General features: G+C 44.7%; 2 protein-coding genes and 1 long non-coding RNA gene across 6 annotated transcripts; 1 reads left to right on the forward strand and 2 right to left on the reverse strand.

Moving 5' to 3' along the window:
* Window positions 1–11,440: 11,440 nt before the first annotated feature.
* LATS2 (large tumor suppressor kinase 2) lies at window positions 11,441–87,732 on the reverse strand. Of its 4 annotated transcripts, none has more exons than XM_084842847.1 (9): window positions 87,472–87,732; window positions 65,577–65,787; window positions 61,508–62,164; window positions 26,427–26,559; window positions 24,244–25,787; window positions 21,731–22,313; window positions 19,921–20,103; window positions 18,492–18,598; window positions 11,441–15,118 (listed from the first exon to the last, which is right to left on the reverse strand). In XM_084842847.1, exons 3-9 carry the CDS (start codon window positions 61,847–61,849, stop codon window positions 14,624–14,626), a joined length of 3,387 nt encoding a protein of 1,128 aa, XP_084698973.1. In that variant the 5' UTR covers window positions 61,850–62,164; window positions 65,577–65,787; window positions 87,472–87,732; the 3' UTR covers window positions 11,441–14,623. The 4 variants fall into 4 exon arrangements, with proteins under 4 accessions (XP_084698973.1, XP_084698974.1, XP_084698975.1 ...); XM_084842848.1 differs by lacking the exon at window positions 87,472–87,732 and adding an exon at window positions 86,936–87,306; XM_084842849.1 differs by lacking the exon at window positions 65,577–65,787 and having other exon boundaries at window positions 87,472–87,718.
* A 43,650-nt stretch (window positions 87,733–131,382) lies between these two features.
* On the reverse strand, window positions 131,383–136,215 carry LOC146349513 (uncharacterized). Its single transcript, XR_014789001.1, has 3 exons — window positions 135,854–136,215; window positions 134,530–134,635; window positions 131,383–134,028 (listed from the first exon to the last, which is right to left on the reverse strand). It is a non-coding gene; the product is annotated as an uncharacterized LOC146349513 (long non-coding RNA).
* A 222-nt stretch (window positions 136,216–136,437) lies between these two features.
* SAP18 (Sin3A associated protein 18) lies at window positions 136,438–143,362 on the forward strand. The gene is made up of 4 exons (XM_084842855.1): window positions 136,438–136,729; window positions 140,041–140,150; window positions 141,070–141,192; window positions 142,813–143,362. The coding sequence occupies exons 1-4, from the start codon at window positions 136,658–136,660 to the stop codon at window positions 142,967–142,969; spliced, it is 462 nt and encodes a 153-aa protein (XP_084698981.1). The 5' UTR covers window positions 136,438–136,657; the 3' UTR covers window positions 142,970–143,362.
* Window positions 143,363–144,179: the final 817 nt, after the last annotated feature.

Here is a 144,179-nt window from a genome sequence, read left to right on the forward strand (position 1 = left end):
CCTGTGCCTGAATGGATGTTTTCAGGAAGGGAGTCTAAGGAATTGAGGTAAATAGTGGTGACAAAAGATTAAGTTCTTAACCTTACTGATAAATTGAAAGCAAATAAATCACTGGGCCCAGATGGTATCCATCCTACAATTCTCAAAGAACTCAAATATGAAATTGTTGATCTTCTAACCAAAATATACAACATGTCCCTAAGATCAGCCTCTATTCCAGAGGACTGGAAGATTTCCATTGTAGCATCAGTTTTCAAAAAGGGATCCAGGGGGGATCCAGGAAATTACAGACCCGTTAGCTTAACGTCTGTTCCGGATAAATTGGTTGAAGGCATTATTAAAAATAAAATGAGTAGGTATATAGAAGGACAAGCCCTGCTGAAAAAGAAACAACACAGCTTCCGCAAAGGTAAGTCCTGTCTCACTAACCTTTTAGAGTTCTTTGAGAGTATGAGTAAACATGTAGACAGGGGTGATCTGGTAGACATTGTTTACTTGGACTTCCAAAAGGCTTTTTGACAAAGTCCCTCACCAAAGACTCCTGAGCAAACTTAGCAGTCAAGGAATAAGAGGACAGGTCCTCTTAGTGATCATTAACTAGTTAAAGAACAGAAAGCAGAGAGCAGTAATAAATGGTAAATTCTCTCAATAGAGGGAAGTAAATAGTGGGGTCCCACAGGGAACTGTGTTAGGACCAATGCTTTTCAACCTGTTCATAAATGATCTGGAATTAGGAGTGAGCAGTGAAGTGGCCAAGTTTGCAGATGACACCAAATTATTTAGGGTGGTTAAAACAAAAAGGGATTGCAAAGAGCTCCAAAAGGATCTCTCCAAACTGGGAGAATGGGCATCTAAATGGCAAATGTGGTTCAATGTAAGCAAGTGTAAAATGATGCATGTTGGGGCAAAAAAATCCCAACTTCAGGTATAGCCTGATGGGATCTGAGCTTGTGGTGACTGACCAGGAAAGAGATCTTGGGGTTGTGGTGGACAGCTCAGTGAAGATGTCAACCCAGTGTGTGGCCATTGTAAAAAAGGCAAACTCCATGTTAGGCATAATGAGAAAAGGAATTGAGAAAAACTGCCAATGTCATACTGCCTCTATACAAATCTATTGTGCGACCACACTTAGAATACTGTGTACAGTTCTGATCACCACACCTAAAAAAAGATATTGTAGAGCTAGAAAAGGTGCAGAAAAGGGCAACTACAATTTTGAAGGGGCTGGAGCATCTCCCCTATGAGAGAAGGTTACAACAGCTAGGATAGTTTAGCCTGGGAAAAAGGAGAGTAAGGGAGCCATGATAGGGGTCTACAGAATTATGCATGTTGTGGAGAATGTGGATAGGGAGACATTTTTCTCCCTCTCTCGAATTACTAGAACCTGGGATCATCCTATGAAGCTGATTGGTAGGAGACTCAGGACAGATAAAAGGAAGTACTTCTTCACACAGTGCATAGTTAAACTATGGAATTTGCTACCACAGGAAGTAGTGATGGCCACCCACTTGGATGGCTTTAAAAGGCGGTTAGACAAATTCCTGGATGAAAAGGCTATCAATGGCTACTAGTCTTGATGAGTATGTGCTACCTCCAGTACCAGAGGCAGTGAGCCTATGTATACCAGTTGCTGGGGAACATGGGTGGGAGGGTGCTGTTGCACTCATGCCCTGCTTGTAGGTTCTTGGTCGACAGCTGTGTGAACAGAATGCTGGACTAGATGTACCCTTGGTCTGATCCAGGATGGCTCTTGTTATGTTTTTATGAGACTATAACCTGCTAGTCCAGAGAGAGACTGAAACTGGTTGATCTTTCTTCCATGTTACTACAATCTCTAATCTAGGGCCGATCTACACTGCACCCGCCGTCGCCATGAATTCGGTGTCCTGTCGGGTTAAATGCTCTTGCATTAAAACGTGATTATTCACATTCACCCATTTTCCCTGTTGCAGTACTTCATCAAATGCGCAAGCTCGGTTCACACTCGGGCGCTGTGCTGTTTTCCTGCTGTTTTCCTGTGCGCGCTTGTCTGATCTCAGATGCTAAGTGGAGTCGGCTCCAGTCACTAGTTGGATGGGCGACCGCCTGGGAATCAGACATCCTGCATTGAGCAGGGGGTTGTTGTATCCCTTCAAATGAGACTAAGTTTCACCCCTTCCTATCCTCCGCTCCGGATGTTTGTTTTTTTTTACATTAAGGCGTTATCCTCGCAGAATCAGGGCTTCTCCATGATGTTTTTTTTTCTAATTGAGGCATGATCTTCGAAGCTTCGAAGATCATGCCTCAATTAGAAAAAAAAAACATCGCGGAGAAGCTCCGATTCTGCGAGGACAACGCTTTAATAAAATTAAAAAAAAACATCCAGAGCAAGGGATAGGCGGGGGTAAAACTTAATCTCATTTGAAGGGATACAACAACCCCCTGCTCAGTGCAGGAAGCCTGATTCCCAGGCGGTCTCCCATCCAAGCACTGACTGGGACCGACCCTGCTTAGTTTCCGAGATCAGACAAGCACACGCACATCCAGCCTTTTGCTTGTTGCTGAGGAAACGGGGGCTGTCAAGGAAGCTATGCGATCAGTAGCCAGAAGAAGACATGGGGCCGTCAAGAGCTGTGATTGGACAGGAGGGAAATACAAACACCGCCGCATATGGACAGGCGGGGGCGGGGACTACGACTGGATACGGTAGCGAAGGCGGAAAATCAGAGCACATTAAGGGGAAATACCGGGATATTAGGGTATTGAAAGCGGGAGCACAGAAGTGGGAAATTCTGGTTCCAATTCGAGGCAGCTACTGTGTAGTGTGAAAGGCAGGTGGTGAAACCTCATTGGAAGCGAAAAAAGGCGGTTAGTGTAGATCCAGCCCTAGGTGCCACCCACTCACATCAAAACAAGTAATTCTATATGTAGTAGGTGTTTATTTTTTCCCTTATAGATTGACAAAAGGCCTAGTGTCAGTGAGAAATCAATCACCAGTTTTGTTATTTTTTCAGCTTCTTTGAAGACCAGCAGCCAGAACTGACTCGCCACTGGACTGGACATGTCCACCACATGTGGAAGTAAGTTCCTTTTTCTACACAATCCCTCCAACATGTTTGAGCAGTAGAGCAAGAGATATAACTGAACTTGAGAGGTGTTAGATACCACCTATTTATTAATTTAGGGCTGTTTTCCCTTGTTTTAGTTGAAATTGATTATAGAGGAAGCCTGTTCCAGATCATGTTCCAATTTGCTTGTCTAATTTTGATCCCTATATGTTTTCCCCTTACCTCTTTCAGAGTGTCTGTCCCATATTTTTCCTTTATTAGTAGCTTATACATCTTTGAGGTCAATTCTTTAATGTCGTCACTACTTCGAATAATGATGTTCTCAAAACCTGTCAAGCATATCACTTGTGCTTTTGTCATGGGATTAGAAGTAAAATGCAGGACCTGGTGAATCTGCAGCCAATAACTCTAACCCCCTATAGCTTGTCCATCAATTGCTGCCCCGTCAGAGGTCTTAGACCTGAGTAAATCCAATAATTAATAAAGTCCTTTACCCTCCCACCTTTGAAAATATTTTGTCTGTTCATAAAATATTGGGTGGCAAAGGAAAGAGATAGTTGGTGAGGGTGAAGAAGCCAATGTCTTATGCCACATCCTCCAAACCATCACAGAGGTACTAAAAAAAGGGTTATTAATTAGTGTTGTCCTTTTCCATATATCAGGCCTTTTCCACATATCAGGCCCTTTGCTGCAGCCATATTCTTGGCCTTTGACTCCATGTCTACCCACAATCTTTCCTTGCTGTATTTAATCCTTTGTATAAGTGGTCTTAACTGGTATGCATCGAAGTAAAGGTAGAGATTGGGAATTCCCATACCTCCCAATTTGGATCCTGTATAGAGAACTATGTGGCAGCCTTGATTTCTTTCCTGCATGTACAAAACTCATTAGTAATTTCTGACATTTATCTGTTTTAAGAACTATGCTTTAATTTACATCAATGTGAATATTACATACATGTAAACCAAACACATACATGAGAGATCTTTAGGTATTGAAATTTGAGCACTTAGGAAAACCTGATACCCACAAAACCTGAGAGTGTCAGAGACAGCAATGAGGTCCTTGAAAGCAATTATTTGTTTTATTAAAGAAGAATTTAGAATGAGGTAAAATCACACATCAGGGGAATTAGAGACATCCATCCAGGGAATTAGTGCATTAACACTGAGAAGGCTAAAGATAACAGGCATTTAAAGTCAGTAGTGAAGCTAGGTACACTGGGATGTATAGAAAATCTCTCTCTCTCTCTCTCTCTCTCTCTGTGTGTGTGTGTGTGTGTGTGTGTGTTCAAAAGAGAACAGTGTTCAAGCAATGTGTGTGTGTGTTCATGAATGTGTGCTCAAAAGAAGAGCATAGTTTTAACTCCTAGAGAGGTGTGTGTGTGTGTATGTGTGTGTAGCTGATCATGAGAAGGGGGAAGAGAAAGAAGTTTCAGCCTGGGATAATTTGAATGGGGGAGAAACAGACTGTTTTCGGGAATTGTGAAAGAGTTCTGGAGGTGGGAGTTAGAGCCATTAGTTGTTAGAAGATGGATTTTTAGGTGTCAGACATTAAAGGAAGAAAGAACACAATGGATTCTCTTCTCCCTCATGACATGAAAAGGGTGGCGATTGATGGATAGTATTTTTGCAGAAATATATTTGGCTGTCACAGGTCCAGGTGAGCAAGATAGCCAGGGGGATTTTGGTGATTGCCAAAATCACCAAAATCACCTTTCTGTCAAAGGTGACAGAAGCCTCATGTAGGTATGTTGACTTACACAATAGGAGTCTTTTTTAGGGTCCCTCAGCTTTAAAAATGTGTTGAATTCTTTGTTTTTCCTTCCATTTGGCTTAAACAAGGTTAGCAGTTAGCGTAAAATATTTCATGGCTGTGGTTGTCCTCCTGAGGCAAGATGTAAAATGTGCAAGTGTTAACACAGAGAAATTAAGGCAATGAGAGCTGGACAGCAAATGGTTTGCAAGGCATCTGCAGCTTCTTTTGGGACATGCAAGGCCTCAATATCCTATGGAACCTGCTTTCCTACTCCTCTCCAAAACCAAAAAAACCATGGTCCCCTTCCAGATACAGACCCCATCTTCTCAAAACAGCAGAATTTGGGAGTGCTTCATAACACTATATATCTATCTCCTAGATGAACTGGCAGGACCTGGAACAGAAATGAACTTTTATGGGAGAAGTGTTAGCTGCTATTCTACCTAACCAGGACAGTTTCAGTTTCCCCCACTGTTTCGGTGTGTTAGTTTTATGATTGTATCATGTAGAATTTATTTTGATTATATTACTTAATTTAGAGGCAATATGCACCCCCAGATATGTAATGGACTTGTTATTTATTGGTATATTATATAACTGCGTAATTTCTTTCCTGTCCTGTTTGGACATATTTACCACTAAAATCTTTGATTTTTTATGATTGATGGTCTGTCCTGCCACTTTCCCATAGTCACGAATGATACCTTAGGTAGATCCCATTTACCACTAGCCAAGGTAAGGACTATATCACTTGCAAATAGGTTTCTTTTCATAGATTGACCATTCACAATTAATCCCTGAATAGAATGACCCTATCTTACTTTATTTGCTAAGAGTTCTATTGCAAGAGCACATAGTAGGGGGGACCTTGGGCATCCCTGTTTTGTCCCCTCCTGAATAGGGAAAGGTATAGAGTCCATGTCATTGCTCCTAATTATTGCTTGATTAGACTGGTACAAAGCCTTTAAGGGCGCAATCCTATGCATGTTTGAACAGAAAAATGTCCTGCAACTTGGCTGGCTGCTGGCTGGGGCATGCTGGGAGTTGTCGGACATTTTCTGCCTAAAGATGCATAGGACTGCACCCCTAATGTTTAAAGAAAACAGGCAGCAGCATCGTGAGTTTTACAATTTACAAATATAAATTTCAGTTCTTAAATATTGAATAATCCACGGCCAAGAAATACATTGTATAATTACCTAATGCTACTTACTTGACCTGGACTGCAAGGAGGTCAAATCAGTCCATCCTAAAGGAAATCAACCCTGAGTGCTCATTGGAAGGACAGATAATGAAGCTGAAGCTCCAATATTTTGGCCACCTAATGCGAAGAGAAAACTCCCTGGAAAAGACCCTGATGCTGGGAAAGACTGAAGGCAAAAGGAGAAGGGGACGGCAGAGGATGAGATGGCTAGATAGCATCACGGATGCAATGAATATGAACTTGAGCACGCTCCGGGAGACAGCGCAGGACAGGAAGGCCTGGCGTGCTATGGTCCATGGGGTCACGAAGAGTCGGACACGACTGAACGACTGAACAACAACAACTTACTTGACGCCTATACTTTCCTTACCACTAGATGGCTCTTTCCAACCAGAACTTTACATTGTACATTATAATTAAGGATGTTGGAGAAATCCGTTTGGGAGATGGAGTTTGGCAGGTTTTCCTAGGCTTGACCATCAGCTCCGAACTATATTTTGGTTCCCATTGCAGTGCCTGACTTTATCTGCAGCAAAGCCGGGCCAGTTCATGGTTTTTTGGGGAATTTTGTGCATTTTTTCCCAGAAGGTTCTGTAATTTGCCAAATTTCTGAGCAATTTGAGCAAATTCGACCATAATTTATGAAAATCAGCTGAAATTTGTGCAAATTGCAGAACTCCCCCCTCCCGCACACAAAAGTCCCCAGAGTTTGGGGAACAGCCCACAGCCCAGTTCGCAGATGCAAAGCAAGTTGTATACACCACAGAACTCCGTCGAGCCAAAAAAGAACCAGATTTCCCAATTATGGATGTCTCTAATTTTAATACATTAATGATAATTACTTCACATGCATATTTTGTCTTCCTCTCCCCATAACATTGGACCTCAAGCATGCGACCCAATTTCACAGATCATTCCCAGTAGTGACAACTTAATTAGCCCCCTAAAACAACAAACTGTCATACTTTATTCTACAGGATTTGCACAAGATCCAAACTGTACAGCAGCACACCATCACTTCAGCCTACAGGGTGGAATCCAACATTGTGCAAGTGGAAGTCCACTCATACAACAGGACTTTCTCCTCCTCCACTCCCCTCTACAGTCCCCTGCATACCTCAAAAATCTGCTCTGGGAATTCCCTCACCCTCTGGAACAGATTTTGAAGTCATGCAGTAGTTTGCAGGGGGGAATCTCCCCCACACCCACAGCTCCACTGATAGAAGCAGTTCCATCAGGGGAATGACAACTGGATTCCACCCTCAGTGACCTCAGGGTTTTTGTGGGGTGACCTAATAATGGCCTAGGTGAGGCCTGCAAAATTTGTAACCCATACAGCTGAATGCAGCCAACTAACCATTCATGGTGGTCTGCTAGGAGCTCAATTAATGTTCTATTTTCTAAGATTACAGAAATAGGGGTGTTTCAAGCATCTCTTAGGCTTGACCAGTATTTACAGGGGGACCAGGGGCACACCCACTACCTTTTGTGATGGCCTCCCAGCTACTCTTTCAGAAGGCTACAGGAGGCATGATTTGTCATCCCCTACTTGTATTCAAGCGCTTCCTTGGCCCCCTTGCTTGGACTGCTCTGTAGTTGGCTGCCTATCTGCCCCTTGCACTTAGTTTGGTAAGATTCTCCCCCTTATCAGTAAAAGTCTCCTGCTACACCCCAAGGTCCCCAGCTGGCTTAGAGTCTATGTACGGTAGCATAGGGGACTTTTCATCCAAGTGAAACAGCCCAACTCCTTTAGAACTTACCTTATATCTGGGCAAATCTCAAGATCTGAAAGGACCCAGTCACCAATGCAAGTACATTCTACAACTCCAGCAAGGGCATCAGCCAGGGCATGACTAAGGGAGGGTTGGGGGAAGTCCAATTCAAATAGCTATCAAGAACCATACAGAGCAGGTCAGAATTCTGATGATTTAGTTTGGAGGCCCTGTAGCAGTGGTCAAATTACAGAGATGGGGGCAGGTCCCTTTGTTCAACTTTTTCGACCGCTTCCTTGGCTACTATTACTAGAAGCTACAGGGAGGGCATGACTGGCCAAAAGTGTGTGTGTGTAGTGGGTGGAGTGTGTCTTTCATTATGAGCCCCATTATTTCCCTTCCCTTTAATTCAAACAACTGGGCTTGGCAAGCTAGCTCAACCTTCCCCAACCTGGTGCTTGTCAGATGTGCTGGACTACAAGTACCAGCATTCCAGACCGTTGGTCATGCTGGTGGGGCTGATGGGAGTTGAGGCTCATGACATCTGGAAGGCACCAGTTTGGGGAAGGCTGAGCTAGCTGGTGAGTTTCAGTTGGCATGAGTCACAAGGTATGCAAGCCTCGATTAAGTGCTCCTCACAATGCGGGAGATACATGAAAGCATCCTACTTGGTGCAATTGCTAGAAGAATTGTTCAGGTATGACGGGGCTGGGGAGTGTGTGGCCCTTCAGACAGGAACATAGGAAGCTGCCGTATACTGACTCAGACCATTGATCCATCTAGCCCAGTATTGTCGTTACTGACTGGCAGCAGCTCTCCAGCGTTTCAGGCAGGATTCCTTCTTTGCCCTACCTGGAGAAGCCAGGGATCGAACCTGGGACCTTCCGCATGCAAAGCAGGTACCCTATCACACTTAGCTATGGCCCCTCCCTGTGCCATAATGCACAAGGGCTATTTTTTTGTTGAGACGGGGGCTACTAGACCCCGGGCTACCTTCTGCATGTGAAAGTATTGACAATTGTAGATGCAGTGGAGAACGCTGCACCAGATTAATTCTTGTCTGCTTGGCAGCTTTTAGACACGCTGGGAATCCCAGTATCGAAGATGTCAAACATTTCAGTGAGGAGATAAAATGTTTCCCCATCTTTTTGCTTCTTCATGCCAGAAGTGCAGAACCTCTTGCAGCCGAAGAAAGTGAGATGGGAATGTACCTATAGATACACAGAAACATAGGCAGCTCTCTTATACCGAGTCAGACCCTGGGTCCATCAAGCCCAGTATTGTCAACACTGACTGGCAGTGGCTCTCCAGTGTTTCAGGCAGGATTCTTTTCTAGCCCTACCTGGAGATGTGGAGGGCTGAATCTGGGACCTTCTGCATGCAAAGCAGGTGCTCTACCGCTGAACTACAGCCCCGGATGTTGTCAGACTCCAGTTCACATCAACCCCAGCCAGCCTGGCTGGTGGGGAGGGAGCTATAGTTCAACAACTCCTGGAGGCTCACACATTCCCCACTGCAGAGGCATGACATGCTGATTCTTGAAAGACGTGTGCGACTTTTAAGGACAAGATATTGACTTGCTGGAGCCAAGAGGAGCTCTTGTGGAATTCATCTTAACTTGATCATAAGATCAGACTGTATAACATTTCAGACAAAAATGAAGGGGGGGGGATGGAATAAGAGTGGGGTGCTGAACCTCTTTCAGCCGAAGGGCTGAATGCAATTCTGGAGAAGCTCTTGGGGGCTGCATTCCACTGGTGGGTGGAGCTGAAGGTGAAGGGATAGGGCAAAAGAGGGGGCCAAAAATACAGAGACACCAGCAAAGTTTAGCTTAAAGCTCTTACTGCCGGTACCTAAGCCTTTGGGAAGCATTTCAACATTTCAGAATGTGAGGAAAGCACAAAAGCCAGGAAACCGCCAGCTGGTGGAGGAGGCGGGGCCAAGGAAAGGGGCATGGTCATCTGGGGAACCCTGGAAGGCTGGCTTTGGCCCCCAGGCCTGAGGTTTCCCACCTCTGGAATAAGATAATAGAGGGCTGTCACTGATTATGTGCAATGACAGACTTTTGACACGGTTACAACGAATCCATTATCTGGCATCCACAAAATGTACTGCACAAGTTCAGTTCTTTGGCAATCGTCCAAATAAGTGGAGAGTGTTTATCTGGTATGTGAATTCTGCTCTGTTCTAAAAATAATGTCTTCTCAGCCTTTAATTAAAGAGTCTGGTTCATGCCAACCAGCACATGATGAATTGCCAGCAGCATTCAGTCTGTCCAAGAAAAAAAAAGTTTGGTGGCCTGGAAGGAAATCACCATGCTATTTCAAGCCCTAAATAATGGAATTTAGAAGTGGCTGTACCCAAACTACTTGACATTGTATCAATACAACTGCTGGAGCAGCGACTTTATGGCTTGGATCCAGACTTAGTCTTGCTGTAATCTCATTGAAATCAATGGGACTTAAGTTAGTAATGACTACCTAGATCCATTGATTTCAATGGGTCTAAAGTATGTCTAACTAAAGTATGTCTAACTATATACCCATTTACCTGAGAGTAAGTCCCACTGAACTCCTTAATTCTGAGGAGACATGCATAGGATTGTACTGATTTTATATATATTTAGATATAAACAATATATTTGTCTGTTCACTCCTCATTAGGAAAATTGTGTAAACAATGCAAACAACTAAAATATTTCCAGTGCAGTGAACAGAACCAGCTGCATGCTGCCACCATTCACTGCTTTCATGCATTTCTCTGCCAGCAAAAACATTCTCAGATTTTTAACATTTGCTATTCATGTCAGATGCATTTCTAAATTTATTATTGCCTGCAAGGAGAAATTCAGTACTTTGGGGATGGGGGGTGGGTGGAATATGTTTGGAACTGCATTTGATTATCTGCCAATATCATCGTATTTTTCTAAATTAATGTTACTTCATTAAAGGCAAGCTTTAAATTACCTTAAGGAAGTTCATGGAAGGAAAGTTTCCCATCTCTTCCACCATGTGCAGCGACTTGTGCCCTCCACCCACCGCGAGGCTCAGGGGCTCTCCTGAACAATGGGCGGAGGTGGCTCCACAGAGGTGAAGGGGGGGGGGTAATATTGGTTCTATAATTAGGCCACAGAAGACCAACACAGGGATAGTTAGGGAGCACTCCCATGGCCCCTAGACATTGTCTGAGGGGCCATAGGAGAGTGGGGATTCCCCCCTCCAAGGTAGGAGGCAGTGCTCCCAACTTGGAAGGGGAAGTCAGACATCCAACCCCCACCTCCTTGCAGCCAGCGCAGAAAGAACTGTGCCAAAGTTAGAAAAGTGCCCTGGTAGAGGGGGAAAAGGGAGCGTTCTGGTGGGCAGGGAGGGGAGGAGACCTGAGAGGCCAGGATATGAGCTATCCTAATTCCAGCCTCCTTCCCTCTCCTTTCAACGCACCGTCACTAGCAGGGGGAAAAAATCTAGCAAAAAACACAGCAGTTGGAGGACAGGGAGGTGAAGATCACCTCCACTGCTCCTCCTGCCCTGCCAGCATCAGCCTGGCAGGGCATTAGATACACAGAAGCCTCTGAGTTCTGCCTACCTCTGACCTAAAACATTTTTTAGTCAGGCATTTTTTTTTTGTGAGCTAACAATGTATATGGGCCTATTTGCAGGGCTACGTAATTCCAGCTTACCTTCAAACTTTTCATAGGTCGCAAGAACACAAAGAGACATCTTGGATTTTGATTCCTTTTTTTTAATAATAAATTGTGCCAGCAGAAGCTTTCGAAAGGCAAATGATAAATAAATAACAGTTAAACTGAGTTCCTGAGGAAGAACCTACCACATGAAAGAATGTCAGATAGATGTAAATATAAAAAACATGGCATTATTATATAAAAAGTAGTAATACTGACTCTTTCATAAACCGCCACAACACAAGCACTGCATACCTCAGAACACTCCTTTCATACAAATGTAAACAAATACACAATCATTTTGTTTAGTTTTAGCCTGATGGATTTACAGGTGTTGTTGCTTTATATATCTAGACGATGGGTAGGATATGATAGGCTAAAATGTTAACGAAGATTATGTGGAATAACATAGGAAAAAAATGAAGCTTCAGATTTAAAAACTTAAAGTAAAGAAAAACACTGTGGAATATTGCCCTCAAATGTTATTGCAATCAATCATTTAAAAATAGGACTGTTAAACTACTCTGAATTAAGCATTTGGAGAGGGGGAAATCTATTTAGGTATATATAGAATATAAATGAAGATAGTTATGGCTTAATTATCTTTAGTATTCCATTATCACTTTGAATAATCCTTACATTAACATAGTTAATAAAAATGCATATTTTAAACAAAATTAAAAAAATTAAAGTATGCTTGCATTTTGATAGAGATGAAGGATTAGGAATCATAATATAACAATAGACCAGTTATAATCAGGGCCAGCATTTGGGTACTTTGTTTAGGTAACCAAGGCTGCAACCCCAGATATATTCACTTCTGTGTATACATGGTTAGGAATAGGATAGGCCTATCTATTTAAATAGGACAGAAAAACTCACAATTCCCAGCAGCCTTGGAACAGTGTCAGTCATTGTTGCCTCAGTGTGATGTTGATAAATGATTGCCATCATCATGTAATCATGTTATCGCAATGTAGGTATCCCAGGAAAATACCTTTGCTATCGTTTCTCTTACACTGTTGTAACAACTGATGTTAGTGCCCATCTGCATATTTTTTAAAAAACTACATGCTTTTACCATGCATGCAGTTTCTGGGCCCCAAAGTAATCACAGAGAAGCAACTAGACATACCAAGATGTGTTGATGTATCTTTTTCATGGTCTCAGGGATTGCCTAAAACAGCTGTGGGCAGCAAAGTAGGTCTCTAAATGTTTTGGACTTCAACTCCCAGCATTCCTGACCATTGGCCATGCTGGCAGGGACTTCTGGGAGCTGAAGTCCAAAACATCTGGATATCTACATTCTGCTTGCTCCTAAACGAATACTCAAGGACAGCTACGTACAGTGGTTTGCCACCATAAGATATAGTCACAATGATGAAAAGATGCATCTGGGACAGACTGCACCTCAATAGCAAGGTACATATTTTGCACATATAATGTCCCATGTTCAGCTCCCAGCATCTCCAAGTAAAGGATCTCAGGTAACAGGGCTTGGAAGACCTCTGCCCAAGAGAGACTGCCAACCAGAGTAGACTGTACTGACTAGGTGGACCCAATAGTCTGGCTCTGCATAAAGGCAGCTTCATATATTCAACACATTCCAGAAATACAGATATATTGTCACTTAATTACCCTTAACATTTCTGCTCTGAAGAGTCCTATAAATTTTAAGGATAAGAAAATAAGGCTCCTGAATCTAATTTAAGGCACAGAGAATTGAAAATTCTTTTTTTCCATACAGACAACAAGTGATAATATTATTGAATACTATATGGCAAGTTTCAAACAACTGAACACTGCATATCATGTGCTCGGTAGGTGGGCCATACATTTGGGCCACAAATTGATTATAAAAGCAATATTTTGCTATTTATCCTTCTTTGGAAGGATAAATATTTTATGAAACAATCAGTTAAACCAACTTCTCCCTTCCCCTATACACACCACCAATCCCTAACCTGAATTAGAGCTTTGTCATTTGTTTTACGCAACACATAACGGTGGCACACAATCATAATAAAAAAACCATCCACACAATACGTTATCAGCACACAAGTTCTGAAGGTCTAAAATTGTAGATCCTCAGTAAAAATGGATACACAGGACCTGCCTGTGAATGGCAAGAAAAAGGTAATTTCAAACAGTAAAACAAAATAATCACAGCCCATGCAACATTCTCCACACACCAGTCACTGTAATCACACCCCGACTGCCACTTGCTCACACTTTGATACACTAAAATTCCAAAATTGTGTTAAAAAGGGAAATAAAGCAGCTTCAAAAATTATGTCAGGTTTTTGAAATGTGGAAACATAGAACTGGTTCATACAACACAACTCTCTACCGTGGCTTAATTTAGCCACGGGGCTGTCGTGTTTTGCCATGGCTTTTTGTGACATGCAAATCCAGGCAGAAGGGGTTCTTTGAGGGCTAGACAAGCCTGAAATAACCCATGACTTGTTTTAGGGATTATTTGAGGGTTGTCTAACCCACAAACAACCCCTGCCACCTGGGTTCACAGAACATGACAATCCATAGCAAATCAGGTGCCCACAGGCACCCAGCACAACACAAGAACCCCCTTGAGTAAATTTAGCCATGGTGGGCTGTCATGATATGTGAACAGGCCCATACTCATAAAGGCTATGGGGTGACTAAAAATGGCGCTGGTAAATTTAGGACATTAGACAGTTCTCTTATTAAACATTATTGCACAGAGACCTTTAATTATACGTTCTTCACTCTTACGCATTTTCCTAAAAATGTGACATAAGTGCGATGGATAAAAATTTTTAAAAGGAGAAAAGAAGAACAGCAGCATGATTTGTCAAAATTAATCCCTATAATTTAGTAGGAAAAACACAACCCTGCTATAAACAAAAATAAGTGCTCTTTGCTCACTTAAAATAAAAAAATAGCACAATGCTGTGGAAGCTTGTCAATGCTCAAAGTATGGAACGCTGATCCAGAAAGAAAAGTTGGTTAAGAAGGGCAACACATCGACCCTTGGAAATTATGGTGAAAATCTGGATTTCAAGTTCACTCATCAACATATTTACAGTTTTAAACGGACTAAAATCAGAACCAGCTTGCATTTAGAGCCTTGCTTGCAAGCCTTTGTCTCTCCAGACTTGTATTAACCTCAACTGGCATTTATGTCAACTAAAGACTATATATGGAAGACCCTAAATTTATGAGCAAAGTGTTAGGTTTTGTTTTACACATATACAGGTTGACAGGCTCCAGTCTGATCCAGCCCATCTTTGCTTTCTACATCAGAGTTCTCAGACTGGCTTACTTCTACCCCAGAAGGCTTTGGGTATCTGAATGGGTATCCGTTGTCATCAAAGAACCTTCGGAAAGTGAACTCATAGAAGGCATGTTCTGTATGTTTGCCGCTGGAAGAGGTCTGTGGGTCCCACGCCCTGGTGCTATCTTCACTAGCATCATCCGAAGGACCATCTTCCTCAACCGGATCGAAATTGGAAGTGTCCATTGGATGGCTGATCTTTGGGACGTAGGGAGCTGCCTGCCTGCGGATATCAGTGGAGAAGTCTATGGAGTCCAAGAAAGGGTGAACCTTGATATCATCTGCTCCATTTCTTCCAAGCCGCTCTTCAGCAGCGCAACACAGTTTTGTGATAAGGTCACTTGCTTCAGGGCTTAGTTTGATCTGGGAGGGAATGTGCAGTGTATTCTCCCAGTTTATCACCTGAAATATGCAGTTAGAAATATGCAGTTAGCATCCAAAAATATTCCTCCTGAAATGCAAAACTTCCAGATATAAAACAGGTTTGCTGCGAATAACAACCGGATTGCTGGTCCCAATGATAATTCCGCTTCTTGTACTTCCTACACATCATCTCTCTTGCAACAAATAGATTAGGCTGAGGAAGCAGTTAGCTCAGTCTTCCCCAACCTGGTGCCCTCCAGATGTGATAGACTACAAATCCCAACATCCCCCAGCTAGCCTAGAACCTGTGAAAACAATACCACAATCTTGCTCTCTCTCCACCAGGATAGGATCTGTGATCTATCCAGTGAAATATTCTGCTAAGGGTCCACAATTTTGGGGGTACTGCTACATACCCCAAAATTAATTAGCATAGGGGGCAAAAGGTATTCTAACCAATGTAAGAGTATGAGTTATTTCAAGGATTTCCCCTCCAGAACTCTTGAGTTACTGGACATTCTGTCTACATGTGGATAGAGAGCTTCGGCTATTGGGTGGTATAGAAATGAAATAAATAATAAACAAATAAATAAAAATAATTTGCATTATGTGCTAAACAGCATTAAGATGAATTAAGAATATTAAATTTATTTAATGTCGAAGAAAATGATATAAATGCTATCCATGGAGCATCTTAAAATTATTTTCTCTCAGAAAAGTAGATAATCTTACTCCTTCTGATATACCAGGCAGAATCCAATGATTGCACAAACTCACATAGCACTAGTGGAGCTCCGCTGAATCTTTCTGTTGCACAAGCGGATGCAGAAGCAGAATGAGCAACAGGTTGCACAATGGGGCACACAAGAGTTATCCACAATTGGCTGCACAAGCATAATCCACAACCGCTTGCACAACCGCACTTGCAAAAACCTAACTTTAGTTGGATTTTGCTCTTACACATAGTTAGAACCATTCATTACTCCATTTTGCCTTTTCTCCTTTGCTGAGGCTTCTTGTCGCATCAATAAGCTATACTTTAGATAGAATTGCTTTAAATGGACTTAACAAATCAAGAGGTTTCTCTAAAGGAAGGTTTCTGTAAAAGAATTAAATTCATATTGATAAATCACACCCTAACAACGGATCTATCACCTGTGGCAGCCTTCCCCAAGATACGCCTTTGGTCTGATCCAGCAGGGCTCCTCTTACCTTCTTATGTTATATTGTTATGTAGGGAATGGAACTATGAGTCAATTAGAAGAAATTTGCCAATAGATGAAAGGAGAGAGAGACCCTATCTGTATTATTTATTTATTTACATTTATATCCCACCTTTCTTCCACTGTGGAACTCAAGGTGGCTACACGTGGTTCTCAGGTGGTCTCCTTCCAAGCACTGGCCAGACCCAGACTTGCTTAGCTTCAGCAAGGTGGCTGCCTCATGTGCCTTCAGACTATACCCTGGAACCAGTATAACAATGGTCATGATGGCTGGGAATTATGGAGCCTCAAGTTCACCACATCTGGAGGGCACCTGGTTGGAGAAGGCTGACCTACTGTATCTGAAAGAACTTATACAGAGAGGGTCTCTCTCCTTCCATCTCTTGGCAAATTTCTTCTAATTGACTCATAGTTCCATTCCCTACATAATAACATAACATAAGAAGGTAAGAGGAGCCTTGCTGGATCAGACCAAAGGCCTATCTAATCCAGCATTCTGTTCCCATGGCAGCCAACCAGATGCCTGTGGGAAGCACCCACAAGCAGGAAATGAATGTAACAGCACCCTCCCATTCATGTTCCTCAGCAACTGGTGTTTAGAGGCAAACTGCCTCTGCTACTGATTAGCAATTGACTAGTAATTATCGATAGCCTCATCCTCCATCTAGTCCCCTTTTGAAGTCATCCAAATTGGCAGTCATTACTACATCCTGTGGTAGTAAATTCCATCGTATAATTATGCACTGTGTGACGAAGTACTTTCTTTTGTCTGTCCTGATTCTCCTACTGTTCAACTTCATTGGATGACCATGGGTTGTTCTAGGGTTATCCAAGGGTTGTTTAATGCTCAGTAACGCACAGCACTTGGATTTGCATGACATGACAAGCTATGGTGTGCCCCTGCTGCAGCTTGCGTAGTCATAATGGCAGCTGGGGCACATCTTGGAGCCCCATGGGTTAATTAACTCACGGTGGCTTATCATGATTTGCAAACTCAGTCAATATCTTACCGAAATGTAACTGCAAATTAAGGTTAGATTTATCATTTGAAGCGACTGAGGAAAGGGGGGAGGGCACAAAGAGATGGGTTTTGATTTAATATTTTCCCTGAACTGCACAATTAATATTAGTCTGTTTCCAAGCCCAATTCCAAGTGCTGGTGTTGAACTTTAAAGCCCTAAATGGCTTGGGAACATCTCCTCCCATATGTACTTGCTAGGTTATCTTCAAAGGTCCTCCTTCAGGTGCCTTCGACAAAGGAAGTTAGGTGTCTGACTAGAAGAGAGAGGGCCTTCTCAGTGGTCACTCCCTGTTGCTGAAATGTCCTCCCCAGAACACTCTCCTGTCACCTACACTATTGTCTTTTCCGCACTAGGCAAATACCTTTCTTTTCTCCCAGGCATTTTAAAGACTTAGGGTTGGTTCCAGAATCTGCCTTCCACAAGAGGAAGGACTCCACTCGCGGAAGGTCCCTTTGCCTGATTTTTTGAGATCCCCCCTTCCCCAGAAACCACAGCTCACCACATTCAGCAGCATCTCCTGAGTATTTTCAGGGGGCTGAAGGGTCTCCTGTGGGAAGGAGGGGGCAGGGAATTCCACTTCCACAAGCGGAGTTGAGCCAGTATAAACCTGGATCCAGCCCTTGGTTTTTAGATTGGGGGGGGGGGATGATGATGAATATATATATTCATCTATCGCTGTGCTGTTTGTCATTTTGAATTGTATCTTATTCTTTAAAATATTTGTATAGTATTTTGTTCTTTTTAAAAAAAAGGTGCCCCCAACCAGTGGTGTCCGACTCTAGGGTGCAGTGCTCATCCCCGTTTCTAAGCCGAAGAGCCAGCGCTGTCCGAAGACGCTTCCGTGGTCATGTGGCCGGCATGACTGAACACCGAGGTGCACAGAACGCTGTTACCTTTCCCGCCGAGGCGGTACCTATTTATCTACTTGCAATTTCTTGCTTTCGAACTGCTAGGTTGGCAGGAGCTGGGACTGAAGACGGGAGCTCACTCCGTCACACAGCTCTCAGGTCTCGAACTGCTCACCTACCGACCTTCCAGTCTGCAGTTCAGCGTCTTAACCACTAAGCCACCGCAGCCCTTTTAACTGTTTGTAATTCCACCCAGAGAATACTTGTTATTGGGCGTATTAAAATGTATACCGTAACAATCAATTGGGAGAGAATTTACCTTCAGCTGGGTCTCTGTGGGATTAGGAGCCAGAAAGGGAGGCTGTCCCACGAGCATCTCAAAGAGAATGACACCAACACTCCACCAGTCACAAAGCTGAGTGTATCCTGGAAGGTAAGCAGGAGAAATAAGTTATCTGGTTGGTGAGAGCAGTACAGAATTCCTGTTGTCTTTTGAAGACAAAAACCATTCAGATTTAAAAAAAAAAAAAAAAAAAGCCCTGACCATATATAAATTCATAGTGTTATCTCAGGAGAATGAATTGTAGCCCCCACAAACTTAAATGACTGAAAAATCTGCTTCATGTGCCTTCCTGATGGCTGACCTAGTTTCTGCCACTGAAAGCAAAGTGAATAGTCAAGTATCCTCAGAGTATTTTGTTCACTGCGTATTGAAGGAAATCCAAAATGAGAAGTCTGAACTTTCCATCATAACGCTTAGGTAGATTTAGGGCACAATCCTATGTAGGTTTAGACAGAGAAAAGGCCTACAATTCCCAGCATTCCCCAGCCAGCCATCCTGGCTGGGGAATGCTGGGAGTTGTAGGCCTTTTCTCTGTCTAAACCTGCATAGGATTGTGCCCCTAGGCTGCAGTTTTAAACACTCTTACCAGGGAGTAAACCCCATTAAACAAAGTGGGATTTACTTCTGAGTAAAAATGCATAGGAGTGTACTGTTTGTAGTACTTCTGCTGTGTTGGGGGTGTTACACATTTGTGTTACACCCAGTGCATGGTGCAGAAAAAGAACTTCTGCCTGTACTTCGCTTAGTGTTTTCACTTGTCACATATTTATGATTTAAAAAACTCCAAGGTTCAAACAGAGAGAGATGGGGTTGGCATCAAGGGTAGGCATGGTTGGGCACATGCCAAGGACACAAACCCCAGCAGCGGTCCACTGACAAGGAGCTGCTCCTCCTCTTCACTGCAACCTACTTATTCTATTTACTTGCTTCTTGCTCTGGCCCAGACAACAGAGGTGGTGAAAAGGAGAAGCAGTAGATGCTTGGTTAACAAGCAGAGAGCAAGTAGGCAGTGGCAAGTAGTAGCAATGATGAGAAAGAGGAGCAATAGCAGCTAATGACAATGATGGTGAGAATGTAAACTCACTGAGGGAGGGAGCCCATTGAGGGTGTCTCGCCCAAGGGCCCCCCAAAACCTGGAACTGGCATTGCAGACAGACACTGAATTCCTGCAACTCTGTCTCCCACTTGCTGTTGTTGCCCACCAGTAGAGTATTTGGGCACCTCACATCTCTAAGGGCAAAGAGTATATTGATTCAGTGGCTGGACAGCATGGTTACGTTTCTATAGGAGAAATAGATGCAAAACTTTCAAAGCTGTCAACCTCAAGCTTTCCTCATGACATTAATAGAAAATAGGAGTTAAACTATATGTTAGCCTTCATCTAACAGAGGTAGGAATCTTCTACCTTTACGGAGCAGAACTTCTGGTGCAATATAATTGGGGGTTCCAACTAATGAATGGGCTAAACATCTCTGATGTTGCTTTTTAGCTCTCTGCTCCAAGGTCTTCAGCCTGTCTCCGCATCTACAGTTAGACACGTCATCCCAAAGATCGCTGGGCTCCATGCTGTCCTGCCTGATGTGGCTCCCTTTCAATAAAGAGGAAAACAAAAAGGAAACAAACATGATTACCTGAAAGAACTTACATTACTCGTTCCCAGAAACAAAATAAGCACCACTCACTATGTTTTGCTTTGAACTGCAATATTCTGAGATGTGTATCATGCAGTTTGTCGTGACTCGTGTCTCCATTTTTCTCATGTGTAACATCTTGATAATTTAATATTGAAAGTATTTCTAAAAATCTTAGTAGCTGTAAGAGATCTCCAGTATTTTAGCTCCTTACTGGAAGACAAGAAATTCAGCTGTGGGGCATCAGGAACTAGCACAAACAGTGACTACATGTTGTATGGAGTTTTTGGTGATTGCGCATATTTATGGACACTCTGTTTATAAGTAGTCTGGCCTTGACTACTGTAGTGGACTCCTCTCTGGTCTGCTGCTGTCATACCTCAGCCCCCCTCATCTCTATCCAAAACTCTGCTACTAAAATCACTCCCCTCTCTCTTTGCTCTGATTATGAAATGCCCCTCCTTAAATTGCTACATCAGGGTTGGGCAACTTCCATGGGTCTGGGGACCATTTTTCCTTCCAGACCTCTGCAGTGCGCCAGTCAAATTTAGCTAATTTACAAGCTAAGTATAATCCTTTAGGGTCTTCGTAGTGGCTATGGATGCTATTTTTTTAAAAATCTTTTAAAAAAATGGGTGGGCACCAGGGGTTGGGCGGGCCATATGCAGCCCACAGGCTGCACACTGTCCGTCCCTAGCCTGCATTGACTTTAGGTCTACCCCATGCCCTTGCTTTTAAAGCTGTCCTTGACCTTGTCCCCGTTATCTCTCTGCTCTTGTACCCCAAAATATCCCTGCCCATGACAGTGGCTCCTCCAGCTCCATCACCCTTAGCTGACTGAAGATTTCCTGGATCCCTTAAGAGACTCTGCTTTTTCTCCCATGCTGCCCCATATGCTTAGAACTGCCTCTCACGATCCCAGCACGATGCCAACTCTCTTATGTCCTCCAAGCATCTCCTCAAAACCCACCTTTGCCATGTTTTTATTTTTAAATGTTTTAATTGTATGTTTGATTTTGCATTGGTAGCTGAAGGACAGGATATGAATACAATTCATAAATAAAGTCTTTGGCACAACCCCTTATCCTCTACTCAGTGCTGTAACTAACCCTAAGTATGTGTCACTAAAATGAACACACATCCTTCCCCTGTTTACATCTACTGTTATCCCCTTTTCCTCCTTCTGTCTCCCTTGCATTGGGAGAGGGCCATAACTCAGTGGTAGAGCACATGTTTTGCATCCAGAAGGCCCCGAGTCTGATCCCTGTCATCTCCAGGCAGGGCTGGGAAAACTCCTGCCTGAAACCTTGGAGAGCCACTGCCAGTCAGTATTGACAGTACTGGGCTACAGTAAATGGACCACTATAAGGCAGCTTCCTATGAATTTAGATTTGTAAATTCTTCAGGACTATTACCTTGTTGGCTGCAAAGTGATGAAGAAAATAGCAACAACTTCAAAATTTTAACCACTGTGAACCACCCAGAGAGCTTCGGCTATTGGGCAACATAGAAATGTAATTTTAAAAAAAGTATTATCATCATCATCAACATCATCTCCCACCCCAATGCCCATAAGCACCATACCTTTCTGATAATATTTTGAGTTGTGTGTCCATCTGAATCCAGTGCAGAGGCCAAAGTCAGTCAGTTTGATGTGTCCATCAAGATCAATCAGAATGTTATCAGGTTTGATGTCTCTATGGATAAACCCCATTTTGTGCACACTCTCTATGGCTAATGTGAGTTCAGCAATGTAAAACCGAGCTAGCTTTTCCGGAAAGACCTCCATCCGGATCAACAAGCTCATCATGTCTCCACCAGGGATGTAGTCCATCACGAAATAAAGGTTCTCTTTGTCTTGGAAGGAGTAATAGAGCTTAACTACCCATTCATTGTCTGCTTCTGCAAGGATATCCCTCTCTGCCTTGACATGAGCCACTTGGTTACGATTCAGCACGTCTTTTTTCCTCAGGGTTTTCATGGCGTACAGAGCATGAGTGTCCACTTTGCAGGCAAGGCAGACTTCCCCAAAAGCACCAATGCCCAGAGTCTTGATTTTTACAAACATAGATTTGTCCATTTTGGCTCTCTTAAGCCTATTGTAGTTGGACTCCTTTTGGTACAGAATCTTCCTCATTTGCTCTTGCTCTGTTTCACAAAGTCCAGCCTTGATAAGAATTGTGTGGAAGAGGGCAGGGAAGATGAGAGAGAGAAAGAGAGATAGAAGAGAACCATCAATAGAGTCAGGATCACCACATAATTGTCAGAAAGCTATACAAACGCATCAGCTAGGAAGAATTTTAAATGAGTGAGGTATTTTTGTTTGATCTCAGCCTCTAAGTCAGCGTTCCCCAACCTGGTGTCCTCCAAATATCTCAGACTACAACTCCCATCATCCCCAGCCAGAACAAAAATACTCTGAAAGGCACCAAGTCAGGGAAAGCGGCTCTAAATATTTAAACACAGCACATGCAGGTTGCATTTGGGTCTAGTACTTTAATTTGATATATAACCGGAGCCCTCTTCAGACATTTCCCTCATGCGTTGGACCAATGAGGTGGCAGCGGGGCCGCACTGAGTATCCAACTGGCATCTGCGTGTACAGTGTGAATATCTGCAGGAAGGGGGCCTTTGTGTGCACTTCTTGGTGTGAGCACGGGGCATCTCTACACCAGCCTAAAATCCTGCATTTAAAACGGGGCTTTTGGCTTCCATTTTAAATGCAGGATCAAGACGGACTCCCTTTACATGTTCTTCCTTTCCCCAGCCCCTTTCCTCCCTTATCTGAGTCTTCAATATGTTTCATTATACAGCCACTAGATGGCATTGTGGTCTAGCTCCTCTTATTGCAGGTTTTCCTTTTTCACAGAGGGAACTCAAGCCCGGTAATTTGACAGCTCATTATTTCTGATCTTTTAAAAAATGGAAGGTCATTTAGTGCAGGAGATGCCCTGGAGATTAATGGCATCCTCTAAAGGGCCCACAAAATTCTGTGAGTAACCAATCTCAATAGCAGGATAAAAGCTCAGTAACCCATAATGTCAGGGGAGGGGTGAGTCAGCACAGCCCTGCTCCCCCCCCCCCGCTCACAAGTTGCTCCAAAGGGTACTGAGGAGGTCTGAGGGCCACATTCATTTCATGCTTTTGCATTCACAGGCATAAAGTCTGGTATCAGGCTTAGTATCATGAGAATCTACACTCTCTTTTTCTCTTTAAAGGCATGTTAAATAGCCTACAGTTCAAGGAAGATAATGTTGAAAAATCTGCAGGTAATCCTTTTTGAGTTTTTTTGAATATATTTTATTTATTTATTTATTTTATCTTTATAAACACTACCAGAATTACCAACAACCTACTCAGTACTTCAATTCTCATCCATACAATATTTTAGCTAGGACACCATAATAACAGAAAGAGAAGAAAGAAAGGAAGGAAAAAAGAAAAATAAACTCCAACATCTCCCAACCTCCAATGGCATTCTATTTTAAAAAACTATATCTATTATACAATCTTACAATTTAGTAAAACAATCTTTTATATAAATGCAATAGTTCTACAATACATTCCCAAAAGCTTGAATATTAGTAGTAGTAGTAGTAATAATAATAATAATAATAATAATGATAAGAGAGAGTATAGTATTGTATAATAATAAAACTCTATAATAATAAATAAGAAAAAAATAATCTGCAGGTAATCCTTGATAAAATCTCAGAAGGCAAAGGGGGCCGAGCACATCATAACTTTCTGCTCCTCTCTCCATGATTGGAAAAATGTTTCAGGGGGTTGGGGTGGAGAGAGAGAAGACACACAACTGTATACCTAGCACCATATCAAAGTTCTAGAAGTGTAGAAAGGAATTTTTGTGAACCGCCCAGAGACCTTCGGCTATTGGGCGGTATAGAAATGAAATAAATAAATAAATAAATAATCTCTGCTGTTTTTGGTTTTGGATGAAATTATGATGCTACAGCCAGTAGTGTGAAACATTTGTAAATCTATACAATGTTAGATACAGAGGGTTGTCTTGTGCAACTGAAGTCACCTCAGTATATTAGCTTTTATGAAAACAGAAACACATACACATATATAATTACCTTGGCCATTTCTTGTTCCAACTGCAGCCGACGATTAATTTTCTGCTGGTAGGTCTTTATGACATTCTCCACATGCTGCTCCATGTAGAATTTAAAGGCAAATGGTGAGTAACTCTTAATTCGGGACTCTCTTTTTTCTTCGTCTTTGCCATTCTTCCGCACTGGCACCGGGGATGTCTGGATCTGTTTTTTATCCTTGCCCAGTTTTTCCGCCTTTGCCGTTTTAATTTTGTTGTTCCTTTCCGCATTTTCCTCAGCTTTGTTGCCTGCCGAGTTTGGGACTCCCCGAATCGTCTGCTCCATTCCGGTACGTAAGCAGCTGATATCAAACTGCTCAGAACTACTGGGTAGCAGCAAATGCTTAGGATAGGGTGGTGGCGGACACCTGAGCTCCTGATTGCTATAGTCAACATCTAATTGATAGTTTGCTCCTCCAACAGCAAGGTGGTGCTGTTCAATCATTCCTAAGCCATCCACAGCTGAAGACTGTGCCGGTAACCAGCCAGGATGAGCAGGGCCTACAGCAGTCTGAGGTTCAGGCCTCATCACTCTTGTGCTCTTCACTGGTTGGAGAATATGAGCAGATGTGACCGCTGTGATGGTATTTGGAGAAGTAATGGAAGCATCTGCTTTGCCCGGAGGAGTCTGTCTCATGGTTACTGGCATCTGCTGTTGATGGTTGTTAAAAGAATTGGTTCTGCTTGGGACACAGGCATCTGGCCTGAAGGGAACATGCTGCCGGGGAGATGCTTCCAATGCCGGGTTCTGTAATGAATCGCGACGGGATGAGGAGGAGGAGGAAGAGGAAGAGGTGGCTTGCCACTGCTGAACTTGAGGGTTATTCATATCGTACAGGTCCAAGTTCAGGCTGTTTCTAGACGGCGTTAACAGGCCCTGTGGCAGGCTGTCTGGAAATTCGTTCGTAAATGCTGGGCCTCTGGTGAGCACATGCACTGGATGAGAGGATGGGATAGGTTGCTTGTGATGAGTGTGCGGCATATACAGGTTTGCTGGGGCCTGCTGGAACCCGTGGCCCGGATTACTCTGAGCAACCGTTCCTTTATTTGGAAGGCTCGGATACCCTCCCTCCTGCTGCAGCTTGTTTTGAAAAGACTGGCTCCGCTGAATTCCATAGCCAAGAGCGTCACCCTGCACCATCACAGGCGGCCTGCTGTAGTGTGGGCTGCTTGAGCCATGGCTGCCTTGGAGCTGCAAAGCTTGACTGCTGTGTCCAGCCACTGAGTAGTTAATCACTGAGGAATCCATGTTAACAGGATACGTTTTCTGCTGATGACCACCTGTTGTGTTGTGGGAGCCTAAGCCAGTCGGCCTTTGTATTGGAGCGTTCATGGTTGCAGACGGTGAAGCAGAGAGTAAGTAGTCCATATACGGCCTAGAAACGTCACTGAGCATGTTAGCAGCTTCTGCCCCAAAGCCCGTCCCTTCATAAACTGGGTTGCTAATCGGGTGATAGGATGGAAACGATTCGCTGGATCCTTCACAACTTGGCCTACGGCTCACACTGTTTGGCATAAGACCCTTTCCTATGGGGAGATAACGGATGGGGTAATGCGAGGAAACCATTCATGTGAATAAATGCTGTTGTATTGTTCTTTCACACACATAACGCATACAACCCTGAGTTACCATACTAGGTGGTCAAATTGCTGTTCCTGGCAGGTTCAAGTGTTGGTTTTCCATTTCCACCAAATCAGAAATGGGGAAGTCGTAATAAGAGTGGCATACTGAATGCCTATTTGTATATACTTCCTTATATGTATATTAGGCAGGGTGCAATTTTATAAATCAAACACATAAAAAACAATCCAACCCCCCTTCCCCTGCGACTGAAATTAATGCAAAGTTCTGACATCTAGGGTGCAATCCTATGCCTGTTTAGACAGAAAAAGGTCCTACAACTCCCAGCATTTCCCAGGCAGCATTCTTTCTTTCTTGGTGTTCCTTGATTGCATTAGACTTTACGATGTCAAATGACCCAGGAATGGAATTACAAGTATAGATTGCCACAGAATCCACAGGTCCAAGATATCTCCCCCAGTTGAGAAATTACACTTAACAGGATCAAGGTAGTTGTTAATTTACTTTCACATTCACATAGGATCACATCCAGCTTAAAGAGTGCAGAAACATAGAAGAGAAACTGAAAGGACACCCATGCTTACCTGAAGAGGTCTGCTTAATTACGCGGACTATTTGTTCATTTCTAGGGTCCAAGTATCCCATCTTGCTAATGTATTCCAGAGCCGCTTCAATGCTTCTACTACCGGTCTGCTTGAGGGCTCTTACAGCCATCTCCTAAACAAAATTGAGATACACACAGATGAGGTCCTGGTGAATGATTTGGAAGCACCTGATAGCACAACAGTCGAAGCTAAAAGGTTGTATGAGTTTCAATCTATTAACAGAGTAAGGGCGCAATCCTATGCATGTTTAGAAGAAAAGAAGTCCTACAACTCCTAGCATTCTCCAGCCAGCATGGATGGCTAGGGAATGCTGGGAGTTGTAGGAGTTCCCCCCTCATCTAAACATGAACAGGATTCTGCCCTAAATCTGAATAAATTTGCATATGGAACTATGCCTTTGAAGAAAAAACACCTATTTTAAATTATGCAAGCACAGGTCACAGCACAGCAGGGCATCTTAGAAGAGGCTTTCCCCACCTGTATGAGAGGGAGATGACTCTTCTAAGATGGCACCATCTTTCTGTAAGTACTTCTGTGAGAAATAATGTTCAAAGACAACAGCAACTGCTGCCTGATTAATTGGAGGCATTTGTTTCATCAGTTAAAAGTTTGAAATGTATTAACCAATAAATTGGCAATATATTCTGCCCTAAAACTAACAGTTTGTACTATCAAATTCACAATATTAGGCAACAAGGCACAATCCTACGCACGTTTAGACGGAAAGAAGTCGGCTGGCATGCTGGCTGGGGCATGCTGGGAGTTGAAGCCTTTTTTCTGTCTAAACATGCATAGGATTGCACCCTTAAAAATATTAAAATAATGTTTCAGAACTCTGCTCTGGAAACAGACAATATACTTATGTTTTATAATCCATAACAGAACAGAGCTGTCTAGAACCAGTTGGTTGAGAATGTTCAACACAACTGTACGTCTTAGCAACCCAAGACACAAACACGAGAGCCAAGTTCTGGCAGGCAGCCAGAATGCCCCCAAATGGGTAGTGTTCTGTTTTGCTCACAGCTGCAGTTGAATGCTGCATTAGCTCTGCTGTATTATATATTGCCTTCTGTGAGTGACATGCTTCTGAGACATTCAAATTAATTTAAAATAGTTTATATGGGATTATCACTAACAAAACACTAACAAAAACATTAAAGAAACCTACGTGCACTCCACACAAATATATAAAAAGAATTCCTCATCCAATAAGTACAAGCAGGACCGGCCCAAGACATTTTGCTTCCTGAAGTAAAGAACAAGATGGCGGCCTCTCCTGTTCCAGATACAAAGGCTGACTGGACTGTTTCTTCAACACTGACAATGGAACAGCATCCTCCACTGTACCTGAAGGCAGCAGGTTAGCTTAGGGAACACAGGGCAGGCCACTTAGCACTCGGCTCTCCTCCAACACCTTGCTGCCCCCCCCTGCATCTGCTGCCTGAGGTGATTGCCTCACTCTGCCTAATGGTAGGGCCGGCCCTGGGTAAAAGGAAAACTTGCTAAGAAGTTAAGGTTGTTAATTTAGGGGAAGTCTTGTTGCAAAGATATTCCTTGCATTTGTTCTAACTATCATGGTAACAGGAAAGAAAGTGAACCAGGACAGCCATTCTGAACTGACTGAAAGAAAGAGAGACATCAGGAATAAACACCGCTAAGGAGGACGTTGCTTATTTATTTATTAAATGTATATGCCACCCAGCTGGCAAATGCCCTTGGGGCAATCTACAGTCATAAAAACCCAAAACAACAAAATAACTCAAACAATGAATCCAGCAATGAAATTTCAAACGTAATAAAAAATTAAAAAATTAAAGACTTTAAGGGCACAATCCTATGCATATTTAGACAGGAAAAAAAGTTCTGTAACTCCCAGCGTTCCCCGGATAGCATGGCAGGTTGTGCAGTGCTGGGAGTTGTAGGATTTTTTCTGTTGAAGCATGCATAGGATTGCACCCTAAAAATATTAAACTGCCAACAGTAAAGTTAATACAGATTAAATGGCTAATGGAAAAGGAAGTTTTTAACCTGGCATCTAAATGTATACAGTGAAGATGTTGTTGAAAAATGACTAGAGTAGGGATGAGGATTTGGCACTAGATATTGAGAGAAAAGAGTCCATGCTGAAACAAAAGGAACAGTAAGGCATGGCAATGATCTAGATGCAGGAAGAGAGGGAAGAATCTAAGATTCCAGACTGTGCCTGGGAGACAAGAGATCGCAAGCCTTCTTACAGAAACAGAGGTTGGATGGGAAGAGGACAACAATGGTATTGTTTTTATCAGCACTTGAGATGAAACAGAAAGACAAGGACATGTAAGTTTCATTCAGACACACTGTTATTTGCTTGATACTCATTTCACCATCAATAAACTCCTTGCTCATATAATCATACCAAGAGGCTGAGACTAATGGATTGTTTTGTTGCAGAGACTCCTTATTTACACACACTCACTGCTTCAATAAAATAAAAACAAAGACACGCTCACATTTGACAAAAAACACTTGAAAGGGAGAAAAAGCAAAATGTCACCCTTTATTGGTGGGCTTCCCTAGATCAATTTAGGCAACCCTAAAATGAGCGAATATAGAATTGATTTAAATGCACTCAGTTCCTGATGAGGTCTCTGTAAATACAAGGAGGCCTCCCCACCCACAACGTCCTTGGGTCCCTTTCTTCCAAACTTACCTGGCAACAGCAGCAGCAAAAAGGGCTTCTGTTCTGGCCTTGATTAGCCCCTTAAATGCTGCAGCAACAATGCCCTTGGCACCAGGATTCCTGGGCACTGTAGTTGTCCATAGGAAGTCCTGAGATAAAATTGCCAGGGAACCTGGTGCCAGGATGCTGTTGCTACGTAATGAAGGCTGCAGTAGCAGTCCTGCTAATCACTGCCAGGTATGTTTGAGCAGGAGAAGGAAGAGAGAGGCTTCAGCGGCAAGATAGGCTGGTGATGAGCATATTACAAGCTGAACTCAAGTTTTGGACAGGTTTGGGGTCAGCCTGTAGTTTGCCCGGATATTTCACATTTGTGCTCCGAACACCTTAAGTTACAAACTTTGGCTGTGTGAGTAGGATAGCAAATATGATGCATATCAGCTTTCTCCAACCCGGTGCCCTGGGATTGTGGAACTTGTAGTCCAACACATCTGGAGTGCACCAGGTTGGAGAGAGCTGATAAGTGTTATATATCAGGGGTGGGCAGAAAGTAGCTATCCAGAGGTTTTGGCCTTCAGCTCCCAGCATTCCTGACCACTGGCCATGGGTCTTCTGAGAGCTGAAGTCCAAAACATCTGGAGATCTACCTTCTGCTCATCCCGATGTACATGACCCTCTTGGAACACTTACGAAAGTGCTATGTAAGCACTAAGCATGATTACCATGAATGACATGGGCAAAGACAGAGTTCTAGACAAAGCAGCAAAAAGAAAATGCCACAAACTGGAGTCAGCTTCAACACACTAAGAAGAAAAGGCAATTGTTTAATAGTCAATAGAGATATTTCCATGCATTCCTCACCTGAATGCTCTGCACACACTGCTAAAGGCAAATAGCTGGAGACAACTTCCCCTGTTTTAGCATCTGTGCTGGTTCCCCCCCCCCCCACACACACACACACTTGCGTTGGCAGAGGCTAAGACTCGAGTTGTTTTATAAGGCTGTCCAGCAACATTTTTCACTGAAGAAAAAAACACATGAAGAAGCTGGTTGACAGAGTGCATTTATATTTCTAATCACAAATAAAGATTGCTTAAGAGGTTATGGAGAGATTCCTCTTCTTCCGCGGCAAAATCCCCTCTAACCTAGCACACCAGAAGAAGACAATAGGCTCTTCAAGAGCTGGACAAAAGAAAACTAATTGCTAACACAGACAGACACACACAGACAACTTGCTGTTCCATCCACAATGGAGGATGGAAGACAGATGCAGGAAACAGATAAAGATTTCCTCAAGGGAGGGGGGCAGAAGTAGTGGCATGCCAGAATGGCATCTCCAGAAGAAACAAGATATAGCCTTTTAAGGCAAGCTCATTGTCAGAGGGGTTATTCATGGTGCTAGATCTCTGGCCATCCTGAAGACCATGGAAGACAATATATTCACTTCCCAGGGCACATAATGCCTTCTATTTCTGGGCTACTTTATTCGAGTGCTACAATGACAGAGAAGCAACCTGCTTCTGTTGGCACATACACTTCATGAAATGTTTAAAATTATACATGTAAATACACTAAGGAAATATGGAGGCAAAAGATGTAAATATAACATAAACACACATCAGGAAAAAAACACCCTGCTGATTTAGCAGTGGGCTCTAGCTCCCTAAGAGGTTCTGCATGTCTTCTAAAGCTGGGATAGTCAGCGAGTGGCCCCAATGCTACGCCCACCCTCCGAAATGTCTATTTGGTCCCCATCATCTCTCCATATCGAGCATGAGACAGCAGTTGTTATCAGGCAGGCTTTTCTCCCACTAGGAAGCAGATCCTTCACCCTAGTGCACGAGTAAGCAACATGCAGCCCCCCCCATGTGTTGTCCTACCACTCCCATCATCCCTCACCATTGGCTATGCTGGCCAGGGCTGATGGGAACTGTAGGCCAAAACATCTGGAGGGCCACAAGTTGCCCACACCTGGCAGGATGGCAAACCCTCCCTAGCCAACATGTCTGCGATGAAGGCATGGGCAGGGAGAGTCCAGTCTCCCAGACTGAAGCCAGCCAGCGTTCTAAAACAGGGGTGCAAAAAGTGTGGCCCATGGGCAGGGAGGCTCCCCAAGCTCTGTCTGGTGACCCCCCAGAATCTGCCACCACCAAAAAAACAGGGAGGATGACACTCTAGGAACAGGCTCTGTGGTTTCTGCCACAGAATAGGAACTTTATTCCTACAGCATCCCAGGAAGCAGTGGTTGAAGGTTCCTGCCTTCTTCCTGGGAGGTGTTTCCACCAGTGATTTACTCCGAGCTGGCTACGTGTGGAGGTTGTTAGGGATACATGACATCATGGCCATCCAACAACCACCCCGGAGCTTATCAGAGAAAAACCAGATTTCCTGAGACTGCTTAAAGTCTGATTCTTTTCCTTAAGCCGGGTTCTCCTGGGTATAGCTGCTGTGTGCCCCAACCCCCACATTTACCTCGGGTATGCTAGCCCTGCCCAGGGGTGTGCCTTTCACTGTGACTCCAGTCAAGGGGTGTTTCCTGTGTTTTTCCTGTCCCTGCACAAACCAATTAGTGTCTCCTCAGAAGTAATTCCCATTGTGTTGAATGACACTTCCCCTCTGAATGCCCACATCAGAACTTACAGAAATCTGCCTCAACTGTGACATGGCACAGTTTAAAGCCCTAATCCCTAAGTGCGGTAAAGCGCGACCTCGAGTCTCTGAGTCTCCTTTGTTTGGTTTACTGCCTTAGAAAGTAACTACTTCGACCCTTCGTTATAGAGATCCTGCAGGTTAAAATGGGGGCTGTTTTCCTGTCTTTGTGTTCTCCCCTCCCTTTCCCAGCACAAGCATATGTGTGTCTACTTGGAAGTAACTCCCACTGTGCCCAATGAGGTTTGCTCCTGAAATGCAGGTGCATCTGGACTTTCAGGAGAAAGGAGAAAGGGGGAGGGGGGGGAAGCCTCTCTTATTAGTTGAGCAGCCCCTGCCAGTCAGATGATGTCCACCAGCAGTGTGTGTTTCTGTGAAGTTATTTCTACTGCTGTGGAGAACCTGCTCGTGGAGCCCTGCATGGACCAAAGTGCAGCAAAGCTGATTCCTTTTAAAAAATCCGGTACTTCTCCATTCGCATCTCCTTCCATTGTGGTGGAAACAAGGCCCTGTTATGCTCTAGGAATTGGCCTGTTCCTAGAGCATTTTTTCCTCTCTTTTTGGTGATCACCTTGGGGTTACTGGGGCAAGGGGGGGGGGCTTCAGTACTGCTGCTGTAAGACCAAGATGTGTTGCTGCTGGGGTGCACACATGCGTACATGTTGCGGCCCCCACCAACCCAGCAGACACCTTCTGTGGCCCACCAGACCAAAAAGGTTGTACATCCCTGTTCTAAAAGATGCTCGGGCTTCAGTGTGTCACCAGTGGCACATAAAGCGTCACCACTGTGAGTGCACATCTGCATCTCCCTTTGCTGCCCAAACAATTCTAAACTGAATTAATGTTAGCCGTTGCCACAAGGCACAGAAGAAGGGAAGATTTCCTTAGGTATGTTGCGGCCAAGTCAATAATATAAAAATCCAGACTTTTGTTCAAATAATTTTGCATGCTCAAAAGAACGTCTCAAGCGACCTTCAGTCAGACAACTACAGGACAGAGTTTTGATAATCTTGTTAAACTTGGAGATAAGTTATCTCCAAGTTTTTCAGCACTATGGTTGCTGCCCTCAGTATTGATATCCACTTAGAAAGAAAAAAGAAAAGAAAAGAATTGCCATATTGTATGGGGAAGCAATTCTGATACGTTCCATCTTTAGTTCTTTTTAGAGTTTCTAATCCTTATAAAAGGTCTGCATAGTTAAAGCAATGGTATTCCCCGTAGTAACCTATGGCTGCGAGAGCTGGACCATAAGGAAGGCTGAGTGAAGGAAGATAGATGCTTTTGAACTGTGGTGCTGGAGGAAAATTCTGAGAGTGCCTTGGACTGCAAGAAGATCAAACCAGTCCATCCTCCAGGAAATAAAGCCAGACTGCTCACTTGACAGAATGATATTAAAGGCAAAACTGAAGTACTTTGGCCACATAATGAGAAGACAGGATATCTTGGAGAAGATTCTGATGCTAGGGAAAGTGGAAGGCAAAAGGAAGAGGGGCTGACCAACGGCAAGATGGGTGGATAATATTCTGGAGGTGATGGAGTCGACCTTGGGGGAGCTGGGGGTGGCGACAGCCGACAGGAAGCTCTGGCGTGGGCTGATCCATGAAGTCAGGAAGAGTCGGAAGCGACTGAACCAATAAACAACAACAATCCTTATAAACTAGACTGAAGATAGATTTTGAAGATACATATTGAAAACCTGTTGGCAGTACTGAGGATATTTCCAGCAGTTAGGAGGGCAGGGCATTAATGTTTCCAAATTACCTCTGCCCCGCCCCTGGCCAAATCCCTGCTGTATTTAGTGGCTGAATGTGATTTACTGTGTTAGCCTGAAAGACCCAGGCAAACAAGAAGCTGCAAAGATGCCACTCTGCCTGGCCTGTTATCTAAATATTTTATTTATTCATTCATTCAATTTATATCCTGCCTTTCTCCATGGTGCTCTGGGCAGTATGTACACAGAGTTCCCAGGTGCTCTCCTACCCACAGACAGACCAGTAACCTTCTGAGCAAGTTGGTGTCAGGTTTTTCTTTGATCATCTCAAAAACATGTTTAATTATTCCATACCTGGAAGCAAACATTACATCACTTTACAACTGTCAATATATAATATGATCTTTGATGCCTGTTTTGCTCTCCCGTCTGGACTGTGACCATGGCAGCTGAGGGAATGTGTGTCAGCATCAGTTCGCCTCCTGGCTAACCTACCCTTTGCACACAAAAAACATGATTCCCCTGCCCTAAAAATAACCTCCACCCACCATGGAGGGCCTTGGTTTGTTCTCTGAATGTCATGGCTCTAGCGTAAACACAAGGCCAATTCAGGCACAGCAATGAAACTGAGTCAGCACAAACCACGCTACCGCTCTGAGCTGGTCCAACATTAGTGCTTATTCTATAATAGAGATATGACTTAAAGGAATGCGATTGCCTCAAGTTAGAAGTACTTTTAAAATTCTAACAATTTCCAGAGGAGTAGCCATGTTAGTCTGTTGCAGCAAAAACAACAAAATGTCTTGCGACACCTTAAAAACTAACACATTTATTCTGGCATATGCTTTTGTGGACACTGTTCAAGCATCTGATGAAGCGAACAGGGTGCATGAAAGCTTATGCCAGAATACATGTGTTAGTCTTTAATGTGTCACAAAACTATTATTTTATATTCTAAGTGTGTCCACCAATACACAGAGGATATTTGCCACAACAGAGGAGTAAGCTTGTAAAATACAGTTTTGCAAGTCACCGAGAAGTACTTCATGTTTTACATCTTACACACTCGTGTCAAAACATACTTTAAAAAGTCTTGGTTTTCACTGGAGCACTTCAAGAAGACCAATGATTCACACAACCATTTGAGATGCTACAACTGGGATGTGGAACCCGCAACATCATGGGTGCACATGGCCCTTGGCCTAACTTTATATGGCCCTCAGCATCATCCAGCTCTGGATGGTGCAGGCCCACTCTTGGTCTCTGGACCGCCCCTCTAGGAATTGTTTCCTTTTCATTTGTATGCATGTATGAGCAAGAGTGAAGGAAGAGAAAGGATGGGGTGGCACAGACAAGGAGCTATGCAACATTGCACCCAGTCACCACTGGATGTGCCCCCAATAGACTTTTTCCCATGGGTCAATACAAGGGGTCTTCTCTCCTCAATTTTCATTTAATTAAGTGATCTTCTGAAAGCGTTCCTAAAGAGTAAGATTGCCATATCCTATAAGGTCTAGATATCCTGAAAATACACTAGTTTTCTAATGTTTCTTTAAGTGGTAATTTATAAATTTATTAGAGTGTGTGGGGAGATAGTTTCACAACACTATTCCACTACACAAAAACTGAGGAGGGAAGTCACAGCTGTGTGATCTGGTCTGAGATGTAGATATACAGCAACTGAGTTTCTTTCTTTCTTTTTGCTTCGAAGTAAAACATGCATGATGAAATTCAAGCAAGATGAGCACAAGGTTTGGGTTTGTTTTTGGCTAGCTTTTGAAATAAATGGCCATTTCTGATACCTAGCTTTTTTGAAGGGTCAGATTTAACGATGCATTGTTAAAGCACAGAGTTTTTAGATCTTACCAATGTTGTACTAATTCTCATCTAGACTCTCTCTATGCTCTGCTCAGCTGTCAAAGTGTAATCGTACTAGATCACAAATAGCAGCCATTCATACACATACACACTTTTGATAGCAACTTCTTGACCTCAACTTTCAGGGTAAGTAATCTGTCTGGATGGCACTTTGAATGAACTACTGTGATGCAGTTATTCCCCTTCATTAGCATCAGTGATGCATTTTGCTAATTATAACGCACATGTTAGCCAAACATTCATTTGGCTGACATTACATTTATAAAAAGTATCACCCAATATGCCAACCATTTCAGTACTGCAGCCACTAATTTAGAAGTGACTCGTTTCTATTCATTATCTCCCTGTTGCTACAAAGAGATATCTGGAGTATGCATAAAATCTACTGTTTACAAATCTTCCTAGGATTCAAGGAGAATAATTCTGTCAAACTGGGTGTAAAGAAATCCCTCAGCTGTGGGTACAGATCAAAAGTTACAAGTTACTAGACTAGCTTCCCACAGAAAAACAAACATGTTTAAGACGGGAAGATCTCCCCTGTGGCATCAGTTACAAAAGTTATATAAATATAGTATTGCCCAATAACTCCTGCACTTCTGACATACTTAACATTAATAATGCAGTTACATTTTACTTGCAAAAGGGACAGTGTCCTACTCAGATCTAGATTTGTATTCAACCGCTGTTTCACAAAGTTCAGAGTGATTCATGTGGGGTTCCGAGTATGGATGCTGGAGAAATTCAAGATGGACTAAAATGAGTTCGAATTTCTAGAATTCTGACCTGCAGAATCCGATGCAGAGCGACCCTCTCAGGCAGCGCGGAGTCCATGGACTTCTGGATGATTTTTTTACTTTCTCCAAATGTATGCATATAAATTCGCAGGAAAATACGCAAGTTTCTGCTGAGGAAACGTTGAATGGAATGGGTGACAATATGCTAAATATTATGTACTAAGGTAAATTATGTAAATACTTACGTAAATACTTACATAAATACTTACATAATGATTTGCGTATTTTTCCGCACAACGAAAACAAAATATTTGTATCTGTCTGTGGGTGGACAATGGAACAAAAGGCACCTGACAATTTGCGAAACACAGACGGAGCGGATTTTACACAGTCCGTACATCCCTAGTTCCGAGACAGTCCTCCATCCACCCATTGGCCAAGCCTATACTAACTGCTTCAGAAATGGAACAGAAATCCATCAGGTGCCTTCAGATGATTCCATGTTACAAGGCAGTCAAGCCTTCCTGTTCACCACTCCACTGCAGGCAATAATCCCTTTGGGCAACCAATAAAGTCTTACGCAAGAAATTAGAGGAATTGTTCAATTGTTCTACATGTTAAGACTCATGTATTATGCAAGTATATCTGAAAGGACAAATGTAAACTTATGGTTAGCCAATAGCACTGTTTCTGGTTTAATACCTCATCGTGAAAAGAATATCATTTGAATGTAATTTGTTTTCTGGACTTCCAAACATGCAAAGAGGAATATACAATTAGGGCAAATATAAAGGCAGCCATATTGTGGTGATGCATGCGTAGTTTGTGTACATGATTTCCTTGGAGAGCAAACCCTCAGGCACAGGGAATCTCAAGACTGTCTTGACTACATGCCAACATTTTCACTGGGTTTAGCTCTAGAAGGTTCCAAAAGGGGCTCTGCAAAGTCATAGAACCCACTTGGAACTGCACAGAGACCACAAAGAAGAAAGATGAGTTATGTCCCTATCAGATCAGTAGGAGGTAGACAATATAGCAAAATTGACTAGAGACTGCGTCTAGGAATCCCATATCCCTTCTTGTAATCTCTTAGTAGAAAGGTGGCAAGATGGCAGGCCTCAAGGCACCAAACCTTCAGGTAGAGCCAAAGAGGTTTCACTCGTACTGCCCTAACTCCCACAGACCTGTGCTTATTGATCTTGGGTGCTCTCCAGATGTGTAGGGATTACAAGTCCCATCAGCTCCAGGGCTATAGCCTTGGACTCTTCCCAGAGAAACCATATCGGGCAATGTAGGTGGAGCTTATTAATGACAGTAGGTGAGGCTACTGAAAAGATATTGCCCAACTACTGTCAGTAATAAGGCTCTGCCCATGTGGAAATGAATGGAGTCACCTTGGAAAAGTGTCTGAGAGGCTTCAGACAGTCTGGCATTAGATAAGAAACCATTAACCACATGTTTAGGAAGAGCAGACAATAAAAGGTATGAGGTAAGGCCCTTCCCATGCTGTTAGTAAATGCCACTTGTGCACGTGTGTGTGTGTGTGTGTGTGTGTATCAATTTTTTATTGTGAATTTTAACCAAACCAAACAAATAAACAAAAAACATAAAACACAAATAAAATAAAAATAGAAATATAACAACATATTCTAAAATCCTCAGTTTCAGATATTAGTGGTGTAGGGGCTAGAGTGCTGGACTTGGAGTCAGGAGATCCAGGTTCTAGTCCCCACTCGACCATGGAAGCTCACTGGGTGACTTTGGGCCAGTCACAGACTCTCAGCCCAACCCACTTCACAGGGTGGTTGTTGTGAAGATAAAATGGAGGAGGACTATGTACACCGCCTTGGGTTCCTCAAGGAGGAAAAAAGGCGGGATATAAATGTAATAAATAAAGAAATAAATAAAATATTATATTATTCTAAGGAGAGAAAAAGAGAAAAAATTGTTATACATAAACTTCAGTAAAAGCAGATCAGATATCCAAATATAGGTCCATTTCCACGTTATGCCTATATACCACTCTTTAAAATGTTGCTAGCGTTGTTAAGTCTTCAATCCATTGCATTATAGGCAGTGAGCTTTTATCCTTCCAGTATCGTAGTATCAGTTTTTAGCAACAACAAGGGCGTGAAAGATCCATTTATGCTGACCATGTGTCACATTCCAAAAAACAGGTAAGTAATTTAAGAGAACATTTAATCAGTAAATATTATAGAGATTTCCAATACAAAATTTATCTGTATAACAACTTCCTCCCAAAGGGAGGCAACTATTGGGCATTTCCAAAGATATGAATAAGAGAAGTGTTGACTACATTACACCTCCAACAATTAGCTGAATTTGACAAGCCTTTCTTAAAGAGACGTCATGGCGTCCAACAGACTCGAAACAAAAGTTTTTGATGAATAAAGTGTAACCGAAGATCCATAGATATATCTGATACAGATGCCAAAACGGTGGTCCATTGATTAAACCAAATAGGACATTCCAATTCCCTATTCCATTCCTGCTGTAAACTGCATATAGCATATTTGTTCACTGATAATAAGTATTTATAAACATGAATTTTAGGTCGATATATCTGGTCAGCTTCAATAAGTATTTCCAGTAATGAAGGAGACTCCGAAGCAGTAGGACCGAATCTAGATACTAACAAATGTTTCAATGGCAAATACTGATGTTCTGCTGCAGCAGGCAAACCAAATTTATCTCGCAAAGTTGAAAATAGCAAAAACTCATCATCAACATCCACTAATTGATCCAGGGTAAAGATCCTTTTATCTGTCCAGGTCCGCCATAAAAACATTTTCTTTCCAATTCTTAAACCTGGATTTCCCCATAAAGTCAATTTGTCATGGGAAAATGGGTGAAACTGTAATTAGTGTGACATTATACACCACACATCTGACTGCCAAGATTGAGGGAGGAGCTCTGTCTGCCTTAATATGCTAAGAACCTAATGCCATCCATTTAAAGAGAGGCTCCAGACAAGAAGAGTCCAACAATGACCAAGGTAGAAAATCAAATCTGAGTGGAAAAGACCAAAATTTAGTACAGGTCAGAAAATAAGCCCAATGGTATGTAGCTGGATCCGGAAAACCGAACCTGCCTTCGTTAACTGGAAGTTGCATCCTTTTCAAAGATATTCTTGGTGGAAAGGAACCCCAAAAGAATGTACGAAACAAAGCATTACGTTTTTGGAAATATTTGCCAAGTATCCTATGTATAATATAAATAATTCTTTTTCATCTTGAGTGTATTAACCTTACCGCATAAACTCAACTTTAAAGATGCCCATCTATCTTTATCTTGTGAAATATCTTTAATCAACTTATTTAAATTTAACCTAATCATGTGAGATATATCTCTAGGAATAATTATACCCAAGTAAGTAATAGACTCTGGGCACTGTCGAAATTGCCAACTGGCCAATACACTAGAGTATACCCTATCTTCAATCAGCATTATTTCCAACTTTGACCAATTAATTGGATAGCCACACAATTCACCAACAGTATTAATCAGTTTTATCGAAGCTGAAACTGACGACTGGAGTTTCAAGATAAACAACAAAAGATCATCAGAATAAAGGCTAATTTTAAATTCCAAACCAAAATGGATAAATCCATGAATACCACTATTTTGTCTAACAGCACAGATCAGGGGTTCCAAATGTAAGTTGAATATCAATGGGGAAAGTGGACAACCTTGTCCGGTGCCCCGCCCAAGTAAAAAAAAAAAAAGCTGAAAATAAACTGTTAGTCATTACTCTCGCTCCTGGAGCTGAGTATAAGATTTTAACCCATTTCAAAAATTCTATAGGAAAACCAAAATTAGTCACTGTAATAAAAACTAATTTCCAATGAATTTTGTCAAAGACCTTTTCTGCGTCCAAGGAAATGATGGCCGCCTGGTCAGTTCTTTCAGCATTTAAAGCAACTACATCAACGACTAATCTAAGATTATCAGCCCCCTATCTATTTTTAATAAATCCCACCTGGGCTTTCTTCACATGGAGCTTTTATCCTACAATTGAGATTGCTCCTTCATGGAAGTTTGCAGGCTCTTTACATGACACCATGATCATCCAAGGTGTCTCCTGTACTAAATGCCCTTTGTTCTGTTTTTAAATAGATTGCAGATAATGAGCTATCAAATTACCCTGTTGTGTTCTGCATCAGTTTCCTCCGTGAAAAGAGGAAAAGCGGCAAGAAGAGGAGCAAGAACAATGAAAGATAATGGAAGACTCTGATGCAGGGAGAAGGAAGGTGGAGAGGGAAAAGCAAGCACGTGAAAAAGGGAGTCGTCGTGATCCTGCATTTAAAACGGAAGCAGGATTTTAGGCTGATGTAGAGATTGCCCCCAGTCCGGTCTAACCAATGTGGCCATAACGTGTTGCAATCTATTGGCCAAGACTGCTGTTAATATTTTGACATCTACATTAATTAATGATATAGGTTGATAACACAATAAGTATGATCCATGCAATATAAGTGTCATTTAACGATGAAGAAAGGGAGCCTGTCTCAAAAATATGGTTATAGAGGCTATACAACTTTGGGGCTAAAAAAATGGAAAATGTTTTATACCATTCAATTGGGAATCCATCCAGACTGGGTGATTTCCCAGTATTCATTTTCATTATTGCATTCATAGTTTCCTCTAAATGCAGAGGAGATAAAGGAGCTGTTGTTGTGAAGAATCTAAACATGGAAGACTGATCTGAGAAAAAAAAGCTTCCATATCTTGTTACCAGTATTATAAAGATCAGAATAAAACTTTAAAAATTGTGAGTTTATGTCTGTAGGGGAGTGCATGTGTGTGTATGTATATAAAAAGTGAAAAGGGGGGCGGGATTTAAAAGTCTGTTAATCTGTAGATCTGTTTATATTGCTCAGAGAGGTGTTCTACTTTTAACATTCAAAAATTTGCATTGTCAAGGTTAGATGAGGTTTAGTACTTCTGTTCTTTCAGTAGTGTTGTTTCTATCTTTAATATTTCTTCCAGGATATATACTGGAGGAAATACTTTAACATGGCTATAAACCCTTCAGGATAGCCAGCTTGAATGGATTATAACTGAACCACACTCTTCTTTAAACCTGTGTGTCCTTCTGGGATGCTTGTCCAGCTCATGTGGCAACATGCATTAGCTTTAAAGACAGAGCTATGAGACATTCACATGACACAACAGCCACCATGGTTTAATTTAATTGTGGGGTCTGTTGTGTCATGCCTGGTGTCTGTGGGCACTCTCTGTGGGCTTGTTGTGTCATGTGAATCTGGGTGGCATGATTTGTTGTAAGTGGGCAGCAACCTAACAACAGCCCATTTGATGTTGCTGCCCACTCCAACAAGCCATGCTGCCTGGGTTCGCACTACATGGCAACCTGCACAAGCGAGGGTAATCAGGCAAATTCCGCTGGCATGTGCAGCAGGAGAAATAAGCCACCGTGGCCTATTTCCCCTGCGTGATCATGCAAACCAGGTCAGTGAAGGGTAATTCCCTCAAATCCAGAGTCCCAAATTATTATAATCTTGAACTACTTAAAGCCAGGGAATCTGTTTCTTTCACTGTTCAAGGACTCTTCAGTAGCAGAATTTACCAAGACATATATTTACACATATTAATATTATACTTATACATTTATAAAGCTCTTTAGAGTGCTATGGATTTTTTTATTATTGTGATTTTATTTTCCAAGGCCTTTTAATTTTTTTTTGTATTTAACCTGTTTTGTTGTATGTGCTGTGAGAAGTTTGTTACAGGGCAGCATATAAATATCATAAATAAAGTACATACATCATCCCAGTAATCCTTATAAAAATCCTATAACGTCGGTCAGTATTCTGATTCCCAGACTGCAAAGGCTTTGGCTGGGGTGGCATTCGAACTGGGGGGCTTATGCCCATAAGCCATATCCTTTGGCTAGTGTCAAGGACTGGCATGGTTGGGCATGTGCCAAGGGCCCACACCCCAGCAGGAGGCCCACTGGACTTGTTTCTCCTCTTCACCATTTAAACTTGCTTGTTCACCCTCCTTTCACTCTGGCCCAGACAATGGTTTAGTGTGAAGGAGGAAGAGTAGACGCCACGGCCTGTTTGCTCATTGGCTCTCTGCCTGGCAAGCAAGCAGGTGGTAGCAGTAATGGGGAAGAGGATGAGCCACAGCAGTGGCTGTGGCTTACTAGCACTGTGACAGTGCTAGTAAGATGGTAGACTCACTGAGGGAGGAGGCCCATTGAGGGTGTCTTGCTCAAGGGCCCTCCAAAACCTGGAGCCAGTACGGGCCACAACACTACACCATCTATTAAATGTACTTTCAGTTGGACCAGGAGAACCAGAAGGCCAAGCTGTCTCTTTAAAAGTCTTGCCTGAATCAATACTGAAAGCAAAATTTTCCAAGGACATGAAAAGCTTGCAGTCCAAGATCTAGGCAATGCAGAGAACAGTTAATGGGGAAATGAAGGCAGCAGATGGTGGATGCGACAGCAAGGCGTGGGAGGTGCTGTCAGGGGTATCCAGGCAGGAGCAGGCAATGAGTAAAAGAAAGAGATGGGGGGGGGGAGATAATGAGAAGAGAGCACAGGGGACCAAGGAGATTAGCAGGATCCAAACTGGAACAAGGAGTCAAAGAAACAGGCTGCAGAAATGAAGCGGCATCCGTGGAAGCAAGCGGCAACATCTTCAGGAATTTGTTGCACATATTGGGAGCTGTAGTGCAGTCTGTCTGTCTGTCTGTCTATCTATCTAAGCTCAATTTATATGGGGAAGGGCCAATAGATTAGTTCCTCATTGCTACCAGATCTTAGTCTAGCATTCTTCAAACTATGCAATAGAGAAGAACCCAAAACAGATCTGGAACAGCCAATTCCTCCTGTGCCCAAGCAAATCTGAGAGTGCCTTGGACTGCAAGAAGATCAAACCAGTCCATACTCCAGGAAATAAAGCCAGACTGCTGACTTGAGGGAAGGATATTAAAGGCAAAACTGAAGTACTTTGGCCACATAATGAGAATACAGGATACCCTGGAGAAGATGCTGATGCTAGGGAAAGTGGAAGGCAAAAGGAAGAGGGGCGGACCAAGGGCAAGATGGATGGATGATATTCTGGAGGTGATGGGCTCAACCTTGGGGGAGCTGGGGGTGGCAATGGCCGACAGGAAGCTCTGGCGTGGGCTGGTCCATGAAGTCACGAAGAGTCGGAAGCGACTGAACGAATAACAACAACCAAGCAAATCCCCTGCAATGAGTCACACAAGACCATAGTTTTAGGGCTTCTCCACCCCAGGCTTTTTATCCTGCAAGTTACTGGGGCTTCTGCTTCTGGATTCTTTGTGGGATTAAGATCAGCTCCTTACATGGGCTGGCAGGGGTTTCACTTCTCTGCAAGTTCTATATGTTTCATTATACAGCCACTAAATGGTGCTGTGATATAGCAGAACTACGCAATTCCACACGGCCCTTACAGTGGCATGACATTTATTACTACATTATCCCCAATCTTTTAAAAAGTAGGTTAAAAGTCAGAAAGTGCAGGAGATGCCCTGGAGGCTGATGACATCATGTAAAGGACCCACAAACATCTGTGAGTGACCAATCACAAGTGTGCAATAAAAGCCTCCTATAGAAATGCTGTATGACAGCAGTCATGCATCCTCTACACCAGAGCTGGACAGAAGGTAGATTGCCAGATCAACTCCCAGAAGCCCCTGCCAACATAGCCAGTGGTCAGGAATGCTGGGAGTCCAAAACATCTGGAGATCTACTTTCTGCCTACCCCTGCTCTACAACAGGAGTGGGCAGACTTCAGGCTTGCAGAATCTTTTTTTTTTTTACTAGAATCAACTGGAGCCTGGTGCAAAAGAAATACTGTGTGTATGTGTGTGTGCGTGCACGTGCATATACATGTGTGAATTTGCTCAACCTGGGCTGCTTCATAATCCAACAGATGGCTCCTACACTCACCTTTCTGGTGCACTGCATCAAAGAGGTCGGTGTGTGTATGGATATATCAGTACATCAGAGTAATGTATTATGTTTTTAAAATGTGTAAGCCACTCTGGGCATTTTCTTTAAATGGAAGCTAGGATGAAAGTACCTAGCAATGAAAAAAGAAAAGGGAAAGGAAGAGCCTAAAATCTTGAGAAGCAGCAGCTTGTATGTATAGCAAAGGCAAACCATTCAGCTACTGTGATACGTAACATAGGGAATGTAACTTGGACTGTGGAGATCTGAGTTCAAATCCTAATTTAGTCATAAAGCTAACTAGGTGGCTCTTTCTCTCTGCCTAAACTACTTCACAGGGTTGTTGCAAGAGTAACATGTGCTAACCCCATGTATACCACCCTAGGTTCTTTGGAGTAAGAGAGAGGTACAAATAAAATAAATAAGAAAATACTAGAACGAGGGCCAAAAAAAGAAGGGGAAAAAAGACCTGCAACACAGAGTGCTAGTTCAAGGCAGACCCTTATTATTCTTTCTTTTGCTGAAGTACCCATAGGAGCCTTGTATGAAACAAGCAACTCCATTGTACTAGCAGCTAGCCACTTCAGAAACAGTCCCTGCCCTCTGAAAGATGACAGTTGGCTCTGATCAATCTCCACAGAAGACACCAAGAGATTCTACATAAATTTCAAGGGGGATGAGATGATAGTAGGCAATATACAACAAGCAGGATACAAGAAATGACAGAGAAATAAGGGAACATTACAGCATAAAATAAATGGATAATACAGTTAATCTTTGATTGCATTTATTCTCATCACACAGTCAGATTAACTGCAAGCCCCACTTGGAATTCAGACTATCAGCATCCAAGATCATTACAAAGGTGGCGTGGTAATTAATATACTGTCAGTATGCTCTGCTTTCCAAAACGGTAGGGTACAATTTTTTAATTGCTGAAGATTCCTGGAGACAAAAGCATCCACTGTACAAAACATACAAAAGGTCAGGCATTTTTATGCAATGCAGCTGCAACAATATTACTAAGTTTGTGTATGTATCTGGACCTTACCAAGCATAAGCTTCCAGAAAAAGGTTAACACCTTGAGTGAGTAGCTCCAGGTCCTTCATCTCAGAAAATAAGGGGAAATACTACATTGATATTGCTGGGTCATACCCAACTAGGGCTTATCTAGTTGAGCATTTTGCCTGATGTGTGAAGAGAGTGCTGGACTAGACAGGCCTTCGGTCTGATCCAGCATGGCTGTTCTTATGTTCATGACTATCTTACGTTCATGATGATCACATCTGCTCTACTCCTGTTCTAGGCCCAAACTAAGGGCTTCTTCACACGGAGCTTTTATCCTGCTATTGAGATTGATTACTCACAGACGTTTGCGGGTCCTTTAGATCAGTGGTCTCCAAAGTGGGGTGCATGCATGTTGATAACCTCCAGGGTGGCTCCTGCACTAAATGACCCTTATTCTGTTTTTAAATAGATTGGAGATAATGAGGTATCAAATTACCCCGCTTATGTTCCTCTTGAGTTCCCTTTGTGAAAAAGGAAAAGCCGCAAGAAGAGGTGCTAGACCAATGACACGTATGGAACACTCAAATAAGGGGAAGAAGGAGGGCGAAGGAAACACGTGTAAAGTGAGCCTGCATTTAAAACGAAAGCAGAAAGCCCCATTTTAAATGCGGGATTTTAGGCTGGTGTAGAGATGCTCTAAGTGTTACAAAAAACAGCAGCATCTCCTTCACCTTGCTTCATCATGGAAGCATGGATATTCAGCTTGCATAGGTATCCCTTATTTTGTAATACTAGGTCAGCCTTCCTTAAGGGCATTTTCTGTGGTGGCCCCCACTCTATGGAACTCCCTCCCTAGGGAACTCTGCCACGCCCCCTCTTTAATGAGCTTCCGCCGTGCATTAAAAACCTGGTTGTTCAGGCAGGCATTTGGGGTGGGTAGGGGTATTTTAGAAAACGTTTTTATTGTAGAATTTTATTGTTTTAAACTGTTTTATTATGTGCTTGTACATTGCCCAGAGTGGCTGGGTGACCAGCCAGATGGGCGATTAATAAATTTAATAATAAATACATAAAATAAACCCGGTGGCCTCCAAATGTGTTGGACTGTAACTCCCAGCATGCCCCAGTTGCAGTGGACAAGAACAGTAAAAAAAAACCCAGCATCTTTACATGCCAGTACTGCAAAGGCATTTGGTAGACAGGGAAGGAGTAGGCGAAGGAGGAGGGAAACAAACAGCCCAGGGACTGAGAAAACAAGCCACCATCAGTTCTACTGTCTGCCATACTTAGGTTAGCGTTACGTGCAAACCGGGCCAAAGCGTACATTTCTGCCCCATATCTTCCAGGGTATGGAATAAACAGGAACAGGAACTAACACAATACACTACAAATGAATACACTATAAAATATGTAGAAAACCTAAACTCATAAAGAATTGACTTTATAATTGTAACAATGCCACAAACGTACTAGCTGAATTCCACAACAAACATATTCCACGTGGGAACAGGATGTTCCCAATCACCATTCCAAATGGTCAGTTCTGAACAAAGATTTTGCGTAAACTAAAAAAAAAGTTCTTTCTATCTCAATCTCTCCACCCCCCCACCCCCCCACCCCAATATATGGACAATTCAGTCCTCAAAGCATTGTACTGGCAAAGTTGGAAAACGGGGGAAAGATGGTACAGTGGAGGAAGGGAAGCTATCCATGAAAATGTTTGTGTTGCTTTGTCATTGGTACTCTCCATTTTTGAATGCTATTCTTTGTACTTTAACAAAGATAACAATGTAAGAACATAAGAAGAGCCATGCTGGATCAGACCAAGAGTCCACCTAGTTTGGTATTCTATTCACACAGTGGCCAATCAGTTGCCTGTGGGAAGCCTATGAGTAGGATATGAGTGCAATAATGCCCTCCCACTCGTGTTCATCAGCAACTGGCATAAGATCTTCATCATACCCTTACTTCAGTCTTTCCACCAACTGAGCTACCACAATTTTGTATTTTTAGAGCTAAGCGATTGCTGTGGATATGAAGTATCCAAGACTATAATTTAAAAAACTTCTCATCTGTATTACATTTTTATCTGCACCTTTCCTCTGAGGCTCTCACAAGGCAAAATACAAGGTCTTCCCACAATGTTTATCCTCATAGCCACTCTGTGAGGTAGGTTAGGCTGAGAGATAGTGACTGACCTAAGGACATCCTGTAAGCTTTGCAACTTTGAACTAGTTCACTATTCCCATTTTACAGATGGAGAAATGAGATTAAAAAGTAACTTGTCTAAGCACACAAAACAGCAGACATAATCCAGATTGCATTTATTTATTTATTGCATTTATACCCCACCTTTTTTCCTCTTGCAAGGAACCCAAGGCGGCTTACATTATCCTCCTCCTCTCCATTTTATCCTCACAACAACAACCCTGTGAGGTGGATTGGGCTGAGAGTCTGTGACTGGCCCAAAGCCACCCAGTGAGCTTCCATGGCCGAGTGGGGACTAGAACCCGGATCTCCCAGCTCCTAGTCCAACACTCTTAACACACATCCAAGCTCTACTCAGTATTCTTCAGAGTACAGTGACTTAGAATGTGTAGAATTTGCTGATAGGCTTATAGAGAAACCCAACCCCAAACCCTCTCCTTGAGCATGGCTTTGATTTCTGCATCGCTGATCACATATGAATATCATCCACAGAGCTATCAACCCCAACTTCTCATTTTGGGATGCATCAAAAACAGTGGTAGGTGTACTGATTGGGGGTTCTGATTCTGTCAGGTCCCAGTCAAAGTAGATTCTTTTGATTACCAAGATGAAACAAAGCCACCTGTGCAAAAAGGTGACAGTTTATTGACAGAAAATAGATGCAGAATATACATGCAAAGAAAGCTCACACCTCTCCTCAGCCAATGAAGCTGTCACAGCTGAAGTGTCTATCTGGACCCCCGAGATAGACGGAGAAGCCGATCCTAAGGCCAGAGGTCTTGCTTCAAGGAGCAATGTGTGCATGGCCAGCTTGAGGAACTTTTGGGTCCAAGGAATGATTTTCTGTCTGTCTTTGGGGAGCCCAGACAGACAATTCAGCTGTGTGTTGGCTGAGGGGAAGTGTGAACTTTCTTTGCATGTTTATTCTGCATCTATTTTCTATAAATAAACTGTCATATTTTTGTACAAGTGCCTTTGCTTCATCTCGGTAATCAAAAGGATCTACTTTGACTGGGACCTGACAGAATCAGGATTCCAGATCAATACCGTAGGCAAAAAAACGTAACTCTGAAGCTTTACTTCACCTTATGCAGAACGTTCAAACTCATCTCAGTTTCCTCCATGCTTGCCCTCAAACATCTTTGGCAAGATTAGATCCTTACCATCTGGCTGCTAGGTACTGAACTAGAAACGTCTGGGAACACTCATGCTTTCTGCAAGAAATGCCCTGCACACTGCTTTAAACTGATACTCCACTACAAACTGGCACGTAGCTTGTGCATTCCAGAGCACTGTGTTTCCCTGACCTGTAACATGCTAAAAAAATTACTGGCATTAACAGTCCTCTGGCGTAGGACACCTTTTGCAACCCTGAAAACAGAGTAGCTTTAAAAATCAGTTGAACTGGATTATCTCTTCAGCAAATGCATTTATTTCTGGAGTCACGCAACTATCTGTGTATATATCTGTCTTATTCAGCCACCTGCCACCAGGTCAGGTATGATGACCAGGGCAGTTGCAGACCTCTGGAACCAACCCATAATGGTTGAATAACTGATACCTCTTCCCTCCAACTAATAACAGATAGTTTAGGCCCCTTTTGCACCTCTTCTCACCACTGCTCTGCATATACCATACCTCGGAAAGCAGAACATTGCTGCTGGGATGGGTGTGGGCAAGGGACAGTGCATCTTACACTGACCCTGCTAGACAAGACCCCACATATCTGCCCTAGTTTAAAATTGGTGGGAAGGGACCAAAATACCATCTTGCTCAAAGAAGGACAATCTCCACCTCACTCCATGCCCACATAAGAAGCTGCCGTTTACTGAGTCATTGGTCTATCTAGCCCAGTACTGTTGACAGTGACTTGCAGGATTCTTTCCTAGCCCTACCTGGAGATGGCTGAGATTGAACCTAGATTCTTCTGCATACAAAACAGGGGCTCTACCAGTAAGCCATGGGTATTCCGATCCATCAGCCTACACAGTCCAGACTATATGCCACAAAGTGCAGGAACACTGCAGAAAGGTGCTTGAGGCAAGCCTTGCTCCTCCACAGCCTCCACCCCAACCAGGGTTCAAATGCAACAGTGTCAAGGCCTGCTCATCCAAAACAGCAGACAAGGGCAATTCAAGGGTTAAGCACAGGGGGCAAAGCCAATATGGAGGGAGGGAAGGTAGGGTATGGAATACCATACCTTCTTTTGCAGCACTTTTAATGCTGAAGTAGCAGCATACAAAGCTTCTCAGGAAGTCATATCCATGATCTACTTGTTTGACTGGAAATCAGCACATAACCAATGCAGGATCAATTTGTGGTCTGGCCAAGGGCATTTGAACATCAGCTTACAGCCAGGCTGATGTTCACTTGGATAGTATTATCTCCCCTCTCAAAGTAGCTCATGGTATCCCTTCACAACCAGTGGCTTTAACTATGCCAAGAAATAAGTGCTATTCTCACAGGAATGGCTCCTCACAGACGTTACATGCAGTTTCAGTGGCTGCATTTTGAGAAATACATATATAGGACACATACTTGACATCTGTGCAGTCAGAAGGGCTTGAAACATCACAATCTACTGCAAAGACTAAGATTTTCAGATGCCAAAAAAAGTCCTGATCACCAAAATTTAGTTGTCCACATTGATTCTGTTACTACTCTTCTCCCTTAGATTTTATACATAAACATGAGTGCTTTTTCAGCACAATTACTGATCATCTGCAATCTTTGGTAATGAATGCAAACAGAAATGGATATTGAAAATAAATGAGAAAAGAAACTTAAGTAAGTTTTAGATAAGGCATTCTTTATTATAAAATTAGAGTTAAGGGAGCCATCATCTTTGCTGAAACAAATTCTAAAAGATGAAGATTTCCAAATCGGTGAGATGGGAGGGGAAGAACTGACAATCACTGTTTATCTTCACCTGTTACAAATCACAGCCCATGTAGCCAGTGAGTGATTTGAAACCACATGAAGATGCAGAATTGCTAAAATGCTAGGCAGGCATAAACCTAATCTATCCTTTGGATGGAAGACCACTGAGAACCATATGTACACAGTGAGCTAGAATAAATACATATTTTAAAAAGAAGTCTCAACCCACTGGCAAATGCCGGGCTTTTCTGCCCTAACCAAAACCATCTAGGGTCTTAGTCAAGCCCGAATTATCAAGAAGAGTGGAGGTTTCAACTAACCATAAAACCCTTCCAAGAGGAACAACTACACCCTGATACTATTGTGATACCACTTCCTGTTGCATTAGTAGTGCTCTCAACCTTTTAGTCAGAAATGACTTTTTTTTAGTTTAAGAATGAACAAGTGCTCAAATTTTCAATGACCTTCTGAAGCCATTTCCTCTTTTCATAATAAGACTTAGTTCTCACAATTCTACACATTCCTTTATATCTTTCACTGCTCCATTTCCCTTTAACATGGCCAAAACCAAGGACAAAAAAAAGAAGAAACTATCATGTGGAATATGTTTACAGGAGTTTTAATGCATCTGTACATATAAAAATCCACATTTTATTTGAGGAAAAACTGTATTATATGCTCAGAATTAAGAAATGTACTGAAAATGAATTATTCTGATTTCAGCATTTGAACCACCGGTTAAGACTCTTTTATGGCACAATCCTATGCATGTTTAGGCAGAAAAAGTCCTACAATTCCCAGCATTCCCCAGCCTTTAGTCACTAAGCTGTTGGCTGCATTATGCAGTATGTTGTGCTAAGGAATATACTTTAATATTTGAATTCCACTAGGCAAGTAGCTGTGGATATGCAGTTAGCTGGGGAATGCTGGGAGTTGTAGGATTTGTTTTCTGTCTAAACATGCATAGGATTGCACTCTTAACAGAATTCATTTTTCATATAGTGATCATTATTTTTTCCTGTTTCTACTGGGGGCGGGGGGAGAGAAAAGCATTGCCATTTCTAACAGCCAATTTGCTACTGGGTTTAGAGCCCCAATTTATTGCATGCTCACAGATAAAAGTTTTTTTTTTTAAAGCACACCCAATTTTGCTTTAGGCCTGCAAATGTTTTTCATTATACAAATATTTCGGGTAATAGCATCCATCATGGCTAGTGAACTGTGCAACTGCTAGCTGCGTGACTCACGAACATAGTTCAGCCCCTCCAGTGAATTTGGCTATGAAGTTAGCAAACTTAAAAGTGTGGCGGGGGTAGGGATATCCTTTTGTCAAGGAAGAGAGCTGGGTGGAGAAATCAGATTATTTTTGAACTGACACCTATATTTTTAAAAAAGGAGTTCACAGTGCATTCTTAAGCTAGGCAGAAAACTCACCTTCACAACCAAACTGTCAGGTTAGCATATCAGTAATGGAACACCCATCTGTCTTGCTCTTACCTGCTTGCCAGGTTGCTCCCTCCCACCTACACCTGGAAAAAAATGCCCCACAAGCCCTCCGCTTGGCAAGCAATCAATACAGTCTCTTCCCATCTCAAGCTCCCAGCAGACCTTTCTGGTTCTCACTTAATGACAATCTTGAGTATGGGTTGTTGTTGAATCGTGGGTTGTTGTTGAATTGTGGGTTGTTGTTGAATTGTTACGGGCACAGGGAGACCACTTTGTCAGATGCATCTAGCCCATAATGGCTTATGCCACAATACATGTGTTCGTCTTTAAGAGACCACAAGATTCTTTTTGTAGCTTTTGATCTTTTCATATCTTAGGTCTGTCTTCAGCTTTCAAAGGATTCTCCATCACAGAAAGATCAAAGGATTTTGGAATGCAATCAAGAACGTTGCCCTAACAAATTCCAAGCCTTTGACTTTAAGTTAAGGTAACAGTTAGATGTTCTCAGGTATGCTACAGTATCCACAAATAGCTCTAAATTTTCCAGTTGCTGGAATGGCACCATAATAATCTAAAGGAAAGCTCTTTCCTTAAGCAACATTTGGGTAATAGCAGAGCATTCCTAAATTCTTCCTGAGCGCAGAATGTGGTTGTGTACACAGAATCCAGCATTCTAACAATTGTGGTTGGTGAACCCCAGACAGCACAGAAAGTGGCATTGAAAATGGAGGGAATTGGGTGGAGTTCCTTTGTTACTATGGTCTCCTGATCCAAGCCTCTCCAAGTACAAACTTCATGAAAATAGATGTGACTTCAAGCACACAATTAAAAAACAAAACAAAAAAACAACAGGGTTAGAGTGGACATATCTGTTTGCAGAACCTGTGGACACCCTAATCTGGACAGGAACTACAGACCAGGGGGACCGGGGCTTAAACAAATCTCCCTTGAAAATCCCCCCAATGCTGCAGTTTGACCCAATTTTAAAATTCCCTCCCGCACTGCAGTCCTGATCTGGATCAGGGAATCCTCATGGCTGCTTTTTGTAACCAAAGAGACATGGCCGGTTGAAGTCTGTTTGAATCACTTGCTTAAACTTGTATCTAAATTTGACTCAGGAATCAAGACAGAGGATGCTTTGAGACAAGGCTTTTAATCACACCGTCATCCTGCCTTATTCATGGAATTTTACCTTGACATCCACTCATAACCCTCCCATGTTTTTCCACCGCTTCTTCTGTTCTTTTTCCTTAATGCGCAAAATCCACAAAGGAAAAGATGGAATAGGTACACAATACTTTCTGAGTGGTAGCGCTAGGAGCCCTCTGTCTAGAAGCAACCAGAAAGCAAACGAGCAAAGCAAGGACCCTGCAAGCAAAGGTGCATTATCCAGAAGGGTGAAGAGGCTAATTAGAGTTGACCAACGCAAAAGAGAATGAGAGGAATGCAGAATACAATTCCAAAATGATTGCAATTATGTCTTGCTTTCAAGTTCATTAGAATTCTACATTGTTCTAAGAAGCAGGGCCAGAAAATGATATAGTTTCATGGGCATTCTTTCCTCTACAGCAAGAAGTCAGCCTGCTTTGAGAGGCCTGTGTTACACAGAGTTGTCTGTGTGCAATCCGTGACTGCAGTTTTGTGTGTTAACTGTGACTCAGTCTGTTAACTGGGAGTTAAAAGAAAAGCGATCTCTGAAAAACAACTAAGAGCTGGTTTTCTGTAACAGCCAGATGATTTGCTGAATCATCTGAAGCCTAGAGAGCCTTCACATGTCATCGTTCGGCATTTTAGGTACTGCTTTTAAAATATATGATCTATGTCAATAATTTTTATCTTGCCTTTCTAGACAAAAAAAAGGGAAAGGGAAAGGTGCCCCCAACCAGTCATGTCCGACTCTAGGGTGCGGTGCTCATCCCTGTTTCTAAGCTGAAGAGCCAGCGCTGTCCGAAGACGCTTCCGTGGTCATGTGGCCGGCATGACTGAACACCGAGGTGCACGGAATGCTGTTACCTTTCCCACGGAGGCGGTACCTATTTATCTACTTGCAATTTCTTGCTTTCGAACTGCTAGGTTGGCAGGAGCTGGGACTGAAGACAGGAGCTCACTCCGTCATGCGGCACTCGGGTCTCGAACTGCTGACCTGCCGACCTTCCAGTCTGCAGTTCAGCGTCTTAACCACTAAGCCACCGCGGCCCCTTCTTTCTAGACAAGGTAGGTCATAATTAATGTGCCGAATGTATACAAGCCCAGATCCACATGCTCCAGGAAGCTCCTCCAGGACTTCTTGTGGTCATGGGGGAGAGGCTTAAGTAACCTGCTTAGCTTGTCACCCCTTCTCATGACTAGTAGAAGAATTATATAAATAAATGCAAATTTTCTTACTTCGTATAATATATGGAAGCTTCAGATTTCCATAATTTTGGGTTTTTTTTAAAGCAGAATTGTGTTGTTGTTTTTAAAAAGCTCACATAGTTCCAGGTATTAGTATATACAAGTACCTGCAACAAAATGTTGCAGTGTGGACTTCTGTTCACTGTTCTAGACCATGCTTTCAGCCAGCCATGCCCTCTTTTACGATGCTCCATTTCATTCCGTCCTCACAGCCCTGCCAAGCCTGCTGATACCTCTCTGTTGTGCGGGCTGGTGTCACTTCTGCTTCATAAGCATCGGCATTCATGCCTGAACTTTGGAAACAGAGGTAATGATGGTACTGTGTGTGCATATTGTTTCAGAGAAATTTGAGAAGCCCCAAAGCTGAAAGAATCCAGTCACAAATATTTTGCCATTTGTTGCAGAACTTTGGTAAAAGTGTTAAAGACACAACCAGATCTATGTTGCTAACACACACACACACACACACACAGTTTCCCAAGGAATCCCCACAGGTCAGCTATGGCAACTTGCAGCTCTTTAACAATGCACACCATCACTGTTAAATCAGCATAACATTTTGCAGTGGAAGCAACAAGTTTGTCAACTTTTTTCATTCCAAAGAGAGAAAGAGAGAGATTAAACTACAATTCAAGCCCCTTCAGGTTGATGAATACATCCAATCATATGCTCAATTGCATCTATTCAGTGCAATTAAAATATTTAAAAAGATACTCTCTACAACTGCATACAGCATTCCACATCTAATTGCCTGGAGTGTTCCCAGCTGGATTCATCATCTGCAAGAAGCATATCTACAGTCCTGCAACAGTATTTCTTGAAGATTGAAAGCTGAAATTTCAAGCCCAGCAAGTTTTGTTTACCAGCCAATGGGCAACTAGAAGCATTTCGGGCTTCATATTTTCATGCTGAGTAAGGTCATACTTCTTGCTGTCAAGTTCTACAAGTCCTGGAACTGTCTGCACTTTTTTTAAAAAAAATTCAAAACATCACATGCTATTTGCTTTAGTCATCTCTGACAGAGTAATAGTTATAGCTGTGTGAGATACATCCAGCTGCTAGGAAAAGAACAAACTTGGAATCATTATTTTTGTTAAAGCGTCCTCTACATTCAGATTACTTACAATACTTACAGAACTCAATCTAAATGAAGAAGGTCTTTTAACTCTCCAATGGTTGTAGGATAAAATTTTACCTCTGTGGCTTAAAAAAAAAAAAGAATTTAGCATTAAGTCCAAACTACGGTTGGATCAGAAGCATAGGATTCTGCTTTTTTAAACTAAGTGCAGTTCCTCATTACGTCTGAACTTAACAGTTAGGGAAGAAGCCAGGATCATATACCACTGTTTGAGCCTGGCTTGTTTTAACTAGCCAGAATCCCCCCAAGTTCTGATGGAACATGGAACCCTGTTGGAACCCTGTTGAACATGGAACCCTGTTTTAAAATGGTTAGTTTAAAAGCAGAATCAAAAGCTTCCTATCTCCTTCTTGTAGACTGAGGGCCACATTCATTGCCCTTTCTCCAGCAATCCATGCAGGGAGGACCAGGCAGCACACCTGATACCAGGTGCAGATCCACATTTTCCAGTAAATGGGTGATGACCCCTTCATGCAAGTAGGTTAAGATTCTAATTAATTTAATCTTGCAAGCCTTGCATAGTGCACATTTCCTCCTATTAACTCTGTCCGTGATCTAATCGGTCCATTTCATCAATGTGGTTGGTATCTCTGATAATGGCCAGCATCCAAAGAGCTACTTTAGGCACACTCAAGGATTTGGGTGAGCCCAGTGGAATTGTAATTTTGTTGTTGTTGAGACACCAGTCCCCTGTGCCTTATCACAAACTGCTTTTCAGTTTCAAAAGCAGTTGGTTATTTAGCATGGGAGAGTTACTGCTTGAGAAACACAGACACAAAACATCTTAGACTTGTTGTGAAGTTATTTGTATCCTGGCCACTGACAAAGACAGGGAGAAGGAGAACAGTGTTTCAGTGAAGAGGTTCTTGATCAGAGTCATTCATATGTCGTTTCTAAACTGGATTCAATTGAGGCAGTATCAAGAAATGGATATTTTTGCATGAAATTTAGTTGATCTATATGATCACCCATTTAAAATCCTATCATTTCTTACTTTGATATTTGCATGGAACAGATCGAAAGCTATGTTAGGATCATGTTTGAACTGAACTGTGGCAAGAATACAACAGTATTTTGTAGTACATGGAATAATCCTGCAAATCCTTCTAAAACTGATTGGTTGCTTTCATGACAAAACTGACTGAGCATATGGCAGGTGAAAGAAGGCAGACAACATCTTGAATTCTGAAAGGTTTTGGTCTCCCTTTAGTTAATGATGGAAAACAGACATCATTATAACAAGTGGGACCTGCAACCAAATATTGCAGTGTGGAGTGTGCCTGTTCAGGGTTCTGCCAGCCATACCCCCTTCCAAGATACTCCATTCCATTCCTCATTTTAGGATCCCCCCCAGGTATTTTGTACTACTTCTGCAAACCTTGGGGGTCCCCCAACCTGTGGATACCTCCCTGGTGCATGGATGATGCTGTTGTGGCTACAAGGCTCCATATCTGGAGAATGGGTTCGCTATCAGTACATACTAGGATATCCAAGGCATACAGGGAGGGCATTCTATACTGCAACACATTGTACCCACAAACATGATCACTGCCAATAAAGGCATCTTCTGTCAGGAGTGGATAGAAGGCAGGTACTCTCCTCCTGGCAGTGTCCCACTTTAATGTTCCCATTCATTCATAAGAATGGGTGGCAGCCACTCACTTAGATAAGAGAGAATAACAAGATGGAATAAAGGCTCAGTAGGAGACCACATGCCTTTCTCCATGCAAAAGTTCCCAGCATCTCAACTTCTAGTGTCTCGACTAAAATGATCAGGTAGCATGTGATGACAACGACCTCTGTTTGAGACCCCGGAGAACTGATGCCAGTCAGAGTAGATGCAGAACCTCAGGCCTGGGGGCCAAATACGGCCAAGCTGGGGGTTGCCCAGATGGCCATGCCCCCTTCTCCTGGAACCACCACCTTTCCCTGACCACCCATCGTTTGGTGGTTTCCCGGCTTTTGCACAGTTTTTCTCCATTCTAGCTACTGGCAGGAAGAGTGTCAAACTACAATATGCTAGTATCTTTTGTATTTTCTACCCCTCTTGCAGAATCCAGCCCCTAAGAGCTTTTCCAAAATGGAATTTGGCCCTTAGGCTGACAGCGATTCAACATCCCTGGAGTAAACAATACTGGCAATATAGACAAATAGCCATGCCAGGTATAAGGTAGTTTTTTAACGTCCTATGATGCACCTGGGGACACAAGTGAGATGGGGACTTTTCTGTGCCCCTGCTTCTAACTGTAAGGCTGTAATCTCTTCCTGTGACCATGGGATGACTTCTCACAGTTGCATAAATATAATTTCTGTAATAAAACCTGGCAATTTGTCTAGCACACCTTTTTGGAAGCAAGACAAGACCCTCAGGGCCAACTTTATACATGACAAATTCCTGCATGAAATAATTCCACATAAGCACCAGCTTGAATCCAACATGTAAGTCAACTCATGTGTGAATATAACATGCAGGTCATGCATGTAGGATGGCTAGAAGCAAGGATTTACCCAAATTCTACCTCCGATTACTTCCAGGTCAGAATATCATCATGTATCAAATGGCTCCTGTTCTAGTGATCTGTGGGTTGTATTGGAAGCTACTTCTACCCCTCCAAAGATTGAATATGTCTTAATTTAGGTAATATAAGAAATATGCGGTTGAAGAGAACCGTGTGAGAAGGCATGGGGTCTGCCCCTTTGGGCATGTATATTGGAAGGGGGGCACACATACCCAGATGCTAAAAGAGTCTAACTTCTACCTCTAGAATGTTCCAGACATGATCTGCACAGGTTTTCCATATACGTGCTTACACACAGACTGTGAAAGTTTTCTTGCTTTACATCCATTCTATTACCGATTTTAAAGTATGAATAATATATTACAAGAAACTGCTTATTCAAAATAGTAAATAATATTCAAAACAAGAAGATTTACTTATTTATTTGTATTTATAGTCCACCTTTTCCTCCAAAGAGCCCAAGATATGGTATATGATCATCTTCCTCTCCATTTTGTCTTCACAACAACCCTGTGAGGTAGGCTAGGCAGAGAGTCAGTGATCGGCCCAAAGTCACCCAGTGAACTTTGCAACTTTGAGCTAGTTCACTATTAAAGGGAACTAGAACCCAGATATCCTATGCCCCAGTCTAACACTCTAATCACTACACCACCCTGGGTCTTTTACAAGGCACGTTGTCTTTCATTGATGTCATAACCATTCCATTTTTAATTTAAAGCTTGTTTCTAGCCCACACAGATCTTGGGAAACCACGGGTTCAATTTACATGATATCCTGTGCCACCACCCAGCCTGGTCTTTGGCTTTCTCTCTCACACACACACACACACACACACACACGCAAGCAGGAAGCATGGAAACGCCCAGAGATGGAATGAGCTGTAAGGGGCCACAGGCTGCTCTGTACTCTCTTCAGCTCCCTACAGGCAAGTCCAGCTCACAACAGATGTGAAACAAAGTAAGGAATTCCACTTGACCAATGCTTAAATTCTGAAACTAGAGGTGTCTGGACTTGGACTCTCTCTAGACGTTACACCCCTGGCAAAGAAACCATCTTAATGCCAGATGCATATGGGCTGGTCACAGTTACTACGTACAAAAAGAGAGAAAGGCACTCTACTTTTTACTTCATACGCTCCAGTGAAGGAATGTGGCACTGAAATAGGTCCTGAGGCAAAGTCTTGGTGAGCCCTGGCTCAAACGAAAAACTGTAGTTAGCACACATTTTAAAACTGCTGACTTTTTTTAGGGTAGCAGTCAAGCCCTCAAAGCCAGAAATTAAGTCTTATGGCGTAAATTTTGCCTTCATTTCCCAGCACTCGACTATACCTTTGTCACACTCCAACATTTCAGCTGCAATCCTATGCCCAGTTTCCTGGGAATAACTCCCATTGAACTCACTGGGGCTTACTTCTGAGTAGACATGCCTAGGATTGTGCAGTCAAGCTTTCCTCTGCAAAACTCAGATGTTCAGAACTATTAAATTGCAGGATTTACAAACCCAGATTTTTAGCTGTTTACATCACAAGAGTTACTACATAACTGTGAGAGTTGATGACTAGGCAAAAAGAGAAAAAGCCACATTCTGCCCTGTGCACCATTTTTCAGCACAGTTTTGTTGCAACAAGAAGGCTATCCTTTCCTTTAGCTCAGTGGTAGAGCACACACTTTGCATGCAGAAGGCCCCAGGGTCAGTCCCCAGCATCTCCAGGTAGGGCTAGGACTCAGTGGAGGCTGGTGGCTCCTATGTCAGTGGGGTGGTGAATCCACTCTGGGTTTTAGTCAGAACTCTAAAGAAGCTATTGAGTTCTTACTGAAACCCGGAGCGGATTCACCCCACTGACATCGGAGCCATGAGCCTCCACTGGTTCACACAACACAATAACCCACACTCAAGGTTGAGTATGAGTGGAGTGTGGGCTGCTGCTGAACCATGGTTTGTTTGTTGTGTGAATCCAGCCATGTCAACAAACCATGGTTTGTTAACCACAAACAACCCACAAAGACAAACCATGGCTTGTTGTTGGGTTGTGAACTGTGGCCTGTTCGCGGTTAACAACTCACGGTTTGTAAGCGTGGCTGCATTTACACAACACAACAACCCATGGTTCAACGACAACCCACACTCAACCCATATTCAATCTTGCATGCGGGCTGTCATGTTGTGTGAACCCAGCCACTATACGGCATCTTCCTATGTTCCTATGTCTTCTGAATACGATCCTCTTGCCAAGTATGCAGCAGAGTGCTTGTCCTAATCGCTGTTACTCACAGACATTCAAGAACATTAAGGAATCAAGAAGTCCCACTTCATTAGCCAACTTTGGCAAAGCAGCAATGAATCAAGTCCACTGAACATTATGTAGACACAAAGCGCATAATGAGTGTAACCCATTGGTTACCACAGACACAGCACTTTGGACACGCAAGAGCTTCTTCATGTTTTCCTCGAAGAGCAGGGCAATGTTTTGTGCCAGCAACCACTGATATGAGGCGGGAAATGTTCCAAAATGGAAATTTTTCCAGTGCTTTATTTTTCCTGTGAATTTCCCCCCCATGTCGTAAGTTAATTAGCAACAATGAGTGGATGTCAATTGCAAATTCAATATTGGGCAAGCCTTGCAGTTTCAGAGTTGCAGATGAGTGGTTGTCAGGATATCATGCACAGTTCTTTGGGTTGCTAACATTTATTAGGGTGCAGTCCTATTGCGATGACTGCAAGCTTCCGAACTTGGAGGCTTATGGTAATCCTATGCAGGGCGGGAGGAGTGGCAGAGGCGATTTCACCTCCCCGTCCTCCCTCTCTGCATTTTTGCTAGGTGGGCTTTTTTGCCCATATAGCAAAAGCGTCTTGGAGGGGGAGGGAAGGAGGCTGGGGAGGCCTCAGGATAGCTCATAACCTAGCCTCTCTAGCTCCCTCCCCCCGAAATGCACCCTTTCTTCATCCTCTGAGGTTGCATTCCCAGCCTTGGAGAGCAGCTGATATGGTTCTTTCCACACTGGCTGCAAAGGGGAGGGGGAAGGGGGTCAGAGCTCTGATTCCCAGCTCTGAGGTCAGAGCACTTTCTCCGGCCTTGGAGCTGGGAATCTACACTAGGAATCTGCACTGGGAATCTGAGTTGAGAATCCATTCCCTCTGTGTGTCAACAGGTTTCAACACCTTTTGTTTTTTCCTCCTTAAATGTAATCAAATGTATTCGAATTTTTAAAATCTACAGAACATAACATTTAAATCATATTAAGCGTGCTTTACTTTTCCCCACAAATATTTCAGGTCAAATACTTGCGTTTTGAGATTAAAAATTAACATGAGGTACTCTTCTTTTTTTAGCTTTGTTGTTTTACTAAATACAAGTAAAATAGATCTGCTGAATTAGGTATCTCCCTAGGGCATCAGAAAATTTTCTGATGCAAATTACCCTATGCAAACTAATCTAATTGCATAGGATAACTTGCATCAGCTGCCCCATATGACAGAATTTTCCTAAGCAAATTAACTTAATTTGCATGGGAATCCCCCTGGAATTTTTCTGGAAAACCCACATTACTATCAGCAATGGGAAATCCTACTGGAGTTTCTTCTGTTACAGAAGATTATTATGGGCAGTTTATGGAAAAATGTAACATATTCTGTCAACCGTTCTCCCCTAATCCTAACTCAAGATAGTAGAGTGAATGCTGTTGCAAAGCACATGATAATTGTACCAGGGCCACCATGCGCAAGCCCTGAGACCGTGATGAAGGCATTGCATATATTCAATTGCAACTTAGTTGTCCATCTATATTTCCAACACAACCAGTAGCCAATACCACATGCACAGATTTCCATAGCCTTGTTGTAGAGCCAGCCTGCTCCAAGTTCATGCTTACCTGATCACATCCTGCATTCACCAGTTCCTGCAGCATCTGTCTATTGACTTCAACTGTTGCAGAGGTGGTGCCCAACTCATTAGCAAAGGGCAACAAAGAATATCTGATTTCTCGCAGGGCTTTCTGGTAAGGCCCAAACTTGGCAACTGGTCTCATTTGCTGCTGCCTGGCAGCATCTTTCCCTACTAGAATTTTAGGGTCCAGAGAAGTTTCACCACCTGGCCTGACAGGTGATCCTTGACTAGAAGATTTGGTAGGCTGCTTCAAACCTTCCCGAATCTCCTGCAATCTTTGTCTGCTGTTCCCAGAGTAAGTGGTAGCAGGGAAAGTCTTTGGCCTCATGGTTAATCCAGTTTTGTTTCAGCATAAATCCCAACTTCTTTTGCATATAATCAAAGGGATATTCAATGCTGTTCTTCTGGAAGGTATCAGTTTGCTGTAAAACATAATCCCTTGAAAACAATTCCAATGTAGACTTCAAACCTCTGGCGTGGGGACTGTGTCACATTTCTGTGTTTTGTGCAACCCCTGGCAGAGCATTGGCACTACATAAATCTTAAAGACAGTGGCGGCTTTCGCTCTTCTTCTGCTCAGAGTTTGTATCTTTCTATACACGGGGAGAAACTCTGAAACTTCCTCTTGCTGTTTTTTCAATGTCTGGAAGAAAGAAGAACACGGATACGTTCATGCAATTCTCTTTGTTTTCTTTAAAATGCTTCCTCCTTAAGGCATGAATGCCAGGTTGGTACATTATTATGGCCTTGTTCATATACTGCTTGACTTATAAAATCCCAAGCACTGAACAATGAAAAATTAAAACTATGCAGAAAATGGAAAGACATCACAGTTAAAACTGTCCCGGAAGTTTTATACTAAATCAATCCAACAATAAATTTAACATTTAAAAGCTTTCCCAAAACAGGAAGCTCTTAACCTTTTCTTCAAATACAGTTGGGTGCCTGGGGGCTTCACTGAGGAGGAAGTTCTGTAGGACTGGAATAACAACTGTACTCAGCAAACGGAGTTTTGAACTTGGGCCAAGGAGTCCTGGATTTGAATCCCCCATGATAAAAGTTTATTAGGTAGTGATGTGCAAATCACTCTTATGACAGCTTCACTTAATGGAGCAAATGAGAAGATAAAAATAGGACCGTGTCATATCATGCATGCTGCCCACCACTGGAGGAATTGTGGGACATAAGAACATAAGAAGAGCCCTGCTGGATCAGACCAAGGGTCCATCTAGTCCAGCATTCTGTTCACACAGTGGCCAACCAGCTGCCCATGGGAAATCCACATTTCATCATGGCAGGTCCATAGCCACACCCCCAAGGAAAGTCCAAAAATTCAGGCTGATATGTTGATCCATTCCATCTCCTCCAGGAGCAGGTCTTTTGTAAAGCAAATGGGTCTTAACTGCCCATTCAAGACCAAGTCCTCCCAAAATACTTTGCATTACAACAGGGAACAATATATTGCCGCCTGGAAAATTCATCCCCCCCCCCCCCCCCCGCCACGCACAAGCTGTTGTAAGAATTGTAGCTAAGCACAGAAGGAACAGGGAATTCGGGGAGCGGGGGTTGCTGGTGGTGGAACATGATGTCAGCATCCCTGCTAATAAAAAATGACCAGCACTGTGTCCCTGTAAGCTCTGACTCCACTACACCACTGCCCCCCACCCATACACACAAATGCAATATTTCAACACAAATATATTAGTTCTTAAATGTATGTACAAAGGCCAAAGTTTGTAGCCTAAACAGTTCCCACAGAAAATGGGAAGACACACAAGAGACAATGCTACATCATACACTAACCGTGCAGCATACAGACCCTGGACCTCAAAAGCCAGAAAAAGGACAGCAACCAAGAAGTACATTGAACAAAGGACACACACACAAATTAATACCAGACTGTCACAGACCACAAGACGATGACTCTGTATGAGAGCAAGGCTGATGCAGTAGCTGCAGCCCTCAGCAGCCACTCAGAGGACTACAGGGTCAGGCAGAAAGATCTGGAACCAAGACCACCTGCGTGTTCATAGATGGGTAGCAATAGTAGATTTCCGAGGTTCAAGGCCATGCCTCTATTATAAGAACATAAGAAGAGCCAAGCTGGATCAGACCAAGGGTCCATCTAGTGGCCAACCAGCTGTTGAGTGGGAACCCACAAGCAGGACACAAGTGCAATAGCACTCTCATGCCCACATTCCCCAGCAACTGGTATACATAGGCATATTGCCTCTCATACTGGAGGTAGTATGTAACCATCAGGACTAGTAGCCATTGATAGCATTCTCCTCCTGGAATTTGCCTAACCTCTTTTTAAAGCCATCCAAATTGGCGGCCATCACTACATGTTGTGGTAGCAAATTCCATAGTTTAAATATGTGCTGGGTGAACCAGTACTTCCTTTTATCTGTCCTGAATCTCCCACCAGTCAGCTTCATAGGATGACCTGGGTTCTAGTATCGAGAGGGAGAAAAATGCCTCCCTATCCACGTTCTCCACACCATGCATAATTTTGTATACCTCTACCATGTCTCCCCTTACCCTCCTTTTTTCCAAGCTAAACAATTCCAGCTTTTGTAACCTTCTCTCATAGGGGAATTGTGTCAGCCCCTTGATAATTTTAGTTGCCCTTTTCTGCACCTTTTCCAGCTCTACAATATATTTTCTTAGGTGTGTTGACAACTGTACACAGTATTCTAAGTGTGGTCGTACCACAGATTTGTATAAAGGCAGTATGAAAAAGGCAAATGCTATTTTGGGCTGCATTAGTAGAAGCATAGCTTCCAAATCACGGGAAGTACTAGTTCCCCTCTACTCAGCACTGGTTAGGCCTCATCTGGAGTACTGTGTCCAGTTCTGGGCACCACACTTTAAGAAGGATGCAGACAAACTGGAGAGGGTTCAGAGGAGGGCAACAAAGATGATCAGGGGACTGGAAACAAAGCCCTATGAAGAGAGACTGCAAGAACTGGGCATGTTTAGCCTTGAGAAGAGAAGACTGAGGGGAGATATGATAGCACTCTTCAAGTACTTGAAAGGTTGTCACAGAGAAGAAAGCCAGGATCTCTTCTTGATCATCCCAGAGGGCAGGACACGGAATAATGGGCTCAACTTACAGGAAGCCAGATTCCGGCTGAACATCAGGAAAAACCTCCTGACTGTAAGAGCAATACGACAATGGAACCAATTACGTGGGGAGGTGGTGGGCTCTCCCACACTGGAGGCCTTCAAGACGAGGCTGGACAGCCATCTGTCAGGGATGCTCTGACTTGGATTCCTGCATTGAGCAGGGGGTTGGACTCGATGGCCTTGTAGGCCCCTTCCAACCCTACTATTCTATGATTCTATGATATTGGCAGTTTTAGTCTCAATTCCTTTTCTAATTATGCCTAACATGGAGTTTTCCTTTTTTACAGCAGCCGCACACTGGGCTGACATTTTCATCAAGCTCTCCACCACAACCCCAAGATCTCTTTCTTGGTTGGTCATGGCTAGTTCAGATCCCATCAGGTTATACCTGAAGTTGGGATTTTTTTTCCCCCCCAACGTGCATCACTTTACACTTGCTTACACTATACTGCATTTGCCATTTAAATGCCCATTCTTCCAATTTGGAGAGATGCTTTTGGAGCTCCTCAATCCTCCCCTTTTTTTTACCTATTTTTCACTAAATAATTTGGTGCCAGCTGCAAACTTCTCCATACTGGGTCTTTCTTGAGGTCAATGGTCTATGTAGCTACAAACTAATAAGCAGTATGTTTCTAGTGTTTCTGTGTTCAGGTACAATTCCCATTCATTATAACTCACATAGGAGAATTTTCCAGAGATTGTGTCCACTGTTAAGATTCTTACACCCAATCCTAAGCAAAATTACACAAAAGTCCTACTGATTTCAATGGAACTTTCATTCAAGTAACCATGCTTTGGATCACTACCATTAACTAATTTTATCTAATAAAAAAGGAGGGACGGCGGTGGGGGACAACCAGAAAAACGGAACAGAACATGAAAAGTGCCTAAAGAAACAAAGCAGAAGGGTATTCATGAAAACTCACATTGAGGGCAAGCCTTTCATCAGTGCAAAGATGAACTAGCTACAGCACACACAGCTGGTGCAAACAGTCCACATTCCTCTGGATGAGAGCCCAACCCTGCACGATCAGCAGAGTAGGTGTGATAAAACTGTTCATGGGATTCTTCAGTCTCCAGAGCCACATGCAAATAGACAGGCTTCAAGGCGATGCCAACAGAGGCAGGGAGGTGCTCCTATACAGGGGGCGAGAGTGGAAAAACCAGAAACGACAATTTCAGTTCAACATCCAAGCCAGATTCGGCTGGGGCTTTGATACAGTCCAAAAGTAAACCCAACCACTGATGAAGAAACTGCATCCCCATTCTTGTTTACATTTGCAAGTAGCTTCCCGCCTCACCCTTCCTGAATAAGAAAAGTATCACTGCCTACATTAAAATACATTATTTTGACCCCCATGCACCCCTTAATTATTTGATTTCTTGTTGTCCCTCCTTGTTTTTCTTAGGATTTCTCTCTTTTTAAGACTTCCTGACAGACTTTTGGGGGTCTTGGTTGACACAAAACTGGGGCTACATGGTGATCACACACAGCCCATGTGATCCAACACATCCCCTGTGTCTGCAGGGAAGATCCAGGAACAAAGAAAGCAGAGATGTAGCTGCTCAAATGAAGTCAGATTCACATTGCTGCATATTTTCCTGGGCCACAAACATCTGCTAGCGAGATAATATATGCAAGGAACAGGGGAAGTCTCCTGCAAAGGTATGCACATCCAAAAGAAGTGAGATGTGCACATGACAGAGCTGTGTGCATACAGTCTAAAGAAGAAATAGAAGCCTGTGTGCGAGAATCACGCATGCAGCTGAAAAGTTGCTTTCATCTGTCACTGCTGCAAGTCCCCATTGTTTAGCATCTGTTTAAAGAGCAGAGTGTCTGTCTGACACTGAGAAGAGCCTGCAGTAAAGAGCAAATGGAAACTGTAGTTGCACGTGCAATTCTCTCTGACGCATGTGTATCCTTTGGTTTCCAGCCTCAATGTACATCTGCACAGGCTGTTTGCCACATTCTCATTTCAGATTTTAGCACTAAAATTGGACTATAAACTTCAAGTCCACACAAAAGCAGGAAAGACGTGCTACAGCAAAACCTAGATACCAACATTGCAACTATCTGGGTACTTAATTCATGGTGCCATGCTTTCTGACATTTTCAGTGCAAACAGGAACTAATATTAGCTAAAGATGGCTGAAATATAGTGTGTGTGTTTTAGCAAACAGCAAAGTGAACATCAAATTCCTTAAAATGACTATGGTAAACAAAACCTTGGTCCAAATTATAGTTCACCTGCTCCTCATTCTTCAGAGGGCCACATGCAGCAATGTTTAATGGCAGCCCGATGGCACAGGGAAAAATGCAGTCCTGGAATCTGGAACAGTTCTTGGAACTTAGGACACAACTGACATGGACAAACAGCAGCATGGTTATTTCTTGAACAGCAGCTGAGTGGAGGCTGCTCTGTGGGGCAAACTGTTTCACATAAGGAGGCTCGCCATGCAGTTTTAGGGTGTGTTTCCAAGCTTATGGCTTCACCTGGCTTGCAACTTTGTTGCGATGTTTCTCCAATCCCATCTGCTCCTTTTCCAGTTTCCACAGTGCTTAAAGTCCTGGCTTATCATCGCTGTAGCCTGGGGCTCTGTGCTGTTTCTACTGAGCTCTAATCGAATTACTTTCTTGATGGCTGGGTGGAATCTGGGTTGGGTCTGATTACCGCATCGATGTTCCCACCTCCTCCTCTTGGGAGTCCCCCCTCCCTCTCCCCCTTCTGCTCAGCTCCAGTTTCCAGCTCTGGCCAGTCTCCTCCCTGACTTCTGAGCCCTTCCCCCCCTTTAAAGTGAGTTTTAAAGCACAATTGCACTTTAACAAACAGGAGTGAAAAAGAAAAGTCGCAGTTGCACGTTAACAGGCACTGGAACCCTTCCCATTGTTCCTGTAGTGCGCTGCTCCAGTTACAACTTCTCCACACCATTATGAGTCACTGGCAGAAACATACTTCTGGGTGTGGTGGGGGGTTTGGAAGTGAACGTCATCAGACTGGCAGGTGCTGCTCAACCGATCATAGAAGCTCCCCCTCCAGGCTCTACTCCCCTTAATGGCAATCTCAGGAACAACCCTCATTGACCACAATGGGAGTTACTTCTGAGTAGACTTCCCGGACGTATGCCCGATTCCGCCTTTCCCCCCTCTTTCCCTCTAATATGCATACCCTCCATGTCAATATCGTGCTATCACTGCATCACTCAATTGCGAAATAGCACTAACATGCATTTGCGCTATTGTGCAATAGCACATTAGTGCAGGGGTGCCTGCAGACTCCTGTTGAGGTCAAGGAGGCTTGTTCTGGAAAAAGCGCTATCATGCAACTGTGCTACCGTGCAATAGTGCAAATGCGTGTTAGTGCTATTTCATGATTGAGTGATAGAGCCATAGGAAGATACTGACATAGAGGGTATGTATATTGATGGAAGATGACCTGAGATAAACCTGATTTTTCAGGCTGTAGTGGGAGCATTTGCTTGCCCGCGATAGCAGGCTTATACGCACTAGTGTTCTAGCACTTATTTTCAATGATGCTTCAAAAGTTGGTCCCTCAGCATCCTGCTCCAAAACGGCAATGGAACTTCCAGAAAACAGGCAAAGGCAAAGGGTTGGGTCACTGAGGTCACGGGCAGGTGAGCGACACACCCACAAGGGCTGGGCTACACACCCCATGGGCAGGACTATGATAGTGAACCCAGAGCGGTTCTGGAAATAGGTCAGTAATGGAGCCGACGTAATCTGGAAAAGTTGGATTATAACCAGTCTCAGAAGAAGCGGTTTTTCCACGATAAAATGTAGGGCTGGTGCTGAATGGCCACAACGTCATGGAAACACAGAGACCTCACTGCACAGCCAGGTTGGAGTAAACCGCTGGTGCAAACACAGCCCTAGTGCTATTCACTATGCCACAGCAAACTGCCCCCAAAGGGAGATCACAACAGCATGGCAAAAGCATCTGCATTTCAAGGAGGCGCCAGGTTGTTGTTTGTGTGAATCACGCCACAGAAATTGCCAAGGTCAGTGACTACAGATTTTCCTGGAGCCAAAATGTTTAAAGCAATATTAGGCACCTTAGAAACATCATCACCAACACTGCTTGAAGCCTTGGCAAGGAATATGCAAAACACGATTAAATCACTTTTCCTCCTCTGAGACTGAGAGTGTGAGTAAGCCATAGTCTTCTTTCGTTGCTTTGGAAATAAAGTGTCTTTGTATCTGACTATGATTCCAGATTCCCCAACACAGGCAAAGTCCCCCTTCCTCTGTCAATAGCTGCAGGGACTAAACACACCACTGGAGGAATATGAGATTATTCTGGTGCTATACACACCTATTTGACTTTAAAGGAGCGCCTTGTGAATCTTACTAGTCGAGACATTAAGTTCTCCAGGGCAGTGACTCTCCCTCCTTCAAATTACACATCTGTGTACTGCCTCGACACATATGAGCTATAATATCATTTGGTGTCTCTAAGCTTTAATAACATGCTTTATCTATTTGCAACAGATTAAAACTGGAGATCAAGAGAGAAATCTAGGTACATTACCTTCTGTTCACTCATGATATTTTAAATCGGGGGCAGGCAGAAGGTAGATCTACTGGTAGATCTCTGGGTGATTTACGATAGACTGGCAAGGGTTTCTGACTCTCAATCATTTATCAATAGGAAGGAAAACTGAATGTTTTTAAAAAATCTGACATGGCTAGCTTTGTGCTAATCATATATATCTTGGCCTCAGTGTTCCTCACCTGTACAATGGGAATATTCATTGACGACCATTGTTGTGCACCTCTACTGGCCATTTTGTGTTAGAATCCTTGATCAATAGTAACTCAGACATAGAATTGTACTTGTATACAGTGTACGGCTCAAAGGATGCAGAAGATAGTTGATTCCACAGCCTCCACCCCCAATTTTCACCTGGCTATGATTAGTGGACTGTTGTTGTTGTTGTTGAGTCGTTCAGTCGTGTCCGACTCTTCGTGACCCCATGGACCATAGCACGCCAGGCCTTCCTGTCCTACGCTCTCTCCCGGAGCGTGCTCAAGTTCATATTCATTGCATCCGTGATGCTATCTAGCCATCTCATCCTCTGCCATCCCCTTCTCCTTTTGCCTTCAGTCTTTCCCAGCATCAGGGTCTTTTCCAGGGAGTTTTCTCTTCGCATTAGGTGGCCAAAATATTGGAGCTTCAGCTTCATTATCTGTCCTTCCAATGAGCACTCAGGGTTGATTTCCTTTAGGATGGACTGATTTGACCTCCTTGCAGTCCAGGGCACTCGTAAGAGTCTTCTCCAGCACCACAGTTCGAAAGCATCAATTCTTTGGCGCTCAGCCTTCCTTATAGTCCAGCTCTCACAGCCATACATTACTACTGGGAAAACCATAGCTTTGATTAGACGGACCTTTGTCGGCAAGGTGATGTCTCTGCTTCTTACTATGCTGTCTAGGTTTGCCATAGCTTTCCTCCCAAGGAGCAAGCGTCTTTTAATTTCATGGCTACAGTCACCGTCTGCGGTGATCTTAGAGCCCAAGAAAGTAAAATCTGTCACTGCTTCCATTTCTTCCCCTTCCATATGCCAGGAAGTGATGGGGCCAGATGCCATGATCTTCGTTTTTTTAATGTTGTGTTTCAAACCAGCTTTTGCACTCTCCTCTTTCACCCTCAACAACAGGCTCTTGAGATCCTCTTCGCTTTCTGCCATTAGGGTGGTATCGTCTGCATATCGGAGGTTGTTGATAATTCTCCCAGCAATCTTAATTCCGACCTCTGATTCATCCAACCCGGCATTTCTCATGATGTACTCTGCATATAAGTTAAATAAGCAGGGTGACAATATGCAGCCTTGTCGTACTCCTTTCCCAATTTTGAACCAATCGGTTGTTCCATGTCTGGTTCTTACTGTTGCTTCTTGACCCTCGTACAGGTTTCTCAGGAGACAGGTAAGGTGGTCTGGTACTCCCATCTCTTTCAGAATTTGCCACAGTTTGTTGTGATCCACACAATCAAAGGCTTTAGCGTAGTCAATGAAGCAGAAATAGACGTTTTTCTGGAATTCTCTTGCTTTCTCCATGATGCAGCGAATGTTGGCGATTTGATCTCTAGTTCCTCTGCCTCTTCTAAACCCAGCTTGTACTTCCGGTAGTTCTCGGTTCGCATACTGCTGAAGCCTAGCTTGTAGGATTTTGAGCATCACCTTGCTGGCATGTGAAATGAGCGCAATTGTGCGGTAGTTTGAACACTCTTTGGCGTTGCCCTTCTTTGGAATTGGAATGTAAACTGACCTTTTCCAGTCTTGTAGCCACTGTTGAGTGTTCCAGATTTGTTGGCATATTGAATGCAGCACTTTAACAGCATCATCTTTTAGGATTTTAAATAGCTCGGCTGGAATACTGTCATCTCCGCTAGCTTTGTTGTTACTAATGCTTCCTAAGGCCCACTTGACTTCACTCTCGAGGATGTCCGGCTCAAGTTCAGTGACCGCACTATCATGGCTATCAGGGACATTCAGATCTTTCCTGTATAGTTCTTCTGTGTATTCTTGCCACCTCTTCTTAATCTCATCTGCTTCTGTTAGGTCCCTGCCTTCTTTGTCCTTTATCATGCCCGTCTTTGCACAAAACGTTCCCTTGAGATCTCCAATTTTCTTGAAGAGATCTCTAGTCTTTCCCATCCTGTTGTTTTCCTCGATTTCTTTGCATTGTTCATTTAAGAAGGCCTTCTTGTCTCTCCTTGCTATTCTCTGGAACTCTGCATTCAGTTGGGTATATCTTCCCCTTTCTCCCTTGCTTTTCGCTTCCCTTCTTTCGTGAGCTACTTGTAAAGCCTCATCAGACAGCCACTTGGCTTTCTTGCATTTCTTTTTCTTTGGGATGGATTTCGTTGCTGCCACCTGAACAATGTTACGGACCTCCGTCCATAGTTCCTCAGGCACTCTGTCTATCAGGTCTAATCCCTGAAATCTATTCCTGACCTCCACTGTATATTCATCAGGGATATGATTTAGGTCATACCTGAACAGTTTAGTGGTTTTCCCGACATTCTTCAATTTAAGCCGAAATTTTGCAAGAAGCAGCTCATGATCTGAGCCACAGTCAGCTCCAGGTCTTGTTTTTACTGACTGTATGGAGCTTCTCCATCTTTGGCTGCAAAGGACATAATCAATCTGATTTCGATATTGACCATCTGGTGACGTCCATGTGTAGAGTCGCCTCTTGTGCTGTTGGAAAAGAGTGTTTGCTATGATCAGCATGTTCTCTTGGCAAAACTCTATTAGCTTTTGTCCTGCCTCATTTTGTACACCAAGGCCATGCCTGCATGTTATCCCGGTGATTTCTTGACTTCCTACTTTAGCATTCCAATCCCCTATGATGAAGAGGACATCTTTTTTTGGTGTTAGTTCTAGAAGGTGTTGTAGGTCTTCATAGAACCGATCAACCTCAGCTTCTTCGGCCTCAGTGGTTGGGGCATAGACTTGAATTACTGTGATGTTGAATGGTTTGCCTTGGATTCGTACTGAGATCATTCTATCATTTTTAAGATTGTACCCCAGTACTGCTTTTCCCACCCTTTTGTTGACTATGAGTGCTACTCCATTTCTTCTAAGGGATTCTTGCCCACAATAGTAGATATGATGGTCACCTGAATTAAATTCGCCCATGCCTGTCCATTTTAGTTCGCTGATTCCCAAGATGTCGATGTTCAATCTTGCCATCTCATGTTTGACCACCTCCAGCTTACCTTGATTCATTGATCTGACATTCCAGGTTCCTAAACAATATTGTTCTTTACAGCATCGGATTTTCTTTTCACCACCAGACACATCCACAGCTGAGTGTCCTTTCGGCTTTGGCCCAGCCGCTTCACTCTTTCTGGCGCTACTTGGAAATACCCTCTGCTCTTCCCCAGTAGCATATTGGACACCTTCCGACCTGAGGGGCTCATCTTCCGGCGTCATCTCTTTTAGCCTTGTGATATGTTCCATGGGGTTTTCTTGGCAAGAATACTGGAGTGGGTTGCCATTTCCTTCTCCAGCGGACCACATTTTGTCAGAACTCTCTGCCATGACCTGTCCGTCTTGGGTGGCCCTGCACGGCATAGCTTATGGCTTCACTGAGTTACGCAAGCCCCTTCGCCACAACAAGGCAGTGATCCATGAAGGGGTTAGTGGACTGTGCGTACTAGCAAAAAACAAAGTAGATCTCACAAGCCTAAAGTCTGCCCATGCCTGTTTCAGATGCCACATTGCCAACACTGGAATTAATCACTGTGATGTCCATAAAAAATCAGTGCAGTTCTGCTACATTACAACACAGTGGATATGCTGGAAAATTATCTGTGGACCTTTGCAATAAGGAGATCAAAGAAGATAAGGAGACCAAACAACTGGCAAATATGTTGGCTGAATAGTTCTACCACACACCCCAATTGTGTCCCTCTAGTGAACCACAGAATCATAGACTAGTAAGGCTGGAAGGGGCCTATAAGACCATTGAGTCCACCCCCTGCTCAGTACAGGAATCCAAGTCAGAGCATCCCTGACAGATAGCTGTCCAGCTTCATTTTGAATGCCTCCAGTGTGGGAGAGCACACTACCTCCCTAGGTGATTGGTTCCACTGTAATATTGCTCAAACAGTCAGGAGGTTTTCCTGATGTTCAGCCGGAATCTGCCCTCCTGTCACTTGAGCCCATTATTCCGTGTCCTGCACTCTGGGATGATCGAGAAGAGGTCCTAGCCTTCCTCTCTGTGACAACCTTTCAAGTACTTGAAAAGCGCTGTCATATCTCCCCTCAAGCTTCTCTTCTCAAGGCTAAACATGCCCAGTTCTTTCAATCTCTCCTCACAGGGCTGTTTCCAGTCCCCTGATCATCTTTGCTGACCTCCTCTGAACCCTCTCCAGCTTGTCTGCATCCTTCTTCAAGTATGGTGCCCAGAACTGGACACAGTACTCCAGAAGAGGCCTAACCAGTACTGAGTAGAAGGGAACTAGTACTTCCCAGGATTTGAAAGCTATGTTTCCATTAATGCAGCCCAAAATAGCATTTGCCTTTTTTGCAGCCACATCACGTTGTTGGCTCATATTCAGCTTGTGATCCACAACAATTCCAAGATCCTTCTCGCATGTAGTGTTGTTGAGCCAAGTTTCCCCCATCTTGTAACTGTGCATTTCGTTTCTTTTTCCTAGGTGCAGAACTTGGCATTTATCCCTATTAAATGTCATTCTGTTGTTTTCTGCCCAGCGCTCCAGTCTATCCAGATCACTTTGAATTTTGTTTCTGCCTTCCAAGGTATTAGCTATCCCACCCAATTTTGTGTCATCTGCAAATTTGATCAGCATTCCCTGCACCTCCTCTTCCAAGTCATTCATAAAAATGTTGAAGAGCACTGGGCCCAGGACTGAGCCCTGCAATACCCCATTTGTTACCTCTCCCCAGTTTGAGAAGATCCCATTGATAAGCACTCTTTGAGTCTGATTCTCTAGCCAACTGTGGATCCACCTGATCGTTGTTTCATCTAGCCCACTTTGAGCTAGTTTGCTAATCAGGAGATCATGGGGTACTTTGTCAAAAGCTTTGCTAAAGTTGAGGTTATGTCCACAGTATTCCCAAAGTCCACAAGGGAGGTGACCTGATCAAAACATGAGATCAGATTTGTCTGGCAGGATTTGGTCTTGACAAATCCATGTTGGCTTCGAGTAATCACTGCATTGTTTTCAAGGTGCTTACAGATGGACTGCTTTATTATCTGCTCCAGAATTTTCCCAGGGATTGATGTCAGACTGACTGGTCTGTAGTTCCCAGGTTCCTAATTTTTACCCTTTTTGAAGAGAGGGATGATGTTAGCCCTCCTCCAGTCATCTGGCACTTCACCCATCCTCCATGATTTCTCAAAGATAATAGACAGTGGTTCTGAGAGCTCTTCTGCCAGTTCCTTTATTACTCTAGGATGCAGTTCATCTGGCCCTGGAGATTTGAACTCATTCAAAGTAATTAGGTGCTCCTCGACCACATGCCTATCAATCTCATGCTGCAATCCTGCCCCTTCAGCCTGTACTTTGCCTTTGCCGGGGGGGGGGGGGGTCATAGACCCTCTTTCAGGAGAAGACTGAGACAAAGTAGGAATTGAGCACCTCTGCCTTTTCCTTGTCATCTGTTCTCATTTTGCCATCCTTATTTAATAGCTGAACAACCATTTCTTTCCTCTGCCTTTTACTGTGCACGTAGCTGAAGAAAGCCTTTTTGTCGCTTTTAGCATCCCTTGCTAACTTCAGCTCGTTCTCAGCTTTAGCCTTCCTGACGCCATCCCTACAATTCTGTGCTACCTGCCTGTACTCTTCCTTTGTTGCTTGTCCTTCCTTCCAATTCCTATACGTGTGCTTTTTTGTTTTCAGGTCATCTCTAAACTTGTTGTGAAGCCACATTGGCTTCTTCTGTCATCTTCTACCTTTTCTTCTTGTTGGAATTGTTTGCAATTGTGCCTTGAGAATTACCTTTTTTAAAAGCTCTCACCCATCTTGGACTCCTTTTCCCGTTAGAGTCACTTGCCATGGGACCTTACTGATCATTGTTCTGAGTTTATTAAAATCGGCTTTCCTAAAATCCACGGTACACGTTTGACTACACTCGGATTTTGCTTCCTTTCGAACTAAGAACTCAAGTATAACATGGTCGCTTTCCCCCAGAGTTCCTGTAACTGCTACTTTATCTACTAAGTCATCTCTGTTGGTTAGGATCAAGTCAGGGATAGCCGATCCTCTAGTTCCTTCCTCTACTTTCTGCATGAGGAAATTGGCCATGCTGCTGCCAAACACATTCTTCCCAGCCTTTTGAGGTGCGAACCACAGAGAAGTGATCAGACCTGTCAAAATGGCACAGCTACATTTGTTAGTTTGTTTGATATATATCCTGCCTTTCCTCTAAGGAGGCCAAGGCACTGTACATGACCCTCCTCCTCTGCATTTTATCCTCACAACAACCCTGTGAGGAGGGCTAGGCTGAGAGTCAGTGACTCGCCCACAGTCACCCAGTGAGCTTCATGGCCAAATAAGGACTAGAACTCAGTTCTCCCAAGTTCTAGTCCAACACTCTAACCACTACACCACACTGGCTCTCAGTTACTGCTTGGGAGATTCTAGATTCCTTCTGGTCCAACTCAAAACTGAAGTGCAGTTTGTATAAGAGATATTACTGTCTGCAATCAGCGTGCAAATAACCAGGGGATAATGATGGGTTATGCCTAGGTGCCATGTGTTGTGCAGGGGCCAGAGTTTCATCAAAGAAGCTCCTTAAACTATCTCATAAGTAAATGTCCTGAGAAATATGAGTGGATGAGCTGGAGAACCCAGTATGGGATTCTGTGCTAAAATTCCATTAATAGGACCTTCATTGTTATGGGGTGATGGAAGCTCTGAGATTTTCCAGGATCCATAGAGACTATATTAAAGAAAATGCAGTACTGGGATGTGAACAAAAAGTTAAGCCTTTTACTAGAAGGAACTAACCAGTATGTAATTTGGAGAGTAGCTTCTTTTGTAGTGAGGGGTTCTAGCCTTAGAAAAAGATACCTGGAATCCATCTCAGTTAACTGTGGCGGAGATTGTGAGCTTTGAGGATATAAACCCATGTTGATATGTACTGCCTCCATTTTAATTTTGTTTTTAGAATATTTTTAATTTAAATTCTTGGTTTTATTTTCGCAAAGTCCAAATACTAAATTCTGTGCTAAATACCAGCGGTCCCCATGGCACCAGGGACTGGTTTCGTGGAAAACAATTTTTCCACGGACCGGGGGGGGGATGGTTTCGGAATGATTCAAGCGCATTGCATTTATTACTTTGCAGTAATAGGCTACGTAAAGATTTACGTAGCCTATTACTTGAAGAACAGGGACGCAAATGGCGTTCACTATGCGGATGCCATTTGCGTCCCAGCGGCTGGAATTCCACCAGCGGCCGGAGCCGGCCGGCAGCTGCGCAGACTTGCTGCGGAGTGCAGCTGGCCATGGCCAGCGAGGATTCCGGGGAGGGGGGATGGATCGCCTCCTCCCCTGCGGACCCAAGGTAAGGGGGTTTCGCACACCCCTACGCTCACCTCCTACTGTACGGCCCGGTTCCAAACAGGCCACGGACTGATACCGGTCTGTGGCCCGGGGGCTGGGGACCCCTGCTATATACAGTTTTATTTTGAGTTGTAAATGTAGTTTATTTTGTTCTCTTTTGATATGGGCCTTGGACTAATTGAATAAATTCTATTCATGATACACACAATACCTAGCAGAACCACTAAAGTCCTAACTGGGCCACCAGATCCTCAGTTTGCCAGGAGGCTGGATGGGACAACATTCCACAATCATACAAAGGTCTGGTTTTGAAGGTGATAAATGTTATACAGTACTGCATCAATCGGACTAGTGGTCAATCCAGCCCCAGGGCCAGGATACACTGACTAACGTGCAGCAGCTCTATCTGAAATCCTTTAAACTTGAGATGCTGGAGCCTTTGAACATAAAAAGCATGGGCTCTACAGGCTACAGCACGGGTGAACAGAAGGTAGATTTCCAGAGGTTTGAGACTTCAATGCCCAGCATTTCTTTTTTTAATCATTAAATTTTATTTGATTTTGAAACAAGGTTAACAAAATAAAGGCAACAAGAAGAACGTGCATAATAAATCACGATCACTAAAGAAACAAAGAAATTCACTAATTATACATCTAAGTAGGAGCTCAATTGCTAATGAAAGTAAAAATGCAAGTTCTACAACACATGAAAGGAACGTGTGCAGGTGTATGCCATTTTGTGTGTTTGTGCATAGTAATTAGAAAAATTATACACAACTGTATTTTGCTGGAACCTTATCAAAAGTTTGAAGTGCCTCAGCATAGGAAATGAATGGAAACCATGGTGTCATAATATCATTCTTCACATTAGGATTCCTTGCTTGCTGCATTTGCTGAGTTAGTTTATATATACTTATAGTCTCCTGAATTTTATTAATCCACTGCTCCTTAGTTGGTTGCTTTGGAGACTTCCAGTTACAAGCTATACATAACTTTGCAGCTGTATACAATTGCCTAAGAAGGTTTTTGTGCAGGAATCCAGGATCATTGGGTTCAAAAAGATGAAGCAGCATTGCTTTAGGAGCTACAAATGGACTAACATGAAGAAATTCCTGACAGTAATCAGCAACCATGTCCCAAAATTCCTGCACTGAAGTACATTCCCATCAAAGCCATGGGCTTCTGGGAGTTGAAGAGATTTGTTGGGAGAAAAATTCTGCAAAACATGGCCCCTCCAGGAAATTCCTCACTTGTGAGGTGGATAACTTCCTCCTACAGAAAGTAGAGGAAGGAACTAGAGGATTGGCTATCCTTGACTTGATCCTAACCAACAGAGATGGTTGAGTCAACAGAGAGACTTAGTGGATAAAGTAGCAGTTACAGGAACTCTGGGGAAAAGCGACCTTGTTGCACTTGAGTTCTTGGTTCTAAGGGAAGCAAAAGCCGAGAGTAGTCAAACGTGTACCCTGGATTTTAGGAAGGCCGATTTTAATAAACTCAGAACAATGATCAGTAAGGTCCCATGGCAAGCGACGCTAACGAGAAAAGGAGTCCAAGATGGGTGAGAGCTTTTAAAAAAGGTAATTCTCAAGGCACAATTGCAAACAATTCCAACAAGAAGAAAAGGTAGAAGATGACAGAAGAAGCCAATGTGGCTTCACAACAAGTTTAGAGATGACCTGAAAACAAAAAAGCACACATACAGGAAGTGGAAAGAAGGCCAAGTAACAAAGGAAGAGTACAGGCAGGTAGCACAGAATTGCAGGGATGGCATCAGGAAGGCTAAAGCTGAGAATGAGCTGAGGTTAGTGAGGGATGCTAAAAACAACAAGAAAGCTTTCTTCAGCTACGTGCATAGTAAAAGGCAGAGGAAAGAAATGGTTGTTCAGCTATTAAATAAGGATGGCAAAATGATAACAGATGACAAAGAAAAGGCAGAGGTGCTCAATTCCTACTTTGTCTCAGTCTTCTCCCAAAAGAGGGTCTATGACCCCCCTGGCAAAGGCAAAGTACAGGCTGAAGAGGCAGGATTGCAGCTTGAGATCGATAGGCATATGGTCAAGGAACACCTAATTACTTTGAATGAGTTCAAATCTCCAGGGCGAGATGAACTGCATCCTAGAGTAATAAAGGAACTGGCAGAAGAACTCTCAGAACCGCTGTCTATCCTCTTTGAAAAATCATGGAGGATGGGGGAAGTGCCAGATGACTGGAGGAGGGCTAATGTTGTCCCTATCTTCAAAAAGGGTAAAAATTAGGAACCTGGGAACTACAGACCAGTCTGACATCAATCCCTGGAAAAATTCTGGAGCAGATGATAAAGCAGTCCATCTGTAAGCACCTTGAAAACAATGCAGTGATTACTCACAAGCCAACATGGATTTGTCAAGAACAAATCCTGCCAGATGAATCTGATTTCATGTTTTGATCAAGTAACCTCCCTTGTGGACCATGGGAATGCTGTAGACATCATATACCTTGACTTCAGCAAAGCTTTCGACAAAGTACCCCATGATCTCCTGATTAGCAAACTAGCTCAAAGTGGGCTAGATGAAACAACGATCAGGTGGATCCACAGTTGGCTAGAGAATCGGACTCAAAGAGTGCTTATCTATGGGACCTTCTCAAACTGGGGAGAGGTAACGAATGAGTTACCACAGGACTCAGTCCTGGGCCCAGTGCTCTTCAACATTTTTATTAATGACTTGGCGGAGGAGGTGCAGGGAATGCTGATCAAATTTGCAGATGACACAAAATTGGGCAGGATAGCTAAAACTTTGGAAGACAGAAACAACATTCAAAGCGATCTGGATAGACTGGAGCACTGGGCAGAAAACAACAGAATGACATTTAATAGGGATAAATGCCAAGTTCTGCACCTAAGAAAAAGAAACCAAATGCACAGTTACAAGATGGGGGATACGAGGCTCAACAACACTACAAGCAAGAAGGATCTTGGAATTGTTGTGGATCACAAGCTGAATATGAGCCAACAATGTGTTGTTGTTCAGTCGTTCAGTCGTGTCCGACTCTTCGTGACCCCATGGACCATAGCACGCCAGGCCTTCCTGTCCTCCACTCTCTCCCAGAGCATGCTCAAGTTCATATTCATTGCATCGGTGATGCTATCTAGACATCTCATCCTCTGTTGTCCCCTTCTCCTTTTGCCTTCAGTCTTTCCCAGCATCAGGGTCTTTTCCAGGGAGTTTTCTCTTTGCATTAGGTGGCCAAAATTTTTGAGCTTCAGCTTCAGTATCTGTCCTTCCAATGAGCACTCCGGGTTGATTTCCTTTAGGATGGACTGATTTGACCTCCTTGCAGTCCAGGGGACTCATAAGAGTCTTCTCCATCACCACAGTTCGAAAGCATCAATTCTTCGGTGCTCAGCCTTCCTTATAGTCCAGCTCTCACAGCCATACATTACTACTGGGAAAACCATAGCTTTGATTAGACGGACCTTTGTCGGCAAGGTGATGTCTCTGCTTCTTACTATGCTGTCTAGGTTTGCCATAGCTTTCCTCCCAAGGAGCAAGCGTCTTTTAATTTCATGGCTACAGTCACCATCTGCGGTGATCTTGGAGCCCAAGAAAGTAAAATCTGTCACTGCTTCCATTTCTTCCCCTTCTATATGCCAGGAAGTGATGGGGCCAGATGCCATGATCTTCGTTTTTTTAATGTTGAGTTTCAAACCAGCTTTTGCACTCTCCTCTTTCACCCTCAACAACAGGCTCTTGAGATCCTCTTCACTTTCTGCCATTAGGGTGGTATCGTCTGCATTATCGGAGGTTGTTGATAATTCTCCCGGCAATCTTAATTCCGACCTGTGATTCATCCAACCCGGCGTTTCTCATGATGTACTCTGCATATAAGTTAAATAAGCAGGGTGACAATATGCAGCCTTGTCGTACTCCTTTCCCAATTTTGAACCACTCGGTTGTTCCATGTCTGGTTCTTACTGTTGCTTCTTGACCCTCGTACAGGTTTCTCAGGAGACAGGTAAGGTGGTCTGGTACTCCCATCACTTTAAGAATTTGCCACAATTTGTTGTGATCCACACAATCAAAGGCTTTAGTGTAGTCAATGAAGCAGAAATAGACGTTTTTCTGGAATTCTCTTGCTTTCTCCATGATCCAGCGAACGTTGGCGATTTGATCTCTAGTTCCTCCGCCTCTTCGAAACCCAGCTTGTACTTCCGGTAGTTCTCGGTTCGCATACTGCTGAAGCCTAGCTTGTAGGATTTTGAGCATCACCTTGCTGGCATGTGAAATGAGCGCAATTGTGCGGTAGTTTGAACACTCTTTGGCGTTGCCCTTCTTTGGAATTGGAATGTAAACTGACCTTTTCCAGTCTTGCGGCCATTGGCAAATGCTATTTTGAGCTGCATTAATAGAAGCATAGCTTCCAAATCCGTGAAGTACTAGTTCCCCTCTACTCAGCACTGGTTAGGCCCCATCTGGAGTACTGTGTCCAGTTCTGGGCACCACACTTTAAGAAGGATGCAGACAAGCTGGAGAGGGTTCAGAGGAGAGCAACAAAGATGATCAGGGGAATGGAAACAAAGCCCTGTGAGAAGAGACCCAAAGAAGTGGGCATGTTTAGCCTTGAGAAGAGAAGCCTGAGGGAAGATATGATAGCGCTCTTCAAGTACTTGAAAGGTTGTCACAGAGAGGAAGGCCAGGATCTCTTCTCGATCATCCCAGAGTGCAGGACACCGAATAATGGGCTCAAGTGACAGGAAGCTGGGGGTTGGACTCGATGGCCTTGTAGGCCCCTTCCAACCCTACTGTTCTATGATTCTATGAAGCCAGATTCCGGCTGAACAACAGGAAAAACTTCCTGACTGTTAGAGCAATATGACAGTGGAACCAATTCCCTAGGGAGGTAGTGGGCTCTCCCACACTGGAGGTGTTCAAGACAAGGCTGGGCAGTCATCTGTCAGAGATTCTTTGACTTGGATTCCTGCATGGAGCAGGGGGTTGGACTCAATGGCCTTGTAAGCCCCTTCCAACCCTACTATTGTATGATTCTATGAAGTCCAAAACCTCTGGAGATCTACCTTCTGCCCACCCCTACACTCTACACTACTGGATTACACTACCTTCCTAATAACAGGGTGTCAAGGCTCCAAAATGGGAAATACTGAAGATGGATGGACCAGTTTGCCACTTGGGTAGAACAGAGCAGCATTCTCCCCTAAACCAAGGGACTGCGCCTCAAAGCTGAGCCTATGCGCATTGCCATGGATTCAGCAAGAGGCACCAGAGCTAGTTATGAACCTTATATTCATGTTGAGAACCTGCTCCTAGACATTCAAAGGTAGGGTACAATTGTTTTAGAAAGAAATGACAGCCTACCTAAACAAATGTGTTCGTCTCCTGAGAACTAGCATATAATAAATTTCCTGTGGTTTCAAGGCGAGATTTCCCCAATTCCTGCCTACACTGGCACATCCTCTGTAAGTTGTAGAACAGGGGTAAGAAACGTGTGGCCCTCAACTCCCATCATGCCTCACCACCAGCTATGCTGGTTAGGGCTGACGGGAGCTGTAGGCTAAAACATCTGGAGGACCACAAGTCGCCCAACCCTCTTGTAGAATAATAGTCACTGCCAACGTGAGTATTTCTGGAGAACGTGCAAGGATACAGCTTGCCTTCATCTTACCCCATATTAGGGGAGAGTTGAAGCAAACAAAATACATGTAACATTAATCTGACTTGCACTGTCTTGACTAAAAGTATCCAGGAAAAGTATAATAATGCATATCGGTTCACTGAATTGGAAACTGAAGGGCCCAAATATTCCTACTGCAATTTGCCACATAAAAGAAGTGTGTACAGACAGAAATCTCATGATTCAGATAATGCGCTATACAAAGAGCCTCTGGGTCTGCGTTACCTGTCTAGTCCACTTCCCTCTTTTAAAAGGTGAAGCCTGTACATAGCCTGGTGACTTCATTTCCACTTGGCTGGTCCTCCCCCCCCCCGCCCCCACAGTTCATGTGCTGCTTAATTGTGCAACCTAGCAAATTTGCCAGATGAGTTACCCATGACACCAATTGCTCCTATGCTATAGTCACGGATGCGATAGACATGAGGGTGTCTCCATGACAACGGAAGGAGAAGGAAGAAGTGGCTTACCCGCATTTTTTAAGAAACCAGGTTTGGCCTGGGCAGGGCTCCATGAGCGAGTACATTGAACCATTCTATGTTGCTTCACAGAACATACTTCGGGGGGGGGGGGGGTTGGAGTGAACATCATCTGACTGGCAGGGGCTGCTCAGCCAATAAGAGAGGCTTCTTCCCCCTCTAGGCTCTCCCCCCCTTTCTTCTTCTTAATTACCAGCCTCATTGAGCACAATGGGAGTTGCTTCTGAGTAGACACACTTATGTTTGTGCTGAGAAAGACATGCAGGGGAAACCAGCCCCTTTTCTAACCTGATGGTGCACAGGATCACTGTAATGAAGGTGTGAATTAGTTACTTCCAATGTGCTCATTCAGGGGACAAGCTTCACTGACCAGAAGGGGAGTTACTTCCGAGTAGACACTTACGTTTGTGCTGGGAAAGACACTCGGGGGAAGCCAGCCCCCTTTCTAACACGATGGTACGCAGGATCGCTGTAACCAAGGTGTGAATTAGTTACTTCTGAAGGCAATAAACCAAGCAATGGAGAATCGCAGCTTGGTAAAGCGCTTTAGGGAATTAGTGCTTTAAAACATGCTATTTTGATTGAGGGGGATCTCTGTAAATTCTGAAGTGCACATTCAGGAGACAAGCCTCATTGAGCACAATGGGAGTTACTTCTGAGTAGCCACTACTTGGTTTGTGCTGGGAAACACAGGGGTGGGAGACAGGAAACACCCCTTGACCAGGGTCACAGTGAAAGGCACACCCCTGGGCAGGGCTAGCATACTCGAGGTAAATGTGGGGGTTGGGGCACCCAGCAACTATACCAGGAGAACCCAACATAAGGGAAAAAAATCGGACTTTAAGCAGTGTCAGGAAATCCGGTTTTTCCCTGATAAGCTCCGGGGTGGCCACATGATGGCCACGACATCATATATCCCTAATAACCTCCAAATGCAGCCAGCTCGGAGTAAATCGCTGATGGGGACACCCCCATAGGGAGCGAGCAGAGAATTACACAATTCTAATGAGAGCTCATAAGAAAGAGAGAAAAGAGTGAACCCTGTTGTCCCAGCCTGACCTCAATATGTATAAATCCAGAATCATGTGAAGTAAACCATTCCCATTGTCCCTAAAGACATCTCATCTCATAACCTGCATGTAGATGCAGCAGATGCTTCTAACGCGAAAACCCTGCAAGTACCAAACACAAAAGTGCTGCAAGTACGCAAACCAACAGTGCAAACAGAAGCAAACTGCACTGCTGTCTATACAAATTATAGTTGTCCAATGTCCCTTATTGCAGAACTTCTTAACGCTACAGAGCCTAACAAATATCTTCTATTTCTTAGCAATTCTGCACTATTTAATAACCCACAAAACAATAATTATGATATTACAAAATATAAACAGCACTATTTTTCACTGCTGTTTGTATAAACTTCCAAGTTACAGAAAAGCCTTCATCAGGAACTGAAGGGCAGGAAAATTAGCTTCCTGTATGAGTTTTGCCTGATGAATTCCACGTTAATTTCAATCTCCTGTAATTCTACCAATAGAAAAAAAAAACCCAGTGTATTATATTTTTAAAAACCCAATCCTACGCATATATACTCAGAAGTAAGCATGGGTGGCTGGGGAATGCTGGGAGTTGTAGGACTTTTTTCTGTCTAAACATGCATAGGATTGTGCCCTGAAAGTCTCACATTCTGGAACAAGGGTGCTAGCAATGGCGGAAAAAGGGGAAATTAGTATTTGAAACACATTAGTACCAAAGGAAAATTGTCACAGTGTTAGTCTATTGCAGCAAAAACAACAGTCTTGTGGTATTCTAAAAACTTAACGAATTTATTCTGGCATAAACTTCTGTGGATTATAGCTACTTCATCAGATGCATGGAGTATTATGGCTTCCCACCAAAGCCATCAATTACTTCCTGCCACTCCAGTCTCCATGGCTCAATTGCCAGATGGTGTTCAGACAAGATCCTCTTCAACTTTTCCTAGACGTTGTTGTCTCCCTCAAAATTCTGCAGGGGAACCCCTGGTCATCTCTTCCCACGCAATTTATGCAGGATGAGAAGTAGAAGAGTATCATTTTAAAACCAAATTTCTAACAGCAACAGAGGTTTTACACTCGCGTTACAGTAGTGCGAAATACAAAGACGGGGTTAAAGTGTTATGTGTGAAAATCTCTGAGATGAAACCCTGGCACTTGAACACAGGATTCTCCTATTAAACCCCAGGGGATCTATTAAACCAGGGGCGGACAATTTGTGCCCCCCCCATATGTTGACATGCACCTTCCATCATCCCTCACTATTGGCTATGCTGGATAAGGCTGCTGGGAGTTGTAGTACACACACACACACAAATCTGAAGGACCCCAAGTTGCCCACCCCTGAATTAAACACTGGCCAGCACCAGGAAGGTCTTTTGCTACCGAAAACAATCTGCAGGCCCCAGATTGCTCCTGTTCTACTCATTCTAAAGTTCTGAGTCTAAACCCACCCTCCTCAAAACTCCAGCCACGGTTGCAGCCCTCCAGCTGACACTGGGGAGCGGGGGGTCCTCAAGGCTGAGGAGGGGGCGGGCGGGCCGAAAAGCAACAGTCAGCGGCTCGGCTGTCGCACCCTCCACGAATGCCTACTCCAACGGCAGCGTTCGGGGAAGGGTCCCGGGGGAAGGAAGGCGAGGCCCGGGATAAGAAATCGGTGGGCGCGGGCGGAGGCCCCGTGGCTTCTCCGGCCGAGGGCCTGGGACGCAGCGGCACGCTGGCCCGGAGCGCTCCTGTCAGAGCCGCACAAAGGGCGGCACTCCCCCATCCAGGCCGCCTGACTTTCGCGGGCTGGGAAGTTCTGCTCGGCGGCGCTGGCTCATTTCTTCCGGCGGGGACCCGCGCGAGGCCTCGAGCACGGCCGGAGGAGGGAGCGCCGCGCTCCGGCGCGGGGCGGGCTCGCCGGCGGCCAGGCGCGCGCGCACACAGCGCGGCTCTCCCCTGCAAAGGCCTCCCTCTCCCTCTCCCTCTCCTTCTCTCTCTCTGGAAGGGCAAGCAGCCGAGGCAGCCCGCGGGAGGCGCGGCGCTTGTCCGGCGGAAGAGCCGAAGGTCACTTGGCCACTCCCGTCCTCCCCGGCAAGGCTGCGAGGGAGGGAGGGAGCGCCATGAACTCAGCCGGGCTTACTTCCGAGGAAACATGTACGGCAGGATCGGGCTGCAAGGCTCCGCCTCCTGTCACTTTCACGCCACATTCCCAAAGGCCACAACCTTATACTCCGCATTGCTTAATCCGAAACAAATGTCCCCGGGCTTGATCTGTCTGCTGACAGTTCACTACAGCGGATTAGGGCCGGCCATGTTATGCATTAAAAAGGAAGAAGGAACACAGACCAGTTTTTTGTTTTTGTTTTCTTTTTAACGCACATACAAGCCCCACCTGGAACAGGGCATAAGGGGGTGACTTCAAACCTGAGCGGGGCCACGGGTGAAGAAGCTGCCCGTGCAAAATTTCCAGACGCGCCCTGCCACTTACCAGGCGAGCAGGGGCTTACTCGCGCGTCGGGCTAGCACGCCAGTGGCACACACGCACAGGCCACCTCTCACTGGATGCGCTAACGATACGCGGACATTGGCTCACTGCCGCGTAAATGCTTGCACGTGACGGGCCGTGCGTGGAGCGCTTGCGGGGAGGGGGCAAGTGCCGCTGTCACGTCCATTTCAGCCGGTAGAATACGCGTCATGTAATCGGGCAGCCTTCCCCAACCTGGGCTGCACACACCTGGCGGGGGCCAGGTTGGGGAAGGCTGATCGTTCTTTGCCACAAAACATGCTTTAGCCGACGAGGCCCACGGGTCGGCAACTAGATTTCCTAGCGGGCCACTCAGAAGCGGGAGCGGTGGCGGGCCAGTACCTCAACCCCTCACCCTCTGATGTGGGTTTGCCAGCAAACCCTGTTGCCGCAGACACCGTTTTCTCTGCGCTCCCACCCCGCTTCGCGTCTGAGCGGGGAGAGGGCTGCCAGCACCTATCAAGGCTGCAGATCTGGCCCGGCGGCCTGCAGCTGCTAGCCGCTCCTGTGAACGAAAGGATGCTTTCCCGTCTCACCTCGCTCCTTTGACCCCCGCGCTCGGCGCCCCGCGATCCCTCGCTCCCACCGCGAGAAGGGCTCCCCGCAGCCGCAGCTTGTCCCCGTCCAGCCTGCCACTCTCTCCTTCACGCACGCAGCGGCGACGGGACGGAGGGCGGGAGGCGGGTGGCTGGGCACCGTCCTGCCCTTGGCCCAGGCTGGCTCGCCCCGCTGCCCTCCACCGCTCCCTTGCAGGAACTTCCCCCTCCCTCCGAGCGAGTCCCAGCTTCCAAGAAGGAAGCGTTCCCCGTCGCCGATCCCTCAGCGGCCCCGTCCTTCCCAGAAATAATAATAGTAGGAAGGAGATGGCGCGCGCGCGCGCGCACACGCACACACGGACAACGCGTATGAAGGAATCCCCCGGGGAAAGCCGCCCGCTCCAAATTCCCCGCACAACCGTTTCCGAGCCTGCTCCTGTTAAAAGAACAAAACCAGAAAGCTACAAAATAGCAGGGGGGCGGGGGCGGCTCAGCCCACTTCCACCAGGGGAAGCGCTCCCCTCCCCAGCCCTTACCTTCTGGGTCTAACGAGGAAGGGGGTTTCCCGCATTCGGGGCCCCCCCCCGCCTTCTCCTGACGCCGAATGGAGAGTCAGGGGGCAGCCCCCGCGGCTCCCTTCCTGTGCCTATTATTATTGCTATTGCTGCCGCCGCCCCCGGCGCGCCGCTCTTTTTTCATTCTTCTCTTTCCCCCTCTCGGGTTCAGAATGCGGCGGCAGCAGGGCACAGTTGGGACATTCGCTACATTGTTAGCATTCCATTCGCGCCACGTGACCTGGGCTCCGGCGTCATTCCATCGCCCGCCCTTCGCATACCAGCGGGGAAGGGGGCGGAGCCCTGCCGCAAGTTCGGCGGCTGCCCCGCCCCCTAGCGTAGTGAGAAGAACCTTCCAACCTACCTGTTGCGGTTCCTTTTGGGCTGCGGTGTTAACGTCAAAAGACCTTTGCCGGATCAGATGGAGGATCCAGATATGTTTGCATCTCGTTTCCAGTGGTTAAGGGACTTAGAGCGTGCTTCAGGCTCATGAGCTCCCCCTCCTTCTTTTTGTCCTGTGCAAACAGAATCATAGAATCACAGAATCATAGAACAGTAGGGTTTGAAGGGGCCTATAAGACCATCGAGTCCAACCCCCTGCTCAACGCAGTTATCCAACTCAAGGCATCCCTGACAGGAGGCTATCCAGCCTCATCTTGAATGTCTCCAGTGTGGGGAAGCCCACGACCTCCCCAGGTAGTTGGTTCCACTGTCATATTCCTCTAACAGTCAGGAAGTTTTTCCTGATGTTCAGCCAGAATCTGGCTTCCTGTCACTTGAGCCCATTATTCTGTTATTCTCTGGGATGATCAAGAAGAGATGCTGGCCTTCCTCTCTGTGACAACCTTTCAAGTCCTTGAAGAGCGCTATCCTATCTTCCCTCAGTCTTCTCTTCTCAAGGCTAAACATGCCCAGTTCTTTGGGTCTCTCCTCACAGGGCTTTGTTTCCAGTCCCCCGATCATCTTTGTTGCCCTCCTCTGAACCCCTTCCAGCTTGTCTGCATCCTTCTTAAAGTGCGGTGCCCAGAACTGGACACAGTACTCAAGATGAGGCGTAACCAGTGCTGAGTAGAGGGGAACTAGTACTTCACATGATTTGGAAATGTTCCCCTCCTTTCCACGGCTTGCTTTCATCATGGTGTTGCATTATATCTGCATTGGTGCTAGCAACGGTTACTGCAAACCATATTGTATTTATTTATTTATTTACAATATTTATATACCGCTCCACATCAGAAGATATCAGAGTGGTGAACAACAAGGTTGTTGTTCACCACTCTAAACACCAAGCTAAAGGAGTTAAAACATTTTTTAAAAGACTGATCCCAATAGGTGGAATGTAATAAACTGTGGCTGGTCACACAAGGAAGGCCTCTCAAAATAACATCTTCAGGAGGCGCTGGAAGGAGCACAATGTTGGCGCCTGCCTGACCTCTAAAGGCAAGGAATTCCACAGGGAGGGAGCTACCACACTGAAGGCTCTTTTCCTGGTGGACTCCAACTGGGCCATGGGTCCATGTGGAACCACTAGGAACATGTCCTCTGATAACCTCAGTGACAGGGTAGGTTGGTAAAGAAGGAGGTGCTCTCTCAGGTATCCTGATCCCTGGTTGTTTAGGGCTTTGTACACTAGTACTAATATCTTAAACCTGGCCCGGTAGTGAATATGCAGCCTGTGCTGTTCCCGCAGCAAAGGAGTTGCACGTTGAAAAGGGGCAGCTCCTGACAACAGCCAAACTGCTACATTCTGCACTAGCTCCAGTTTCTGGACCAGCCTTAAGGGCAGACCCACATAGAGCACATTGCAGTAATCCAGTCTTAAGGTTACTAATGCCTGTACACCGTGGTCAAGCTATCCCTGTCCAGCAGAGGCCATAGCTGGCAAACCAGCCAAAGCTGGTAAAAAGCACTCTGAGCCACTGTGGCCACTTGGGCCTCCAGTGACAATGATGGATCTAGGTGTATCCCCAGACTACGGACCTGATCTTTCAGAGGGTGTGCAATCCCCTCCAGAACAGGCAATGAGCCTATCTCCCGGACCCAGGAACCACTCACCCACAGGGCTTCCGTCTTGCCAAGATTCAGCTTCAGTTTATTGGCCCTCATCCAGCCCATTACCGAGTCTAGGCGCTGATTCAGGACTTGCACAGCCTCTCCTGATTCAGATGTCACAGAGAGTTAGAGCTGCATGTCATCAGCATACTGAGAGCATTTAGCTCCAAATCTCCTAATGATTGCTCCCAGCAGGTTCATATAGATATTAAATAACATTTGGGACAAGATGGTATCCTGTGGCACACCATAGCTCCATTGCCAAGGCGCTGAGGAATAGTCACCCAGTGTTACTCTCTGAAATCGGCCCCATAGGTAGGACTGGAACCGCTGTAGCATAGTTCCTCCAATACCCATTCCATGGAGTCAATCCAGGAGGTTACCATGGTCAATGGTATCAAAAGCTGATGAGAGATTGAGCAGAATTAACAGGGTAGCATTCCCCCATCCCTCTCTCGATAAAGGTCATCCATCAGGGCAACCAAGGCTGATTCAGTCCTATAACCGGGATGAAACCCAGATTGAAATGGGTCTAGATAATCGGTATCTGCAGTGCCTGCAGTTGCTCCACCACAACCCTCCCAAGTACCTTTGCTAGAAAAGGGGTAGTTGTGCCTGCACGGTAGTTGTCTAATACCGTTAGACAACTACCATATATGCTCCTTCTAGTATCAGAGGCAGTGTGCTTATGTACACCAGGTGCTGGGGAACATGGGTGGGAAGGTGCTGTTGCACTCATGTCCTGCTTGTGAGTTTCACACAGCTGTTTGGCCACTGTGTGAACAGAATGCTGGACTAGATGGACCTTGGTCTGATCCAGCATGGCTCTTCTTATGTTCTTAAACCAGAATGGCCCTTGGGACCATAATTTGAAACCAAGGTTTGGACTTGGCAAATTGCCAAGGTTTCAAGGAAGCATGATGTAGTAATAATGGGGGACTTCAATTTCCCCAATATTTGCTGGGAGACAAATTCTGCAAAACATGGCCCCTCCAAGAAATTCCTGACTTGTGTTGCTGATAACTTCCTCCTACAGAAAGTGGAGGAAGGAACTAGAGGATTGGCTATCCTTGACTTGATCCTAACCAACAGAGATGACTTAGTGGATGAAGTAACAGAGTTACAAGAACTCTGGGGGAAAGTGACTATGTTATACTTGAATTCTTGGTTCTAAAGGAAGCAAAAGCTGAGTGTAGCCAAACGTGTACCCTGGATTTTAGGAAAGCCAATTTTAATAAATTCAGAACAATGATCAGTAAGGTCCCATGGCAAGTGACTCTAATGAGAAAAGGAGTCCAAGATGGGTGGGAGATTTTAAGAAAAGAAATTCTCAAGGCATAATTACAAACCATTCCAACAAGAAGAAAAGGTGGAAGACAACAGAAGAAGCCAATGTGGCTTCACAAAAAGCTTAAGGATGATCTGAAAACAAAAAAGGACACATATAGGAGGTGGAAAGAAGGCCAAGTAACAAAGGAAGAGTACAGGCAGGTAGCAAGAATTGCAGGGATGGCGTCAGGAAGGCTAAAGCTGAGAATGTGCTGAGGTTAGCGAGGGATGCTAAAAGCAACAAAAAGTCTTTCTTCAGATATGTGCATAGTAAAAGACAGAGGAAAGAAATGGTTGTTCAGCTATTAAATAAGGATGGCGAAAGGATAACAGATGACAAGGAAAAGGCAGAAGTGCTCAATTCCTACTTTGACTCAGTCTTCTCCTGAAAGAGGGTTGCTGTCAGGAGCGCCCTAGTACACTCTTTCAGTACACTCCAATAGCCAACTCAAGACACAGACGAAAGGATTCTTTTCAAGGCTTTAATCCTTTTACAACTTAATAACTCTTTCAGATGCTAATCACCAGCGACTAAGCAATGAACAGCAGAGTAGCCTATGCTCTGAGTAGGCAGTTGATCCCCATTTGAAGGAGAATCGCCTGAAGACCCTGAACTTATGGGCTAGGGAGAGATCCTCCCTCTTTCCCTTGGGTCCAAGGGAGGCGGCCGTTGCTTGCGCACCAAACGGGCGCAACACCTCCTCTTTGCACCCTCCATCGCTCATCGCTCCCTGCATCTGCATCGAGCGTCTAGCAAGCCCCACTCCCGCACTTTCTCACTGCTAGGATCACTATCTATCTCAGGAATGCCAGCAGGAAGAATCTCTGCCAGCTGCTGTGCCTGTGAGGGATGAGCAGGCTCCTCTCCCACGGAATGCTGATCCTCCTCAGAATCAGAACTGCTCTGGGGTTCTATCGGCTCAGTTTCCACCCTGACATCATCACCACTCCCATGAGCCCCCCCCCTCGTGCTCCTCTCCTGGGGCCCCGGGTTTGTGGGGGAACAGCTGGTGGGAGCACCTCAGCAGCAACAGAGCTTGCACATTTTCTGTGGGTTCCCAGGTTCGTTCATCTGGCCTGTACCCCTTCCAGTCCACTAGATATCGCAGGCGGCCGCAAGAAAGGCGGGAGTCCAGAATCTCCACGACCTCAAACTCCTCCTCCCCCTCCACCACCACTGGCAGCAGGGGGGAACCGACTGAGCAATGAGGGTCACCAGAAACCAAGGGGGACAGCAAGGACCGATGAAAAACAGGATGGATCTTCATGGAGCGGGGGAGAGCCAGGCGAAAAGCAACAGGGTTAATTTGGGCCGTAATCTGGAAAGGCCCAGTGCGGCGAGGCGCGAGCTTCTTTGCAGGTGAGTGAGAGGGGAGGTATTGGGTGGACAACCAAACCCAGTCCCCCAGTTGCAGAGACAGACCTGGCTGGCGCCGCCGGTCTGCAGAGGCCTTGTAGGCTGTCTTGGCTTGCTCGAGGGAGTCCTGTAAGAGGTGGTGTACCGCTCGCAACTCCTCTAAAAAGTCATGGGCCGCTGGCACCGAAGAGGGAGCTAAGGTGGATGGGAAAGCCTTGGGGTGGTAACCAAAATTGGCAAAAAATGGAGATTGGCGGGTGGAAGCATGGCAGGCATTGTTATAAGCAAATTCTGCGAGAGGCAGCAAGGAAAACCAGTCATCTTGCTGGTAATTGACATAACAGCGCAAATATTGCTCCAGAGTCGCATTGGTGCGCTCGGTCTGACCGTCCGTCTGTGGATGGTGGGCAGTGAATTGGGCCCCCCTATCCGAAATGAGACCCTCAGGCCATCCGTGGAGCCGGAAAACATGCGCCAAAAACAGCTCCGCCATCTCCCTGGCTGTGAGCTGTGAGCCATCTCCCTGGCTGTGAACCCAGAGCAGGGGATGAAATGGGCCATCTTAGAAAACAAATCCACCACCACCAGAATGGTGGTCTTACCGTGTGAGGGAGGCAAGTCAGTGATGAAGTCAAGGGAGAGCAGTTTCCAAGGTCCTAAGGGGGTACGCAGGGGTGAAGCAAGCCTGTAGGCTTGCCTGAGGGGGCCTTCGCCCGCTGGCAGGTTGGGCAGGAGGCGACATAGGTCTTGACATCCCGACACACACGAGGCCACCAAAAATCCCGCATCACTCTGTGCAGGGTCTTGGCGAAGCCAAAATGCCTAGCGGTGGGGGAGTCGTGGCACTGATGGAGGACCTTCTCGCGGAGGGGTCTAGAAGGCACACAGACCCAACCGGAATGGTAAAGCAGGCCACCTCTCAAAGAGAAGGGGGTAGAGTGGGGGGCAGAGGCTAGCCCCAATTCCTCCACTTTTGTGTGAACAAATGCATCCTGAGCCTGTGCAGAGTGAAGGAGCTCCTCCCAACAGTGAGGTACTGCAGCTGCTGCCAGGCTCTGGGGGGGAAGAATCAGAGAGGGGGGGATTTCCCTCACCCCCTGGCTGGAGGTCTGGCTTACGAGAAAGAGCATCTGTTTGTAGGTTGTCAGAGGCCTTCACATGGCAAATCTTAAGGTGGAACCGGGGGGGAAAAAGCGACCACCTAATCTGCCTCTGGTTTAAGGCACGGGCTGTCTGAAGATGTTTCAGGTTGCGATGGTCGGTTCTAACTTCAACTGGGTGCTGTGCCCTCTCCAGCAGATGACGCCAGGTCTCCAAAGCGGACTTGATGGCCAACAGTTCCTTCTCCCAGATGGTATAGTTCCTCTCAGACATGTTCAGCTTCCTGGAGTGGTAGGCACAGGATTGCAACCTGCCGCCCGCCCGATCTGGCTGAAAAAGCACCACCCCCACTGCAAAGTCAGAGGCATCAGTTTGCACCACAAAAGGCTTCCTCGGGTCGGGATGTAACAGGATCAACTCAGAACTAAAAAACTTCTTAAGTTCCTTGAAAGCCTGTTGGGCAGATGCTGTCCAATGAAAAGGAGATTTCCTTCCCTTAAGGAGGTCTGTGAGAGAAGATGTCAGCCGAGCAAAGCTGGGCTGGAACTTTCTGTAGAAATTAGCAAACCCCAGAAAACATTGCAAGTCCTTCTTGGTGGATGGAGCCTGCCAGGAGAGGACAGCCTGGACCTTTGCAGGATCCATCCTGATACCGTCAGCTGAGATAATGTAGCCGAGATAGTCCAAAGAGGTTAGGTCAAATGCACATTTCTCCAGTTTGGCATACAGATGGTTTTCGCAGAGGCGCTGGAGGACAGCGGAGACATGGTGCTGATGGGCATGAGGGTCCTCAGAAAATATAAGTAAATCATCAAGATACACAATGAGGAAAGAGTCCAAATAGTCCCGGAAGATGGCATTCATAAAACGTGAATACGTGGGGGGGTGGGCAAGCAAGCCCAAACGGCATCACTAGGTATTCATACGCTCCGTACTGGGTGCCAAAACAGGTCTTCCACTCATCCCCCTCCCGGATGCGAATTAGATTGTAGGCGCCACGCAGGTCCAACTTTGTGAAAATCTTGGCTCACCCCAGGCGCTCCAGCATCTCAGGGATCAGGGGGAGAGGGTACTTGTCAGGGATCGAGACTGAATTGAGGGCTCTGTAGTCGTGCACCGGGCGGAGTTCTCCAGATTTCTTGGTCACAAAGATGGTAGGGGTGCAGGCGGGGGAGGAGAAAGGGCAAATAAAGCCACGTCCGAGGTTTGTGTCCAAAAACTCCTGCACAGCTCGATGTTCCGGCTCCAACATCGAATGCAGTCGGCCAGCGGGGATGGTCGCCCCCGGAATGAGGTTAATGGCACAGTCAAATGGGCGGTGGGGGGGAGGAGCTGGTCGGCCTCCTTCTTGTCGAAAACATCCCGAAAAGCTGCATACTTCTCTGGGAGGATCACGGTAGCTGAAGAACTGCCAGAAGCAGAGAGGAGGGGGAGGAAAGGGTTAAGGCCTGGACTGGGATTGGCACCTCGATCAGGAGGCAATGCTCCCGGCAGTAGGGAGATGCAAACTCCACTTGCTGAAGCTCCCAAGAAATCTGAGGATTATGCTTAGAGAGCCAGGAAACACCCAGCATGATTGGGTATTGGGGAACCTTGGCCAAGTGAAACTGAATCTGCTCAATGTGGGACTAGGCACGCAGAGTGAGAGGAGCTGTAATCCGGGTCACTGCGCCTGAAGAAAGAGGACGCCCATCGATGGTCTCCACTGCCAAGGGGGCAGGAAGAGGCAGGGTAGGAATCTTATGGAAGAGGGCAAAGGTTTAATCCATGAAACTGGTCGTAGCCCCTGAGTCCACTAAAGCCAGGGCTTCCACCCCACCCCACTGGGAGGAGCAGAGGTGAACATGCAATAGCAGATGGGAGGGTGGGGGGGTTGCGGAAGGCACCCACTGGGTGTGGAACCGACCCCCACACTGGAGACCCCCAACAGGCTTGGGGGCCAGCCTAGTCAGGCCTGGGGGCAAGGAGGAGGAAGGAGAGGAGGGGGAGGCAGAGGAGTTGCGGGTCTAGCGCAGTAGGTTTTGGCGAAATGTCCCAGCTTTCCACACCGAAAGCTTCGGTGCTCAGCGCACCGCCGCTCTAGTTCCTCTGGCAGCAGTGGGGCTCGGGTAGCTCCCAGCTGCATCGGGGTCTCCTCCACCCCCACCGCAAGGGTGGGGGGTGAGGGAGGGGGCAGGAAATAGGGGGGAATGGGAGGAGGGAAATCTCGGCCCCCGGCGCCCCACCGGATCTGCTGGTGCCCCTCCAGCTGACTATCTATCTGGAGACAGGTCTGGATGAGGTCCTCCAAAGTAGGCAGGCTAGGTGTGTGCGCCAACTCGTCCAAGATCTTGTCGTTCAAACCATCCAAAAACTGAGCCACCAGCGTGGCATCATTCCACTGTAAATCCTGCATCAGCAAGAGAAAAGTTGTCGCATAGCTGGAAACTGAGTCCTTGCCCTGCCTGAGGCGGCAAATCTCCCGAGAAGCTGTCTGCGTGTGCAGGGGGTCACCGAAAAATCTGGCCATCGTTGTCATGAAACTTTGATAGTCCCCGAGCAGGGGGTCATTAGCGAGAAGAGGTCCCGAAGCCCATTTAGCTGCCACGCCTGAAAGTAGGTTAATGATGAAACCCACACGAACTTGTTCCATCAGGAAATCCCCAGGTCGAATGTGCATGTACAGCTCTGATTGGGCCCGGAAAATCTGAAAAAGTCCTTTCTCACCAGAAAACTTCTCTGGCAAAGCCACCGGGCACTTGTGGCAGGGGGAATCGGAGGAGGTGGGGGTTGAACTGCAGCTTGTAGATTCTGTACAGCAGTCGTCAGTTGAGCCACTTGATCACGGAGAATCTGGCTCTCTTGCGCCAGAGCTTGCACCGCCGGGTCCCTGGCACCTCCATTCGGCAGTAGGAGAAGAGAGAGAGGGGAAAAAAAAAAAGAGGAACGGGGACCAAGCTGTCAGGGGCGCCCTAGTGGCCTCTTTCAGTACACTCCAATAGCCAACTCAAGACACAGACAAAAGGATTATTTTCAAGGCTTTAATCCTTTTACAACTTAATGACTCTTTCAGATGCTAATCACCAGCGACTAAGCAATGAACAGCAGAGTAGCCTATGCTCTGAGTAGGCAGTTGATCCCCATTTGAAGGAGAATCGCCTGAAGACCCTGAACTTATGGGCTAGGGAGAGATCCTCCCTCTTTCCCTTGGGTCCACGGGACGCGGCCGTTGCTTGCATGCCAAACGGGTGCTATGCCTCCTTTCTGTGCCCTCCATCGCTCGTCGCTCCCTGCATCTGCGTCGAGCGTCTAGCAAGCCCCCCTCCTGCACTTTCTCACTGCCAGGGTCACTATCTATCTCAGGAATGCCGGCAGGAGGAATCTCTGGCAGTTGCTGTGCCTGTGAGGGATGAGCAGGCTCCTCTCCCACGGAATGCTGATCCTCCTCAGAATCAGAACTGCACTGGGGTTCTATTGGCTCAGTTTCCACCCTGACAGTCTATAAGTCCCCTGGCAAAGGCAAAGTACAGGCTGAAGAGGCAGGACTGCAGCTTGAGATCGATAGGCATATGGTCAAGGAACACCTAATTACTTTGAATGAGTTCAAATGTCCAGGACCGGGTAAACTGCATCCTAAAGTAATAAAGGAACTGGCAGAAGAGCTCTCAGAACACTGTCTATTATCTTTGAGAAATCATGGAGGATGGGTGAAGTGCCAGATGACTGGAGGAGGACTAATGTTGTCCCTATCTTCAAAAAGGGTAAAAAGGAGGAACCTGGGAACTATAGACCAGTCAGTCTGACATCAATCCCTGGGAAAATTCTGGAGCAGATTATCAAGCAATAAGTATGTAAGCACCTTGAAAACAATGCAGTGATTACTCGAAGCCAACATGGATTTGTCAAAAACAAGTCCTGCCGGATGAACTGATCTCATGTTTTGATCAGGTCCCCTCCCTTGTAGACTGTGGGAATGCTGTGGACATAATATACCTCAACTTCAGCAAAGCTTTTGACAAAGTGCCCCATGATCTCCTGGTTAGCAAACTAGCTAAAAGTGGGCTAGATGAAACAACGATCAGGTGGATCCACAGTTGGCTAGAGAATTGGACTCAAAGAGTGCTTATCAATGGGATCTTCTCAAACTGGGGAGAGGTAACAAGCGGGGTACTGCAGGGCTCAGTCCTGGGCCCAGTGCTCTTCAACATTTTTATGAATGACTTGGATGAGGAGGTGCAGGGAATGCTTATCAAATAGAATTCAAAGTGATCTTGATAGGCTGGAGTGCTGGGCAGAAAACAACAGAATGAAATTTAATAGGGATAAATGCCAAGTTCTGCACCTAGGAAAAAGAAACCAAATGCACAGTTACAAGATGGGAGATACTTGGATCAACAATACTACAAACGAGAAGGATCTTGGAATTGTTGTAGATGACAAGCTGAATATGAGCCAACAATGTGATGTGGCTGCAAAAAAGGCATATGCTATTTTGGGCTGCATTAATAGAAGCATAGCTTCCAAATCCCGGGAAGTACTAGTTCCCCTCTACTCAGCACTGGTTAGGTCTCATCTGGAGTACTGTGTCCAGTTCTGGGCACCACACTTTAAGAAGGATGCAGACAAGCTGGAGAGGGTTCAGAGGAGGGCAACAAAGATGATCAGGGGACTGGAAACAAAGCCCTATGAGGAGAGACTGAAAGAAATGGTCATGTTTAGGCTTGAGAAGAGAAGACTGAGGGGAGATATGATAGTGCTCTTCAAGTACTTGAAAGGTTGTCGCAGAGAGGAAGGCCAGGATCTCTTCTTGATCATCCCAGAGTGCAGGACACAGAATAATGCGCTCAAGTGACAGGAGGGCAGATTCCTGCTGAACATCAGGAAAAACTTCCTGACTGTTAGAGCAATATGACAATGGAACCAATTACCTAGGGAGGTAGTGGGCTCTCCCATGCTGGAAGCATTCAAGATGATGCTGGACAGCCATCTGTCAGGGATGCTTTGACTTGGATTCCTGCGTTGAGCAGGAGGTTGGACTCGATGGTCTTATAGGCTCTTTCCAACCCTACTATTCTATGATTCTATGAGTCTGGTGTATGCATTAATCAGATGGTGTATTAACCTGAATCCGGTGTATGTATTTACCATTATTAGAGCCGGTGCGGGTAGACCATGGCTAAAGCAAACCAGTGGAGGGAAAGGGGTATTTTTGTGGGGGAGGCAGGATGGAGTGGAAAGAAGAGTAAGAACATAAGAAGAGCCCTCCTGGATCAAGCCAAAGGCCTATCTAGTCCAGCATTCTGTTCCCAGAGTGGCCAAACAGATGTGAACTTGTAAATAACATGCTGTCTGAAGTGGGATTTTACAGCTAAGTAAACAGTTCTGGGATTAGGCTGTAAAGTCCTGCTCTGTTAAAAAAAGTGGACTGAACATATGAAATATGTTTGAACATATTTATTGTTATTAGTTGCTGATTCACCTAGTGATTAAGTCATAGTCCTCTAGGTGACTTACGTACAAAATCCAGCCTTCGATTCACCTAGCCCAAACATGTCTTCTCTGACAGGCAGTGCTCTTGAAAGTCTCCAGCAGAAGCCCTGCTACCTGTGATCTTTTTTATTTGGAGGTGGATGGCTCTAACTTGATGCTTTGGGCACATAAAGTATGTGCTCTGCTACTGATTTATGGCCCCTCCCAAAGGAAGCAGGATTGTACCTTTGCTCTGCAGCCAGATCCTAAAGCACGGCTTATTCTGAAGTAAATCCTGCTGAATTCAGTGGGATTTACTTCCAAGCCTCCAGATTAACAATCGCACATGCAACACTATGCATGTTTCCTCAGAAGTAAATCCCACTGTGGCGGATATGAGTATTAGCTATGATACAATTTAGAGACAGGACACATCTGAAAATCAGTTGCTGTGGGACAAACAGTGGGGAATGGATGTTGCCTTCCTACCCTGTTGGGGTCTTCCTAGATGCACCTGACTGGCCGGTGTTGAATGCTGAATTAGATGGACCCAGCAGGGCTTTCCTTATATTTTTATGAAACAAGAAAACCTGTGAAAGGAAACATGACTCAAAAGGAAAGTGAAATGGGGATCAGGTGGCAAAAGCCTGATATATAGTTTAGTTTGGAAGGCATTATGAATCCTAAAGCCAAACATGCAAATATAAAATGACTTCAGTATCATTTAAAAAAACAACCACATTTGTATTATAGTGTGCGCGTGTATGTTTATAGTAGAAATCTTCCAAACCGCTGTATTCCACAAGAAAATATGACTCCATAAAAAGAACATGTTCGGTATGTCAATGGTGCTGTCAGTTACTCAATAAGATTTCATTTGAAACTTCCAGTGGTGTCAATCAGAAAAATTTATTGAGAGTAGTTGGAAAGAAACCCCCAGCTTGGATGAGTGTAGGAAAATCATTAGGTAGGTTCTTAGATAATTCCAGGGCTGAAAGAATGTTGTGTAGTGAATCAGTTCATTTTGGAATCATCAAATATCTGCAAACCTTAAATAATATTGAAAATGATATAAGCAATGCAGCGCAGCCCCATTTTTTAAATTATTGCGGCACTTAACCCATGAAACATGGCAGTGAGATTGCTTAAATTAGAGCATTGCTCAATGGAATTTTCCCAATAGGTCTGGCTGACAAAGAACACCTAAAAATAATGTAATACATTATCCCTGGAAACAAGTATATTGCTACACTTTGATCATTACATTTAGTGTGGGCAGGGGAGTTCACAACAGTTCATATTGATTAATTTTGTACTCGTCAGTATAGATTAGTATTTTCTAAAACAACAACAACAACAACAACAGGAAGCAGGCTTTATACTTTGTTTATAAGATTTTTAACTGACCTCTCAGGGTGCGCTGCCCTCATAAGGTGGCTTACAATATTACAAAAACAGAACATTCAAATTACAATTAAACACACATACATAGCAGCAGAAGCTAATGACGTTCAAACACCAAATATGTAGTGGAATACATGTGTCTTCAGGTTTGTTTGTTAAAAACAAACAAACAGCAGTGATGAAGGCAAATGTATTTCCCTGGGGAGAGAGTTCCAAAGGTGAGGAGCCACAACTGAGAAAGCCCTGTCCCTAGTATCTGCTGGCCTAATGGCTTTTGCTGGTGGACCAGAGAGTAGGGCCTCTTAATGCTTGGGCAGGCTCATACACGTGTAGGCAGTCTTTCAGATAATGTGGTCCCAAACCATTTAGGGCTGCAGGGATGGGTTGCAGGTCGATCTCCAGACGTTTTGGACTCTAACTCCCAGCATTCCTGATCATTGGCCATGCTGACAGGGCTTTCTGGGAGTTGAAGTCCCAAACATCTGGAGATCTACCTTCTGTCCACCTGTTTTAAGGGCCAAAATCAGCACCTTGAACTGGGCCTAAAAACAAAAAGGCAGCCAATGTAAACACTACAGAGTTGGAGTAATATGATCCAAACACCTAGCTCCCACAGATGTTCTAGCTTTTGCATTCTGTGCCAGATGTGGTTTCTGAATCATCTTCAAGGGCATCCCGACATAGAGTACATTATAACAATCTAACCTGGTGTATGTGTCACTGCGGCTAGGTCAGCTTTGTCTAGATAGGACTGCAGCTGTTGAATAAGCCTAAGTGGATAAAAAAGCACCCTGCCCACCTCCATCTCCATAGATAGCGTTGAGTCCAGGAGCACTCCTAGACTGCGTACCTGGCCCTTCAGGGGGAGTCTGACTCCAACCAGGGTCAACCCTAAACCTCCATCTAGATCAATGGATTTCCCAACTCATCGTACTTTTGTCTTATCCTGATTAAAGGGATCTCTACACCTCAAGTTTATTGCGCATTCATGGTTGTTCACTCACTGAATTGTGCGGGTCCATTACATGACACCATCGTTGTCCAGTCATTATTCCACTACTTCCTCCCACCTATCCCGTGTTTTCCTCAAACAGGAAAAAATGGGGTATTTTTCCAGATACGCGCAAATGGAGCGCCATGTCCTCCCCGTGTATTTCTCCCCTAGCATGAATGAAGCGCTGAGTGCGGTTGTTGGGGGCGTGGTCATGATGTCGATGGTGGTGACGAAGGCCTGATGGGCGTTCAGCCTTCCCGCACCTGCGCCATGTTGGCTCCTCACCATTTTCAGCATGCCTGTTCAAAACAGAGTGGCACAGCAGCAGCGCATGGTGGTGGTGGGGGAGCGGCAGGGCAGAGGAGCAGCAGAGGGGCTGAGCAGCAGGGACTGGCCACAAGCATGGAAGACGGAGGCGGGGCCCGGGGAGATCTGCATGTCCGCATGTCAGTCCCCATCCACCAGTAATGTGCAAGGGGAGGGAAAGGGGCAGGAACTCAGGAGCAAGTATCGCTGAACCTGGAGCGTGTGTAATGCCTCTTCATGGAAACATAACTCTATGGGAACGGCCATCTACAGAGAAGGAAGCGCGTGTAAAGGGAATCAGTTGTGATCCTGCATTTAAAATGGAAGCAGAAAGCTCTGTTTTAAATGCAGGATTTTCGGCTGATGTAGAAATCCCCTAAGTTTCAGCTTGTTAACCCTCATCCATTCCAATACTGCTCCAGACACCTGTCCAGGGTTTAAGTGCCTCTCTGAGATTAGATGGTGGAAAAGAGAGGTAGAGCTGTGTGTCATCTGTAGACTGATGACATCTTTGCTCAAACCTCTGGATGACTTCTCCCAGTAGTTTCATGTAGATGTTAAAAAGCATGGGGACAAGATGGAAACTTGAGGCACCCCAAATGTCAGTGGCCAAGGGGTGGAACAAAAGCCTCCCAGCACCACCTCCTGAGTCTGTCCCCCTAGGAAGGACCAGAGCCACTGCAACACTGTGTCCCCCAAATCCCATCCCAGAGAGATGGTCCAGAAGGATACCATTGTCAATGGTAGCGAAAGCTGCTGAGAGGTCCAGGAAAACAAATAGAGTCATACTCCCACCATTCATTCCCAGCCTAAGTCATCCACGAGGGCGACCAAGGCAGTTTCTGTCCTATAACGAGGCTGGAAGCCAGATTGGGATGGATCTAAATAATCAGGGTCATCCAAAACTATTATAGAACAAACAGGTTAGAGCAGTCATTCCTAAACACTGCAGAGGCAGTGTTACTGTGCCATGAGGCAACTCCTAGTATACCTCAGTAATGGCGCAATCCTATGCATGTTTAGACAGGAAAAAGTCATACAACTCCCAGCATTCCCCATGCATAGGGCTGCACCTTAAATATTTAAAAGTTCCTTTGAGTGCCAAATGCTCACTGCCTCCAGAAGCCAGCAGTCCTTTCACGTGCACGGCCTGGGGTAGCCCTGCCTCCCTCCACTGACCCTGAGGACTCCTCCTCAGACCCTGCTGCAGTGCAGAAGGGCCCCTCTGTACTTCAGAACCATCTCCAGGGGCAGCAGGAGGCCCTGATCATTTTGGCACCACATTTGATGTCAGTGGACAGCTTTGGAGTGAGTAGCTTAAGGCTTGTAGCTCAAATGTTTAAAGTCAATGTATTCAACGGTTATGTGGGAACAGGGCTATCTCACGCTCACCACTTTTCCAGGGGATCGGAAGTTCTAGGGACAGCTTATGGTGGTTAGGTTTTGGGGGGGGAGCGGGAAGGAGAGAGTACTGGAGAATCAGGGTGACAAAATGTTTGAGATCTGTGATGGATCTCTTCTCCCTTAAAGAAATTGTTTTTTAAAACAGCCATGAGAGGGATTTGGTTTGGAACTTTTGGGGAGGGAGCTTAGCCCTTCCTCCTGCACCATTTTCCTGATGTAAATTGCAAACAGCAGCTTGGGGGATTATTTACTTTGGGAAAATGGAAGTGAGGAAAAAAAACCCTATTCCTAGTGCTGCATTCCATACCTACCATGTAGTTTGGCACTTCATATTAGAAATGTACAAGCGGAGCACAGGAAAGCAGGTGGGTACAAAGATATGGAATCTGTTGGTGAGCGCAAAAGCAGCAGCATACTCTTACAGTTTCCCAAGGTGCAGTAAGCAATGAGACCCATTGCCTTGTAAGTAAACCCCATTGAACTCACTGGGACTTCCTTCAGAGTAAACATGCATAGGACTGAGCTGCCTGTGACTGTCCAAAGCAACATAATACTTTAAATGAGACTAGGGGCTCCTTCTGCCTGAGGAACTATGGACGGAGGTCTGTAATGTTGTTCAGGAGGCAGCAACTCAATCCATCCCAAAGAAAAAGAAATGCAAGAAAGCAAAGTGGCTGTCTGATGAGGCTTTACAAGTAGCTGAGGAAAGAAGGGATGCGAAAAGCAAGGGAGAAAGGGGAAGATATACCCAACTGAATGCAAAGTTCCAGAGAATAAGGAGAGTCAAGAAGGCCTTCTTAAATGAACAATGCAAAGAAATCGAGGAAAACAATAGAATGGGAAAGACTAGAGATCTTTTCAAGAAAATCGGAGATTTCAAGGGAACGTTTTGTGCAAAGACAGGCATGATAAAGGACAAAGAAGGCAGGGACCTAACAGAAGCAGATGAGATTAAGAAGAGGTGGCAAGAATACACAGAAGAACTATACAGGAAAGATCTTAATGTCCCTGATAGCCATGATAGTGTGCTCACTGAACTTGAGCCGGACATCCTCGAGAGTGAAGTCAAGTGGGCCTTAGGAAGCATTAGTAACAACAAAGCTAGCGGAGATGACAGTATTCCAGCTGAGCTATTTAAAATCCGAAAAGATGATGCTGTTAAAAGTGCTGCACTCAATATGCCAACAAATTTGGAACACTCAACAGTGGCCACGAGACTGGAAAAGGTCAGTTTACATTCCAATTCCAAAGAAGGGCAATGCCAAAGAGTGTTCAAACTACCGTACAATTGCGCTCATTTCACACGCCAGCAAGGTGATGCTCAAAATCCTACAAGCTAGGCTTCAGCAGTATGTGAACCGAGAACTAACGGAAGTACAAGCTGGGTTTCGAAGAGGCAGAGTTCAAATCGCCAACATTCGCTGGATCATGGAGAAAGCAAGAGAATTCCAGAAAAACGTCTATTTCTGCTTCATTGACTATGCTAAAGCCTTTGATTGTGTGGATCACAACAAACTGTGGCAAATTCTGAAAGTGATGGGAGTACCAGACCACCTGTCTCCTGAGAAACCTGTACAAGGGTCAAGAAGCAACAGTAAGAACCAGACATGGAACAACCGATTGGTTCAAAATTGGGAAAGGAGTACGACAAGGCTACATATTGTCGCCCTGCTTATTTAACTTATATGCAGAGTACATCATGAGAAACGCCGGGTTGGATGAATCACAGGTCGGAATTAAGATTGCCGGGAGAATTATCAACAACCTCAGATACGCAGACGATACCACCCTAACGGCAGAAAGTGAAGAGGATCTAAAGAGCCTCTTGTTAAGGGTGAAAGAGGAGAGTGCAAAAGCTGGTTTGAAACATTAAAAAAACTAAGATCATGGCATCTGGCCCCATCACTTCCTGGCATATAGAAGGGGAAGAAATGGAAGCAGTGACAGATTTTATTTTCTTGGGCTCTAAGATCACCGCAGATGGTGACTGTAGCCATGAAATTAAAAGACGCTTGCTCCTTGGGAGGAAAGCTATGGCAAACCTAGACAGCATAGTAAGAAGCAGAGACATCACCTTGCTGACAAAGGTCCGTACAATCAAAGCTATGGTTTTCCCAGTAGTAATGTATGGCTGTGAGAGCTGGACTATAAGGAAGGCTGAGCACCGAAGAATTGATGCTTTCGAACTGTGGTGCTGGAGAAGACTCTTATGAGTCCCCTGGACTGCAAGGAGGTCAAATAAGTCAATCCTAAAGGAAATCAACCCTGAGTGCTCATTGGAAGGACAGATCCTGAAGCTGAAGCTCAAATATTCTGGCCACCAATGTGAAGAGAAAACTCCCTGGAAAATACCCTGATGCTGGGAAAGACTGAAGGCAAAAGGAGAAGGGGACGGCAGAGGATGAGATGGCTAGATAGCATCACTGATGCAATGAATATGAACTTGAGCATGTTCTGGGAGAGAGTGGAGGACAGGAAGGCCTGACCTGCTATGGTCTATGGGGTCACGAAGAGTCGGACACGACTTAACGACTGAACAACAAGGGGCTTCTTCACATGGAGCTTTTATCCTGCTATTGAGACCGCTCACTCACAGAAGTTTGCGGGCCCTTTAGTTGATGTTATGAACCTCCAGGACGTCTCCTGCACAAAATGACCTTTATTCCATGTTATAAATAGATCGGAGATAATGAGGCATCAAATTACCCTGCTTGTGGACCGCTTGAGTTCCCTCCGTGAAAAAGGAAAAGCCGCAAGAAGCAAGCTAGATCAATGAAACATATGGAAGACTCAGATAAGGGGGTGAACGAGGGGGAATGGGGAAGGGGAAAAGGAAGTACATGTAAAAGGAGTCCATTGTGATTCTGCATTTAAAACGGAAGCAGAAAGCCCCCTTTTAAATGCTGGATTTTAGGCTGGGGTAGAGATGCTCCTTAGGATTTGCTGCCTCAGAGCCCAACAGCAACCTCACTGCACTGTCAAGAGGGAGCCTGATATTAGTCCAAAGTTGCAGTGACATTAGGTGAGTCTGTTATTGCCCTGAAGTTAAAGAGGCATTAATTGCAAATAAATAAATAGCCTATGAAGATTCAAAGGTTCCCATTTCACCTCCCAATTTGAGTGCTAAGCATTATTGATGTGCATACCAGTCAGCATGCAACTCCTCAGCATGCAACTCCTTTGCTGAGGGAACTGCACTGGCTGCCTATTTGCTACCGGGCCAGGTTTAAGGTATTAGTACTTGTGTACAAAGCCCTAAACAAGTTGGGACCAGGAAACCTGAACGAGCACTTCCTTCCTTACCTTACCAACCTGCCCAGTCACTGAGGTCATCGAAGAGCATGTCCTTGGTGGTTCCACATGGACCCATGGCCCGGCTGGAGTCCACCAGGAGAAGGGCCTTCAGTGTGGTGGCCCCCTTCCTGTGGAACTCGCTGCCTTCAGAGGTCAGGCACGTGCCAACAGTGTGTTGCTTTTGGTGCCTCCTGAAGACATTGTTATTTCAAGAGGCCTTCCTTGAGTGACCAGCCATGGTTTATTAAGTTCAGAATTGTTTCTTTTAAAATGTTTTAATTGTTTTAACATCATGTTTTATTCTTTTATCTTTGTTGTTCACCGCTCTGAAATCTTTTGATGTGGAGCACTATATAAATGAAGGGCTGCGGTGGCTTAGTGGTTAAGACGCTGAACTGCAGACTGGAAGGTCGGCAGGTCAGCAGTTCGAGACCCTGGTGCTGCGTGACGGAGTGAGCTCCCGTCTTCAGTCCCAGCTCCTGCCAACCTAGCAGTTCGAAAGCAAGAAATTACAAGTAGATAAATAGGTACCGCCTCGGCGGGAAAGGTAACAGCGTTCCGTGCACCTCAGTGTTCAGTCATGCTGGCCACATGACCACGGAAGTGTCTTCGGACAGCGCTGGCTCTTCGGCTTAGAAACGGGGATGAGCACCGCACCCTAGAGTCGGACACGACTGGTTGGGGACACCTTTACCTTTTACTATATAAATATTGTAAATAAATAAATAAATAAATAAATACCAGTCTACATTTTACAACCTTGAAACAAACTACTCTTATTCTGAACTATCTTCCATATATCTCTATTGCATGCAATTGAATTCTTAAGAGACATCAGAGATTTCTTAAGATGCCAAGTGTAATAGGGAAGAGAGTTCTTCGGAGCAAATGAGAAGAAAATTGGAGGGTTTCTGCTCTGAAAGGTGGCCTAGAAATCTTTAAAATAAATAAACTCTTGCTTTGTTTTAGTTTTACTTGGCAAGGTTTTTATAACATCTGAGAGCTAATTCCCATGAGTTGCCGTACTGGTAGGATGTGAATTGGAGTTGTGTTGATCCATGTAGAGTCAGACTGGTGATGAAGGAAGTGGCCATGTGCTGCCACATGCCTGACTTCCAAATCTACTCACAACCAACCAAATTTTGCAGAGTTGACTTGTGAGCTGAACCTGTGGCAAAGAGATCCCATGACCACTTCCAGCATTACTAGAACCACCAAACCCATATTCTCAACATGCCATGTGAGTTGCCTGTCAGAATTCCTGTTTATCTTATTTATATTCCGCCAGATATGATGGTGTATGTGTTTTTTTCTATTTTGTACTCACAACAACCCTGCAAGGTCAGTCTGAGTCTGAGAGATAGATACCAGACAGTGAGCTTCATGTTTATTTAAGGCGCAAAACTTATGCAGGTTTAGATACACAAAAAGTCCTACAATTCCCAGCAAGCCCCAGCCAGCATGGCTGCCTGGATGGATGCTGGGAATTATAAGACTTTTTATTTATTTATTTATTTATTTATTTAATTTCATTTCTATACCGCCCAATAGCCGAAGCTCTCTGGGCGGTTCACAGAAATTAAAACCAAACAACACACAATAAAACCATTTAAAATATATAGAACATTAAAACCACAATATAACAATACAACCACAATAAAACCTAGCAGCAGTACAGGAGTTTAAAATACAGATTTAAAACAGCAAAGATAAAAATTTAGAAAGCTAAAATGCCTGGGAAAATAAAAAGGTCTTCACCTGGCGCCGAAAGGAGTACAATGTAGGCGCCAGGCGAACCTCACTAGGGAGCTCATTCCAGAGCCGGGGTGCCACAACAGAAAAAGCCCTCCTCCTAGTAGCCACCCGCCTCACTTCCTTTGGCAGGGGCTCACGGAGAAGGGCCGCTGATGATGATCTTAAGGTCTGGGCAGGCACATATGGGAGGAGGCGATCCTTCAGGTAACCTGGCCCCAAGCCGTTAAGGGCTTTGAATGTTAATACCAGCACTTTGAATCAGGCCCGGAAATGGACTGGCAGCCAGTGCAGCTGGAAAAGTACTGGGGTAATATGAGCTCGCACGCCAGTCCCTGTTAACAATCTTGCTGCCCTATTTTGGACCAGCTGAAGTTTCCGGACCATTTTCAAAGGCAGCCCCACATATAACGCATTGCAGTAATCCAGACAAGAAGTTATCAGAGCATGGATAACTGTAGCTAGGCTATCTCTGTCCAGATAAGGGCGTAGTTGGTATACCAGCCTAAGCTGATAAAAAGTGCTCCGTGCCACTGAGTTCACCTGTGCCTCAAGTGACAGTTCTGGATCCAAGAGCACCCCCAAACTACGAACATGATCCTTTAGGGGGAGTGCAACCCCCTCCAGAACAGGTTGAATATCACCTAGCCGGGCAGATGAACCACCCACTAACAGTACCTCCGTCTTCTCTGGATTGAGTTTCAGTTTATTAGCCCTCATCCAGTCCATTACCGTGCCCAGGCACTGGTTCAGAACAGCCACTGCCTCACCTGGGTTTGATGAAAAAGTGAGGTAGAGCTGGGTGTCATCCGCATATTGATGGCACCTCAGCCCACACCTCCGGATAACCTCCCCCAGCGGTTTCATGTAGATGTTAAACAGCATGGGGGATAAAATAGAGCCCTGTGGAACCCCATGGCACAATTGCCATGGCACAGAGCAATAATCCCCCAGCACCACCTTCTGGAATCGGCCATCCAAGTAGGAGCGGAACCACTGTAGTGCAGTGCCTCCAACTCCCAACCCAGACAACCTATCCAGAAGGATACCATGGTCGATGGTATCGAAAGCCGCTGAGAGGTCCAGGAGAATCAACAGGGTCGCACTCCCCCTGTCCCTCTCCCGGCAGAGGTCATCCCACAGGGTGACCAAGGCAGTTTCCGTTCCAAAACCAGGCCTGAAGCCCGATTGAAATGGATCTAGATAATCCGTTTCATTCAACCGTGCCTGGAGCTGTCCTACAAGCACCCGCTCAAGCACCTTGCCCAGGAAGGGGATGTTGGCCACTGGCCTATAATTGTTAACATCCTCTGGGTCCAGGTTAGGCTTTTTCAGGAGCGGTCTAATTACTGCCTCTTTTAAAGCAGCAGGCACCACTCCCTCTCTCAAGCAGGAATTTACAACCTCCTGGACCCAGCCGGACAACCCCTCCTTGTTTGATTTAATAAGCCATGAAGGGCAAGGGTCAAGCACACAAGTGGTCGATCGGACTTGGCCAAGCACCTTGTCCGCATCCTCAGGCCTCAGTAACTGAAACTCATCCAATAAAACTGGACCAGACGGTGCTCTGAACGCCTCTACCAATGGAACTGCATTAATGGTGGTGTCCAATTCATGACGAATCTGAGCGACTTTATCCTCAAAGTGCCGCGCAAACTTGTCACAGCGTGCTACCGAGGGTTCCACCGTCTCTGTCCCTGGCCCAGAATGTAACAGGCCGTGAACCACTCGGAAAAGCTCTGCTGGACGACACTGAGAAGATGCAATGCTGGTGGAAAAGAACTGCCTCTTTGCCACCCTCACCGCCACAGAGTAGGCTTGATAGTGGGCTCTTACCTGTGTTCGGTCAGACTCAGCACAAGTTTTCCTCCACCTGCATTCTAGCCGTCTCCCCTCTTGCTTCATTGCCCTCAGCTCAGGTGTATACCAAGGAGCTGGCCGGGCTCTGCTCAGAGGGAGAGGGCGCTTGGGCGCGATCGTGTCAACCACCCAAGTCATCTCTGCATTCCACAGAGCGACCTGGGCTTCGACAGGAGCACCAGCCATACCAGCAGGAAAATCCCCCAGAGCCCTCTGGAATCCATCGGAATCCATTAATCTCCGGGGGCAGACCATTTTAATAGGTCCCCCACCCTTGCAGAGGGGAAAGGCCGCCAGAAGTCTAAACCTCAGCAGGAAGTGATCTGACCATGACAAAGGGACAGATGTTAATTCCTCCACTTTCAGATCACTATCCACCTGCCCAGTCGAGAAAACCAGATCAAGCGTGTGTCCTTTTATATGCGTTGGGCCGATGACATGTTGGGACAGCCCCATGGTTGTCATGGCGGCCATGAAGTCCTGAGCCGCCCCGGATACAGCGGCCTCGGCATGGAAGTTGAGATCCCCCAGGACCATCATCCTGGGGGTCCTCAACACCAAGTCCGAGACCACCTCCGTCAGCTCAGGCAGAGAGTCTGATGGGCAGTGGGGTGGGCGGTACACCAACGGAATCCCTAATCTGTCCCGGGTACCCAACACAAGGTACAAACACTCAAGATTTGCACTCGAATGAGCAGAAAGCCTGGAGAGGGAGATTGAATTCCTATAGACCATGGCAACCCCCCCTCCCCGACCCTCAAGTCGGTGTTGGTGCTGCACCGAGTGCCCAGGAGGGCACAGCTGGGAGTGACCCCTCCCAGTTCCCCCACCCAGGTCTCAGTAATACATGCCAGGTCAGCCCCCTCATCCACAATCAAATAATGGATGAGGGAGGTCTTATTTTGGGCCGACCTGGCATTCAGCAGCAGCACCATCAGACCCGAGGGCAGACTGGTAAGGCTGCCAGGAACCATCAGGTTGGGGGAAGAACCAGAAGAGGGGACAGCTGTAAGGTGTCTAGCCCCTCTTCTCCTCAGCTGGCCTGTTAATCCCCCAACGCCATACCTCCCCCTGCCCGTGACCACAGTTATGGTGGCACCTCCCCCACCCCCTGAGTTGCCCAATAGTCCTCCCAGGCACATATTAAAATATTAGGATATAAAATACACAACAGTTTAAAAGAATATAAAAAAGATAAAAGAGAACAGCAGCTAAGAAGGAGCAGATAGTCCACGTTTGCCCCTTCCCCTTGTCTTTAAAGCTGCTGCCCTCTGCTGCTGCTGCTGCTATTTGCTGCTGGTATTGTGGCTGCTGGTGTCTCTGGAGAGGCAGGTGGGTAGATCCTCAGGTCCTACGCAACTCCAAGTGCGACGCTAAGTGCGCACTTAGCATTGCATTTGGTGCGACGCCAAGGCGCTGCCTCTGGCAGCCCCGCCTTAAGTACCTGTGGGCGGGGGCAAAAGCAGGCTCAGGCTCAGGATTACCCGGTGCAGCTGCTGGCTGGTCCTCCTTCCCCAGGCTCCTTTTTCCTAAATGTGCATTGGATTGCGTCTTTAAAGTATTTTTAGCCGCTCCTCAGCCAAAAAGGCTCCTAGTGCAGCTTACATGCAACTAGTAAAACAAGACAGTCCTTGCCTGGGGGCTTACAATCTAAAAGGAAATAGGATGGGAAGGGAAGGGAAGGGAAGGGAAGGGAAGAGGAAAAAAATTAAGTAGTCCATCTTTCTGAATGAAGACTAAAGTTGCAGGGATTGAATGTTTGTCCTGTAGGCACTCTAGTCAGCCCTAAAGCATTCACCTATTATCAATACTTCCGCAAACACTCACATACACACACCCAAACACTGAACGAGGTTGAAAAAGCTAACTATAAAGTCAACAAAAAGGTGCACAGGCACTGCTCCAGGCACAACAGGAATCCGGGAATGCTAACCATAAATCAGCCACAGGTATTTTGCCATTGTTGTCTAATCCTGTGTTCAGGGAAAGAATGTGAGATTTTCAGAATGACCTCTGCATAGATCAGGGATTGGCATCTTGTTTACTACTGAAGGCCACTTTAGAAATGTGCTATGAGGAAGGCTTCCACATTTCTACGATGCTCTGCGTCCAGCATTCTGGTGGGGGGAGCTCCAGGGAAGTTTCCCAGGTCCATCTGTAAGTCCATCATAAGAGACTAGAGAGAAACTGCCCACAAAATAAGTCTGTAGAGTTAACTAACTGTGCAGGTGCACATACATTTAGCAGAGATTTTTTTAAAAAACAACCCACATGACCGCACAACTGTGTCTCAGTTCTCCCTCAATTGCAACATTATACATTTGTGTGGGGCAGAGAAAGGTGTTATACACACAGATGATACAGCGCACAGGGCCTACCTCCCACTTCTCCCATGTGCGTTGGTGTGTGGCATGGAATGTGATTATAAACACAGAAGATACAATAATTCTTAACATGGGACCACAGAGCAGCAATGGCAGCGATCTCTCAGAAACAAAAAGTGCTCTGGTGTAGACTATGGCTTATTTCTCAGTGGCTCTGACTGAATTCTATGGGACGAAGTAAGCAGGATGCAATCTGGAAGCACACAGCTGTGAGCGGGCATGACCCACTCCTTACTCCACAGATAAGCACCACCAGAAACAGGTCAGGGTTAGCCCCACCCCAGTGCTGTCCCTAAGTGTAGGCCTTTACTTTCACACATACAATTGGATGACTGTCATCTAGTCCTGGGGTGGGCGGGGGAGTTAATTGTTGCACTGGGGGCAAAACATGCCTACTACCCCTGACGCTAGATGTCCTGTCCTCCACCAGCAACATCCCATGGAGTGTGCAGTATATTTTTGCAAGCCAGTGTGATGTAGTTAGGCTGATGGACCTAGGGAGACCTAGGTAGAAATCTCCACTCAGCTACATAGCTTACTGGGGGTGCTTCCAGATGAGGTGTTTACTGTGCCATCACCCTGCCTCATTCACTGAATTTAATGGGGGGGAGGTTTTTCCAGACGATGCTGTCTTCCACTCATATCCCTCCCGTGTTTTCTCACTCCTTCTTCCATCTTCTTTTCTTACCACGGGAAATCCGATAAGAAAAAGAAGACGGAATAGCTACACCATGACCGTGTCTCCTCTGTCTGGAAGCACTGAAGGAAAACAGAGGTACATAAAACCATACATATATGCATACATTGTCTACTAATCAGATATTAATCACCCTGTTAACCATATTGCTAGCATATAACCATAGTATAGCTCAGAAGGCATATTATAAAGGCTCTTACCACAGATATAGCAAAAGTTTGGCCAAGAAGCCAAAACTAACTTAAGATGGCAAAGCCACAGAAGGTCACAGAAAGAGGAATCTGGGAAGGTACAAAAACTAGACATTTGCTGATTTGGTGGTTAGAAAATAAGTAGAAAGAGGACAACAGGTGGTGTTGTGGTCTAGAAATCTAAAAAGCATCATAGGCAGTGATGGTAACTGAAAGTTTGGAACAAACAATGCAGGTGGGAGGCATGGGGAGATGGAATAGGCCATAATATAATAGGTACAGAAGCCATCCAGATTTCAAGAGACACCATTACCAAGTATGATGCACTGAGAGCTCATCTATGCAAGATGGGGGGGGAGTCCTACAGCTCCCAGCATTCCTCCAGCCAGCCATGCTGGCTGGAGTATGCTGGGAAATGTAGGATTTTTTCTGCCTAAACATGCAAAGGATTGCACCCTGAATGGGATAGTTAAGGGAATGGAAGATATTAAGTGGGGTGGAATCCTGAAAAGGGGGTGGGTGGGGGTTACCTCTGCTAGCAGGAAGCTGTAATGGGTAATGTATGTCTATTTTTTTACCGCCCACCCCGCTGCCCATCAGTCTCCCTGCCTGAGCTGACGGAGGTGGTCTCGGACTTGGTGTTGAGGACCCCTAGTGTTGCAGAACCCAGAGTCAGAGAGACCACGGAGTGAAGGAAAAAGAGATTCTTTATTTAACGCGCGGGCTTAAGGCTGGAATCGTTTCCAAAGAGCCAGAAGCCCCGATTTACATTAGCACATTGGTTTTATAGACATTGTGACACATATGAAACGGCTCCTCCTCTCCCTCCCGCATGGGGTTGCAATCCTCAACATTTCTTCTCTTAGCACTATTGTTTATAATACAAGAACTGGGTTATAGGGTAGCCATGATAAGGAGAGAACAGAAGAGAACAGCAGAGAACAAGATATACAATTGTATGACCTTTGACAAGATAAGGAATTCCTGTGTCTCGTCAGCTTACAACAATATATTCAAGGGAGAAAGAGCTCAGCAAGAACATGAAGCATGAGACTGCATGAGGCTACTTAGTCTGACCCCGATATGGCTGCTACATTCCCCCCTTAAATGCATAATTTCATTACAATTATAGCATTTCTGATAACTATACAAAGCTTTTTGTGACATACATATTACTTAGCCTCTTGTTGGGCTATTAGAGCGTAGGGGCAGCAGTTTTACTAGCTGAGACATAAACCAGATTGGTTAAACAGCGCATAAGACAAGGAACGCAGAGACATAACAGAACTTTTATGAACAACACTGGTAGAATTAGGATGAACAATGCTTTTAAGCTAGCTAAGATCTGGAAGCCAAGGGGTTAACTAATTTAGCTAATTGTTTTGTCTTATTGTTTTGTTAGCTACTATATTGTGCAGCTTGTTGATCTGTTCATCTACAGCATTGCCATTATCAGTTAAGTTAAAACAACAGAGCTTTTGGTGTGTCTCACAACTTAAATGATGAAGAAGGAAGAGGTAATCTATACCAGCTCTATTTTCTAGAACTGCACCTCTTAGATCACGCAACTCTTTATTTAACAATGACAATGCTCGTGAGGTGGCATTTATGCTTTTGGCTAAGCTGCAAGCTAACCGGTTGATTTCCAGACCATCAGCCACGGCTAAACCTGGAACCTCAACTAGTGACATTGCTAAGGCCAATTTTTCTGAGTCAGAATATAACTGCACATGACTATTACAATTTTTAGTTAGTTGGAGTGCTCGAGGCTGCCGTTGACGGATTTTTTCAGGCTACAGGGGAAGAATTGGCACCAGTTCAATTGGCGGCTGAGGCAACATGGGTGGTTATCAGACAAGTTGGCAGGAATGAATGACCAAGTGCGGGAATTACATGTCTAAAACCATCCATGAGGCAAAAGTATGTGGGCATCATTAAAAGATATGTTTTGAATTTTATTACAGTGGAAGGGGGCCAGGGATAGCTTTGTATTTTCTGGAAAATTTTTTGACAATTAAGCATTTGTGCACACGTAGCATTTGTTTCAGCAATGATGGGGGTGCGTAGAGTGAACTCTGTAGGGGGTAGGATCTTTGCAACCACGCCCCAATTAGCATTTTGGGAATAAGTTAAACTTACACCATAAACTTTTAACATGGTATCTTTTTGAATGTTCCCAGGATGTTTACAGACAGGTATTAGGCAAGAGCTAATAAGCCTGTTTGCAGGTATACCTCTTGGCAAACAAAAATGTTTTACTCTCGTGATGTTAGCCAGGTGAAGCCAGTAATTATCAGCAAATCCCTGGGACAAACTTTCTCTTTCAGGGGCTGGCCCCCCTTTTTGCACCTTATTAAGGAGACACAATGCAACACTACTAACACTACAACACGCATGTTTGATCTTCTTTGGGATCTGACCGTACGCTGGGCAGCTATTCACCTGGCAAGCTGCAGTAGGGTCTAGTCCCCTTCTTCAATTCTCCAGTTGCAGGTCTGACCATACGCAGGGGGACAGTTTCCCGGTGTGTCCACAGTAAGGTCTAGCCTGAGTCTTCTTACTGCTTTTTCAGAATGATTTTTAAAGGATTTTCAGGATTTCTGTTTATGGTCTACTCTCCCCCTCTCGCTCTCTTGACTCGTGTCCAATGTATCTAGGGTTTAACTCTAGCTGCTTTCATAGCTGCGGGGGTGGAAAGTATGACAGTTTTCAGTCTTTCCATCTGGGAGTCAAAGGGTTATTTTTCCCTTTTTAACTCATACTTTAACTCTTGGTTGGAAAGGATGAACTTCTGTGATGGGAATTGGGGGCTTATTTTCTAAGACAAAGCGACGCTGGGCTTGAAGACCTTTGCTCAGTGTTTGGACTTCTTGTTTAAGGCTAATGTTTGCTTGCTTTTGATGCTGCTCCAGTGTCAATTATGAAGTCAATGTCACGGCCCCTCACAGTCAATATCACGGCCCCTCTCAAGCTGTCTCCCTCTTCGCCCATTCTGGCCTCTTTGGTTTTTTCCTTTGTGTATTTGATTTATTTTATTTGGGCATTCATGCCACTAATGTCCATCTTGTCCATACTGGGCACACTGGTTCTTTTTTAAGAATCTTCTGCCTCTGCTGGGTCTTCTTCTTTTCTTTTTTCGTTTACGTCTTCTTGGGCCTCTGGGTCGAGGGGGGTGTACTGGCGATAGGCATTTGAAAGATGCTCCAAGTACGCTCTGGGGCCTCGGTGGCACCTTGCAGCACTTTAGACACTTTGGTCATATTAATTGACTTCTTTATACCTGCTTTCATGGCTTTTAACAGCAGGGTTTGATACTGGGTGAGGCGCTCTAGCCGCACTTGTGTTTTGGGATTCCAGCAGGGGGGGGTTACTTACAAGGAGACTTTATTGGGTAACTTACAGCACACAGGCGTACTTAATTTTTGGATCAGACAGCTTCTCTGAACCACGAGCTATTGCACTAAATGGGTTTTTATACTATACATGTTACCCATAACACTAGCAAGCATTTTCAGCATAGGCTAGAAGTGTTTGGTTCTCAGGCACAGCTTCCTGTAAACAACTTCGCTTCCCAAAGTGCTTGATAACACTTTTTATTTATTAGTATGGGAAGACAAATTTTTTCTCTTTTTTTTGCTTTCTTTTTCTTTGCTGATCTGCCTGTATTGCAGATCATGTTTCAAACTTTTTATATAAAACTTTCTGATCCATGCACCAGCCTTGTCTCTTTATTTGTCTTTTTCAAGTTAAACTCACTTACTTAAACCTTTCTGCCTTACACTAGTCCCACTGACACACATTTGGGATAGGCTCTTCTTCTCCTTCTAGTTACATTTTCTTCATCTTAAAGAACTATTACATTATTGTGGCTACTTTACCCCAGGTAATAAGCTCCAGGCACAATCAGCTGCTTTTAATTTACCCTGGGGGCAACTATGGCCACGCTTCTTTTTTTACAATTTTTTTTTTCTTTGCCTCTTGCCTTTTCTTTCTTCTCTCTTCTCTATCTGTCTTCTACTTTCTCTATTCCTTCTTTTCTACTTGCTTTTGTCTTTTCTCTTCGTCATCCATTGGGAACCACACTTAGTATCATTTGGAGTTGCAACTAACACTAATCTGCAAATATCACATATATTTTATGATATCTAAGAAATCATAAAATATATACAACAAACTTTTTCTGCAATTTAACACAATGAATGGAAAACACTTCTTGCATGGTAAGGCATGATGGAGCAGATCCAGCAATCATACTGCTCTTCTGGCTGAAAGCTCAGGGCCCATTAAAATCAAGGGACGGGCATACCCACACACGCAGAGTTCTAGGTCACCATTTTTGCATCGGCAACTCTATGCTGCATGAGTTCTGGCAGAAGGAAATCTAAAAGTCACAGATTAAACTTAGCCTGCTGTACACTGAGCTGACTACAAACATAGACACACGGTCCACAGCGATGAGAGTTCAAGTTTATCAAAAGCTTCATAGCACTGTCCATGGCAAGTCTTTGACAATTTAAAATTTTAGTTCATGTGCAGAGTGTCTCTAAAAAGCCCAGACATTGATGGAAGCAAACAGAGACGGCTCTGGGCAATGAAGATGCGATGTTTCCAGCAAAGGCTCTCTACTTTTGCATGAGTTTAAAAAGGGAAAGTGTGGCCCTACACCCCTTCTGACAGACAAGGGCCTTTAACTTTTTAGCAAGGCCTCTGTCTAAACAGAGCGGCACAGCTCAGCTCTCTAGCCATGATGCTTTAACTTGGGCAACTCCTCTGTAAATTTTATTTTACTTCTGTCAGGTTCTCTCACAGACATTTTAAAAACTTACTCTTTTTTTTTCTTTTCTAACCTGGTACACAAAAGCACTGAAACACTGAGTGCCGAAACTCAGGACGCTGGGGGTGATGGGCATCGCCTTATACTTGCATTTTTCAGGCAGCCATTAATCTTCGGGAAGGCGGTGGGGTGATTTGCAGGACTTCAAAGGCAAGCTTCTCAGTTTGTTTGTATTTGTAAATCCCAAGCTCAAAACAGGACATGATGAGGTACAGGGCCACCAAATTCTTGCTTTGGCACGGGCAACAAATAACTCGGGTTAGCTTTCTTCGCTGGGGTCTCAAACAGGAAAACAGTCTTAATTTAAAGTTGTAACATCACTGACAGCGTCAGCCAGCCAGCTGCACAGATCTCATTGTTTTTCAAGACAGTTGCTCCAATATTTTCTTTTCTTCTCAATCAGGTTGGGTCTCCCAGCTTACACAGTTTATTGCAGCTTTCAGGAGCATGGTAGTAGCGCGATTTTGGCTTGGCCAGGAACATGCTGTCTGGTTTCTCGGTCTCTTTAGCACACACACTTAGGCAGTGTAACACTGGACACTCGAATTAGTGAGATTTCTTCATTGCAGGGAATCCCACGGCAAAAGCTTAATGGTTACGCTCTTCAGAAATCATATAGCTGATGGTCAGTAGCTACAGGCTCTATGCAATTTTAACACAGTTCAAAGCTAAACACGGTTACCTTGACAGAGATCTTCAACATGGTCTTTCCGCTTCATTCTGCTTTGGGACAGTCTTATGGCACACTTTTCATTCGAAGAGGGGTCTAGCCTGTGCTCTGGGGGCTGATTCTTCACCTTTATTTTCTATTTTGCCTTCATCTTCTGGGTCTTCATTTTCAGTTTCCATTTCTTAGGGATTTCATCTCAATTAGGCGAGGTGATGATGTTGCACAACTCAGAACGTTGTGGGCAATTTTCCTGCCCCCCCCCCTCTCGGCGCGCTAGGCTAACAGCTACGTCTTCGGCCTTACACTCTCACGCTCCCACGCTTTGTTAAAAGCCAGACTGTCCTGCAACATTTCTCTAATTAACAGCCTCAGATCTTGTTTTTTTCCTCTCAGCTCGACCTTGAGCTTTTTGCTGTTTTCTCTTTCTATTCTGAATCTTTAAAAAAACACCTTTTTCTTTCTTTGTTTGACATACATCTCAAGGGGGTGCAAGGTTTGCTTCCCCCACCACCCATAGCCTCCCTCCTAAATTGAAGACAGACACAATTAGGGAATGGGAATTGGTCAGTGAGTAAGGGGTCTCACTGGCCGACACAAGAGGATTTTTCACATCACGCACTTTGCTACTGGCCTGGGCACCCGGACGGTCAACGGTATGCTTCAGAAACCGCAGTAGCCACTCACACAATCATCAATCTCTCCACTGCATCCATATGTCCCTGCCACCCACTTTTCCCACTTTTTACCAGAGCGGAAAGCGGCTTCCCCAGCTTCCTCAGCTTCCTACTGAGTACTGGCGTGCTGGGTACTGGCGCCCACTCGGGGGTGTGATCAGGCCCCCCTTCTACCCGCAAGGAGTAGGTTCTTTTGTATACGTATACCACCAACACTGACCTTCTTCATAAGGCGGGGCCCTCTTTTTTTCTGCCCAGTGGCCTTTCTCCCTAAAGGCGGGGCCCTCTTTTTCCCATATACTTGCCTTTCTCCTGAAGGCTTCCAATGTGGGTTTCAACTCAATTGCAGCTGCGATACAGGCAGGGCTCAAGTTCCTTCCTCCGCTTCCCAAGGTTCTCTTGCTGCTCACTACCGTTTGGGCGATCCCGGTGCAGGCTTTCTCCCATTCACTCGACAAAAAGGTCGGTGGCGCCAAGAAAGGGAGGCATGCGCCGAGCTCGTCCTCCTGGTGCGGCGATCAAGAGCAGGCAACTGCCACCTGTCTGGCTCAGAGCCTGCCACATCCGAGTCACGGCACCATTTATGTTGCAGAACCCAGAGTCAGAGAGACCACGGAGTGAAGGAAAAAGAGATTCTTTATTTAACGCGCGGGCTTAAGGCTGGAATCGTTTCCAAAGAGCCAGAAGCCCCGATTTACATTAGCACATTGGTTTTATAGACATTGTGACACATATGAAACGGCTCCTCCTCTCCCTCCCGCATGGGGTTGCAATCCTCAACATTTCTTCTCTTAGCACTATTGTTTATAATACAAGAACTGGGTTATAGGGTAGCCATGATAAGGAGAGAACAGAAGAGAACAGCAGAGAACAAGATATACAATTGTATGACCTTTGACAAGATAAGGAATTCCTGTGTCTCGTCAGCTTACAACAATATATTCAAGGGAGAAAGAGCTCAGCAAGAACATGAAGCATGAGACTGCATGAGGCTACTTAGTCTGACCCCGATATGGCTGCTACACTAGGATGATGGTCCTGGGGGATCTCAACTTCCATGCCGAGGCCGCTGTATCCAGGGCGGCTCAGGACTTCATGGCCGCCATGACAACCATGGGGCTGTCCCAACATGTCATCGGCCCAACGCATATAAAAGGACACACGCTTGATCTGGTTTTCTCGACTGGGCAGGAGGATGGTGATCTGAAAGTGGAGGAATTAACATCTGTCCCTTTGTCATGGTCAGATCACTTCCTGCTGAGGTTTAGAGTCCTGGCAGCCTTCCCCCTCTGCAAGGGTGGGGGACCTATTAAAATGGTCCGCCCCTGGAGATTAATGGATTCTGATGGATTCCAGAGGGCTCTGGGGGATTTTCCTGCTGGTATGGCTGGTGCTCCTGTTGAAGCCCAGGTCGCTCTGTGGAATGCAGAGATGACTCGGGCGGTTGACATGATCATGCCCAAGAGGCACGCGCCCTCTCCCTCTGAGCAGAGCCCGGCCAGCTCCTTGGTATACACCTGAGCTGAGGGCAATGAAGCAAGAGGGGAGATGGATAGAACACAGGTGGAGGAAAACTCATGCTGAGTCTGACCGAACACAGGTAAGAGCCCGCTATCAAGCCTACTCTGTGGCAGTGAAGGTGGAAAAGAGACAGTTCTTTTCCACCAGCATTGCATCTTCTCAGTGTCGTCCAGCAGAGCTTTTCCGAGTGGTTTGCGGCCTGTTACATTCTGGGCCAGGGAGAGAGATGGTGGAACCCTCGGTGGCACGCTGTGATAAGTTTGCAAGGCACTTTGAAGATAAAGTCGCTCAGATTCGCCATGAATTGGACACCACCATTAATGCAGTTCCATTGGTAGAGGCGTTCAGAGCACCATCTGGTCCAGTTTTATTGGATGAGTTTCAGTTACTGAGGCCTGAGGATGCGGACAAGGTACATGGCCAAGTCCGATCGACCACTTGTGTGCTTGACCCTTGCCCTTCATGGCTTATTAAATCAAACAAGGAGGGGATGTCCGGCTGGGTCCAGGAGGTTGTAAATTCCTGCTTGAGAGAGGGAGTGGTGCCTGCTGCTTAAAAAGAGGCAGTAATTAGACCGCTCCTGAAAAAGCCTAACCTGGACCCAGAGGATGTTAACAATTATAGGCCAGTGGCCAACATCCCCTTCCTGGGCAAGGTGCTTGAGCGAGTGGTTGTAGGACAGCTCCAGGCACGGTTGAATGAAACGGATTATCTAGATTCATTTCAATCGGGCTTCAGGCCTGGTTTTGGAACGGAAACTGCCTTGGTCGCCCTGTGGGATGACCTCTGCCGGGAGAGGGACAGGGGGAGTGTGACCCTGTTGATTCTTTTGGACCTCTCAGCAGCTTTCGATACCATCGACCATGGTATCCTTCTGGGTAGGTTGTCTGGGTTGGGAGTTGGAGGCACTGCATTACAGTGGTTCCGCTCCTACTTGGATGGCCGATTCCAGAAGGTGGTGCTGGGGGATTATTGCTCTGTGCCATGGCAATTATGCCACAGGGTTCCACAGGGCTCTATTTTATCCCCTATGCTGTTTAACATCTACATGAAACCGCTGGGGGAGGTTATCCGGAGGTGTGGGCTGAGGTGCCATCAATATGCAGATGACACCCAGCTCTACCTCTCTTTCTCATCAAACCCAGGTGAGGCAGTGGCTGTTCTGAACCAGTGCCTGGGCACGGTAATGGACTGGATGAGGGCCAATAAACTGAAACTCAATCCAGACAAGACGGAGGTACTGTTAGTGGGTGGTTCATCTGCCCGGCTAGGTGATATTCAACCTGTTCTGGAGGGGGTTGCACTCCCCCTAAAGGATCACATTCGTAGTTTGGGGGTGCTCTTGGATCCAGAACTGTCACTTGAGGCACAGGTGAACTCAGTGGCACGGAGCACTTTTTATCAACTTAGGCTGGTATACCAACTACGCCCTTATCTGGACAGAGATAGCCTAGATACAGTTATCCATGCTCTGATAACTTCTCGTCTGGATTACTGCAATGCGTTATACGTGGGGCTGCCTTTGGAAACGGTCCGGAAACTTCAGCTGGTCCAAAACAGGGCAGCAAGATTGTTAACACGGACTGGCCTGCGAGCTCATATTATGCCAGTACTTTTTCAGCTGCACTGGCTGCCAGTCCATTTCCGGGCCTGATTCAAAGTGCTGGTATTAACATTTAAAGCCCTTAACAGCTTGGGGCCAGGTTATCTGAAGGATCGCCTCCTCCCATATGTGCCTGCCCGGACCTTAAGATCATCGTCAGCGGCCCTTCTCCGTGAGCCCCTGCCAAAGGAAGTGAGGCGGGTGGCTACTAGGAGGAGGGCTTTTTCTGCTATGGCACCCTGGCTGTGGAATGAGCTCTCTAGTGAGATTCGCCTGGCGCCTACATTGTATTCCTTTCGGTGCCAGGTGAAGACCTTTTTATTCTCCCAGGCATTTTAGCTTTCTAAACTTTTAGCTTTGCTGTTTTAAATCTGTATTTTAAACTCCTGCACTGCTGCTAGGTTTTATTGTGGTTGTATTGTTATATTGTGGTTTTAATGTTCTATATATTTTAAATGATTTTATTGTGTGCTGTTTGGTTTTAATTTTTGTGAACCGCCCAGAGAGCTTCGGCTATTGGGCGGTATAGAAATGAAATAAATAAAATAATAAAATAAAATAATTTTTCCTCTGGTTCTAAAATTTGTCACAAAGTACCATGGTATCTATCCTTTATTTTAATCTTAATTAATGCCTTTTAAATCAACATTATGTGTTGTACTTATAATGGGGTTGTGCTATTAAATTCAAGAAAGCAGAGAGAAAACAGAGCTTTTTCTCTGAAGAAGAAGAAAAAGAAAAAGCAGAGCTTCCCCTGCAGGGCAAGGTTTGTTGGGATTCATCTAAAGCGGGGCCTGGGGGGAGTCCACATGGAAATGGAATGAGAAGCACTCCCGGGATTTTATTTTAATGTATAAATTTCATTAAAATATTATGTATTTTAATGAAATCGCTTTTGGTCCCTCCCAGGCAAACTAAGCAAAAAATGTGGAGTCAACACTACCTTCAGACTTGCTTTTCACAGGTCAAACTGCACTTTAATCTGCATTACCTTGTGGTTGAATGGGTGGAGTCCTGCTAGTAGAAGTGAACAACCCCATAGATGCTGCTCAGCCAATGAGAGAGACTTGCCCCGCTCCTCTCCATGCTCGACTGCTCAGGGAAGTTTAATGGAAGAGATGACTAATGTGGAATAGTTTACCCTACACCTCTCCCCCTCTCATTGCCAGACTGTGAACCAGCAATATTAAAGTCCAGGGACAGACTAACAGGAGGGCAGACAGGAGGCACGTAGGCTCTGCGCAGAGGGAAAGGGCTGGAATTGCCTCCCTCTGTTAGCGCTCTGGAGTCAGTAGTGGCAGCTACTGCTGCTGCCGCCTCCACTTCCCCGGCTCAAACTAAGCCTCCTCCTCCTTCCCACAAACACACAGGAAAATCACTCCCACACACAGGAGACTATTCTGAAGGGGAGACATGACTGAATCAGTGGCTGCTATCTGTGAATGGAAAAAGCAAAGTGGTGCGTTACTTTGAAGAGGCGACCCAGTGCGATTCTGTGATTGGGGAGGTTTGTTCTCAGCCCTGTCCATGCTCCCTTGCTGTAGTGTCTGCCCTTTCTCCTTCCCTTCTGGGTATTCCTTAGTTGTAGGTGTATTGCATGACTGTGAAGTTGTAGGTATATTGTGCAACTGCGAAGTTGTAGGTGTATGGCAACTGCGAAATACTGAGGCTGGCTGCCCTCTCTCCTTCCCTTCTGGGTATTCCTTAGTTGCAGATGTATTGCATCACTGCAAAGTTGTAGGTATATTGCAGTAATGTGACTGTGAAACACCGCGGCTGCAGGCTATTGCTACTGGCTGCCCTTTCTCCTTCAGCTCTGTGTATTCTTTATTGTGCACTTTATATAAATGGGCTATTCCACTGTCGTGAATGAAACATTGCTACTGCTTTTATGAATGGGAAAAGGAGGGTACTTATTATGAAAGCAGCCCTATTGCAAATGGGGAAAAAGAGGGAATGGGGGGCAGGAAGGGGCAGCCCCACCCCTTGATCATGTCACTTGCAGGTCACAGCCAGGTCACAGAGGCACACCCAAGATTTAATGCAGGGGGATGGAGCACACTGCTGTGGACCCGCATTTAAGAAAAACAATGGAGTAAAAGGACTTTCCGAAAATGCGCATTTTGGGGACGGATGCTGCAGGAAGGCAGTGGGTTGGCGACAGTGTCATCTGTTGCAAACAATCCCAATGAACTCTACCACCACATTAAATCTGCTATGTAGATTGGACAAAGTGTTCTCAGCCATGAAATAAACCTATAGGAGAAGGGGACAACCAGATCAGAAGGTCCAGCAGTGAAGGACATGGAAGGGCTAGATGGAGAAACAGGCCCTGGGTCCTTTGAGCAGGGATCCCCAGAGACCATAACCCCTGAGCATGAGGTCCCTAAGGAACCAGCTGCCACCCCACATGGGGTCCCTCGCTTCCCCATTGGTGGATCACCAGCACAGGGAATGAGCCAGGAGGGAAATAATGGAGAAGCCAGGGAGTGCTAGACTCCAGGCCAGGAAACTTTGAGCTCACTGCTCTTTAGGAAAAAGGCGGAGACTGAGAGCAATTGCCTAGGCAGCAAACTATTAAAAGGTTCTCTAAAAGAGAGCTTTGGCTATGGGGCGGTATAGAAATATAATAAATGAAATTAAATTAAATTTGGACATCAAACTTTGTTGGAGCAATTTGCTCCCTCTGAACTCCTACAATTCTGCATGGAACTTCTGTCAGTCATTTTAGAGCTGTGGTCCCCAATGTGGTGCCTATAGGTACTGGGGTGCCTGTGGACACTTCCCTTGGTTCTGGCCATGCACTTAGCCCTTTCTGATTTTTAAATTTTTAAAAAGGTTTTTAAGGGTCCTGGAGGCATTCTTAGAAAATAAAAATGGTAGGTGGCTGCAGCCCAATGCTTTGTTTTGAAATGTGCCTGCCATGAAAAAGCATGCCTTCTGGGAATTGGCTGTTTTGTGACTGGCTACGCCTGCTATGGTAGCCATTTTGTAACTGGGAATCTCCCTTCATCGCAGCCATTTTGTGAGAGCACTGATGACATGCTATCAAAATTCCAAATGTGTCAACAAACCCCAAAAGGTTGGCGACCCGTTTTAGAGGCTTCTAAAAATATACAGCTGCCAAGGCTGAAATCTGAAGACCAGTGTAGGGCAAAAGGGGCTTCATAACCCTTTCCCTCATGGTATTTTCCTGCTAGAAATCATTCCCACCCCGCAGCTGTTGTTGCCTCTGCTTGGGCCAATAAATAAATTTGGGCCAATTGGACTGTATCACCCCTCCATCTCCCCTTCTTTTGTGCTGGGGCAATTTTCAGCAGGAGGGCTTAGCGATAAAATATTCTGGAGCCATTTTTTAACTGAGACCTCCTGTTTGGCATATGTTATGATCCAGTAGTGAGAATGTTTGTTCACAGATATACATATTGTTTTAGAGAATCATAGAATCATAGGGTTGGAAGGGGCCGACAAGACCATCGAGCCCAACCCCCTGCTCAATGCAGGAAACCTGATTTCCAGGTGGTCTCCCATTGAAGTACTAACCAGCGCTGACCCTGCTTAGCTTCTGAGATCAGATGAGATCAGGCACATCCAGCCCTTTGCTTGACGTTTAAATGCATGTTACGTCAACGACTCCTGAGTATGTGCCCTGCTGACTACAGCTATATCTAGACTACAAACATTTTCTCAGTTTCGAACCAGCTTCATTCTTATAGCTTCCTCCAAAGAATCCCAGGAATTAGAGCTTTGTAAAGTTGCTGAAAATTGTGTTACACATCCTTTGTCTTGGAACTACAGTGCTAGAGTTCCCTTCAGAGAGGAAATGACATTACGGTTGCAGTCCTATACAAACTTACCTGTAAGTAAATTCCACTTTGAACTCAGTGGGACTTCTGAGCAGACATGTATAGGATTGCATTGTAAACCAGTTTAGGATTGTGCTATAGATAGTCCTTGTGTGTATGGTCTGTGCAGGTGTCTTACTGGTTCCCTACTCAACACCTACTGATTAACTGGCCCCTCAGAATTTAAAAAAAGGACTGAGAACCACTGATTGACAATACCATGCTGAATACAAACTATGAAAATTGGCAGCAAATGTTTTCATTTTAAAGTACTTCTGAGACAGTTGGACTTCTGATGTCATTATCTTAGTACCACCTGCTTCCTACTCTTCCAAAGTATTTTCTCATGGATTTTCATTCTGAACTTTCTTCCCACATCAGTCACTGTTTTTAGCTCATTTCAAGGATATTTACTTGCTTGTTTGAAAAGCTCTGCAGCAGTCTTGGCATTATTTTCCATTTTTAGCTCATTTCTGTTTCAGTTTCTTCTGTTGTATGTGCTATAATTTGATGCTGAGTGGGATCTCGTGACTCATAAAATCCAGGTTAGACCTGGAGTATCCTAGCTGCCATTTATCCTTCCCACAGACGTGGGCAAAATAATCACTGGTTTGCAAAAAAAAACACCCCTCCCCAAATAAAACACAGAAAGTCTCTGTAACCCTGATGACAATTAGGAACAATTAGGTCTTATGCCAGGTCAGAGAACTTGTCTGTCTAGCCATTTTTTGTCTACTCCAGGGGTAGGCACTCTGGTGTCCTCCAGATGTTCTGTACTACAACTCCCATAATCCATGACCATTGACCATGGTGGCTAGGGTTGATGGGAGTTTTAATCCAAAACATTTGAAGGCCACCTGGTTGTCTACCCCATGTCTACTATGGTGTTAGGCAAAGGGTTTTCCTATGATCTGCTACCTGTTCCTTTTATCTGGAAATGTGCGTGATTGAACCTGGGACCTTGTGCAGGCAAAGCATGAACCAATAACTCTTATTGAAATTAAGATGGATTCTCCATGCTGGTAGATGTAACTGTCCAAGTTGTGACCTTTCATGGGGCGGGAGTAAGCTGTTCCTGATACTTCTTGCCCCATTCTTTTTTCCTGGCCTCTTTTGTCAACGTATCTAGAATTACACTGGGGGATGGGGGCGGGTCAGGGAGCGATGGTGGCTGGGGATGATGTGAGTTGTAGCCCAACACATTTGCAGGGAACCAGATTGGGAAAAGTAAAGTTTCAGAAGTATGCCTTCACTCTTTCTGCCCCCTACATTGATTTTGCTTCTCGTGTCTGTTAATTTAGGAGGAAGGCCCATTTTAACAAACACTTCTGTGGATGACGTTTAGGCCGTATAAATGCTTAATGCCAGAAGAAAGGCAATAGCAGCTCTCATTTAGACATTATGTTCTTTGCACGTTGGGGGGGGGGGGTAGATAGGTTTTTATATGCGTCACACAGCAGAAAGCGACAGCCTGTTTGCTCTCTAATTAAAACATTTCAGTGCCTTTAGTTTGTGCAGTGTCAAAAAAGAAAAGGAAGCAGCACCACAAAACTCCTGCCTTGAGTAACCTAAAAGGAGCTCAGTTAAAATCTTATAGGGGATCTGCTGCCAGAATGGAAAAGGTATCTTAGTAACAATGATGGCCAGAGCTCACGCAGAAGGGTAGAGCGGCAGACTCCAGCTGTCTCAATTCGCCCAATGTTTGGAGGGAGGCAAGAGTGGAAGAAAGACCCCCCCCCATGCCTTAAAGGGGGAGTTTGAAAAGAATAAAACAATATGCTGGATGGGGAATGCTGGGAGTTGTAGGGTGTTTTTCTGTCTAAACATGCATAGCATTGGGCCTTTAATGTGTGCACATGTGTGTGACCTTTTCGTGTATCATGAAACTGCATTACTATTTGCCAGGTCTCCTCCAAGAAGCTCAAGGCAGCATAGATGGAGGTTATGCCATTTGTCTTCAGAACAACCCTGTGAGGTAGACTAGGCTGAGAGGAAGAAAGCAAGGAGCACCAAATGAACTTCATGATTATATGGAAATTCATACCCACTCTAAGGTCTCCCTAGTTCCAGCAGAAATCCAACCCTCTATTAACTATACACCACACTGAGTTCAGTACGAACTGTGTACCAGGTGCTGTACAGGAGTGACACAATCCCTGCTTTAAAGGCTTGCAATCTATATTAGAAGGACAATGGAGGCAAGAACAGGAATCAGAGGTTGATAGGTGAGTAAGGAGATGAGTAGATAGGTATTTTTCAGGACATGGTAACTTGTTATTTAACCGTTTTGAAACAAATCATATTAAGATCTGAATAAGGACAAAACGTTACCTCATAGTGACACTTTTATCTTTAAAACGGTGGTGGGTGTAGCCCTGGACTTGAGACCCAGCCGCCACACCTTTGGTGTAGTGTTATTGGGCATCAGGAGCCATACAATGATTTCAGCTCAGCATTCATTTATTACCTGTGCTCTAGCAAAGCAGGGTGTCCTAGCCAGGGGAGCAGCAGAGTGTTCACTCCTTGTGGGACAGAAAAGAATTCCAAGCAAAAGCACAATTGCACACAGAGGACAAAGCCATGTTTACAGTTCTGCATTTGTTTAAATCCTGGTTGCTGATTGACTCAGGTAATTATGGTGGTAAAAGGGCCAGATGGCACCAAGATATTTTGGCGTCTGAAGCAAAAAAATCCAAATAGTTTCTCCCCTCCCCGCACATTCATCATCATTGCCATCACCATCACCATCCATGTACCCATTTCACCATACCTAATGGAAGAGACAGCCCTACTGAGGACAGTTGGAGAATATCTTGAATTTCAGAGGGATAAGCATGCTTAGGGAGGTGCCAAACTTAGCTCTATAAGTTGAGAGGCTTTGATAGTTTCGTCTTGGAAGGGTTATACTAAGAGCAGAGTGTGCTTCTGAATCATTTAAATCAAGTTGGGGTAGATGAATCCTATCAGCAGAATTTATGAGACAGCCAGGAGAAGCCTTCCAAAATGGAGTCTGGGGCTCAAAATGGAACCTGGCAGATGGGCCTAGCTGCTATACCAGCCATCTCCAACCTGGTGCCCTCCAGGTGTTTTTGGATTATAACCCCAACATTCCTGACCACTGGTCATGTTGGCTGGGGCTAGTGGGAGTTAAAGTCCAAAATATCTGGAGGGCACCAAGTCGGGGAAAGCTGCACTAGACTAATAGGTTCCCTAATGCAGGCTACAACAGCGTGAACTGGCTCTAAGGCAGAACACCATAAGCTTGTGGAATTACCAATGGTGGGTATTTCCACAATACCCACCATTATTTATATAAATGTAGATGCTTTTTTTTTTTTTAAAGGCACACATCCAACTCCTCCACCTTTTACTTCAGTATGCATTTCCAAATAAAAGCCTGATATTGTGTGTGTGTGTGAGTTCAAATTTCTTTTTTTTTCATTAGGAAACAAAAATCCATGGCAAGAACTGTACAGAGAGACAAAATGTCATAGTTCTGCCGCAAGAGAAACTCTCCTGCTTTGGGAAGGGAAGGGCTGTGCCTTTGTGAGACAGGATGCAGGCTGAATGACCTCCATTCCTGAAGAGGGTGGTCCTGAAAGGTCAGGGCTGTACATGACAGAGTGGTAATGTGAACGGAAGTTGGCTCAAAGCACACTTTCCTAACTCTTGGTCTTGGAATGAATTCAGTCAGCTCCCAAGTGTTAGTCACTCACGGATTTCAATGAAAACATTAAGTTTTGTAAGAAAAATTCTCTGACCAAATATTTACAATAGAATATTTATTTTTCTCTTTGAGTTTCATACAAAGGAAAGTATGGCTTCTGATTACTATTTTACAGGAATTAATGTATGCACAGGTTTATGGAATCTTTTATTGTGTTGTTCTCCACACCACCCCCTCCCCTAGGAAATATTACCACAAGGCAAGAATGTCCCACAATTCTTCCACACTTACTTGTTCTATATACATGCACCTCTTGTGGTGACACAGAAGTATAAACATGGAAAGACACTGCGCATTTTTCAATGGGACAACTTCACAACTACATCCCTATTTCACCACACAAGGGTGCTTTTTTAAGAAAAAGCAATCATGAAAGCATTGCAGGTATTTCTAAGCTTGCTGCCATGGATGCCAAAGTTCAGCTAAGTTGGTCAGTTGCAGGTGGCCACTTGACAAGAGCCAGAATCGCCAAATTAGTCATCTTTTGGTGTATGGCCTCGACTATGTCTTTCACCAGCTGAGTCACTGCCTTCCCATCCTTGGACAGTTATAGGGTTCTTCTAGGCCAGTGTTTTTCAGACTGAAGGCCACCTTCATCACAGACCCATTTTTCATTTTTAATGCTTTCTCCTTCACCAACTTTTCACCCTCTCTGCTTCATGCAGAATAGCCAGGAGGTTAACACAAAGTGCTAATGCACAAGCACCCAGCAGAAGCGTTTTTAGACCATCCTACCCCATTGTGCATGGCTTATTTTTTCTTTTTCTTTTGCATCCCTACATCCTCTCTGACATTCTGCAGCAAAGAAAATAACCTTGGGAAATGGTGGTAGCGTAACTGTATGACCCATTTTAGATCAGGTTACGAACCACTTGTAGGTCACAGCCCACCAGTTGAAGAACACCTAGGCCAAGTTGCCAAAGGTTGGAACCAGCCTTCCTAACAAAAGCAGTTCCCCTGTAAATAACAACCAAGTAAACTTAACTTCAGAATTGAAAGGAATCTTCTAGGTAAGGGATGTCCAGTGTTTATATTCGAGGATGCTACTCCACTTTCCAGAAAGCGGTTTGAAGTATTTTGCTGCACAAGCCAACGCTTTATAATTTTGCTTCACTGTCATGGGGCATACATCCCAGCATCAGATAAATACCCAAGGAGAGGTGTAAGATTCAAGTACAGAATCTGTTTCACAATTTTTAAGAACCATTTTCTTTTCCTTACAAGTAAAATCTCAACAAAAAATTTGAATATCTAGAACATTATTCAAACTAAAGGTTAATTCATATTACTATTACCTAGTGGTCTGCTGCTTTGGAAGGTTCTGATCTTTGTAACTTCGCACATAAGGATCATCAAGCATTTACCCCTATCTTGTTGCCATTTGGTGAGGCCCTAGGTTAATGAGTGACCAGTTTTAATTCAGACACAGCCAAGATGTAATCAGTCAGATGGGTTGCTGTTTTATTGATTTGATTTATATCCTGTCTTTCCACCAAAGAAAGTGCATTCAAGGCAGCTAACAATAAGAACCAAAACTAAAACAAAAACTTAGTAGCAGATGCAGTTCCGGATGCACCCCTCTGCGCCTCAAAAAACACAAAACACTCTATAAGTATTTAATTTTACAGTCAAACGGTCACATTTATTTATTTTCCTTAAAATGGCCCTCTGGTATTTAACAGTCAAGTTTTACACAAGATTCAATTAAAGGCTCCCAATTATAGATTTCCCCCTCTGCCTGTATGACACATCCAATGCGTCGTACGGCAGCCTCCTCCCCTGCTCAGCCCTCCCGCGGCTAGACAGCAGCAATCGGCTGTCTAGCCAAAAATGCAGGGCAGGAGGAGTGCAGAAGGAACGATCCCCTCCGTGTTTCTCTTGCCCTATATTGGATAGGTGGTCACCTCCAAGTTTGGAGGCAGCTGCCTATCTGAATAGGATTGTGCCCTTACGCAAACTTGGCAGTTTCAGTTGTAATGCAGCATATCATGCACTTCTTTGGGTAGATAAAATTAATTAGCGAAGCCCTTCCCCATCCTAGTAGCCTCCAGATGTGTTTGGATTACAACTCCCAGCATGTCCAGCCAGCCATGCTAAAGTAGAGAGAATTAGGCTGACTTAGAGAGCTTCGGCTATTAGGTGGTATAGAAATGTAATAAATAAATAATATAAATTAGTGTGTCAATTTTCAGTACCTTTGCTTATTTCTTACATTTAAACAATGTAACGGGAATACATGCTATTGTCTTTAAATTTTTTCAAGTATTCTAATAAAAATGTCTGCATAACAGTTAAACCATATTAAGCTCTTTACTTTTTTCGTCAAATATTTGTGGTGTATTGGGACAAAAATTAACATGGGGTACTTTTTTAGCTTTGTTGTCCACTAAATACAAGTAAAATACACTTGCTAACTTGGATCTCTCTAGTGGATCAGAAAATTTTCCAGTGCAAATGACCCTATGCAAATTTGCCTAACCCACATCACTGTCTCCAGCGATGGCCAGCCAGATGCTTCTTGGAGGCCCACAAGCAGGACATAAAGAACATCCTGACCCCAAGCCCCTGGTATTCAGAGGTATACTGCTTCCACAGGTGGAAATTCTGCTTAGCTGCCATGACTAATAGCTGTTGATAGAACTATTCTATCCTAGCATGTGTCTAATTCCCCCATTAAAGCCATCTAAGCCATCGCTACATCCTGTGGCACTGAATTCTATCAGTTAATTATGCATCATGTGCAGAAGTGTTTTCTTTTCACTGTCATCACACATTTCAGTTGACATTTTCAATGAACTGTACTCTATGACCCAAAGATTTCTTTAAGAACACAAGAACCATGCTGAATCAGACCAAAGGCCCCTCTAGTTCAGCATTGTTTACACAGTGGTCAGCTAGATGCCACTGGGAAGCCCACAAGTAGGGCAAGAGTGCAATAGTACTCTCCTGCTCATGTTCCCCAATAACTGATATACAGAGTTGTACAGCCTCTGATACTGGAGGTAGTATATAGCCAACATGACTGGAAAGCGTTGACTAGTAGCCACTCTTTCCTGGATAGTCATGGACAATTTCAGATCTCATCAGTGTTTATGGGAAGTTGGGATTGTTTACTCCAATGTGCATTACATTACACTGATATTGAACCTCATTTTGCCATGTTGTTACCCATTTACAGTTTTCTTGTATAGTTGCTCATTCACAAAGAAAGAGGCAGCGATGATCCCTGCATCAGTCTTAGCTAGTCCAAACATATCCACGTCATACATTAGTTTTAGGTATATAGCTAAAATATGTTAAGTGTATACCTAAAAAAATGTAATATGAATGCAACCAACACATCTTTGCAAACACATATAGCATATTCGCACACTCATCTGCAATTGGCTGCAGCTCCCACCCTGTTGACTGTACACTTGGTGGTAAATCAAGTTTTCTCCTTTAGTAATGTGTGAAGTATGGCTTTTAGCAGAATAATTATGGGGAGCACAGTTAAAATATGGCATCATTTTTCAGCTTTTGCTTCTTCCCCCTACTTTGGCAATGCAAAAACAGCCCTATCTGGACACAATGTTTGTTTCTCTTCATTTCACCTTACCACTGCTTTAATCGTAAATTTGCAACCTGTTTTGGGCCACACAACCTATGTACTACATTAACTCCCTTTGTCATGTATGTCTTGTTCCATACAGAGGCCTATCCAAATGTCTTTTTGTTGTTGTTCTCCCCTTGTGCTCTGAGCTTACAATATTTTGCAGGAAGTTGATCAAACTGAGCATTTTTGTAAATCTGAACTTGCCTGCCAAGAATGCAAGTGATTCATTCCCTATGAGGAATTAATTTCCTGTGCCTTCCCCGCCCCCCATTTATACACATTTACTACTAAAAACAAGCAACCCCCGCTTTTTACTCTGAATAGAGTGCATTCTTAATTGCATGGCAAATAAGATTCTTAAAATACTTTTGAAGATCTGTTCTTAGAACAAAAAAATATTGTTGCTAGAAGCCCCAGCATTGATGAAATAGATATAATAGCAGTTTGAAAGGCCAAATTGAAATGCTCTTGACTCAAAATGTCCATGGGAAGGTTACCTGTCAGAAGGAAGAGAATTGCGTTACATAATATATCCGTTCAGGGTGCAATCCTACAGCTAGCCAAAGACCAGCTGAGAGATCGCTGGATGTGACATAAATGCTGCCCCGGTAGCAGAGAGGGAGCACAGAACTTATGTTACTGGAGGGACCTGAGTATGCCTGTGGAAAGTTTCATGGGCATGCATGTCCTACTGGCAGGGTGCCTCCAAAGGGAGCCCTCAATTTTGCCAGCCCTGGAGCTGGCATTGTTAATTCCTTCCCACTGACCACAACGTGAGGGAAGAAAGAACAGGGGAAGGAGGTAATAAAAAGCCACCTCCACTTCCCATCCTGGCTGGGCTTAGGAAGTGGTGGTAGTTACTCCATGGCATCTCAGTCTCCCTGTCCTATAGGATTGCACTGTGTGTCTAAAATTTCCAACAATTTTTGCCAATGCAATATAGAGGCCTCTGCTATTTACCAAGAAGATGTTAATCAGTTAGGGGAAAAAAACAATACCTTCTTGTAAGATGAATAGTTTTGCAGTTCCCTTGATTCTGAATGTGGGAATATACTTGAGTGCCATCTAGCTAATCCTCAGGGTATTTCAGATAATCAACAATTGCTAGGACCAAAGAAGAGAAAATTCTCTGTAAAATAATTTGCATAGAAAATGTATCAAAGTTACTTGGTACCCCATAGGCTTTTCTGTGAAACCTAGCTAACAATGGCATATAGGATTGCCAGTCCTTGTGCAAAGATTCCTCTATCTATAAATGTACCAAGCAAGGTTGTAGCTGCTGTGTCTCCTAATCGTATTCCTACATCGGTGCCTTAGGTATAGATATGGCAGTTTGCACATAACAACAACCCATCAGTTTAAAACCTGTTCTGCACCCACTTGTTCTGCTTTAGTGCACGACCAACTATAGGCTCCTTTGTACGTTGTGGGGTGTGATGTCCAAACCTGGACCACTAGGGGCTTCTCCAACCAGGACTTTCATCCTGCTATTGAGATTGGTTAATCACAGAACTTTGTGGGTCCTTTTCATGACCCTTCTCCAGGGTGTCTCCCACATTAAATTACCTTTATCCCATTTTTTTAAAAGTTTGGAGATAATGAGCTATCAAATTACAGCGCCTTAACTTCTCTCCTGAAAAGTGGAGATCCCGCAATAAGAGGAGCTAGACCACAGTGCCATCTAGTCACCGCATAATGCTTATCTAAAACCATAATATCAGCAATCGTGGTAGAGGCTAAAATGCACAACACAGGGCTTAATTCTCAGTGGCTCCTAGACTTTATGTAGCAAAGTAAATAGAGTACAATCATTACTCTATTTAGCATTTATATACAGCTAATGCATGTTCTCAATAGTCATTATTTTAACAACACTGTGAGGCAGCCAGGCTAATAACGTGGGGAAGATAGGGGATTTCTCCATAGTCATACAATTACAGCAAGGGAACTTCACACATTTTTGTTACAGAAAGACCTGCAACGTGTGGATGTTTAACACTGGGCCACAGTTCCCAGATGTGGTTACACAAGTGCTTCAACATACATATATAGGTTCACGTGTTACATTGCTGGCTGTGAGAAACATCTTAATGTGCGTTTGTGTGTGTGACGCCTTTGGAGCAAGCAACTAGTTCCAATGATATCCAACTGTTACCTAAACCAAAGTAGGTAGAAATGAAAAAATTATATATCCTTTTCCTGTTTACCTCCGCCTCCCTTTCTCTGTCCACCCCCGCCCCGTGTGTATTTTTAGACTACAAGCCCCTTCAAGTAGGGAATGCTAAGCCTGTTCTTTGTGAAGCACCACGCAGCTGATTATACTTTTAAAATGGGGAAACTGGCCAATTTCAGGTGTTCTCTGGCGACGGCCGACAGGAAGCTCTGGCGTGGGCTGGTCCATGAAGTCACGAAGAGTCGGAAGCGACTGACCGAATAAACAACTGCAGCTTATAGAGCCCCATCAAACTCAAGCTTTCAAATATAATACGGGCCCAAATTCTAAAGACATAACGTGTGAACCTGCACCGTCAAACGAACACGTGTTCCCGTCAAGCCGTCCCCCGCAGGGGACCGTTTCGCGACCCGCCAATTCCCCTCAGGCGCCACTGGCCTTTTCGGCCCCTCAACTAACTAACGGTGCCACCCCAGGTACGTTTAGACAGAAACAAGTTCCTACAACTCCCAGCATTCCCCAGCAAGCCGCGCTGTCGCTGTAGGGATTTTTTTCTGTCGAAACGCGTTTGGGCCCTCCCGACCCCCGTCCCTCATTCCCCGCCCCTCCGCAAAGCAAGTCCTCATTGGCCGCCTCGGAAAAGCTTCGCCTGCCCTTTCTCCTTCTCGGGCGGATGTAGGCCTCGCGAGAGTTGCGTCGCCGCCGTTCCAAGCGAAGCCGCCCTGACTCTAGTGGGCGCCGCCATCTTGCTTCGGCAGAGCCCGAAGAGGCGGGAGTAGCACCTCCGGGCTCTCGGTGAGCTTGTGAGGAGGAGGGCGGCGGCGGCGGCGGCCTCAGCGGGGTTGAGAGGGGGCCGTGGTACTAGGAGCCCCTTTCCTCCTCTGTGGTGTTCGGGTTCTTAACCTTATTTTGCGGGCCCGTTTCCACGGAGGTTGGGCCGAGGCGGCGGCAAGATGGCGGTGGAGTCTCGCGTTACTCAGGAGGAGATTAAGAAAGAACCCGAAAAGCCTATCGACCGTGAGAAGGTATAGGGAGGAGCTGGAAATGGCAGGGGAGGAGAACGGGGCCAGGAGGCCTTTTCACACGTTACACGTTAGCAGCAGCGCACCCGCGTTTGCAACCGTCTGTGTTCGACAGGGAGGCCTGTTCCACATATTTCACGTTTATGAAATAACGAGTGGCCGGCGGTGAATGACTGATGATTCTGAATGCATGGCTGAAGAGCCGTATTGTGTGAGAGATAGTCCATACATTTTATCTGTGATGGCCCATTCACACGTGCACATAATTACGTTATCCAAGGCTGAGCCTCAGCCAGTCCCTGCTCTCTGATGGGTGTACCTGTTACTTCTGTTTCTAAATATCTGTTTGTCACATTCGCTCCTCAGAAAACCTATGTGATACCTGTAAAAGTAATATTTGAAGTAGGTCTTAGTGGTGCTGGAAAATCTGGGAAGCTTTGTGCTATCTTATTTCTTCAGAAAAAGGTTCCAGTAGTGGACTTAATTCTTTTCTGTTTGCTTGCGGGGGTGGGGCATACATAGGGTAGAATCTCTAATGGGAAGGGGAAGATTCAGTAGCCTTTTCTGTTAAGAATATGCAAATGCAAAATAGTACAAAGAAAAGTGTATTTAAAAATGAGTACTAAATAAATACATGTCATTGTACAAAACATGGTGAAGACAATATTAAATAAGAACGTATGAAGACATAAAACACTTTGCAGCATCATTTATTGATTCATAGAGAAAACTGATGTATAATAAACAACTGGTCTGTATACAGTGCAAATGAATTAATAATTTGAAACATCTTTCTACTAAGTAGTTTAATCCCATATTTTATTTAGCCACACAGTTTGGTAGGCTCAGATGTTATTCCATTGTTCAGCAAAGACTTTCTCAGTAGCTAAAAAAACAGGGTTATGATATGGAGATTAAGGGCGCAATCCAATGACCGCTAGTCAGCGGCTAGACAGCCATAGGATAGGTCGGTTCCCTGAGAATCGACCTCCACCCCATCCCATGAGGCCTCGTAGGCAGCGTGGATTGGTTCTGCACTCGTAAGAGCAGCACGGAGCAGCAAAAACTGGGTGTTCTTGGGGGTGGGGAGGGCAGAAGTGTCTTTCCGACGCTTACTGTGCGTTGTCTGGCCTCCGCCCCCCGCCCCGACTTCCCGCGGTTAGGCAGCCAAAATCGGCTGTCTAGCCACGAATGCAGGGTGGCTGAAGCATGGAGGAGAAGATCTTCTCTGTGCTGCTCCTGTCCTGCATTGTATAGGCGGTCTCCTCCGGGTTCGGAGGTGGCCGACTATCCTGATAGGATTGTGCCCTAAGAGGCTGAATATTGTACGAACTGTAGTTCAAAAGTCATGCTAATTACCATTTTATAGTAATTTTATTTTTATTTTTCTATTTCTACCATAACTCCTTAACTAATCAACAAAACAACATTTACCACTCAAGGTTTAATATATTTTATAAAGTTTCCAAGGCATAAGATTCCACTAAAATACAACACTTTTCTCTGATACTTAAGAGAAATTGTAAAGTGGGATCCTTCTCTAAAGGGTCAAACCTTTTCTACTATAATGTCTTGCAGATCCCTTTTTTATCTTAACTTGGTTTTCAGTTAACTTGGTGTTGGTTTTTTTGTTTTGTTATCAAAATTAGCAAGATTAGCAAAACTCAAAGTGCCATAACTATTAACTGTTGAGACAGTCCCCCCATTGTGTTTAAAAAACTTGTTCATAAGAATTTGATTATTACCGTAAAGTGCTTTGTGTATGCCTAATCCATATTTCTGGAATAAACTGAAATCTTTGAGATGGTTGTAGCTTAAAAGCCTTGTCACTAATTGGAGTCAATTGGTGACAAAGGGAGAACAATTCCCCACTCTCACCCTGCCCCTGTATTTTGTTCCATGTCAATCCTTTGTCCCAGGAGCAATCCTAAACTCCTGCGGAGGGAAGTTAAAGATTCCCTTTTGGCTTGCAGAGAGGGAGGCCTGTGGTCAGAGGAAGGATCATGATTGCAGGCTGCCTCATTGCACTGGTGGAAAGCCCCACTGCCATTGCTGCCCCACTGGTGGTTCTGCACACATGCAGGGGCCAGTCATGGGGTATTGGAGGAGGTCATGAATCCACAGGATCCAAAGTTGCCTTGGTCCCTGGATGTGCCCCCAAAGTGGCTTGAGATGTACTGCAGCACTGGAGCTGGTGTACTTAATTCCTATTATGGTCAATAGGGGGGAAAACCTAAAAGAAAAAAAACTGAAGAACAAAAGTGGAAATAGCCCCCCCCCCCCCCCCCCCCGGTTCACCTTCTGTGCTGGCCGGAGCAAGCCAGCAGGGCTCTGGATGCATTGGTGGCTGCACCACACATAGATAAAATTTCTGGAAATTTTGACACCATGGAAAAAAACCCAGTGTTTTCCAGGTTGCGGGGGCAGGGAATGGAAATTTTGGGGAAAATGGAAAAATAAGCAATACTTTTTTTAGTCCTCTTTACAGATCTAAAGTCGCTTTGTTGTTTTAAGACAGCCTTCCCCAACCCGGTGCCCTCCAGATATTGTCGACTCCAGCCTCCATCAGCTTCAGGCAGCATGGCCAATGGTCAGGAATGCTGGACACTGTAATCAAAATATCCGGAGGGTACCAGGTTGGAGAGAGCTGCTTTAGAAGCATAAAGCAGCCTTTCTTGTTCCTAAAGTTATTTTATGTATAACTTAGTTTGCTCATAAAATTATCATATTTTAAAACTTTTAAAAGTGAACTCCGTTAGTAAATTTGTAATTATTGTCTGAACAGATTAGAACTACATTAAATGACTGCTAGAGCATCAAAAACACAGGACTCTGTAGAACAAAAGCCAAACTCAAGAATGCACATTTACTGTCAAGAATGAACAATGCTGACTCTACTCACATGTTGGGAAACTGAGCATAAATGTCTGTCAGTAAAATTTACTTTAGGTTAGTAGTTTTAATAAGGAATGAAGGAAATAACTCTGCTGGGAATCTTACAGAGAGGATTAAAACACATTTTCTCCCATGGCTTCATTATTTCTAGACATTTTACATCTCTAGTCGTTCTATAAAAGTATTGTTATTACATAGATTTTAGAAATAATTTTGGGTGGAGTAAAGGCTGGGTAACACTATAGAAATACTTTGTCATAAATTCCAAAAGAAAATATTTCATAATCCAAAGCTGTTCAATTTTTCCATTTTTTTGGAAAAAACAAGAATGGTCCTCAGAAAAAAACGGTATAGATTTCCTCCTTCTTCATTGCTTGTCTCTCAGCCAATGAATGAATGACCCGCTATTTGCCTTGCAGACCTGCCCCCTCTTACTGAGGGTTTTCACCACCAACAATGGGCGCCATCACCGAATGGATGAGTTTGCCCGTGGAAATGTACCCTCCAGTGAGCTACAGATTTACACCTGGTGAGTGGCAATGATCTGTATGCCTGTGCCTGTACTACTATCATTTCTGGTGTGATAGCAGACATTGGGTTGCCACAGTCTTTTACTTACTGGAGAAAGGCTCTATGCTTCTGAAAGCTAGATAAAAGGCAAAATATCAGCTAGTGAAACTTTGGTATTTTCTACCTCCTATATTAAATGCACAGAGTCTCTGCCAAGGACAATCTGAAGCAAAACATAGAGATTTCATTGTCTTGACAAATTGTCCTGACTTCGCAGCATATGCAATTTCTTATTAATGGGGGCACCAACTACCCTCCCACAAGCAAGTCTCTTTTAGCATAGAGTTTCTCTGCTTGCTGCAGCCTGCAATGTGCCCTTTCCTCCACTGAGTGGCGCCCTTGTCCAAATTGGGCATGCTCAGGATTCCATTCCTATATACCATGAAAGGTTCCCCATCTGGCCCATGGAGCCTTTTTGGATTCATCCAGCCTTCAAGCCCCACCTCCTGGAAGAATTCTTGCTGTTGTCTCCGATCTGACATCCGAGGTAATAGTGAGGATGTGGGTGGCAGGGGACTCAGCCAGCACTGGGAGGAGTGGCTGTTTGTCCCAGTGCCGTCTGCGTCTGTTTTCATGGTGCGCGCTGTCCCCATGAGGACGGCAGGCAGTGCCCAAGCCAGAGACAAATGGAAAATGACTATAGGTTATGGAACAGGCATAGTTTGGCAGTTTCTTGTCCCATATAAAAGCAACTCTGAAGAAGTTGGCTAAGGCTAAAAACCCTTCAGACTTTTGTGAAACCTTTAATCAGGTATATTTCTTGATGCCAGACTCTTCTTCAGTTTACTGTCCCTTGAAGAGATTTGACTTAATATCATGGTGTGAACATGCAGTGTTACTATACTGACCTATAATGCTGTTTGGTCTGTTTCTTCCAGGATGGATGCAACTCTAAAAGAACTGACCAGTTTAGTGAAAGAGGTATATCCAGAGGCAAGGAAGAAGGGCACACATTTCAACTTTGCAATAGTCTTCACAGATCTTAAAAGGCCTGGCTACAGGTAATACAGTCAAGTGTTGTTAGTAGCAAGATCTTAAAATTGTAATGAAGTTCTCTGTAAGAGGTATTGTACACTGGGAATCCTGAACTAGCTTTTCACATATTCAGCACAGAGTAGTGAACAACTGTCCATATATAGCAGAAGTTCAGAACCTCTTTCAGCTGGAGGTTCTGAATTCAATTTTGGAGAAGGTCTTGAAGGATGCATTCCAGTGGTGGGCTGAGCTAAGGGCAAGGGGTGGGGTCAAAGTTAAAAGGGACTGGGCCAAAATACAAAAAAATCAGCATATTGTAGCTTAAAGCTATTAGTGCCAGTAACTAAGCCTTAGGAGAGGCATTTCAACCTTTTAGAATGGGGAAAAAGCTGCACAAAAACTGGGAAACCACCGAGCCATCCACAGGTCGGGGGAAGCGGGGACTACCTGGTGATGTGGGGAAGGAAGTGTGGCTGTCTGGGGAACCCTGGAGGGCTGGAGTTGGCCCTCTCAAGAGGGCAGGATTTTGCCTCTGGGCCTGAGGTTCAGCACCTCTGATACCTAGTGTAATATGAATTTCACGTTCACAGCCTGGAATACCTTCTAGCTGTGAACATGAAATCCAATAGCTTAATTATGTTCCTTTCTTCAGACTGAAAAATGCCTTCCTGGGCATTGCTAAAGGATGTGTAAGTGCTTCTCTCTGCGCTCTTCCATGCAAGCTAATGTAAGGGTCTAAAGCCACCAGTTAGAAAGCAGGAGCAGTTGCTTTCTTTCCTATGGTGTAAGGTCCTGGGAGAAAGAAAAAAATCACTCTGGAGAAGTGGGAAGGAGCATACTGTTTAGCGGCCACAGATAAATACCCTCAGCTCCAAATTACAGATGGCTAGACTTTAGGAGTTTGCTAGGATTTGAGAACATTGTTGTTGTTGTTGTTGTTCAGGCGTTAAGTCGTGTCCGACTCTTCGTGACCCCATGGGTTCTTCTCAAATAACTGCTTGGTGGTAGGACCACTTAGCACAAGCTGCATAAAGAGATGGTATAATCTACTCTCAAGAGCACATTCACCCTGAGCTCATAACTTTTTGAAAGTGTTGTATTCCTAATTTTCCCTATATTTAAAACATTCAGTAATTTGGGGCTGCTTTGCATGCTTTCCTATCTCTGCAGTTGTAGTGAAAAAACTCAAGCCACTATTCAAACATCACAGAATAAACTTAACTGATAGAGAGATTAATCTGGAAATAGCAACAAGTGAAGTGTGTTTAGGATTGCAGCCAAAGAGCTTCTGAGTTCAATAGGACATGTTTCCATCTAAATAGGGTAAGATAATCATGGTGGTCACTGCATCTTATATTATGCAGAAGAAACCCTTAGGGAATGAGCTATAGTTCAGTACATGCATAACGCCCCTGGTTCAATTCTTGGCATCTCCCATTAGAAAGGATCTTGGGCAGCAAGCTCTACCTTAGTCCTTGGAGAGCTGCCGCCACTCAAGAGAACATGGTACTGGCCTAGATAGAACACTAATCTCCCTAAGCATAAGGAAACATTCCATGTTCAAAACTAAATATGGTTCTTACTTTTTGTCTTAAGTAACTTGATTTCCTGAAGGCAAATGACATGCATCTCATTTCTTTCTACAGGGTGAAGGAGATTGGCAGTACAATGTCAGGCAGAAAAGGCACAGACGATTCCATGACTCTGCAGTCTCAGAAGTTCCAGATAGGGGATTACCTTGACATAGCAATTACTCCTCCAAATCGAGCACCACCTCCATCAGGTCGCATGAGACCTTACTAATATTTTGTTTTCTCTCAATGACCACACCATCTGCATAGTTGTGTTGATTAGAAAAGGCTTGTTTTTTAAAATGTAAAGTGAGAATACTAAAAAACTCACTAAGCCAAGGAAGTACTGAATTTTTAAATTATGTTAACTGTATATTTTTAGAAGAGTGCTCTCTAGCTGTTAGAGTTTTCCCTCTAATTAGCTAAAAATGAGACTCGGTGTTTCTAAAATGTATAAAGCATGGCTCTAACAGCACAAGTAGTCTTATGCATTGTTGAAACCTGTTATGGAGGAAATATATTAAGACCAACCATTGATGTATGTGGGGAGATTAAAATGAGGTGGATGTATTTCATAAGTACACTGTTGAGATTTACTGTGAAATAAACAATGTAAATGAGGCAAGTGTTGTCAGTCAGCAATGCCGTAGTCTGTAAGTACACAATGAAAATGTGTAATTAATGCAGGAAATCTCTGCTTGAAGACCTCTGGTGAGGAGGAGTTGGTCCACATCTTACAACCAAGATGTGTCTCTTGATATTCAACTGATATGTGCCCTCCTGTAGCTTAAGCCCATTAGATGAAGCCCTGCATTCTGGGGCACTAGAGAACAAGTCTCTGCCCTCTTTTATGCAACAGCCCTTCATGTATTCGTGGGTGCATGTTCAACTGTGCATGCTGTGGAAAGCAATTCAGATGCACATCCAATTCGCACCCACTCTACTAAATTATATGTACAGAAGCCTATTAACGTGCAGATCTCCTTAGCTTGATCAGTGTGCTTGAATTTTTAAATACGAAAAATCGTGAGATGAACACCAATGGCAGGCTGTGTTGATAAGTATCCCCTAGTTCAGGGATGTTGAACCTCAGGCCTGTGGGCCAAATTTAGCCCTTTGGAGTTCCCTAGAGGGCTACCCCTCCTTCCCTGTATCACCAGCTGGGTCCCACTACACCCCCCCCCCCACGAATCTTGTATCATTTGGTTGTTTCGCAGCTTTTGCTGGGAAATGGGAATTTTTTCCTCATTCTGAAAGGTTGAAATGCGTCTCCTGAAGCATAGTTACTGGTAGTACAAGCTTTCAGCTAAAATATGGTGGTAGCTTTGGCCCTACCCCTTTTGTCATAGAATCATAGAATAGTAGGGTTGGAAGGGGCCTACAAGGCCATCGGGTCCAACCCCCTGCTCAATGCAGGAATCCAAGTCAGAGCATCCCTGACA

Source organism: Heloderma suspectum, chromosome 3 (assembly GCF_057233095.1).
Source record: "Heloderma suspectum isolate Gila_16-S chromosome 3, 16-S_ref, whole genome shotgun sequence".
Lineage (NCBI taxonomy): Eukaryota > Metazoa > Chordata > Lepidosauria > Squamata > Helodermatidae > Heloderma > Heloderma suspectum.

Excerpts from the sequence above, each read along its gene's own strand:
- SAP18 (XM_084842855.1), top strand. The coding sequence starts at position 136,658 with ATGGCGGTGGAGTCTCGCGTTACTCAGGAGGAGATTAAGAAAGAACCC. Across the intron at positions 136,730-140,040 it reads AGCCTATCGACCGTGAGAAG|ACCTGCCCCCTCTTACTGAG; the intron begins GTATAGGGAGGA and ends TTTGCCTTGCAG. Across the intron at positions 141,193-142,812 it reads CTTAAAAGGCCTGGCTACAG|GGTGAAGGAGATTGGCAGTA; the intron begins GTAATACAGTCA and ends TTCTTTCTACAG.
- LATS2 (XM_084842847.1), bottom strand. The coding sequence starts at position 61,849 with ATGAGGCCAAAGACTTTCCCTGCTACCACTTACTCTGGGAACAGCAGA. Across the intron at positions 25,788-26,426 it reads AATTAAGCAGACCTCTTCAG|GAAAGGGTCTTATGCCAAAC; the intron begins GTAAGCATGGGT and ends ATCTCCCCATAG. Across the intron at positions 18,599-19,920 it reads AGAAGTTCTGCTCCGTAAAG|GATACACTCAGCTTTGTGAC; the intron begins GTAGAAGATTCC and ends CTTACCTTCCAG.